The 142885-nt window shown below is 35.8% G+C and overlaps 2 protein-coding genes across 2 annotated transcripts in view; both read right to left on the minus strand.

Moving 5' to 3' along the window:
• Positions 1–33584: 33584 nt before the first annotated feature.
• On the minus strand, positions 33585–88848 carry LOC149804537 (uncharacterized). The gene is made up of 3 exons (XM_089941306.1): positions 87068–88848; positions 40639–40821; positions 33585–36871 (listed from the first exon to the last, which is right to left on the minus strand). The coding sequence occupies exons 1-3, from the start codon at positions 87327–87329 to the stop codon at positions 36414–36416; spliced, it is 903 nt and encodes a 300-aa protein (XP_089797432.1). The 5' UTR covers positions 87330–88848; the 3' UTR covers positions 33585–36413.
• A 28163-nt stretch (positions 88849–117011) lies between these two features.
• LOC149804538 (uncharacterized) overlaps positions 117012–142885 on the minus strand; it is a 62527-nt gene continuing 36653 nt past the window's right edge. The window contains exons 2-3 of the mRNA XM_089941314.1: positions 134571–134614; positions 117012–125985 (exon numbers count right to left, since the gene is read on the minus strand). Of these exons, the coding sequence (XP_089797440.1) occupies positions 125761–125985; positions 134571–134614 (269 nt within the window). The 3' untranslated portion in view covers positions 117012–125760. The remainder of the gene's footprint in view (positions 125986–134570; positions 134615–142885) is intronic.

Below are 142885 nucleotides of genomic sequence, written 5' to 3' on the forward strand. Positions count from 1 at the left end.
GTTTCTTGCCATTAACAACTACAACATAACCATGTCATGAATCTATATATCTATATGTATGTATGTATGTATGTATGTATGTATGTATGTATGTATGTATGTATGTATGTGTGTGTGTGTGTGTGTGTGTGTGTGTGTGTGTGTGTGCGTGCGTGCGTGCATGTATGTATGTATGTATGTATGTGTGTGTATGTGTGTGTGTGTATGTATGTATATATGTATGTATGTATGTGTGTGTGTATGTGTGTGCGCATGTATGTATGTATGTATGTAAGGATGTATGTATGTGTGTGTGTGTGTGTGTGTGTGTGTGTGTGTGTGTGTGTGTGTGTGTGTGTGTCTGTGTGTGTGCGTGCGTGCGTGCATTCATGCATGTATGTATGTATGCATACATGCATGCTGCAAGTTGGTGGGGGTGCGTGCGTGCGTCGTGGAGTTTTTTATTGCTGATTTTCAGATATAAATATTCAACATGTAACAGAGAAAGAAGGTACAGCCAGCAACAAGGACCTAATCATGTAAATAGGAAGCAAAACATTATCAAAGCAAAAAGAAAACAAACCTAATGCATATCAGAAGAGAGGATTTGAATTTTAGTAATATGGGACCAGACGTTTTCCCAACATCGAAAAAGTCCATTACACCAGTTCATATTTAAAGCAGTCGCTGTCAAATCAATTTTATTTAGTGTGGATGTTTTCTGTAACAAGCAGTAACAATTTTAATTTCTCCAGATTAAACACAACAATCATCCGAGATGAAACAAATTAAATGATCGAAGTGCATCACCCTTTCTGTTCTCTCTGTGTAGGAACGTCCACGGGCATAAATTGTTTCCGCACCTAGTAATTTAAAAGACGTATTCATCACAACATAACATAGCAATCATTATAACTTGACAGAAACTCTAATGGACGCTTTCTCACAAATGTTTTATACATTAGCTCCATTATATTTTCCAGATGCTGTTCTCATATTTGTGGTGATTGTATCCTCAAGCATGCACACGCTTAATGCAGGGAGTAATTAGTTGGCTTGGCCGGTGTAGATTTGCTGAAAGTGTTCATCTGCTTTTCATAGTGCTCGATGAGGTCTGTGTTTTGATAGTGTTCGATGAGGTCTGTGTTTTGATAATGCTCGATGAGGTCTGTGCTTTAATAATGCTCGATGATGTCTGCTTTTCATAGTGCTCGATGAGGTCTGTGTTTTGATAGTGTTCGATGAGGTCTGTGTTTTGATAATGTTCGATGAGGAGGTCTCACTGGATAGTTTCGAATTTTGACACCCTCCTAATTTTAAAGGTAGAAGGCATGAACCTAATTATCACAAGCCTAGCATTTATAAATTCACACATAAGCTAAATCTATAATGTGGTTTAGATTTACTTTGAGTTAGGCTTGGAAATAGGTTGGCTTGTTGATGACTGCCTGTCACAGTTAAATGAGCATTGGAGATCAAATGCGTAACTTGGGCTGTAAATGAGCTGCCGACTTGGCTTACGTATTTATGTGTGTCTGCTACAGAGATAAATACCTAAAAATCTAGATGGTTGAGGGGTGATGAAAAGTATGCTAATTAGTTATAGTACTAGTGAACTCTATTCATGCATAAGGCACATACTGATTCTTTTAGCTGCCTTGTCACAGAAAAATATTCAAAATAGCTATTTCTTGTCACAAATGAATGTAAAATTTAGGGGCTGGTGGCCGTGTTGGTTCAGTATAAAAACCACCAGTTGCATCAGGAATTAGCCTTATTACTGCAGTCAAAATCTCACATGTATGCTTTCTACAAAAATCGTTAGTTTGTTTTTATTTGTATCTTCAGTGTAAAATTATTCTCATTTTTCTGTAATTGGTCATTGTCTGATGACAATTCACCAGATAAACTGTCCAGTGAGACCTGATGTCTGTATTTTCATAGTTCTCGATGAGGTCTGTGTGTTGATAATGCTTTGAGTAAATGCATGCTAAAAGTGTTAATCCACTTAGATAGCAATACATGTTTCTGGCGTATTGAGTCTCGGTAATCCATCCATACTGAGTCTCAGTAATCCGTCCATATTGAGTCTCAGTAATCCATCCATTTCTTCTGCAGTATCCTTTGGTTCGAATCATGTTAGAACATTCACTGCATAGCAACAATGAATCATATTTTGAAGTAGAAGAGACTTTATTTTTATGAAAGCGCGTGGAATTTATGGGGGGTGGGGGTGGCTGGGCGCTTCGAGATTCTACAAGTTTCAATACATTCTTTGATGTTTAAGCGGAATGATAGAACCACTCAGGTAGATGATCAGGTAGATAGGCATGCTTGCTTGTCCGCCTGTCAGTCAGTTGGCCTCTGTATGTATGTATGTGTGTGTGTGTGTGTGTGTGTGAACCAGCCTGGAAATAGAGTATATATATGACTTCGGCTGACAGAACTGGTTAATAATGTAAGTTATATTTTAGGACAAAGAATCTTTTGAGAGCTTATCCTAGTTGCAACTGAACAAAAATAGACATTGTTTAATTGATGGAATTTCAGTCCTTTAACGGTCTTTAGTTGGAATATACATTACTAAAATTAGCACCTGGCTCTTTGGTGCGGAATGTAAGGCACATGTTTCAGCACATGCAGGTCCAGAAAATGCCGATGCCAATATCCTTTCCTCTACACAGAAGCTGACATCCAGGTTTCCTCTATGTTGATAGGTTTGATCATGAGCACTCAGAAATTTTAAGTTATTCAATTTTTAATATCATAGTGTTTGCATAGGTTTAATATGGGAACTGAATTAGTACCGTGAGTCCTGAAGAGCATCAGTGTGTGCCTATCGATCCGATTCACTTTCAAATGTCTGATAACTGCATTTCCATTGGCTAACTCAAGGGTCACCAGAACATGACCCCTAAGCAGTCGCTGTCAGATCTTCAGCTAGGACAGTAGAGATCTGATTTTAATCAGGTTGACCTTAACTTGCATACTACGCCGTAAATAGTTTCTAGAAATCGACATACCTGTTTAGACACACAATTGATGCATACTGGATATGATACTAGCCGATAAAGCTTAAGCAGAAATCGAACATATTAAATGTCTTGATAAAAATGGACTTTTTCTAGTATTTCGTTAAAATGACTTCAGAATCTCGAGACTGAACACATTAACTAGTTCACCACAGACTATGGACGATTCAGTGATATAACAAGAGTCTTTTAAATAAGAAAGTGGTCGTGGAATTCAAAAAAAGAAACTGTCCCTCCAACGAAATTGGGATTCGTTAAACATTGTTGACAGGAGGGACATTTCTAAATACTCTGTAGTAACATTCGCCAAGTTAAAATAACAATTAAATACTCTTCCACCTAGTTACAATAACAACTAAATACAGTAAGTAACATGATCTAGAGGGCCCAGAAATCAATATACTATTTTCATTTTAATTTATTTGGTTTTTAATAAACCGGAAGAAGAAGAAATATTAGGGACAGAATTGACCTAATCATGTATATTAGATGACGTAAATCCGGGATACGGATGGAATAGGACTGAATTAACCGAAGTATTTGTATTAGATGATTTCCTTTCCACACTTAAATTTTGAAACGATCAAAACCTAATGATTCTATTTGTCAAAATTATCACCCGTAAGTAAGTTTACTTTTGAGCCGCTTTTCACATCATAAGTAGATTCATTGATTCCTTTTTCCTGAGATATTTCTTGTCTCTATTGGTTTCTTCTACTTATTAACAGTAACATTTTAGTTAAGGGCACATAACTGAATCCAGTTTTTATTTACGAGAGAACGGCAACAAACCGAAAGAGACCAAAAACCCCTATGAAAGTAATTAAATCCCTTGGTCCGCTCGGTAGCACTATTAAACTTCGAAGATTTTTAAGGAACGCTGGGATTTACTATAGGTTATTGACTTCAATTAATATACGAGGGAAATGGAAACTATATTGTTACAACTCTGATCTTAAACGAAGCAAAAGAAGTTTTGTAAAATTCAACAAATATTTTGTTTCCTTAAAATACTAAATAAAACTTTATGAGCTTACAGTATTGTGAAGTAAATAAAATCCCAAACAGTCCTAAAAGTTCTATCACACGTCCAAATGTGTTTAGTTCCAACTGAATTCCATCGGTATTCCAAATAAATTTAAATATTGAATTTACTGATGTGCCTATAGCATCGAATATGCTAACATGCCGGTAACCTGGATTATGATGATGTGCTAACAGGTTTTTGATATCTCACGTTATATTATACAAAATGTCTTTGTCTGAATTTACTATAATTCCAGTGTAATGCTTCTGTCCATAAATATTAATGATCACTTTGTAATTCAAGTGAATGATGATTCAATTAATGAAACCACCCAAAGAAAAAATTGAAGTCAACAATAAGACTGCTTCTGCTTCGGATGTTAAGACAAAAATTGATAATATTTCAAGTAAACAACATTATATATAAAGCTAAGACACAGTAATAGAGCCGCGATGTAGGTGAGTCTCGTTTATACAACATTAAAAGTTGTCAACACGATTAGGAATTTCCATGGGGATATCCGATGTCCTAGACCGAGACCCAAATAAACATATTTACCGTCACTGATAATTATCTGATTATTTAAACAACGTTCATTGAGAAATATTAACTATTTATTATACTGTTTTCACAATCCCTGGTCACGTAGGACAATAACTTGATCTAGGGCAAGGTCAAGTACAATATATAGATATAAGTAACACATAATCATTAAGAAAAGCCAACACACAATACAAATTAAATATACATAACAATATATTCTATATAGTACATTATATTCTATATAGTACAATATATTCTATACGGTCGAAATATGCAATATTTTCCTTGTTTATGAATTTGAAGCAGTGTTATTTCAAGTTGATCTTGGCGGAGCAAATATTGTCTTTTTATGCAGCATCCTTCAAACATGAAGACGCCAGAATGCGAGCTGAAATAGCCTGTTTTGAAGCGGAAACGAGAGGATACTAGTTGAAATAGCCTATTTTGAAGTGGAGACGAGAGGATACTAGCTGAAATAGCCTATTTGAAGTGAAAACAAGAGGATAATAGTTGAAATAGCCTATTTTGAAGTGGAGACGAGAGGATACTAGCTGAAATATCCTATTTGAAGTGAAAACAAGAGGATAATAGTTGAAATAGCTTATTTTTGAAGTGGAAACGAGAGGATACTAGTTGAAATAGCCTTTTTGGAAATACACGTATGTGAAGTTTACAAAATGCCGTGCCGCATTGACGGTGGTAATACATTAAACTATCGCATTAACGGCAGAAGTACATTAAACTCTCGCATCATTACACTCTTCTCCTCCAACTCTCTTAAATCCGCTTGTTTCTGTTTTACAGTAAACCTTAATTAGGAGTGCAGAGTTTGGACCACAACCCGAATCTTTCTTAATTTTCAAGGTTGATCTTGCAAATAACCTTTACTGCAGTTTATCTACTGCTTTGCGCTAATCAGCCATCCAGCTGAAATAATAAGGATAAACAATCGTTGTGAAGGATGGATAATGACTGATATATTGATCTCATGCTGGAGAAATCTTGTGAAACTCATCAACGTAGCGGAAAAATACTATTTGTATCAGATAACTGCGTGTAAGATGAGCTTGTTACTATACAGGATTTGAGCTCACCGCGGCATGACACCCTTAAAAGAAACCATTCAGATTACTAGAATGATTAGATCTCACTGCTATATATTAATTTTTGTCCAAGAACCTTGAAACTTGTTATATTAGATTGATTAAATTTCTCTGAAGTCGGAAACGATGGAAAAAGCTATCATCTTGTTACTGAAGTTGCGTTTTTTTATCAGTCTAGATCATCGTGCTGATACAATATCTTACAGTGTATAACAATAGTACACAGTCTAATTACAATATCTTACAGTGTATGACAATATTACACTGAGTCTTTACACTATCTTTCAGTGTATAACAACAATACACTGAGTCTTTACAATATCTTACAGTGCATAACAATAGTACAGTCTAAATTACAATATCTTAGAGTGTATAACAATATTACATTGAGTCTTTACAACATCTTACAGAGTATAACAATAGTAAACTGAGTCTTTACAGTATCTTACAGTGTATAACAATAGTACATTGAGTCTAAATTACAACATCCTACAGTGTATAACAATAGTACACTGAATCTTTACAATATCTTACAGTGTATAACAATAGTACACTGAGTCTAAGTTACAAAGGATATATTGGAAAATGATGCATTTTGAAATGTATCGGATTAATCGGTCTCCTCAGTTGACTCGATAGCAAGACATTGCGCCTTTGTACTGATGCATCAATATGGAACTCTGCAAGAACCACCAACGCCTCCTCCTCTACTTCACCCTACTACCCTTTGGTTCACAGAGGCATTCAGCACAAGTATTTTTTCCCACCACAGTCTAAACCATAGCTCACAATGGTGATGCTAGATTACTGTTTCATTTAACTTAGAATGATGACTTTAGATTGCTCTTCCATTTAGCTCAGAATGGCGATTTGAGATTATTGTTCCATTTAGCTTGGAATAGTGCTATTAGATTACTGGTCCATTCGCTTTTAATGGCGACCCCGACTGTGCAGATAGTAGTATCATCCAAAAACTGTTATAGAAAGTCCATTGCTTTTAGCATACTGCCGCTTTTAATTTAAAAATGCAGGCCAGTGAAAACAAAGTATTATGGAACATCAAGCTTTGATTTAACCGTGTCCAAACAATGTATTAGCATTTGTATTTGCAACCATGTTCTAACAATGTATTAGCATTTGTATTAAAAACAATGTCCTAACAATGTATTGACATTTGCATCAGCAACCGTGTCCTAACAACGCATCAACATTTGGAATGATAAGTCATTCGAAGCATTACGAATCTCAAAAGATTGCAATTAAATGTGCATCTGCTGCAAATGCAACGGGTTATTTTATTACACTGTGTTTAATAATAACACTATAATTATCACGACTTTAAAAACCATATAATTCTTCTATCCTCGTGGCTATCGCGGTACCAATTAGTTAAGAATGCGACTACTCACACCTACTATTTACGTGAGCATGAATTTTTCATTGACATTTTCTTCTTTATGAAGCAAATACCTATCAATTAGGTAAGTTCTTTTAGATATACCTTAAGATATTTTTTACACAACTAATATAATGGATACAATTCGTTCCTTTTATCTATAAATCCGCGAAAAATACTTTTCTCAAACTATTTGAGGGTCCCCATCCCATTTCTCATTACCCCTTCCCAAAATGCTTAGTTCCTTAAACACGGGAAGTATTATTGACGTGTTCAAACCTCATATTCGAGGAAATAATATTAGGGTCTCGCCAACTAATTTGCTAGGTCTAAAGAAAATCACATGCCGCCCTCCACCCCATAGTAAATGGTCGGTTTAGAATAATTTCGAATGACTTTTAATCATCTAGATGTATAACTGCAATCAAAATTGTAATTATTCGACTTTGAGCGAAGCAGTAAATCTTGCTTCTATCGAGTTGAATGAAGTGGAAAACTTGTGGATGCTTGTGGAAAACAGGTAGGAAGCTGTTCTGAAATACAGAAGACATAATATATCCATTCTTTATTAAAACTTCCCCACACCACAACTGTTACAAATCTATGGTCTTAAAATAAGAATCAATAAAGCAAAAACCAACAATCCGAATGAGTTATAAGGTATTCCGAATGATGCTCAGCAATGTACTGATGTATCGACAGTACTGAAGAATCACAAGGATATAATACCAAACTGCCTTAAATGAATTCACTGTAATTCCGAAACAGCAATTAAATATCCGAATAGTTTAAATAATTTGAGCACAGTAATTAAATTAATGAATCCTCTCAATGAATAACTTCCGAGACTGGTGTTTGCTAATATGAATGCCCAGCACTACATAATAATTATATTATATAGATTGCTAAAACAAAGTGGATAGCGTCATACATTCATAATCTCAACCGTAATTAGATCAGCTGTTTTAACACCAACTAATCAGAAATTAGGCCACCCTGTCATCTCAGAACTCCTGTCCTTGTTGCATCAACCTTGGAACGTAGTGAATGAGTCTACACTTCATACACGACTCATCTTTAAAATGCAAACTTACGATTGATAAGAATTTTAGTATTTAAAATATTGTTAACTAAATAACTCTTAACAAGCATGACCATACACAAAAACATACATAACACACACACACACACACACACACACACACACACACACTTTAAACAAGTGATTGATGTAGCAGATGCAAATAATGTTGGAAAATGGCAGCCACTACGGAGAGTGACAAAACGAATCAAGTAACTTTCTATGCGGTTGGTAGTGGGTGTTGTTGATGAACAACCTAAGGAGCGAGATCAGCTTCAAGTCACAAGAATACAGACCGAAATTGCATAGCGTAAAGGATAAGAGGTGTACGTATCTTTCTTGTACGCGCAAAGCAAGTGTTACTGCATTCCACGAACTAGCGTTTTTTTATGTCTTGAAGATACAGTTAAAGTGTGACGCAAACATTAGTCAGCTCAATGTTTTTGAAGTTTAGTGTTATGAAATTCACACTTGTTGTGAACATCGTCTTTGCAGCAAATTTTCAAAAACTTAAACAGAGCACCGATATCGATGTTTCAGTTTGACTTTACCATACGAACTGTTTTGCTAGCGGCATTGATAAGAACCCAATGGAGATGTTTATAAAGGCATAGATCCATTACTGCCACGCAGAAAAAGACGCGTACGCCGTAATTAATACCATTACTATGCATATGTTTATCGAATGATAAATAGTGAAGGTAGCTTCGTGTTTTTTATATATCTTCCCCAGGCGTTATCACAAAAGAAAATCCTGCATTACTCGTGCCCAAAACTAAAACCTAGCTAATTGGAAAAGACGGAAGATATGTAGAAAGACTAATTGATCAATACAGTGATACCTGTATGAAGTCAAGATCTGACTCGTTCTTTAAGGTGAGCTCCTATTACAGATTTATTAATTCAGTCACTGTCTTCAACATCAGACATCAGTTAAGACTGGTTTTGCTGCAGATGTGTACATAGATCGAAATGATTGTGGAACATTATATATCATCTTACACGTAATAGAATGATAAGCATTGTAGACCAGATAGAAATGCCAAAAATGTTTTTAAATGAAGGGCCTGCGTTTGAATAAAAAGAGACTTAGGTTACCCATTAATTGTACAAACGTAAAATACATTCTATAAATGAAATTAAGATAGTGGACATATATGTTACCCGTTACGACTGATTTTACTGTAAATAGGTACAAAGATAGAGAAATAGATAGACGGATATAGATATGAAACTTGACGAATTGGAATGTAACGATACAGCTTTCCTTGAACATTATTAATGGTATCATTTGATCTGTCTAGGTTATTATTCTCATGGATATTTTAGATGAAAGGATCCGTCTTTTACCTCTGAAACTGCTAGAACGCGTTTACTTCACATAGATTCAAGTAAAATGAAAAGGGCCATTTCACTTCTTTCTCTGGGACATAGCTATGAATGGCAGAATAAAAGGTTCGTGAACGCTATAAATAGACCAAGCCTGAAGATGGCTGAAACAAGAGAGAGAGAGAGAGAGAGAGAGAGAGAGCGAGAGAGATGGGATGGAAATAAAAGCCTAGGTCCAAACGATTATGTCGATATTCTCTTCAGTTAAAAGAAACAAAGAAGTGAGGATGACAGAACGGAAAAGGAGCAAAGTGAAAAAGAAACTATGACTTCTGTGGAATGTTCATTCCAACTCGTAAAGCTGGCCGGACGCGTCAATCGCAGCAATCCAAAATACCTTAAGAGCCTAAGAGACAATACGGAACATTGATTAGCTTGTTGAACAGTAGTAACATTATTGCAAGTTTGGTCAGCATTTACTAAAACCCTGCTCACGCATTTGTCTACAGAGGAATTAAAACATCGCCTCGTTTAGTCAAAACCAAAACCAAACTCAGATGAGTAAGTCTAGGTTAGAAAACAATTATAGTACACTTTCCACAGAACTATTCTACTGACTGATTACCATACCAAACCATCGTCTAAAATTGGATTTTTCCGACAGCAAAAGGCGATACATCACCTTTGCTCCGGGTTTGTTTTCTGGAAACGCCAAAATAGCAACGCAGTCAAAAAAGATGAACAACAGCAACAACAGATTCTTCCAGCATTTTCGCTGAGAGTCAGTCCTTTCAAATAGATTCTGCCATAGCTATGTACGATGAAGGTGGAAAAACATTTCACGTTCGCCGAGAAATTGTGTATCCGCATTATATTTTGTTGTCAGTAAATCGTATTCTGACATAAAAAAGTCGTTGGGCATAAAAGATGTCCTTGGAAAAAATAGTATATTCTCCAAAGGAAAGTCACCGTGAAAATACATGTTCCAAAACGATTTACGACTGATATGTAACTGATATCCGTGGAGTAGCGCGACAGCCATGACATGGTTTAGGACGTATATTAAGATGAGCCTTTCGTATGGTGGCACCTGTTATTAAAACCTATGGTCACTCGAGGATTGGTTGATTTAAAAGATGCATCTTTGTCGCAAGGAATTAAAAGAAAGTGGCTGCAAAACGTGCTCATTGTCCAGCAAAGTCCAGAACAAGCAATAATGAAGGCAAGAAAAATGTGTTGATCCCAACAGAAAAGGAACTCAAAGGTCGCATATACAGGACTATAAATACACTTCATACTCTTGGGGCCCCGAGTGGCCGAGTGGTCTAAATCGCTCTCCGTTACGGATCACTGCCATCTCACCTCTGTCTGCCTGAGTTCGAGTCTCGGATTCAGCCAACGTGGGTATGTGAGAAAGCTTGCCAGTAGCTTTTCGTGGGTAGGTGGTTTTTTCCGGGGGGTTTCCCGGGTTCTTCCTCCGCCATGTATAGCCTATCGATTGCTGTAAATGGCTGTTAAACCTTACGACAATAACAACAACAACAACAACAACTTCAGACTCTTGTCGAAGGCATTAATTTCTCCTCGGGGCCACTCTAAGGAAAGTCACAGAAGCCGCTATAGACTGGATAAGCCAGGTTTCTGGCCAAGGCATACGGTATTATACTTGATAATTCTCAACATTTCAATACTTCATACACTGACGATATTGTTCATATGCTTATCTAGTGTTCAAAGCACAGGGAATAAGGAATCTATTGTGGCCGTATAATATCAATAATTTTGATATTCTACTTGGTGCATATTTTTATAATATATCTGATGAAGAATTTGTTCAGCTCCTCCTAGGGAGGAAATTCCCATAGACCGTTGGACCGAATGACCCCGAAGTCTACAGAAATGTTAAGATGTCGGCTGCAATGTTTCATGCGGGAATCTTAACGAATGTTTCGGAACTAATGGAAATGTTTGCCTGCTTGTTTGCTTGTTACCTTTTTTTATGACTAATTAACGAAGCGACGATAAATGAATGAATTAACTCAATATTATCCCGCTGGGTTATCTCACCGATAACTTGACTGCAAAGGTTTGATTGCGCAGTTATATAGCTGTTCATACATTTGATGTATTATGTATTTTAGTTCTCAACTTTGATTACTGTAGTGTGTACCTGATATATTATGTTGAGTCATAGAATATGTGAATGACCCATTTATCAGTTAAACACGTTGTCAAGATTTCACATTCAGATTATCTTTATTATCTTTCTATATAACTTCTATATGTAATTCTATGAGTAACTGTATGAGCTTGTAATTTCTATCTGTAATTGTATGAGTATCTGAATGAGCTTTCAATTTATGTGTGTAATTGTATGAGTATCTGTATGAGCTTGCAATTTCTGTGTACTTGTATGAGTATCTCTGTACGAGCTTGTAATTTCTATATGTAATTGTATGAGCATCTATATGAGCTTTTAATTTCTATGTGTAATTGTAAAAGTATCTGTATGAGCTTGTAATTTCTATATGTAATTGTATGAGTATCTGTATGAGCTTGTAATTTCTATATGTAATTGTATGAGTATCTGTATGAGCTTGTAATTTCTATGTGTAATTGTAAGAGTATCTGTATGAGCTTGTAATTTCTATATGTAATTGTATGAGTATCTGTATGAGCTTGTAATTTCTATCTGTAATTGTATGAGCATCTGTATGAGCTTGTAATTTCTATCTGTAATTGTATGAGCATCTGTATGAGCTTGTAGTTTCTATATGTAATTGTATGAGTATCTGTATGAGCTTGTAATTTCTATATGTAATTGTATGAGTATATGTATGAGCTTGTAATTTCTATCTGTAATTGTATGAGTATATGTACGAGCTTGTAATTTCTATGTACAATGGTATGAGTATCTGTATGAGCTTGTAATTTCTATGTGCAATGGTATGAGTATCTGTATGAGCTTTCAATCTATATGTGTAATGGTATGAGTATCTGTATGAGCTTGTAATTTCTATCTGTAATTGTATGAGTATCTGTACGAGCTTATAATTTCTATATGTAATTGTATGAGTATCTGTATGAGCTTGTAATTTCGTTATGTAATTGTACGAGTATCTGTATGAGCTTGTAATCTATATGTGTAATTGTATGAGTATCTGTATGAGTTTGTAATTTCTATGTGTAATTGTAAGAGTATCTGTATGAGCTTGTAATTTCTATGTGTAATTGTAAGAGTATCTGTATGAGCTTGTAATTTCTATATGTAATTGTATGAGTATCTATGAGCTTGTAATTTCTATCTGTAATTGTATGAGCATTTGTATGAGCTTGTAGTTTCTATATGTAATTGTATGAGTATCCGTATGAGCTTGTAATTTCTATATGTAATTGTATGAGCATCTGTATGAGCTTGTAATTTCTATGTGTAATTGTATGAGTATTTGTATGAGCTTGTAATCTATATGTGTAATTGTATGAGTATCTGTATGAGCTTGTAATTTCTATATGTAATTGTATGAGTATATGTATGAGCTTGTAATTTCTATCTGTAATTGTATAAGTATATGTACGAGCTTGTAATTTCTATGTACAATGGTATGAGTATCTGTATGAGCTTGTAATTTCTATGTGCAATGGTATGAGTATCTGTATGAGCTTGTAATTTCTGTGTGAAATGGTATGAGTATCTGTATGAGCTTTTAATCTATATGTGTAATGGTATGAGTATCTGTATGTGCTTACAATTTCTTTATGTAATTGTATCAGTATCTGTATGAGCTTGTAATTTATATATGAAATTTTATGAGTATCTGTATGAGCTTGTAATTTCTTTATGTAACTGTATCAGTATCTGTATGAGCTTGTAATTTCTATATGTAATTGTATGAGTATCTGTATGAACTTGTAATTTCTATGTGAAATGGTATGAGTATCTGTATGAGCTTTCAATCTATATGTGTAATGGTATGAGTATCTGTACAAACTTATAATTTCTATCTGTAATTGTAGGAGTATCTGTATGAGCTTGTAATTTCGTTATGTAATTGTACGAGTATCTGTATGAACTTGTAATTTCGTTATGTAATTGTATGAGTATCTGTATGAGCTTGTAATTTCTATATGTAATTGTATGAGTATCTGTATGAGCTTGTAATTTCTATATGTAATTGTATGAGTATCTGTATGAGCTTGTAGTTGTTGTTGTTGTTGTTGTGGGGTTTAACGCCATTTTTCAGCACACGATAGGCTATACATGGCGGCCAGTATTAATGGTGGAGGAAGATATGAGCTTGTAATTTCTATGTGTAATTGTATGAGTATCTATATAAGCTTGTAATTTCTATGTGTAACTGTATGAGTATCTGTATGAGCTTTCAATCTATATGTGTAATGGTATGAGTATCTGTACGAGCTTATAATTTCTATATGTAATTGTATGAGTATCTGTATGAGCTTGTAATTTCGTTATGTAATTGTACGAGTATCTGTATGAGCTTGTAATTTCTATCTGTAACTGTATGAGTATCTGTATGAGCTTGTAATTTCTGTGTAATTGTATGAGTATCTGTATGAGCTTGTAATTTCGTTATGTAATTGTACGAGTATCTGCATGAGCTTGTAATTTCTATGTGTAATTGTATGAATATCTGTATGAGCTTGTAATTTCTATATGTAATTGTAAGAGTATCTGTATGAGCTTGTAATTTCCAGCTGTGATTTTATGAGCTTATGATTTTTTTTTTAAATTTAAATATTAATTTTTTTAATGTCCTTATCATTCTCGTGTCTGAACCAAGCCTCTATGCTGTTATTAATATCCTAAAGGAAAAAATAAAATGGGTTGGATTACTGCTATAGTGGTAGCTTTTTGCTTCAGTGACATCATTAGACTATTAATTCGCTTCACTATCTACACTACATGGTCTAGTAAACGCCAGCGCCTTTCACATTCGCTTTGCACAGTCTCCTAAGTTGCTATTTCACGTTTTTCTTATAACATTATACAATTAGACATCATTGCAGTTTCAAGATAAAATCTGAAATAATTAATTTATCAATATGCTCCTGATAGGTGTTTGACACATATAATACAAGACCTCGTGAGCCTCTTTGACAAACCTTTATGAAGCGTTTAAGCAAAACATTGTTGTCATCTTTTCTGTCACGTTACGCACACTCCACTGATCTGATGTATTAATCCCAAAATCTGATACTCGCGTAAATTCTTTCGAAATACTAGCGCGGTAATTGTTTAATATCAAACAATTCTCTCCCTAACTCTACCAGTATAATTATTATCATACTAACTCTACCAATATAATTATTATCATACAAACGCTACTAGTATAAATATTATCACACTAATTCTACCAGGATAAATATCATTACACAAACTCTACTGGTATAAATATTATCACACTAACTATGCTACAGAGAAAATAATATTAATATAATAGTTTACACAGTGTAGTTGCGATCAATAATCTTATCCCTGCAAAAGTATTGTTACTTTCAGTGATATAGGCCTAACTGCGGCATATATTAGAATAACAAAAGAAATAACGCACTTGTGACCGAAATGTAAAAGCCCTATTTACAATTTACCGAAGGCTAGGACAAAAACTCGCAAATGCGGAACCCAATAAATCCCAAAGCTGGCGCTGATTCATTTACTAATAAAAATGACTTAAAACTGTTGATAAATGTGAACAAATCCATCTATTAATTTCACATCAGGGTCATTGAGCAGGTAAACTGTTTACTTACGTGCCCGATCCACTCTCCAGTATGAGAGAGCAGAAACCGAATTACACCGGAAACCATCTGACTTAATCAGACTCTGCTGGCGACCAGTTGCCTCCCCTTAATATACCACAAAAACACATTCGATGTGGCCTAAGCGTTCGATTGAAACGCATCTTTTCCGACACTAAGACGTTCGAATGAAGACACCAGACACAGTGAACTCAAGGGATATGTTAATAGGAGTGTTCAGACTCTATGGTATTAAACTAATAGTAACAGATATAAGCTAACCGAATAAGCTTTGTAAAATTCAACAAGTAGTTTATTTTCCTAGAATGGATATAAAAATTTATAAGGAATTTACTTTTTTGTTAATGAAGTCCCAAACAAATCCTGACTGTTCTATCACAAGCCCAAAAGTATGTCCAGTACATACATTCAATTCGTGAAACATTGCCCCAAAGCTACAATATATCATCTAGAGATAGTAGTACTTAATGGAATCTTCAAACTATCTTCACAGCATATTCAAGGAAAATAGAATTGTAACAAGAAATCTCAAAGATTACCTGATACGAGTTCAAACTGATCCAAGTCGTAAATCCAAAACAGGCACACATAAAGATTCGTATGCCTAAATGTCATCTACCTCCTCACAAGCAGGAACTGTGTCCAACATGTCGGTCAAGCTGCAGAGTTTAGGAAGAACAACATCTGGGGAAAAACACGTGTTTCAATAAAATACTCGCCAGGTACTATGACTTAACATGATATGCTGTGCGATCCATTGAGACGCTGCTAATTATGTCAAATCCAGGTCTGTGGCATAGAGATGTCGGTTAGTACATAAAATCCAGGTCGACGGACTTGAGATGGTGCTTATTATGTCAAATCTAGGTTTTTGCAACGAGGTTCAACGCACACGGAAGTAGAAATATTGGATTCTACATTTGAAAACACACGCGGAATTCGGTCCCAATGAAAAATCTTTGTCCACAGCAGCTTTCAGATATCCATTAAAAGTTGAAGAATCGCCACTCTTTATTGCTTCTTTTTTCGTCACTTTCATTTCATATTAGTGACGTATGCATTTCATCCTACCCATATTTCATTATCATTATTATTATTGTCACTTCATTATCATTATAATTATTATAATTTTGTTATCAGTTTTATTATTATCATTTTATTATCATTATTATTACTATTATTGAATATTTCATACTTTTTCAAAACTTTTCTTACCTTATTTTCGAACCTTGTGCTTTACGTTTTGTGTGTGTGTGTGTGTGTGTGTGTGTGTGCAGATAACTGTGTACGTGATATACTCCTTTGAGAACACATTGTACGTAATTAGATTTCACTGAGAAGTGTCTTTGTTTTCCCTTCCGAACTGTGTTCCCCTTTGCTTTCCCTGATTTCATCCTTTACATTCGATCGTCAATACATATATTTTTCTATTTTCATAACTTTAAGCGTTGTCATTAATTTGAGTGTAACACATGCCATTTAATCGTGTGTGACATATGCCAATTATTTGTTTGTTACATGTGTCATTTATTTGTTGCTTACATATGACATTTAGTTGTTTGTGACATATGCCATTTATTTGCTTCTTACATATGCCATTTATTTGTTTGTTACATATGCCATTTATTTGTTTCTTACATATGACATTTATTTGTTTCTAACATGTGCCATTTATTTGTTGCTTACATATGACGTTTAGTTGTTTGTGACATATGCCATTTATTTGCTTCTTACATATGCCATTTATTTGTTTGTTACATATGCCATTTATTTGTTTGTTACATATGCCCTGACAAGTTAAGCGAGCTCAAAATGATTGACTTCTTAAGAAGATGAATAATGCTTTGTAAAATTGCGCATGAGCTGTTTAGGGCATAACGTGAAAATATTTTACAGAGCAAATTTGGGTCCGGAAGTCAAGTAAGAAACTCTAATGTTGACTTGAATATATGTATAAAATAAACTTACTCAGATATCGCCGGTAACAGTTGCAAGTGATGATTGCCTCGACGAATTAGTGTAGATACACTGTAGATGCATGTCGACACAAATAATATTGTTTATAATCGGCACAGTAAAAAAGATACTAATGACATCTTCTGATAAGCATTTGTATAAGCAGCTCTTTTTTCTTGCCTGAAATCGACTTTTGTGGCATTCCAGCTAATTGGAAGAATTTTGCTGGTTAAATTTGATTAGCTCAACAAACCTGCGACCTCTTCATAGGTAAGGAATCTTGTTAATTAGAAAAAAAAACATTTGCTTAATATACGCAGTTACATGTTACTTGAATACATTTTTATTCTAGTATTTCGATTATTGTTCTCAAACTAAACCTTTTCACTTTTGTTTTTGTGTCATGTGCTATGGAAAGCGCAAATATATTAAATTACTAGGACATACTCTTAAAATAAATAACAGAAAAGAATGAAAAGCAACAACCTTTGCAAAATTCAACAAATAATTTATTTCCCTCGAATACATAGAGAAAATAAGAAAGAAAAAAACAAACGAAAATACGGTATTGCGAATTAAATCCCATAATAATCTAAGAATTACAGACACAAGTCCTAATAATTTAAAGTCCTGAAAAAAATCAGTATAAGTCCTGAATAAATCCAAAAACTGAATGCGATGATGTGTCTGTAGTACCTTATAACATGTTGATGTGTCAACAGTCGTTTGTTGAATCACAGAAATATTATTCCAAGTTTGGATTCAGTATAAATTCCAGTGAATATCTCTATCCAAGGATTTTATCAGAGCACTTTTGTACTTCCAGAGAAAATAATCACTTGAATTCAGTAATTTGAAGAAACAAATTTTCCACTCCAAAAATAAAATAATAGACACAACATATAATTCAATTTAAAAGTGCTAGATCTTAAAGCACAAATAAATTTTAAAAATCCTCTCAGTTACACGATTATAAAGTTCTCTACTGGACCTCAGATCACAAATAGCATTTTCCAAAAAACAAAAACATTACCTAATGGAAAATAAACTTCTAGAATGATCCTGATGTTTACAAAATAAACTACACTAAGGAAATTGAAAAACCTCGACCTAGACTTAAATAAACATATTTACTTCTATTAATAATAATAATACTGATTTAAATCCCATACACATCGAGAATCATTTAACTATGTCTTTGTTTACACAGAATAACAAAACAAAAGTCATTTCCGGTCAACCAGAAAAGAACTCAATTTTGGGCAAAGTCAAGACCAACATACAGTGTTGCGTTACAATAGCTTGTAATGAGACATAAAAAATAAATAAAACAAACAAAGCAAATAAAATATACATAACAATATACATAACCCGTTGCACGATCCCGAGCCAGTTACAGCAATAACACACACACACACACACACACACCTCTCTCTCTCTCTCTATCTATCTATATATAATTTCTTTTTTTCTTCTTTTTTTTACTTTAAAATAAGTCAACAACAGACATTGCTTACGAAATTTATAGAATTTTGCATTTGAAAGACTCTTACAGGTCATTCCGTTTCGTCATATGTAAGATGACAGTCTGTATAAAAAAAATGTGTGGTAAACAAATTATTTATTCCTGTTTTTTTTATCAGTCTCTGGGATCGATGGTCAAAGGTTTTAACTGTGTTAAGGTACAATTTGAGAGGAGTTATTTATTTAAATTATTCATTGGAACTGTAAAGTGCTTATTGACATTTTGGACTAAAACACTACTTTGGAATTATTAAAGACTCGTTCAAAGACAATATGTATTATATTATTATGATATTTCATGACTATTGATGCATCAGCACATGCAAGGCATGTGTGTGTGTGTGTGTGTTTGTGTGTGTGTGATTTGTTTATTGTGATGTCTGGCACTGGGACATCATGCCGCAGACATGTAGCATGATGTCCCACCCAATCACATTATCCTGACACCAGGCCGACCAGTCCTAACGTTAACCTCTTAATGCTGAGCGCCTACTTAGTACCATTTTTATGACTTGGCCGGAGTTCTAACCCACGACCTCCCGCATTCCAGGTGGACGCTCTAACCACTAGGCCACTGGAGCGGTGCAAGGCTTTTGTCACATCTCAAGTCCAAAAATATAGAATATTCCGAATGTGTTGCAAGGCTTTTGGAACACATTCGGAACGTTCTATATTTTTGGACTTGAGATAGGACATTTAGGATTATTTGGAGTTTAATTCACATTATGTAACTGAATCTTAAATTTCACTTCGTATTCTTGGGAAATAAATTGTGAGTAGAATGTTACTCAACTTCGTTTCGCTTTATTTCTGTTACATCTTTTAAGACCACAGTCGTAACAATACACATAAATCTGTTACTAAAATTATAATTAAGAATAAGAAAAACAGCAGGTACAACAGCTGACATGTTTACCTCCATTGATAATGATTCTAATATTTAACCCACTCTCATAGAAAAATGATAACTATGTATTATTGTATTATTAATTTACCAAAATAAAATTTACTGGTCAGGTATACAACGAAATTGATTTTGGTTAAGTCCAAAAAATAGCGATTAGTCGCCACTATGACGTCACATCGTGACACATGGATTTGGACGGTGGAAATAGTTCCACATCTTCGTCACGATACAGGATGTACGGGAGAGGCAAGTGAGGAGAGGTACCCGGCAGAAGGCGCCAACGTACAGGGCCCTGATACGCCAGACCGTACTTAACCAAATCTAGTCCAGTTATTTTAATGAACAATTAAAGCACCAATTATGTGTAAGCAAATTAACTAAGTCAAATGTTTTGAAAATGACTCATTTATAAAGTTGGAATTTAGTGTAAAAAGTGTACATACGATAAACTAATGCAAAACCAATCAGTAAAGCCAAAATGACATCCATAGTTTGTATCACGCATACTAAAAACTGGAGAATGATAATTTTGATGGTGGTATCGAAATGATCAAGTTAGGTTAAAATGTATAAAAATTTTGTTAAAAACAGTTTTCAGCCAATGGAAACTGCACGATTCATTACGGCAATTTTGGTAAGTTACTCGACCTTTTTAATAGCGAGTATGCCCGAGATCTTCAGAAATGTGGCAACACTTGGTTCGCAGTGTGCTATCGTCTAGTCGAACATTTGTCGGCTGGTCTCGCTTTTAAAAGGCCTTTCCTGAGGGACCATTTCGACGACTGGTCTGCTTACTTCCCAGCTGGTAGGTATTTACTTGAGTACTGCAGAGTAAGGTTCCTTTAACTAACAGCAGCATACTCCACTATTATTCAATAGTGGAGACCCGTTGTCATGTAGGTATTTGCAGACAACTATCTTTGTTCTTTCCACAATTCTGCGGGTCCCCGTGTCCGCTCATGCAGCATGTTTTTTTGCTCCCGTCATGCAACATCGTCAAAGTAGCAGCTGGGCTCTGAAATAACCCTTCAGTGGCGCCGTAGTAAACCATTATTCTTCTTTCACCAAGGACAGCTTTCCAGAGAAGTAATTCTGCGGAGTCCTCGCTATCCACTGCGTACAAATTATCCCTGTATCCACTGCGTACAAATCATCCCTGTCGAGCTGGTGCCAATTTAATCGTTGGTAAGTCGCTGGCCGCACGTGGTAGCTTGTCCCCGCTCTTCGATGTTCACTGGTCGACGTCCTCTTGCTGAATGTAGTGGCGGCCTGATTGATGATGACCAAACAAACACAAACAACTACATTATTTTCATAATAATCATAATAAGCATATATCATAAATAAAGTTAAAACGAAGTCCAAACATTTAGAAGTTAACGCTTTCTGTTGTAATTGTTAAAGTATAGATCCTATTCTGTTGCTCGGATCATGAGTGTGTGTGTGTGTGTGTGTTGAATTGATACATTAGGAACATTAACAACTCGGACTGTGTGCGTGTGTGTGTGTCTGCGTTCGTGCGTGTGTGTGTGTGTTTGAGTTACACTACTTTCTCGCTCTCTAACCCAAGTAATAGAACTCAGTTATAACAGACACATTCTTTACCTTCAAAGGATGTACATAACCCAAACAAAACAAAAAAAAAACTTGATTATAACAGATCCACTCTTTATGGACAGAAGATGTACATAACCCAAACTAACAGACTTAATTATAACAGATCCATTCTTTACGGACACAGGATTTACATAACCAAAACAGTTCGACTTAATTATAACAGATCCATCCTTTACGGACACAGGATTTACGTAACTAAAATAGTTCGACTCAGTAACTTATGAAGGACCAAGTCTTTATGGACAGAAGATGTTCCCAAATAATTAGTGTTCCAGTATTTAATCGATTAAGCTATTGATTTCAAATAATCAATGTTTTTCCTTCCAATATAAGTAAGTATGAGAAAAAGAACAATATCAAGACTTTTGTTCAAGTAGAATGATTTTGTCTGGACTAATGAGACGTTTATCAACAGAGTTCGTATTCAAAATAAGACGTTTATCAAACAGAGTTCGTATTCAAAATAAGACGTTTATCAACAGAGTTCGTATTCAAAATAAGACGTTTATCAACAGAGTTCGTATTTAAAATAAGACGTTTATCAACAGAGTTCATATTCAAAATAAGACGTTTATCAACAGAGTTCGTATTCAAAATAAGACGTTTATCAACAGAGTTCATATTCAAAATAAGACGTTTATCAACAGAGTTCATATTCAAAATAAGACGTTTATCAACAGAGTTCATATTCAAATGCAATTGTCAGAAATTTCCTGTTTAAGAGTTTTCTGATTGATCAGCTCTGTACTACTGTAAAGAATGGAGTCTGTCTTCAGAATAGAGATAAGAAAAATACAAACAAGAACAATAAATTCATAATTATTTTATTTATAAATAAGTCTTCTTTCCTAGACCTAAATGGTGATGATTTTTGCTGATGAAGTTCGTATTGATACAATGAAACGTTCTGTAAAAAAAAAACAAAGACATTTACATATTATTGGAGCAACAAAAAAAGGTCAGTCAGCTTTTAGCTTGACTTATTGTCATGATGGAACCACACACTTATTTTATTGCATAGAAAATCGTAAATATTTATACATGGCAAAATATTGGAAATAAGTTTTTGTTAAACTTATAATTTTATCTCCACTATAAACTTAATTAATATTTAATTAATGAACAACCATGCAAGAGTAAAGTCAAGATAGTGACATACTACGTACATATAAAATATAAAGAAAAGCGAGGGATTAAGGAAAGAGAAGGGCGGAAGGAAGGTTTTTCTTTTTTTTGTCCTGTAGCAACAATTTTAACTGGAGACAAAAAGGAATAAAAAGTAATCATATGTTTATATGTTAACAAAAAAAATGTTGCATTTCCTTTAGAAGGAAAATGTTTTTGTTTTTTTTGTAGTGTGTAAAGTTTGTTGCAAAATGAATGTATATCAATATTCAACGATGATCTTCAAACACTACTGGACTGGGTAATCTTTGGCTCATGAATTTCACTTACTGCAGAACAGAGTGCGTCAGTTTCACCAACAGCGAATATGAATACAAACCCGGCCTTGAATTTTTCCAGTGAAATGATTGTTTTTTTGGGGGGTTTTTTGCGTCACATCGACATCAGGGAATTATTTTATCACCCTACAGCTCCTGTTACAACAATGTTGATTCTATAATTCATTCTGCATCCATGTATACTGGACAATCGGCATCCATGTGTATTGGACAGTTGACGAAGTTTTAAAAGGTGTTATCAAACAATAACCAGAAGAAAAAAAACGTCTTTAGCCCACGTGTGCAGAATTATGAAATGCACATCTAAAATTTGGTCTTACAACTCAACTTCCGAAAAACTTGAAATTGTATAACTTGAGCATCCATGTTGGTCTCTGGACTACCGATGTTAGTCCCTTGACTTCCAATGTTAGTCCCCGGACTTCCAATGTTAGTCCCCGGACTTCCAATGTTAATCCCTTGATTTCCAATGTAAGTCCCTGGACTTCCAATGTTAGTCCCTGGACTTTCGATATTAGCAAGCAGAGAAGCACTTTATTTTTAAAACTGGATGGTTTACTCTCGCTGAAAATTAGAACATAACCAAATCGATGTAGTGTGTAGAAATTTGTCAACAATCAGTCTCCGGATTACATAACCGAATTACTCCCAACTTGTTACAAACTGATATGAGACAAAATACATTGATAACCCTGATAGATGGCAGTTTGAACTAAATTTCAATTTTTAAAGAAGAAAAATAAACAAAAGTAAAAAATGAATGAAAAAGGAAGAAAAACCCCCTAACAAAACAAAACTAAAGAGGAAAAACAAATTGAAACAAACAACAAAGAAGCTATATATTACTCTACGAAATATTTGATATATGCAACATTGATATCACAATATACGAATGTCTCATTGTCATAAATTCATACATTTAAACATTATTGTGATATTTGCAGTGCTATTACCCAAAAATTAATATTATGTTCTCTTTCCATACCCCCGCTAAGAATGAACCGAAAACATTAAAATTGACTAAATAAATAAGCTGAAACAATAGTTAATGTTCGTTTCAGGTGATGATTTGTGTATTATCAGTTACATGTATGTGTAAAGATTGGTCTTTAGCACAGTCCCTTGTTGATTAACGCTTTTTTGGTGTGTGTTCTCCTACTTACTACTACTACTACTACTACTACTATTACTACTGCTATCATTTATTTATCCAGGTTGAAGTAATTAGCTCACAGCTTGTGGACATCACGACGTTACAATTTATATGTACAACCAAAATATATGTGCAATTAGTAAAATAAGCCAGGCAGATATACAACCACTATACGTGTAATTAGTATTAAAAAAGGTCATTTAAACTTCTTAGAATACACTGTCTGAACTTATGGTATATACAAAACGTTACTTTCACTCGATCGTGTACTCCTTGTGCTAATGTTCCCTACAAATGTAAAACAACATAGGGTTTAATCAGGTACTTAAGTAATCAAGAGCCTAAAATAAGGAACATCTTTTCTAAAAATAGTACAACATTTAATTGACACTTATCTAAGAGTGTTGACAAAAGTCGATGAAGATGTTAAAAAATATATGACATGTAAATTCCTCATGGCTGCTGTTTTCTGTAAACTGTATAGTCGGTGTATTTAATATGAAATATAGGGTTCCACACAGTCCTGCAGTCAATAATTACAGTTTCTCCCCACACAGTCCAGCAGTCAATAATTACAGGGTTCTCCCCACAGAGTTCAGCAATCGATAGCTAGGATATTGCAATTTTCTTAGATGCTTTTATAATAAGCGTTTCAAAGTGGTTTAAGGCAATGTATATTGTAATATGACTTTCTCTTCAATTGTACTATGTAGCAAATATTATAATTATGAACATGCATTCTCCAAGTTTTACACAACTGACACACCATCTTCTCTTTCTTGTTGCTTCTTTTGTTGGTGGGGACGTATTCATATGTGCATTGTGACTGTGTATTTTAGTGTTTATTGACCTTATGTAATATTTATGCTTGACCTTGCTATTATACAAGTTTTCTTACGATTGTTGTTGTTGCCTTGCTATTGAAACTGTTGTCTTCCTATTGGAAGCATTGTCTTTTTATTGGAAGTGTCATCTTGCTGTTATAAATGTTATTACTTTCTTTCATCCAAAAAGATGATCGTATCATCCTACATGGATTTCCGCCACCAACATAACTTAAGCCCAGACATTAATTCAAGTTTACAATCCAGTAATTTGATTGGCGGATATTAAAATCTTACTTAAAATTTAAGAATCATATTCCATATTTCTAGATTTAAAATATCAACCATGTTGGTGAAATTGAATTCTCAGTTTCTTTGTATATGAGTGACGGCTATTATGATATACGTGACAGCTTTTGTGATATGTATGACAACGTTTGTGGTATGCGTACACCAGTAGAGGTTTGTAGAATACTATTTCATTCCGCTCTCAGGATAATGGCTTCGATTTTGTGATATAATTACAAACCACATCACCAATAAAATTTATAATAAGCTCATGAGGAAAACAATAATTATGTGAATATCTTATGTAGGTAATATCAGCTCGCTTTCTTTTATCTACAATTTTATTACAACATACGGAAATTTTGTTTCAGGTTATCGTTTCCCGGGTCACGACTGTTATGTAATCAAAGAAAGGTTACATATTATGACTGTTTTTCTGAGCTCATTGCTGAAGACACGTTAATTAGCTCAGAGACATTCAGCAGGTGAATGTACAGTTAATATGATAATCAGTGACTTGCCGTTGAATAATTTACCTGCTTCCCTGAAGCGAGTGATTAAGATAATTCTTGTCTGGTTTTTGAAATGGCTTCTTTATTACGAAATAGTGATGGGAATCATACATTTTTACGTCACTGTGCAGAATTAATTTAACTATCAGACATTAAACCAAGCAGCAAGTAAAAAATCAACTGTACGAGTCAAACAAGTTTTTAATTGGAGCAAAGTGACCGGTATTTACATGATCGGAAACAACTATTTACAAAGAAAGATGATAAAAGAAAAAAAAAAACATAATCAATAAGTAATTTAAGTGTTAACATGGCGAAACTCATTAGTATATTTCAAATGCATTGTCCAAATGAAAAAGTTACTCAGTTAAACTTTTAGTTGCAAGTCAGGTTGGGGCCAGGAAACTGGAACTTCCAAATGATTTTGCTTATAAATTCTCCTGCCCAGATTAACCTACATTTTGTGTACGGCACATACACTTGATGTTAACAGAGGTCAAGACAATGACTCAAGTAAAACTGGAAGATAGTACGTGCAATAATTTACTGATTATATCTGTATCTATCTCTTGGCTTTTCTTCAGCGATCTTAGTATTTTGTGTATATATTTTTGATTGTGCGAAATTCACGCTGAGAATAAATATCTGCATTTTAGGATAATCCAAAGGTTCGGTGGTACGGCAAGGGAAGTATATAGCTGAGATGCAGGTAGACACAGATCTGATAGTACATCCGGGTTCAACACAAAATAATATTAATATTTAAAACAGCACACCGTAATTTGTAGTTGTATGTATCACATGGGGGCAAAAGTGAATCAGCATGGGCCCATAGGATACATGGAAATTACACTTGAGTGTCATACGAGTCAGCGATGGGTGGCCATACTGACTGACTGATTTGATTTACGTTGTTTACGAGGAGGATTCCATTAGGTGCAGAGAAGAAGGTCATACTGTCTTGTATTTGTCTTTGATTGACCTCGATTTATTGATATTGATTTATTGACACTGATCTGGAAAGAAAAAAATTTAGAAATCGTGTTGATACCTGGTAGTGTTCTGAGTAAAGTCCATAACAACGTTATGAATCTATCAACTTTGTATAGCAAAGTAAATGTACTGAAATTCACTGACAGTCTAAGACCTCGCACTGTAAAAATGTATGTGCCTGAAATTCATTGATTATCTAAGACTTCGTACTGTATAAACGTATGTGTCTGAAATTCATTGACAGTCTAAGACCTCGCACTGTAAAAATTTATGTCTGAAATTCATTGAGAATCTAATACTGCACATTGAATAAATGTACGTGTCTGAAATTCATTGACAGTCTCAGACCTCGCACTGTATAATTACATGTGTCTGAAATTCATTGATTATCTAAGACTTCGTACTGTATAAACTTGTGTCTGAAATTCATTGAGAATCTAAGACTGCACACTGAATAAATGTACGTGTCTGAAATTCATTGACAGTCTTAGACCTCGCACTGTATAATTACATGTGTCTGAAATTCATTCACAATCTAAGACTTCGCACTGTAAAAATGTATGTGTCTGAAATTCATTGACAGCCTAAGACCTCATACTGTATAAATACGTGTCTGAAATTCACTGATTATTTAAGACTTCGTGCTGTATAAACGTATGTGTCTGAAATTCGTTGACAGTGTAAGACCTCGCACCGTACAAATGTATGGGTCTGAAATTCGTTGACAGCCCAAGACCTCGTACTGTATAAATGTATGTCTGAAGTTCATTGATAGTCTAAGATCTCGCATTGCATAAATGTTTGTGTCTGAAATTCATTGACAGTCTAAGACCTCGAACTGTATAAATGTATGTGTCTGAAATTCACTGACAATCAAAGAATATGCCTATTTTTGACGCTGTTTCAAGATTATAGCAGAGATCTGGCTTCCGCATGATTGCTCGCAATGCCTTTAACTTTCTTTTCTTGCTAGTCACGAACTTGAGAAAGCACAGAATTGTTATGTCGTTCATGAATCGCAGTAAATGTACTGACTTCACTGGTAAGAATATTCGTCTCAGTGTCAAAACTACCAGGATGATTTTAGGGTCGGACATTATATCCAAAGCTCACAACGCAAAATGAAGAATACACTTTGGATATAAAATAGAGTTCAAATACCATTCGTTTGATGGGAAGCTTTTGATGAGAAGTTATATTTTATAAAGATCTTTAGATCGATGAACAATGAAAGATTGAGACAGAAACTCATTTGGTTTGTATACCTAATGCCGAATAATACAGTAAGTGAGATCGATATGCGAATTCTTCTTCAAACGTGTATCGATGATTTCCATTTTTGAATAAAAACTACAGGTTCTACAAAAAGTCTTAAATGATGCTTATATAAGCTAAATTGTCTAACCATTATTATCACGAAGTACATGAGAGCCTCCCCACGTCCTCGCATTTAAAAGAAACAGTGTATTAACATCATGGACATGCATGGATAAGAAACAGTGTATTAGCATCGTGGACTTGCATTTATAAGAAACAGTGTATTAGCATCATGGACATGCATTTATAAGAAACAGTGTATTAACATCATGGACATGCATTTATAAGAAACAGTGTATTAGCATCATGGACATGCATTTATAAGAAACAGTGTATTAGCATCATGGACATGCATTTATAAGAAATAGTGTATTAACATCATGGACATACGTTGATAAGAAACAGTGTATTAACATCACGGGCATGCACTCTGTTGTATAGTGGAGAGTTTTATAGTAGAGAGGGAATTCAAACAGAATTTCGAGCACGTAACTTTCAAAAGAAACAACCCTTCCTTGTTATCGAGCTTCTTTGACAAAAACGAGGAAATGTAGCTACAGTACTCTCTCTCTCTCTCTCTCACACACACACACACACACACACACACACACACACACACGCAACACATACACACACATTAGTATATACAGAAATGATATGCACCTTATGCAGTGAATATATGGTTTTACTTTGTTCTCCACACATCACTCCCAAGTAAAATTCGTTTATCTGAAAAAGATGTACGTTAGTTTGGGTGGACAGTGGACATTTTGTCATCAGCTGTCTTGTCCTAGCACTTGTTATACATCCCCATCAAAATGTAAGGCTACGTACCTGGAAGATTTCTAACAAAACAAAATATCAGCCTTGGTCATATTACAATAGATACATATAGGTATTGCACTAGTTTTACACTGAACCGCCGATATTGTCTGAAACCTAATGACTACTCCTGTAGCCTAAGTGGTTTGAGCATCCGCTTCGGATGCGGGAGGTAACGGGTTCGAACCCCGTCCGAGTATAAACTGCCACACTTTATATACCGTAGCTACGTTAAAAGTCCCGACGCGCGCGCGCGCGCGCGCACACACACACACACACACACACACTGAAATATAATAAAGTCCTTTAGAGTACACACACACACACACACACTGAAATCGAATCAAGTCCTTTAGAGTACCTGACTTGTCTTCATAGATAATAACTTTTACGTACATACAACAATTATTGTTTTGATACATCTTGTGTCTGACAAATTTATTGTTGAAGAGTCAAGAAATTCCATTTTTGAAGAGAACGTTACACCAGGATTAGGAATACTGGATGGGTCGTAGGTTTGGTAAATAGTCTAGCTTGTGCTCAGCACTTTCTATCGACCACAGTAATCCACTTCATGTGATTTAGCCGATAAATGGATTCCAGATGTGTAGTTATTTAACGCCAGTCATTATCATTATTTTGAGATGTATAGGTTCCCTGGTACAGACACACGTTGATATAACCAGTAATAGGAGCTTTGTAGGATGTATACGTTAGCCTGTTCTTTGGATCTCCGACTTCGCAGTATTCACAGAATGGCAGGATTACAAAACCATGTCTTCATAACCAGTCTGCTATTATCATGGCCGGACTATCCTTCATTTTACAAATTCCGCGATCCTAAGCAGTTACAAATGACGCTAGCCCGATATCACTTTTCAGAATTATTATTTGATGAATGACGTTGTATGATGAAAAAAATGTCATACCAGATTCTATTATATTTAAGGACATCATTGTTCATGTGTACAATGAAGTAAATAAAATAAACGTGCAAGACAGTAATGTTAAAATACACTAATAACATGCAGGAAACTTTGACTTTCAAAACGTGAGTTAAGTATTTCACACAAAAGGCTTGTAACGATGTAGAAGAAAATATTTCAGCATGCAGACACCTTTTATTTCACAAAAAATAGCACATTCTTATCTACTTGCCTGTTTAAAAAAATTCATAAAATATAAATAAACCCGTATTGAAGTGAGCGCTCAGCTGTGAACATTGAAAGACGAGGAGTTTCGATCAAATTAACAATGGATAGAATTTTAAATATAAATGCTAATAAAATACTCATATAACTTCAGGATATAGTCGATTAAATTATAAACGAGATATTTCTTCCTCCTCTAAACAGCCCAACATTTGCAATAGAGCAATAATGTCTTTTCTTCAACAAAATTGCATACCATCATACCACTCGCCTCAATTAATTTTGGAAAAAGCGGAATTTAATTCATTTATTTAACACAAAATGTTTAAAGTTGGCTATTTTGGGTCACATCATTTACTTAGTTCTTTTCAAAGTCATTTATTCTGTGTGCATTACATTTTTTTAAAATTTATTTATTCTGCATTTTACGACAACAGCACTATTAAATGTTATTGTTAAGAAACCCGTTACCATAGTAACTCCAAACTATTTGCATGACAAAGACACATTCAGTGTAATACAAAGAATTAGGAAGAACGAACAGGATATTCAAATGGATTCTATTAAAGTGTAAATTGCTTGGATTCTAGCATGTTAGTATAGAGCGATATTTGTAACGAATCAAGGCAGACAAGACCCTTCTATACTGATATAAATGGTGGCTGCTTAAAATTCAGTATCCTTTGACTGATATGATACGAGACGTAAAGCTGCAATCATCTCTTATCATCATGTCTGGTGTAATCTATTTTGGCTTGTGTTTGTTTTCTCTGAATGGTGGGGAGGTCGGTCGAACTTTTTAAGACACATCAACACTTTAAAGTAGTTATCGCACCGAGGCAACTTTAGTAAAGTGCCTTAAGCAAGGACACAACAGTTGTCGATCCAGACTGATCAAGAATTAGGAATCGAAACCGCACCTTTTAGACAATGAGTCCAACGCCGTAACCATTGAGCCACACAGCTCATCCCGTATAACTAATGTTGAAATAAATTAGAATATATTTAATTAACGAAGTGTAGATAATAGTAATAAACTGATGTGGTAAGTATGTATTAGTGGATAGCCTTCCACAAATCAATGGTGTGGTAAGAATTCGTTTGTGAATCGCATAGGCACAACAGCTTGGGCTAATGTGAAACAAAACTTCCCTGTCATCGAAACCATTTAAAGCAACCCACTGGCTTTTGGCATGTTGATTCATAAACAGATATATTTACCCTTCAAAACCATGCCTTGAAATAACGTTGTAAAACTATATCTTCGAGCGCACCGAATACATGGACGCAACGTGCGAGTGTTTGTAATAAGGTGGCAGGGTCCAGTTTCGTAAATTTGCCCCTGACAAATTTCTTAACTTAAGGCTATGGTGTTACGTTTTCAGCTATTATTGTTTACTTTTTAAAGATATGGATATATTTGTGAACTAGATGTTTCGGGCTTTAGTTGTTCTCGAAATTGATGTCAGGCATGTAACCTTACATAGTTACTCTACAGTATGTTGATAGTGAAATACCAATAGTTGGCTAGGAAGAAGAGCTAGCCTCCCATAGCAGTAAACACATGGGTTTAGGGCAAGTAGAATATCTCAAAAACGGCTTGGATGACAACTATTTTCAGTTGCATAAGCCTGTTTAGTACACACTGTTTTGCAGAATTGTCTTCTAGGAATATGGCTTGTGTTTGCACTGTGAGCATCACATGGTGTCAAAAATGACCTTTGGACATGAAAATTGCAGGTAGAAATTTGGGTTTAGGGTGCAAAAACTGCTGCTATGAACTGCCATTGACTTATTTGCTCAAGTGGATACTATTCTTTTGCTTTGTTTTAATATAGGTATCTTGTGATAAATTCTGGTGTTATAAAATTTAAGCAGTGTGTGGCTCATTTAAACATAATCTGCACACTTCTCAACATTACATATTCAATTTCAGTAATTCACATATATATCAGTGGTCAACAAAATGGGATATATTTTAATACATACATGAAGACATAAAGGACTTGTAGGGTTGCTAGGCACAATAAATAACTGTACAAATGTTTTAATATCACGTTTAGTGATTTTTGGATTATTAATATATTGATAATTTGGGTGATTGTGATTGGCACTTACTTGTACGGGTTTGTATCCTGTTGTCAATGTTGGTCCAAATCGGTCTTTTTGGTCGTTGTGTTTTGGCCTCTTTTAAATCTCCTAACACTATTTAGCATAATATATTCCTTTTCTGGGATAAAGAGTTACTATAGAGATCACATTATAACAATATAAACCATTACAGACGATATAATATTCCAAATGGTATGAAATAAATCTACAATATATTCTTCAATGTTGAAGATTGATACCCCCGTAGACTTAACAGTGCTATACTACAGTAGCGCTGGTTTAACCGATGGCCTTCATCTATATTGACTCGAGTGATACAACAATAATCTATTATACTATTATACAATTGCTGCATATGGAAATTCAAATAGATACATATATTAAAATATCGGTACCATTGCTACGGTAAATAACTAAACATATATATGAGGGAGCATTCGTTGTAATATTCATACAGGGAGTATTCATTATTTCCATATTACATTAACGTGACATTTAGTTGGCTATAAAGAAGAAAAACAATTCTAAATTTATATTTCAAAGTATTAGTGCATTCTGGACCATAACAATACTAAACTCACATTCGAGTGGTATCGTTTTTCATGTGTTCTACAATTCAATTCGTTTTGGGTTGTTCTCTTCCCTGAGAAATACATTATTCGCTTTCAGTGATTGTTTTATTATGTACGTTCTTAACTTTGCTCTGAGCCACACATTTATGTAATGAAATAATTTTGGGTATTATGGACTCGTTTGGATGTATTTCAGAGTTCTGACTGAAACATGATTTCATTCTTGATCCATTCATGCAGATGGCACAGTTAATAATTACCATTATTAGCGTTTAATAAATTGTTGAAACTTTAATATAGCAATCTAGCATTATCTACACGTACTTTAATATCACACCCTAGCATTATCTACATGTACTTTAATACAGCAATCTAGCATTATCTACACGTACTTTAATATCACACTCTAGCATTATCTACATGTACTTTAATATACCAATCTAGCATTATCTACACGTACTTTAATATCACACTCTAGCATTATCTACATGTACTTTAATATAGCAATCTAGCATTATCTACATGTACTTTAATTATCACACTCTAGCATTATCTACACGTACTTTAATATCGCAATCTAGGATTATCTTAAGACTTTAATAATTCAATTTATCTGCACTGCATATCTAACCACCAGGGTCTTGCATTTTCATATACCTTGTCCAAACGCGCACAGAGCTCTGCTTAAATTGTAAACCAGTTACACATATTTCAGCATGTCAAGAACATGTAAGAAAATTTAGTATAGTCGGTTAGAAATATGCAATTTCTGGAAGAAAGAAAAAACAATCTCAGAACGTGGTTGACCGCATCCAGCATTGCCCACGTACTTTATCATTTATTTTTGTCGTATTTCACGAGGCTTGTATATACTGACCTCGCAAACATATTTGTCTGTACGAGGATTGTAATAAAGCGAATAATCACCAATGAAAGGTATGTGTAAACAAATTTTAAAACAAATACACCCATTACTGAAATAGTCAGTACTGAACTCCTTCATGAACCATATGACTTGTACTTTACAGCCCCTGCAAAGTGTACGTCGACGTGGTCATATAGGCGCCAATTTTGATCTTAAAAATAAACAAGACGTACTTCATGAATTTAATACCAATTTATTATATACTTAAGTTTGAAATACAGAAACTTATTGGCTAAATAATTTTCATATTCTTAAATCCTATATTTCACATATGAAAAATATCTCCTTATATTTTCACATATGAAAATATAAGATTTCCCATCATGCCTTGCAATGTTTAATTTTGTGTGTCTACAGAATCTGCAACTTTTGTGAGCAAGAACAAATGAATGGAAATTACATTACATTTCAGACTGAAAAACAATTGACTCAATTCCGATCGCGTCTCTACGTATGACTTGTACGACTACTTCCTTAACAAGAATGATAAAACCGCTGCAATGCATTACTGAATCGGATTTGCTGTGTGGTTAAGCATGAGCAATTAATTTGCAAATGTCATAAATGTAATTTTCTGCATCCAATTACTGGGTCATTATATTCCTACCACCGTCTCAAGTCACTGATATCTTGATCATCAACCTGTGAAAGTGAAGCGAATTAACGAAAGGTGGGTTGGGGTGTTGTGCTGAAGAGCGAACTTAATCTTAGTTTCGATTCTGGAGCAAGCTTGGTATATAATAAACAGAGGGTTTTCTTTTCCTGCGTAAATTTCGGATATATCTCCACTGTGGTATCAAAAACGATATATATTTAACTTGTGGCTTCGCATCTCGTTAAAATATCATGTTTTTTTGTTTTTTTTTTACCAGACAAGGAATTTATCCGGTATAAACGAAATAAAAGAAAATATCTTCTTTTTATTATATAATATAATGTATTATAATGTATTATTATATTTTTGCATTCCTGTAGTTTCATTAGTGAAAAATAGATCCTTCTATGTAAATATACAAGATTTCCCATCATGCCATGCGACGCTTCATTGCGTGCCTGAAGCTTTATTTGCAGCGGAGAAACGAGCTTGAGCAATACTAAAAACTGCAATTACCTTTAAGGCATAAAAAAATATTTGTTGTCGATGATACCGTTCTTTCACATCGCTGATACATCTTGTAATGTTCAGCGGTTTTGTCACACTATCCGTTTTGGATTTCGATACCTGAGCTAAGCCAACGCCTTCTTTACACCATGACTTTACCCGTAAATCCTACACCAGTGCATAATTTAAGAAAGTACACTCGAACCGATAGTAAGACTTCCTCAGTGTGCGCACAAGCGAAGTTACTCCGGAGTACTGCTGTAGCTGCCTACCATGCCTACCATGGGGAATTTTTTCTTTGTGTGAAAATATATTACTATTAATCATGACTATACTGTATGATATATTTCACGGGGAATTTTTCCTGTATCCTAACCACTCATACCACAGCTTATGCTCATCGTCTGATGATAATATTATTATTTCCTTCGCAAATATTTGCGATGACTTTACCGATACGTGATATGTAAATTAATTTCACGCGCATATTCACATGCTTTGACAGTTTTCAGTTTGAAATCCACACATGTTCACATGCTTAGACAGTTTTCAGTTTGAAATCCGATAATTATTTCAGTCCTCTCAATACCATAGGATATGCTATTTTCAGTTTATTTATCAGATTATTTTTCTTCCTGTCGCAAATATCTGCTGCGTCTTCAAAGATACATTATATGCAAATTAATTTCACAATCATATACACGCGCCCTATCGTTTTAAGCTAACTTGAGAACAATAAGTAAAAAGACAAAAAGGGTGAATAAAAGATAGTTATTTCACCCAACATAGGAACAAAAAGATTTATGTTAATGTTGATGAGGGACACTGTAATTAAAAGGAATGAATTTCGAATATATTTCTGTAAAAACAATAGCTTCCAGCAAATGGAAAATAAGATTGGAAAGTTTATTTTATTTTTTATTGTGTTCTGATGATTCTCCATTTATAACCTATAAAACCTCTAATATAGTTCCGTAGGAAAAGGGGGATATAACACTCCCTGCTGAGTGTGTTCTGTTCCAGTTCATATCTAATAAATGAGATGGTTTGTCATTAACTTTCAACTCCATAAGTACCGACGAAATTTCTGTCCGCAAATATGGAAAGTGAACATAAAATAAAATACATGGACAACAACACAAATTAACTTGGTCAAAGCAATATATATATATATATATATATATATATATATATATATATATATATATATATATATATATATATATATATATATATATATATCACTTGATTTTGTTTTGTATATCACAATCCTTTCCTGAACACACCCAATGTTCCAGGCAAGCTGTATCGCAATCAGTTTCTGTAATGACTCTTGAACAATAATAAATACATGTAAAATGATCATTAATAATGGTTGGAAGGTATATGCAGGAAATGTATAATATTGAAAGTCAGAACCATGCTTTGTAGTATGGCTTTGATTCGTAAACGAAATGCCCCTACTCCCATGAAAAACATTAAGTCAGCTGGATGCTCCATCGATCCAAGAGACACACAATTTATGCGCTTACAGGTGTTTTCTCCAAATATTCGTAACATTAGAAAGTCTTTCCTAAATACCCTTTAAACAAGAACAGAAAGGCATTTAATCAGTATATAGAACAAATAACTGCATACTTTGCACAAAATATTCATGTGATTGAAACCATTACCGCGAATCTTTGTGCCGACAGTATAGGAATTCCCGTTGCACAAAACCTTTACAATGATATGCAATGTAAGAAGTCGATCCTGTTTCATCACAAGTCGTTCACAACATGAAATAACATCTCTAAAGCCTTCACAACGTGGGATACCATCTCGAAAACCTTCAAAATATGGGATACCATATATAAAACCCTCATAACTTGACATCATTTACGATAGATGCTTCCAATAAGGTTTTACAGATTTACTCCATCAACTTCTGCGGATGCTGTACTGGAGTTGCTAGTGACCGTGTCCTCACGTCGTAGTACCCCTCGCCGTACAGTTGGCGGCGGTGGCACGTCATGAATCACAATTTGCTGCAATTTTTCCTGCGCCATACAAAAAGGAGACGACTCATTATCAGATATCTGTCTTTGGGGAATCTTTTGATATCGAGTCCTGGCATCAAGTATTGGCTTATTTGGGGTGAGGGCGGACTCAGAGCGGCTGACTACAGGAGTCTCTTGAAGCACAATCATCCGCTGTGTTGGCTGGTCCGCTGAGGAAGATCTCAAGATAGTAGGTTTGTCGAGATGCTCCTGACGAATGAGCCCTAGTGAATTACTGGTTTTAGGGCCCTGGTTGGCCCCATTATGCCTGCCCTTGTCAAGAGAATTGTCTTTTGGATGACTGTGAGACTTGTAAAATTCCTCTGAAATAAGGAATTAGATTGTTAGGTTACGGTCTGTGCAAAGAGAGAGAGAGAGAGAGAGAGAGAGAGAGAGAGAGAGAGAGAGAGAGAGAGTCGACAACTTGAATTTATATGTAACAAAAAATGGAACATAAGATATTTGTGAAGATAACCAATAAAAGACTCGCATCACATAATGGGATGCAATTGATAGTTAATTCAGTTGAATGAGAAATAAGTTTTTTCTCACTTGTTTGACATTAAATCAATATATTTCACAAACACACGGTCATCGTCCACCTTGCTAGATACATGAAGTTTCAAATAGTATTTGTTTATATATCTAATAGTGTTTTTCAAGATTGAAAGAAGATTTCAAGGAATGGACGAAAAACTTGAGTTTTCACCCACGAGATGAAATATATCCATTACTCACTCATAGCAAGAACAGTTTCTTTTCATTTTATGCTCAAACGTATTGACTAGAAAGATGTACTGTATGTCATAGTAATTGTAGGTTACTGCATTTATATGGGAAAATGTGAACGAGTTTTTCGGATGGAATACTGCACGACCTTGGGAGTGAAGTATATCTATCCGACAAAACGAGTTCATATTTTCCCATACAAATGTAGTAACCTTTATATTATATGCGCATTTTTCTTATTCTACCTAATACTCAATTATATTAACAAAATACACTACAAGAAACAAAGTAAATGAATGAATGCCGTATTCCAAACTAAATACACAAACGCAGATTCATCATTACGCAACAACAGCATTATTACTGCGCACATAACTCCGCCCAGATAAATTTGAACTTAGTCGCGCGCTAGACAAAAGTTTCGAACGAAAATGGCGTGTCTAGTTAAAATTGAAATTTGGAGTCATATTGTGAATGAATGCGCATTGCAACAAGTTTTCCATTTGATCTGGAATGAATAGATTTTGGTATTTTTTTCGATTCTACGAAATTTCGTGATTATGGACTGAATTTATAATGTGACAATTCCACATGAAATACATCGGATTTAAGAAGCGAGAGAAAAGCGTGTTGACATCTGCAGATGTGTTTCTGTTTCTGTTTCTGTCACTGAATGATTGAAATCATAATGTGGGAAAAATATGAAGTCTTTCAACTGCAATTATCAAAAAGACGCTATGGAATTTAATGCTTATTTCATTTTGAGTGCAGTAAGGAGGATGTAATTGCAGTTATATTCAAAATTACAGTACAATTTCGAAATGTGTAATCAAGATTGAGAACCTATGACGTGGCTCATGTTATTCGGATTTGCAGAAATAAGAAAGTACATTGTGAGAAAATTCGGGATGCAAAACTTTAGGTGCATTTTTAGCCATTCTTATTACCAGCTAAAGAAGACAAGTTTATGCCTTGTCACTTGCATATTATGTGTAAGGACCCTGTCTGGCGTCTACTGTACAGCTAGCCTAAATCCGAAACATTGTATCAAAAATGTTAACGCGGAATGTGCCAAAGCAGCTGGTATGTGGCTGTCCACGAAGCATCTGCTTTACTTCAGTCAGAAACAAATTTAATCAACCAAAGCGTAAAGCGCCTACTACGCGAGTGTACATGATTTGTTTACAAATCAAAAGTGCTGGCGTCTGCGTCCGTTGTTTGTTTGCAATAGAAGGTAGTTCCTTTATGCACGTGAATGCAATATGAAGGTATGCAATATCGTAAAATACTGAACAATTCTGACAATGTAAAGTTAACGGAGAAAAAAATGAGCATATGATAAAATAGTATATTCTTAGTGGATACCGCGCGATGTCCGTTTATGTTATGCTATGTTTTGTGATTATTCACACGGAAAATATAAATAGCTACATAATTTTCATTTCGAATTCAAAGTGAAATAGCACATTAAGAAAAAGGGACATAAATCGAACCCAGTTGGATTTTAACTCAGTTCGGCTGTTACGAGAGACGGCCGTCATAACCTCTTGGTTAAAATAAATTCGAATTCACTCCAGTAAATTATTTTACTTGGAAAATCCAGTAATTCACGGTCTGGCTATATATATATATATATATATATATATATATATATATATATATATATATATATATATATATATATATATATATATATATATATATATATATATATATATATATATATATATATATATATATATATGTATGTATGTCTATATTATGTGTGTTAATTTATATGATTATAGATTGTAGGGGTCACTTACTAAAGTATTGTTAAATAGCTCATTTTATCCGTTGTGTGTTTATGCTATCAGAAAAGGTCATTTTGTCAGTTAAACATGTTATTATGACCTTTTGAGCTTGGAAGGTGTAGAAGAAATGTTATGGACGAATTTGATGGGATCTGAGTTCAGGTCATTGGTTTTCCCTTAAAATAACGAGATCATCTGATTTCTGATTGGATGGCTTTAGTTCTGACCTTGTTTTATTTGAGAGGATTTATTTATTTCAATTATTAATACATTTCTCATAAATATTAGGACTAAGTAACTATTTTGCAGTTACTATGAATTCATTTAAAGATAGTTTTGGATTATACAATTTAGATACATCAAGACTGTTAGCATATAAAAACTAATCACGTCAACATGACTTTACCAATTAGGTAAGTCATTTGATCATAACGCAACTGGTTGCAAAGTGAATTTCAGACACACTATAAACGTATTTCTTTTCTTAACAAAACGATTTATCAACCAGGATGCATAAAATGCAGATAAATCGATATAAACCACTCGATAGTAAGAATAGCAATGTATAAAATCTTCAACGTTTGCAACCTGTAACCTTTTCATCTTGATAAAACAATGTTCGAGCATACAATTACATGTCTCAGAGCAGCACCTGATTTAAGGGCCATGGGGTCAAACTAAGACCACGGCTAGGGAATCCTGGTACTCAGTTTCATCATACGTACTTTATTATATATACTCTCCGAAGAATCCTAAAGTGGCCAAAAGATGCTGGTCAAGAGTAAAATATTTCTCAAACAGACTATGCGATGCCGATATGGACTAGCATAAACTATTTCTCATACAAGCTATGTGTTGACTGCTATGGACTAGCATCCAGTATTTCTCATAAAAGCTATGTGATGACTACTATGGACTAGCATCCAGTATTTCTCATACAAACTGTGATGACTACAATGGACTAGCATGCAGTATTTCTCATACAAGCTATGTGATGACTACTGTGGACTAGCATAAAGTGTTTCTCATACAAGCTATGTGATTACTATGGACTAGCATCAATTATTCCTCATGCAAGCCATGTGATGACTACAAAATAATAGCATGTAGATGATCTCAAATGGGTAATGATTTAATATCGAAATTATGAAACGAGTTGAATATGGTCAGCTTTTGCGAGCTGAGATACTTTTTCCTAAATTTCCTTTCGCGACTTGAGTTGAAAAACGGCCGCCAAAATGTTTATTGAAAACAAAACGTTCCAGAATCAGGGTTAAAAAAATTTTCCCACGATCGCATCAAACCAGTAAAGAGAATACCGCACAATAATTTCATAGGCTTATTTCGACCAATCAGAATCTCAAAAAGTGATATGTTCACATGTTATAATATCAAAAATATTAAACTGCATACAATAGAGGCCAAGTGTACCGACTATGTAATAAAAAGTATTTCTCATACAAGATATCTGATGCTAATAGGGACTAGTATGAATTATTTGTCATGCAAGCTATGTGATGCCAATATGACCAGCATTAAAGTATGATATTTGAACTTCAGAGACTTGCTTGATATTGTGTAGAAAGCAACGCCCCAAACGACGCTCCATATCCAACCCAGAAGGAAGAGGAATGTGGTACTGAACTGAAGGATCGCCACCCACGTATTGACCCAGATAACCTTCTGTTTTGTGGTGTTCTTTGTCCGTATGTGGGAACCACACAGCACTGTCAGCCCGGCTGTGAACGTACCTGAAATAGATAGTGGTAACCGATCAATGGAATTCCATTCTGTTTAATTTCCTTTTTTTCCCTTCAGTTCTTAATTGCCTCAGGTAAACTTGCTGAGGAGCGTGATATATTTTATTTGTATGCGCAGAGTAGACCTTACCAAGATACCCATCAACCTTACCGAAATATTTTCAATTTTTAAATCTCATCACCTCCTGCCAATATGACTTTGGCAGCTCTGGCCTGGTGTGTAGTTAACCATGTCCTGTAATGCTTCTCAGTTAGTGGGAACAATTTCTATTTTTTCCAGCCAGACTATAGCATAGAATATATCTTTTGCTTTTATTTTGCTCCGAATTGAAAGTTTTGTTTTACGTAGTCAAGCAATGAAGTCTTAAGTTTGTTAGAAAAATTCGGGACTTACAGGAGATTTCGGACATGGTCACTGCAAGAACATGACTGAATTTTCATGAAAGCAGCTGTTATCTTGCACAAAATCGGATTGACAAAGAGACTGACATGGCTTTATATGTTATTGACATAGCAACATTACGTAGTCATTAGAAACAAAGATATAATTAAAACATTTACGCACATTTTTTTTAACTAATAATTTTTAAACTGACTTCATTGTTTTGTCTGCATTTTCTGTCTCCACCCCTGTTTCACTTAAATAAACAGTGGCGTATGATGATAGATGAAACAGAATAACAAAATTTGTCAAGAAGAAAAACTGTTTACATCATAGATTATTGAAAACATTCTTCTAAAGAACACAGCTATAATAATTTGGCTAAGGTACGTTGAGTACAAAAAGAAAAAACACAACTATCATAATTATGCTAAGATACTTTGAAAACACAAAAAACAACAACAAAATTAATTAAAAAAACAAAAACAATGGAGTTGTAAGACTTGGGCTAAAATACACCATGCTTGGTCCTAATGAAAGAAACGAACTGACGAACAGAAACCTATTTGCAGTTCGCTTCAATCCGCATTTACGTAACAAAATTTCATAAACTGAGAAAAGGCACGTCATGAATTTACGCTTTTCAAAAGACGTTTACTGAATGTTTAGTGGGGAGATTGTATCGGACAAAAATGGGAAGGGGTGATCCGACTGAGAGCTGTAAGATGGGGGGGGGGGGACGTGATTATATTTAATACGTTAGGGCTACTTCAAGTTTGTTATTTGCTACCGACTCGGATCGCGATGCAAACAAAACTGGCCGAAAGTTCAGTGCTGAAAATTTAATTGTAGATCCTACTCAATTTTAACTCTAATATGGGCAAAGGTAAATGTAGATAATATTCTCTACCTCTCCCAGTGTCACTAGCGGTCGAGTTTTGACGTAAAACAGGATTTTCCAGTTTTCTTCTTTCTCCGACAATCTGACGAAACAGAACTGTTTTCAAACTGCCACGTCACTGAGTGTATAATTAATACTATTTTTAGTCCCCGACACCAGGGTTAATCCCATAATTAAAAAAAAAAACATAGCTTAACTGATAACTGGACGATATGGGTGGAGTCTGGTGGTAGGACATATATATATATATATATATATATATATATATATATATATATATATATATATATATATATATATATATATATATATATATATATATATATATATATATATATATATATATATTGAATTTGCATTGTGTGCTTGACCTTTGTCGATGACTGAGGAAAGAGCTTTGGTGTGTACATGCTTTTTGTCATTATTGTAAGTTATAAATAGGTTGTTTACTGACGTATGAATTCAAGGCCTGGGTATTTTTAGAAATTCACAATGTTCTGGATGCGAACGTCTGACACACATCCTGGTAATTGTATGGTGTATTAGGTTCTTATATAAGGTTGTTCCACCAAACTTATTCATTCCTTCTTTAAGTTCAGTATGCAAAATTATCTACTATTGCGTTCAGATATAATTTGAAAGGAATCATTTACTTGCACTATTCATTTGAACTACAAAGTGTTCATTAATATTTTGGATTATAGTGAATTCATTCAAATACACTCTGGATTATATCACTGTGATCATTGTGATATATCAGAACTACTGGTACACCAATCTATTCAAGACTATTAGTACATCAGCACATTTAACACGACAATTCATTCGGAACACTCTATACTTTTGGACTTTTGTTACAACTTTTAGGATTATATATGAGATTGTATTCACAATGCTCTAAGTTCCTGTCATACGTTTTACTTTGAAACTTGAAGAAATAAATGTATATATTTATTTAAATAAACTTGTTGGTTTCGTTTCTTTCTATTATTTAGTTTAAAACCAAAGAGTCCTAATATTTGGACCATACACGTTCAATTTTTTTGCTCTGCATTGTGTCAGATAATGTGTTCGTCTCTACCATATAGTGACATATTTTGCACTGTGTATCACCGCATGGCACAATTGTATCAGCATGGTCTTGGTTTGTAGATGGCGTTAAGTCTGCTCTGACTAGGATGTCTTTGATGTTTATCGGTCGGAGAGAGGCTGCTACTGGTCAGTTCGGGAGGATTAACTTTGGTGTGTCACAGAACTCCACGATTGGCAAGTGTTTCTAGGATGATTTCACCTGCTTTTGGGTCGTCTGGATGGCATGTGAGGATAAATGATATTCGATCAACCTTTAACTTTTCTATATATTTTAAGAGGCCGTTGAGGTTTTTGATTGACCTCCCTATTTGCCTCCGCTGTCAGGGCTTTGTCTTAGCCTCAGTTTATCGTACGAGATGTTACGAATGTAATTCTTTGGAGGATGTCTGCTGTATGGGAGAGAATACTGGTGTTTACCAGTTGGTTTTGAGTAGATGTGTAGATTTAAAATGGTATGTGGATATAATGCAGCTTTTTAATAATGTTCTTTGTTCCACCACACAATCAGTGAAGAGACATTATGCCGGTTCAACTAAATCTAATTATAAGATTTGATGTACCATGATCTTGTTGTAAGCAAACGGCGTCTGTTAGAGTCCGCAAAGCATTTTAGTGAAAAGTTCATACACGCAATAAGTCAATGCAGCATCATTGCCTTCTCATTAAAATTAGTGACTGTTTCCATTCATAATCTGATACAAATGCTTTTATCATTTTTGTTTGTGTCGTCATCCATTATTTACTGACCAACACTGATGGCAGAATATGCTAATTCCCTTATAATTTGGTACAATATTAAAAGCAGGAAGTACTTATAACTCCCAATAATGAAATTATGACTAAAATAAAAGACATTTACCTTCAAGACGTCCTGTAATCTAACACCTAATGTAAAAAAGACCGTCTTTCCCTGAAAGATGCAGTGTTCCCAAGTTTCTAAAGGCACCTGAAACTCTGACTACAACCGTGGATGAAATCGGGAATTAAATCCGGAAAAGTGTCGTTTACGGTCTTTGACTATCGCGGTGTCAGGAGGAAAAGCGTAGTTTAATGCCAGGTCGTTGACTATCACGAAGGCCAGGGCTTTGACTATCACTGAGACCAGTGATTTGACTATCACTAAGACCAGGCCTTTGACTATCACGAAAGACAGGGCCTTGACTATCAGTAAGGTCAGGCCTTGAATATCACTAAGACCAGGGCTTTGATTATCACTAAGGCCATGCCTTTGACTATCACTAAGGACAGAGTTTTGACTATGGCGGCATCAGGAAGATATCTCGTAATTCAGTGATGCCGCTCACAAAACGAATTGGATCATACGGCAAGATTCAGGAATAAAGGACAAAAGCATCGTAATGGTATTGGAATAATTTCATTTATTGCTTTCCAAATATTTGAAAATAAAGGCCTGACGATGATTTAAGGTCTCTGGGCACAGTAAATACGAAGGACCTACTAAATCATAACGGTATTAATTCGTTTTAAAAAGAACGATATTTAACATAAATTGTTTCTAGCAGATAATAAAAATGATTTTTAAAGCTGAAAGGAAATAACGATTGTCCCTTCCGTTTCCGGAAAACGATAATGGTTTGCTTTACAAACAGTTGATGGACGAATCCAACACAAACCGATAAATATGTATTTAGTTCACTCTGTATTTTGCTGACACAATTGAAATTTCTTGCCAGTAATGAATTTCAGTCAATCAATTAGAATGATTCATAGATATTTGTGTTTTGGAAGGGAGTTGTGTGTTATCAATTTGACAAACGTTGGCACCAGCCAACACTATTATATTGCTCGAATAATTACAACCAACATAAAATCAGTGCATTGATTCGTTGCTAAAACAAATAATCGTGACACGGGGGGTTTCGATGGGCTTTGTTGTTAAAACATAATAATAAAATGATCTCGGTTATTGATCTGACTTTAAATTAAACTGGTTCTGAATTATTGCAAAACGCCACCAGCCATTTTCGATGGAAGATGTTGGTGTGACAGAGAAGTACAAATGAAACACATAGATACAAGAGGATTTCTCGTAACATTTTTAAAAAAGTCGAAGTTTCGAAGGAAACCAGATATTATTTGGAAAACTCATAAAGCGGAAATAAATATGATAATTTTGACATTCTGAGACGATAATGCTGTTTTATTTAATTATAGAGACTAAAATGATAACAAAATCAATGCACTGATTTAATATTATGTAGCGATTGGGGTATATATGGGACATACATTAGCCCACTTGTTATAATGCGGCAGACCGTCTGGAAATGTACTGGAAATTACATGTTAAATGTGTCCATACGTTTGATATTAGGGGTAAAAGTCAACACTGTAAGAAGTAGTTGACCTCCATTTATGGGCACGTACGGGAAATCCCTGTAACAATTATGCAAAAGTTCAACATCGCAGAATATATGGTAACATTAACATAAACGGCTTTCATCAGTTCATGGTGACAAACAGGAAATCCAAAGTTAGATTTATCTAGAAGTTTAACATGATAATAGTATTACAGAGACAAAAACATTTATGCAGCGAAACTGGAATAGTAATTGTTAAAAGTGTGACAGACGGGAATGGTCATGTTATATTTTTATCTACAATTCCACACACACCACCTATACTATCAAACACCCCCTCCACTATCCAACGAAAAGGGCATGATTATTTATACAGACTCCATATATTAACTTAAATACAACCACACACTGAGAGTTAGGGTTATGTTTTAAAAGAAGGGCGATGAAGAAGACAGACATACTTACACACAAATAAACTATGCTATCACACAAGGATAGGAAGTGTTTATTGACACACTACTATACCTTCACACAAACATGCCATACACTCACAAACAGGTTAGTACGGATAGAGGTGTTTAAGACACGATTGTATCGGGCCACCACGAGGAGTTAGAGGTTTTAAGTTTTAGTTGTAAACATAGAAACAGATATACACAAACATACAAACATAAAAAATTGGCAATGATTAAATGTTGACGATGTTGCAACGTAATAATAGAGCTCCAAACGTTTAGTACGGGGTCATTTTGCAATCGATACATAATACGCTTCTGAGCCAAAACAGAAGAAATTCCAAACCTCTCCTCCATATACCTTTAGGGGCCATCCATTTAGTACATACGCAAAAATCTGGCAAAGCTTGACCCCTCCCTGTATACATCCGTACTTTTTTACACACACCCTCACCTGCGTTCGTACGCTTGACGCCCCTCCCCCCCCCCATTCTATTGAACGACCTGTATTTAATCCACGCAGAAACGATCAAGGATTAAAAATATTAAAGTGTTTAATAAAACAGGTAGTCCACCGACGTTGAATGTCTGGCTGCATCAAAGAAATAAGCTGCGTAACTTTAAAAAGTTTGTCTAGTGTCCGCTAAAATTCAAACGTCAACTGAAACCAGTCGAACAGGTTACATATTAAACAAATTATTATCAAGGTTTCACCCCACCCCCTCCGTTTCCTATGCGTACGTACATTATCAGTAGACACCCCATACGCCAGCGTATGTAGTTGGGTTCAGCTCCCCTCCCCCCTCCATGCGTACGTACTAAATGGGCTGCCCCTTAGAGTACCATACTGATTTTGAGGGCCTTGCTGAAGTAAAATTTATCCTTTGCTTTGTTTCTTGTACATTATGACAAGACGTTCTAATACTACACTTCCAGTTGGAGTGGATGCGACTATTGCTTTGCTTTGTTTCTTGTACATTATGCCCAGACGTTCTAATGCTACACTTCCAGTTGGAATGGATGGGACTATTGGGCATTACGTATGCATCCAATGAATGATCGCAAATAACAACAATGGAAATAAAAATTCAAATCAAGTTTATTTTCTTTAAGGCAGGATCATTTGTAAAATAAAATTTCGTACACTTATTGAACTTATCTGTTTATTTCCTATATTGTACGCTATTTGCCGGGTTAGTCCGAAATGTAGCGATTTGTACCGATATTGAGAAAGCCTCGCTGAATAAAATAAGCAATCCTTGAAACAATCATAATGTAGTCCATCTAGATCATATTCTTGGAATAAATTCGATAAACTATTTAGCACTTTTAAGTTTTGTCTTAGGAGATACCACTTTTAAACTGCAGTAGCAGTTGTAAATTATCGCTGCCGTCGGAGACGGAGAAGTTCCTTTAGAAATGGGTTTACATTTTTCATCAAATGATGAAACACCGGTCTTAAATCAGGTATGGTAGGCATTATCATGAACGCGGAACTAGAAGTGGAAGGAGAACCAGTCACTGAGTGGTGAAGTTTTCTACAGTACATTAGCATCAGTACATCCTCTCTTTCTGCCGGAGATTTTTGTGTTTAGGCTTTTTTACTTGGGGCTTTTCTTTTGTTTGTGTGAATCTAATTCATCACGACCACCCATCTCCTTTTGAGGTCTTGGGGGTTGGGGTGGCTTTTTTGTTGTTGTTTTAGCTTCGACAGTATTATCCTATTTTGTAAGGTAGCAAATAATGATACGTCCTAACAAGGACACTACCATCAACTCTCAAAATGATTCGTTGCTTGGTTTAAGTATAGAGTCTTGGATCTTCCAATTGTTAGTTGCTACTTTATGTCTACCCCCCCCCCCCGCAAAACTCAGACAAACCCCGTTTAGTTTGATGAGGCATGTGAACTATCTTTGAAGTAACTGACATGCACTCAAAGCAAACCATCGTCGAACTTCTTAAGACTGGCTTCTAACAAATGAGCATAGTTTATCCATTTTGATCGCGAATGATGCCATACAGTGCACGAACCAGTTTGGCAGGAGGAAGAGATTAGAAGAATCTGATGCTGAATACTGTTTAAAAGAAAAATTGATGTAGGATGTTTCAACAGTTTTGTGTTCTTCAGAGAGATGCCAGTGTGACGTGTAAATGATCTGACATCATTTGGGGTACCAATGGCGAAATAACTTTTTACAAAACCTCAAATAATCGGGAGTTGTTGGTTGTAATCGATGAGTACTTAGGCATGAGGATGTTTGAGTGGCATCATCGTGCCCATGATTCCGCCAAGGGGTTCCTAACCGTGTGGATAAAATTTGCACTTGAGATTTATCTCCTGGACGTTTAAACAAAATCACATAATGGGCATTTCTATTGATGGTGAGATATGTTTTACTTTGATGAAGTATATTTTGTGTAATGTAACTAATACTGGCATTACGATTATGTCCTTTTCATGTAAACCAGAGTTTAATTTCTTCTTCGTCTTAAAGAAGTCAAGATGTGTTTGATTAGAGTAAGACACGATCCCAACGTCATCGCGAGGAATCTCCTCACTAACGAAATGGATTCTACTTGGCTTTCTTCGAGTAATGTGTAGGCCGATTTCCGCAATTTGTAATACCTTCCAATACATTGGCTTTGACCATCAAACAAATGTGATTTGTGTTAAATCTAACGTTTGACAAATTCAGCTTCGCCTGAACCACTCCGTCCAGCAATCAACATGTGAAAGGGATGGCCTGAACCAATCCATCCAGGAATCAAAATGCTAAATGGATAATGGTCTGAACCACTCCGTCCAGCAATCAACATATGAAAGGGATGATCCAAACCACTCTATTCCGCAATCATTATATTAATGGGATGGCCTAAACCACTCCGTCCAGCAAAGAACAGGTTAAAGGGATGGCCTGAACCACTCCATCCAGCAAACTATATGTTAAATTGATTGCCTGAGACGTTCCGACCAGCCGTCAAAATGTTAAATGGATGGCCTAAACCAATCCGTCTAGCAATCAACAGCAAGACGCTGGTAATTGGACTGGTTTATTATTATCTTTGAGGAAGACACTGGCAATTAGACTGATCTATTATTATCTTTGAGCAAGATATTGGTGATTGGACATTTGCTATAAAACTATATATTGGTCATTATTTGTTCATGACAATAGATACGCATTCTAGTTGGTTATAGAGAATGTATTTCAATGCACATTTTAACATCCTTGGAGAGAGAGTTTGAAACCAACATGACTGTAACGATGTGAAAGACATGGACAAAATTTCATACTGCTTGATTCAACTCAGCTCATTTAGGTCATTCATGAAAATCAGTTAACAGTTGGATCCTGGAAATTAAATTTTGTCGTGAGGAATGTGAGAGTGTCTCTTTAAACTATAACTGAATCCAAGCAGAGGGCTTTTGCTGGTCATCTTAGGTATACTAAAGTACTAGACTAGGGTTAGTACTAATCTTAAAACTCAACATGGTGTCAGAAGGGAAAGCGGCCTAAAGTGGAGTTGACCAATAAAAAGTAAAACCATAGTAAAATAAATTGGACACTGGTCATGTAAATATATGAACACCAAACATTAACTTAACATGAATCAATTAGAGCAACTTTCTGAAATGGATCTGAGTAATGAGAGTTTATGGGAGTGGTCTAAAAGGCGGAGACAATCAGCAAATATTTTATGACTCGCTATGCCAAAACCGATGAAAAAGAAAGGTGCCAAGATCTGGTATTTATCATAGGTCCAATTGAAAACAAATACAGAATACCCTTACCATCGCTCCGAATGGGATGTTGGAAATATATTATATCCAAACTTCAGTCAGAACGGGGGGTGGGGGTGGGGGTGGGGAAGGAGCACAGAACAGAGTATATGTGTGTTGTGATTTTGATTTTTAACGTAGCTTTTAAAAACAAATTCAGTCATATCGCTACGATGTCTGCAATGTGGAAGTTTATAGTGATCTCTAGCACTGGGGCATCATGCCGCAGACATGTAGCATGATGTCCCACCCAGTCACATTATCCTGACACGAGGCCGATAAGTCCTAACACTAACGTCTTAATGCTGAACGCCCATCGATACAGCTGTTAGTACCATTTTTGTAAGTCTTTGGTATGATTCGGCCGGGGATCGAGCCCACGACCTCCGCTTCCGAGGTGGACACTCTAACCTCTAGGCCACCGGAGTGGTCTATATATATATATATATATATATATATATATATATATATATATATATATATATATATATATATATATATATATATACCTTTACTTCAATGAGGATGACAGAGATATTGAGAACCTCGACTCAGAAAATTGTGTGATTATTAACGTAGACAAAACATATTTGAAGCACATAATTTCTGTACTAGGGCACAATGAATCTTTGCTGGCTGTTTTAGTGGCAATTTAACATTATTGGCTACATCATGCTGAGGAATTGATGGCTAAGTGCCTTTCCATAGGGCACACAGTGGCAACCCTTTGTCTAACTGTCTGGCAGACAAAACAATGAAGACATTCAAGATGATACTTGAGAAGTCCATAACAGACAGAACTGACCCTCGTCTGGCTGTGCTGGCTTATAGAATCACTCCAAATGGCAACACTGGGTCACCACCTTCAACACTAATAAACAGGAAGTTTATATCCAATCTGTCCAGTGGCTGCAAGTAACTACAGCCCAAAGTAACTATCATGAAAAAATTATAACGGCATTTCAAAGAGAATTAATGAAAACAAAAATATTTGTATGAGGAAAGAGCAAACCTGATACGGTTAAAAATGGGGAAATGGAAAATAGTGATTGTAACCAACAAATGTAAGACTCCAGAATCATACATGGAACCAAGGACGAGGCTGAATACCTGAGAAACCGAACACACCTTTACAAGGACAATCGTGACGAGAACATTGGAGACCTACAAAATGACTGTGTGAGTGGTGAAAATCCACCAAGTCATCAAGAATGCCTAATTCCACATGCACTGTGAAAAGGGAAAAAAGATCACATTATGTAACTGGTGTACCATGCTTGTTTCTGTCACCCGATTCGACTGTTCCTTTTTCGAAAAGTATTTATCCAAAATGTGTTAAAAATTCAGTTCAAAATTGTAGATATATTTTATAAAGCTAAGAATCGGTACAAGTATATGCCTCATTATGGGTATAAATATTATTTTACAATTTAGTTACTACATCCAAACGTGGGTGATAAAATACAATTCATAAGTCATTATTATTCCGGCGTTCATTCATGCAATTTACGAATTAGGCCATTGTTTATTCCATTATTCAATAATTCATTTCAGGAATTAAATCATTGTATATTCAAGTATTCATAAATCCATTCATGAATCGTATCATTGTGTATTGACGTATTCATTAATCCAGGTCATGAGTTGTATCACTGTGTATTGACGTATTCATAAATCCATTCATGAATTGTATCATTGTGTATTGACGTATTCATTAATCCATTCATGAATTGTATCATTGTGTATTGACGTATTAATAAATCCAGGTCACAAGTTGTATCGTGTATTGACGTATCCATTAATCCAGATCATGAGTTGTATCATTGTGTAATTTCAGTATTCACTGAATACAGATGATTTTAAAAATTATATGCAATCGAACGTTACTTTCAATGTGTTGTGATACAATTAGTTCAGTAGTATATATACGGCAATATATTGTGAGAACGGAAGTACAATAGAATATGTAGGTCAGTGTGTTGTGAGAATGGTAGTTCAGTTGAAAATATACGGAATAAAGCTCCTCAATAACAGCTCAGTAAATTCTGAAATAGTACGAGTTGATTATTCAGGCATCTGCCAGACATTAAGTTTAGAAATTTGAAAGAAGTTAATCGAAGTTTAATCACTTTCTTTGATTACTTTTTATTTCTTTAGAGGGAAGGTGTAACGATGCGAAACAGCTGGACACACATCCATGCTGATAGGGTTAACTCAGGCCAGTGAGATCATTATTAATAAAGACCATTTCATAATTATAGCAGATGAAATTAGTCCAATCGTATCTTTATTATCTCTAACTGAAATCAGGAAAAGGGTTCTTATTAGAAGGAATTCGCAGACTGGTCCCAATGTTCTAGAACTAATCTAAAAACATAACAACCAACACGACCGCCATAAAAAGTAACAACACAATTAAGAACAATAAAAACAACAACAACCGCAACTTCTTCAAGAAGACTGTCATAAAACCTAGTACTATTGTTATTAATCCCTAAAATCGCATGAATACTATCGCTGGTCATTACGTTGGTTTATTAATATACAACACGTTAGTGCTAAATAATTTCATTTTTTCCTGAATCTTGCCTCATATGTAGTAAAATAAGAACAATATCGCATGCTAATTCATCGCAAAATAATGTTCAGACGTGATAATGTAGGATATGGTAAACTATGCTGTATTTTTGTCTTTTGGAAAGAAAGAGTCGATAAAACAAGAACCATGAAAGCAATGAAAAATTGTATTATATTATGCGATTGGAAAGTTTGTATAATAAGAATCTCGTGTATATTGGACGTTTCCTTTGATTGCACGCTTCTGATGATACCAAATTCTTTAGACACCATAACCTGAGTAGAGAATGTCTTAATTTCTATTTCAGGCTTACTGCAAATAAGCAGATGGCTAAGATTTATGATGTTGCATTTGATGGCGTCCGAGCTGACGGTAACTGGTTAATACCTCTATAGTGATAAAGTAACACGCTTAGGATTATATTGCAAACGAAACACGATGTTCTTGTGCGTCTGAGGCCACACGTAGGAATACAGACGTTACCGTATATATCGGAACAAGTCTGTTTGCCTTAATCAGTTACTGATGCGATATCATTGAATATTTTTTTTGGAGGAAATGTGGAAATTAGGCGTAATTCCATGTATGAACATTTGTATTGGTTCATTTTAATATGAATAAGTCAAGGATGGTGTTAAAAACCATCTGTCAATTAAAAGACATACCCTAGAATAAGGTGTGGTTGATTACACATCTAGATTGTGCTGGATAAGTTCAAGATTCCCTTTCCAGTCCCTCCACAAAATAATCGCGTATTAAGTAACTTATTACACGTACTTCTGAGTGCACATTTTTGTTTTCATTTTGTCCTTCAAAGTTGTTGAAGAATACTTCAAGCAAACGTATTGCGTTTACTATTATTCTGCATCTGCTTAATGTATCGGCAGTTTCCCAATTTTATATGTGTCCGGTTTATGGATAGCATGTTATTCAAATCAAGTCCGATAACGCAAAGAACGTGCAGCATGTGGTTCACCGAAATATCCTTCAGGCAAGCCTATAAATCGAACCAGCGACCTTAACTTGATTCGCTGTTTATCGAGATACCAATAGCCTCGATCGATAGATCTTTGTCTCATTCGTGGTGTTCGTGACTGGTGACCATCCCCAGTCTTACTATGAAGTGCTGTTTTGACCACGGAACAGTATATTTAAGAGATAGTTTTCTTCCTGCTGCATGCAGACGGACGCAGTCTTTACTACATGCTCTTGATCAGCACGTCTAAATAACAATTACATGCAACTATTTTTTGGTATTTATAATTAACCACATTACTGTCACGGGAATTCACCCACTGTTTCTGATTTTGAACGATCAATATCAAAGACTCATGTATGAAGACTTGAAGGTAAACGACAGGAGAGACCAAAGTAAAACAAATTAAATGCTTGACAGAGTCGATAAGCTAATAAATCTCTTCTTCTTAATGGAATTCAGAAGCTTTTAGTTTGGTTTCATTGGATATACTGGATTTATGTGACGTTTGTCCATTACATATTCAATAAAGTCGGACGAAGAGTTTCCTTTTCATTGTTTTCGATCCTGAAGTTTTGTTTGTAGTTGATGCGATGACAGAGCTGGACCACGCATATTTGTGTGACACGGGATAAAAAGAATAATGAAAATCAAAGCTAAAGAATTATTAGAACAGCGTAATGGTGTAGTTTTTTTTTTTTTTTTTCTTCTCAAAACTATTAAAAACTGCACAACTATGCGGAAAGCGAACGAGTATAAGGATAGCGATATGTGAATGCATTATTAGTACGGTTAGCCGATAGGAGCAGCTGTGCTTTGTCTCCATAGTAACGTTAAACCTATGGGGCAAATGAGATTGCCAAACGGACCATTGGATTGTGTTTGGTTTGAAATCTTTGTCACATTTTCAGCTGTTGAACTAGACAGATAATTCATTCATGCCACGTACTAGCGAACGACTGCTTGCTTAGGCCTGCAGCAATGGCACTATTTCATTAAAATCATCGTTAGTTATAGGTTTTGCACCATTATTGTCCGATGGAGAATGGTTCTGTGATTCTCAATCTAATTAAAATAAATGCTAATGTTGTGGTTCTAAAAAAAATCAGCAAAAATATTGTGTTATTTAAATAGTATTGTCCCTTCCACTCAAGATTTGGCATCTGCTAATATGCAATAATGCAGGAGAAGTTACGGTGTTAGTAACGTAGAGCATGTTGGTCTCGGCGTAGATAGGCGTTGCATTATTGAAGGAAATATATGTGGTTCAGCCCTTGCCAGAAATGAAAACTATTTCTGTGTAATCGAGAACTACACATTGTTGTTTGCATAACACACTGAAGTGAATCAAATTACCCTCTGAAGCCGTCTGTTTGCTAATGCACTTTACCTGTTCATCCACTATGAAGACGTTCTTTGTTTTACTTATGCTTCAGTCTAACTGAACTGTTAGTTTTTAACTTTGAATTTTAATGGCGATGCACACATAATAAGGGTGATGATGTTCATAACAGCCCCAAGCTAATGCATTCACGTAGCACTACACGTATAATAACTCATTTACACCAAGAATACCTAACTGCTAATGATTTAAAAAATTCTATTAGTGCTCTAGCACTGTCAGTTATTTCATTGTAATGTCAATCTTCGTACAGGGACACTTTTCATTGTAGTGTCAATCTTAGTACAGGGACACTTTTCATTGTAATGTCAATCTTCGTACAGGGACACTTTTCATTGTAATGTCAATCTTCGCACAGGGACACTTTTCATTGTAATGTCAATCTTCGTACAGGGACACCTTTCATTGTAATGCCAATCTTCGTACAGGGACACCTTTCATTGTAATGTCAATCTTCGTACAGGGACACTTTTCATTGTAATGTCAATCTTCGTACAGGGACACTTTTCATTGTAGTGTCAATCTTCGTACAGGGACACTTTTCATTGTAATGTCAATCTTCGTACAGGGACACTTTTCATTGTAATGTCAATCTTCGTACAGGGACACCTTTCATTGTAATGCCAATCTTCGTACAATTACACTTTTCAGACTGCAAACACTTGCATACGTTGAAGTTTTGCACATTCTGAAGCAGATGTTATAACGGATTGGTGAATTAAATAAACTTTGGTCTTCTTAATAAATACTGCATATTTTACTTCTTGGCTCCGAGTGCACTAAAGCGCTCTCCGTTACGGATCACTGCCATCTCACTTCTGTCTGCGTGGGTTCGAGTCTCAGATTCGGCCAATGTGGGTATGTGAGAAAGCTTGCCAGTAGCTTCTCGTGGGTCGGTGATTCTTTCCGGTGGTTTTACCGGGTTCTTCCTCCACCATTAATATTGGCCACCATGTATAGCCTATCGTGTGCTGAAAAATGGCGTTAAACCCTACAACAACTACAACTACTGCTTTGCTACAGAGACAATTTGATTTGCAAATTTGTAAGCCAATTCCACTAATATGTCAAAAGAAGCATGCCCCCCCCCCCCCCGTAAGAGAAGAAAACAAAACTAAAACAATGCAGTGAGATAGAGTATTTTCATCACTTGAAAAAATATTCATTGATTTTTAGATTGTAAAGGAGTTCCACTAACATCAATATCGGTGCAAAATGGTAGCATTCCTACCACTAAGCTGCAAATGTATTATCGTCTGCTACAGGTTTTATTTCAACAATGGATTTTACTGTGCAAAAAATTATGATTTTTTTTTGTGAGTGTAATATTATACAATGTAAAGCGCTCACCGTTACGGATCACTGACATCTATCCTCTGTATGAGGGGCCCCGAGTGGCCATCTCACCTCTGTCTGCGTGGGTTCGAGTCTCAGGCTCGGCCAATGTTGGTACGTGAGAAAGCTTGCCAGTAGCTTTTCGTGGGTCGATGGTTCATTCCGGGGTTTTCCCGGGATCTTCCTCCATAATTTATACTGGCCGACACGTATAGCATATCTTATGCTGAAAAAGGTTGTTAAACCCCACTACAACAACAACAACAACAACAACAACAACATTATTTTGTCCTGAGAAGGTAGCTGGATATTGCTACACAATACCCAGGATGTGTGCATTAAACCAGAGTAATCCCGCATTAAAGCTGGAATACAATTATTACTGGGCTATTTCTTCCAATAAGTCGCTTGCATTGTTTATATTGTCATTAACCAAAACATAAATCTTGTTAGAGAACGGTAAAAATGAAAAGTGAAAACAAGGCTACGGTAGTACGTAATATGGTTAAATTTAGAGAATTCTTACGGTAGTTATTTGCAAAGTTTCATTTTAGCTTTTGACCGCTCCGGTGGCATAAGTAGTTAGAGCGTCCGCCTCGGATGCGGGAGGTCGCGGGCTATAACTCCGGCCGAATCGTACGAAAGACTTACAAAATTGGTACTCGCAGCTGCCTCGCTTGGCGCTCAGCATTAAGAGGTTAGTGTTAGGACCAGTCGGCCTGGTGTCTGGATAATGTGAATCGGTAGGACATGGTGCTACATATGCTAGATGTCAGAATAAACTTCCTCAATGCAGACATCTTAGCGATATGACTGAAATTTTTTTAAAGCTACGTTAAAAATCTAAATCACACATACACACGCGCGCACGCGCACGCACGCACACACACATATGTAGTAGTAGTAGTAGTAGCAATATTAATACCAATCTCGCAACCTACATGTTAATAACATCAGAGGTCATATAGTCACGTGATATCAACAATAAACCATTGATAGGGTTGCTGTAGGAAAACAAATCAAACAGATAAAAGAAAATCACCCAGTCTTATAGAAAAATGAAAGAACACAAACTTCTCAAAATATTTATTCTGAAAACAACGAAAGGAAATCTGTAAATGTTGCAGCAACTTGAAGAAAACCAGATTCACGAAGCAGAGAGCACATGTCAATGCAATAGTCACGCAATTCCAACAAAAACATCGCTGATACGTGCTCAGTACTTGTTCAAAATGGTTTTTTTCCACCCTGCTGCGATACCGACAGCTTTCTGGTCGTTGTTCTCAAAATAAATATGCTGAGAATTAAGTGTGCATTATATTAATTTCCAAACATTACGTGATTTCTATATAATATTTTCAAATTCAGTGTACAACAACCTTGGAAATTTGTTTTATTGTCGATGACACGTGACTATTTGACCTCTGATGTCATTGACATGAAGGTTTCGCGATTTGTATAGTCATGTGACTCGGAATGCAAATGGCGAGATCCAGGACAAATTTCCGACACGATGTAATTTCCTCTCGTCTGTCAACGGATTAAAGACATGACGAATACTATGCTCGCGATTTTTGAGAAAGTAAATCATATTCATAACGATTTCATCCAGGTATATATAGATGAAAAGTTCAAATTTGCAAGACCGGCTAGTAAGCGGCTACCCTATGCCGACACCAAATGGTGTCGGCGAAATCCAACTTTTCGTTAGTCTTATTTTGCGTGTTTAGCTTCTAATAAACAGTAACAAAAAAAAAAAGAGTGAAAACAACAAGCTTTGAAACATTTAACAAGTAATTTATTTCCCTGGAAAAACAATGTAAAAAATGAAAAATACAAGCTTACGGTTTTAAGAATCAAATAAAAAAAATAATCTAAAAATAATCCACGAATTAAATTTTAGAAGTCCTAGTAATGAAATGTTCTAATGAATTTAAGTTCGAGTCCAGACGAAAAATCCAAAATGGAAGGCTATACGTATTTAATATCCTTTATAGTATTGATGTGTCTACAGTTCTTTGCTGATTCACAAACATTATTTCGGTGTTTGAATTTCCGAATAAAATTTAAAGAAATGTCTTTGTCCAAGAATTATGTATGAACACTCAAATATTTCCAGGAAAAAGAATTAATCTTTTAGAATCCAAATGATTTAAATAAAAAGTAAAATATAACTCCAATTGGTCACAAACACACACTTTCTAGTGTAAAAGCCCAGTTTAAGAAATATCTCTCTAAACATCACTATTAAATCTAATTACTGCGCAATTTCGGAAAACCCAGAATTGCGAAATAGATGGTCACGTGATCATGTTTACATCTTAAAGTCACGTAATTCCAATATGACCTTGACAAAAAACAATCATTTTACTCCAAGAATAAAATAAAAATAGAAAGTTGTTTACTTGTCTCAGTGACTTCTGAATCAAGGTGGGATACTAAGTAAAAAACAGAAACAGTGTTTCTATTATTAGGTGTTTTTTAAATGAGTCAGGTCAAACTGAATTTTCTGGTAAATATCAAATTCCTAGTAAACAAAATTACATTGAATTGACATGTAATGAAATAAAAAAAATTAAAACTTACAAACATACAATTAAATTAAATCAAATATAAATTAAATCAAATATACATAACATAAGTGGACTTTGACCCTATACCCCAACATAAATGTCCAAATATCGAAAATCGGTTGGCAATGATCAGAGGAAACTCGGATTACACTACCCTTTGCAAATATGGCACAATTTAGTCAGTCGGTAAAACCTGGAAGGTAGGTAGGGCCCAGAAAAGGTTATGGAGCCTGTATTGATCATAAACACATTTTATGAGAAATACAACTGTACATGTCGGTTGGTATTACTACTACTACTACTGCTACTACTACTACAAATAATAACATATTTATCCTAATATTGATAATAATGAGAAACACAAATGTGTGTTTCTGTTGATAATAATAATAATAATAATAATAATCAGAAGAATAATTGTATATGAAAGTTGTTAATGATAATAATAATAATAATGAATATAGTTGTATCCGTCTACTGGTAATAATGAGAATAATGTCAGTGACAAATATTATGATGATCGCCAAACTGAATAACTTGGAATATTTTAATGATCATTATGTATTTTGTACATCTGTATACCTATTTATATATCAATCAATCTAGCAATGTGCCTGCGTGGTTTTACTGAGTTGAAATTTTGTACCGCAGCCATGGCAAATCCACCATAATATGCTCGCTAGTCTAATTTTATGACTTTTAGGATGTAAGACTATTGTACTGACATCATTCTCTACTGTCTTCTTGGTATTCTAAAATGAAGCAGAGTTGAGATGTCAGTTACATGCTCTTTCAGACACTTTCAGACACGCAGATTCTCATTTCGCTGAACTAAAATACGGCCCACAACAATGCTGGTAAACTGTCTCTTCAGTAGATAGCCTTTTCATCTTCATCAATTGATGTGGTGGATAAATTATCTTTGCACTACGATACTGCTCAATATTTCGATCCTTTGATGCATATAAGTCCCTCTTGGCTTGATACAGAGAAGTCCATCATGGCTTGATATATAGAAGTCCCTCATGACTTGATACATAATAGTCCCTCTTGTCTTAATACACAGAAGTCCCTCGTGGCTTGATACATAGAAGACCCTCGTGCCTTGATACATAGAAGACCCTCATGCCTTGATACATAGAAGTCCCTCATGGCTTGATACATAATAGTCCCTCATGGCTTGATACAAAGAAGTCCATCATGTCTTGGTACAAAGAAGTCCCTCATGGCTTGCATATTTCTACCATTATGTCGACCACCAGTGGCATTGAATCGCATCCTTAACTTCGTACTTCTAAAGTACCCTATGTCTTTAAAAATAACTATATTGTAACTGACTCAAAGTCTTTAATATCAAACACAAAATAAAACCAATTAATATTTAACACAAATACAAAAACATGTCATTAAAACGCCAAGATTATGTATATACGTACATCGAAAAATGAGCGTGAACTCTTTCCATACACATGTCCAAATTGTTACACCTTAGATGCCACTGCTGAACACGAGGATGTCTACATGTATAATCACTGTCCCTGGACTTGTAATGCCATGCTTAGTTTAGAATTCACGATTATTGAGAATCGTAACAGAGAACAGATCTGGAGGAACTATCTTCTTCTAAACTCTATTAGATATACAATTTCGCATCTTACCGAATCAGTTCTCAATTTTTATATAATTAACAAATTTCTCATTTTGAACCGCACTGTTAGTCTTGCGGGCAATTCTTTGTCACCCACTAGCGGAAACGAGTCCAGCAACAAACAATACAATGAATGTTTACGACATATTTCTAATTTAATTTAGTTCTCCTTATTTTTAGACAGATATTAGAAGGAATGAACTATATATAATACCTTGAGATATCAAGTTAGACGGATTAATATTTGCATATAATGTCATGCTGTGAAACGAAAGAGGACAGGCACGTAAAATATAAACAAAGGAATAACTCACATACAAGTAATATCAGTCTCAGTCATGTGAGAGTACTGACTGGAAAACACACCAAGATGGCAGCCTCGGTTATATTTCATTGAGATGTTTACAACATCTGGTGCACTATGTCCAATATGTATGTAACGATCGTTGCATATTGTTTAGTCTTTATGCCACACTATAATTAGAATGCAATCGCTCAGTTCGTTCTCTAGACCGTTTACCTAATATACACTATCCAATTGCCTATTTTCGCTCTTGCAAATACCTTATCCGCGAAACAAGATATACTTGTACATTCTGTTCACAGTTTGTCTTGTAAAAATGCAAATAATGTAGCATTTTTCCACTTATTACGTCATGTAAATAATATTTAGCACTATCACACCCATCCACCCTATATAGAACCTGTGCGCACTATCAGTAGCCTTTAAACATGAAAACTTGCTCATAGTTCAGGACGAATGCGAGACCAAGATCAAAACTATTAAATATACAAGTACATTTAGATAAACTTATTATCTATCGCAGGTCTACTGTTTTTCAAAAAATATATGTATAAAATTTACATGTACCTAATGTTGACTACTAATTCCATTGAAGGATATTGTTTCAATTGTTTGTTTTGTTGTTCTAAACTCCGAAGTAAAACGTCACACAGGCATAACTTAATAAATTAATTACACTCCACATACACGCGCCCTTTGCTTTTTGAAAGAAAGTCTGATGTTAAGATTTTCATTAATTTCTGTCGTTAGATGACACATTAGGGAAAAGGTTCTTTGGAAATCTAAATTGTTTGCCAACAATGTTGATATCTTGGCCATTTAAACATATCCATGATGGTACCAATACCCCTCAACGACTGTATAAGTTCATTGATGTATGTAAACAATCAAGTGTTCAGGGAATTGGTAAAAAAAAAAATAATTAAGGCCGGTGCTTGCCGAGAAAGTCAAATGTGTTTTACATCCAGATGATTAATGATGATGACGAAATATGCCAGATTATTTTTTACAGGATAGTAATGGCTCGACAGATGAAAGAATAACTAAAGCATCAAATCTTTTCTGAAGTGTATGTTAGCTGCTTGTATTAAAATACATCAACAAATATTACAAAGTCTAGTTCAATTTTGAAGACTGCCAAATGTTAATGAAAACTGAACTTGAGGGGAAGATGATTGCGCATCGGATGAGAACATTATGATGAACCTAAGCAACAGAATGAGCATTTACTATGTTCTTGACAGTGTTGGTGTGTTTTTGGTGCTAAGTTGGATGCTGATGAGAGTGGAGAGCATTGTTGGCTACAATAAAAACTTGAAAAGTAAAGCATGAAACAAAATATCATTTATAACAATGATGATGCATGCAGCGAGGTGACATAATGAACTTTTTGAACATACGTTATTAATGTTTTATCTTTTGTTGACCGCTCAGGTGTCCTAAGTGGTTAGAACATCTGCCTCCAATGCGACAGGTCACGGGTTCAAACCCCCAGCAGATTCATACCAAAGACATACAAATGGTACTAGCAGCTGCCTCGCTATGCGCTTATCATTAAGAGGTTAGTGTTAGGACTGGTCGGCCTGGTGTCAGGATAATGTGAGTGGGTGGGACATCATGCTACATGTCTGCGGCATGATGCCCCAATGCTAGGCATCACTAGCCATACTGCAGACATTGTAGCAATATGGATGGAAAATTGTTTAGCTACGATAAAAGTCCAAATCTCCCTCTCTCTCTCTCTCTCTCTCTCTCTCTCTCTCTCTCACACGCACACACACACACACACAGAGTAGCTTTAGTTCCACACAAAATATTCAAGTCATAATTAGATGCTGCATTCTAACAGTAATGTCCCTGATGAGTAAACTTCTAGCCACTGATTATTTTCAATGAATTACGGAAATGAACAGAGAATATACGACATCCTATGGTGTTGGATATGTTATGTATATCGATATTATGTGTGTTTATTTCCCTGATTATAGTATGAAGGGTCATTTACTATTAAATAGCTAATTATTTATAGTTGTGAATTTGTACTCCAGGATGGCCTCATTTCGTTCTAGCAAACGGAGGTTTATTTTTTTCCAACGTAGTGAGCTGCACTTTTAATAAAAGTCAACATCATGTGATTTGACTGCAGGATACGAAATCTTGAAAACCCAGTTGGCCTTATTCCTGATTGGCCAGCTGTTGAAGAACTTGATCTTGGTGACAATTATTTCAAAATGATTCTTTCGAGCCTCTTTCTGTTTTCTGTATTGCGTCTAAGTTTTCGATATAAAGGATTATTTACTGGAAATTAGTTATCCCATCATAAACATTAATCTTAAAATAATACGAATAGTAGTGTTAAATTCAGCTGAAAGAAATTTATTTATTTATTTCAACTTCTCATTGGAATCACAAAGAGTTCAGACTTTCGGATTTATCAGCTGTGCTAAAATTACTTTGAATTTACTGAAATATATTTTGGATTTTAAGACTAGTATGATTTGATTCCCCATACTGTAAATTATTGTTAAATTTTCACTTTCTATTTTAAGGAAATAAATTATGTCTTGAATTTTACAAAACTTGATGGCTTATACTTTTTTCTGTTACATGGTTTGGGACCAAAAAGAGTCTTAAATATACTTTACTGTTTTATTTTAAAGGAATCAGGATATACAAGTCTTTAAACTGTCTTTCTCCAGATTATATCTCTAACATAATTTAACTAAGATCATGGAATACTGAGCATAATCTCCGATCTACGACTAACAACGATATCCAGATTCCGTGGTCGAGCACCAATCATTACAAAAGTTCATTTACCGTATCAGCACCTACTGTATGGAATTCCTTATCAATGAGGACATGTAATTCAACTTCCCTTGCTTCTTTTAAAATATCATTAAAGAAATTCTTTCTTGACCAGCTAGAATGACATATTAAAAGCTCTGAAAACGTTATCATCATATCCATAAATGATATGTCTAGATCTTATTCGATATATATATATATATATATATATATATATATATATATATATATATATATATATATATATATATATATATATATATATATATATATATATATATATATATAATACGCACGACTTATGCTGAAATGCATGTACCTGTGTATTGAATATTGTTCTTATTTGTATGTTTCCCAGTATAGTCACACAGTCATTCTTGTTAAATATTTATGAATGAGTGTGTGACAATACCTGGTTATGTGCATGGTCTTGCATTTTTATTTTGTGTATTTTTTGTTTTTTTAAATTATTTTTTTAACATAGCCGATTACAAAAACTGAGGACCACATGGCAGATGGGTCAGCCATGACCAAATGTCTTATTCTCGTTAAAGATAGTTGTTTCATATTATTATTATTATTATTATTATTATTATTATTATTATTATTATTATTATTATTATTGTTGTTGTTGTTGTTGTTGTTATTATTATTATTATTATTATTATTATTATTATTATCCACATCGAGAAAATAAAACATCAAATCATATTTGAAGTCCAACTGAAGTTGTTTAAAATGGTATACAGGGGACTGGCCCCTCTTAAATGTAACTCTTTGTCCTCTAACAAAATATATCGCATTGCTCAACTTGCTTATTGTCTCCATCATAAATCTAAAAAGCATAGGTTTTTAATGAAGATAAGACCTTTTTGGTTTTTAATGAAGATAAGATCTTTTTGGAGGGAAGAGTTTGCTATAAAGTGGCACCAATATCTGAAAGTAGGCGGATGCAATTATCAAGCAATCTGGCTACAAAAAAGTAAGGATTTTATTTGCATCTATGCTTGTCTGGCTTCTTGAACATCATCGATATTTGTGACACTTACAGTCTTCAATCGCTATGGCTAAATCAATTATTCGATTAAACTTTAATTTAGGAATACAGTCGAGGGCCAATATTTTTCGATCAATTGAAACGCATGGTGAGTGACTGGCAGTGATCGCACTGTGTATATAAACCAATTATTTACCAAAGTAGAGAAGTGAAGAAAGAAATTTCATAAGCGTTTCGATTTTAGTGTCATATAAATTGTAGATATCATTTGAGTTACAATATAACCGAATAAAATCAATTATAATTAACTACCAAATACAGATTACGTTAATTAAAAAAAGATAACCAAGGTCTTCAGCCATGCAAATGTTTATCCACAGCACGGACTATTTTTGGCTTATTACTGCAAGTGTATCGTGAAGATTGTAGAGTGACGCCAGAATAAATATTTTCAGACCAGCTATAGTTTATCCTTGGCCAGACAGCTGCATGTGTCAATTTGACATATGTCAATTTTTTTCATCCCAAATAAATGATGTACGTAGGTACATATAGTTATACAAACATTTCATTATGTCTATTATTTTCTGTGAACATGTGTGAACATTATCGTACCTGAATGGAATAAATATTTAATAATGAAATTCAAATATGTAGACATTTCAAATATCCTAATGACAACATTAAAGGGAATCGTTACTTTTCTCATTGAGAGAAATATCACCGATCTAGCATACCTGACAGTAACTTAAATAAAGAAGGATTTACCGTCCGTCCCTTGCGAGGAAAAATTTCTGAAATATTAGACGAATTTCCAAAGACATGATTATTACTATAAAAGTTTAATATAAAAAGTAAGACAGACACATGATGATTGAACAATTTTTTTTACAAACGTACTTCTATTTATTGTTTTATGCCAAGTTTTAAATATTTATACCAGTTTTTGAACCTGTGCAAAGGACTGGATTAGAACCTTTAAGAATATAATTTATGAATGCAATGATTAAGAATCCGCTTCTTATATTTAGAAGCAATAGGACTGTAAATTTATTAGAGCAATGACAACAGAATTCGCTCATCATAGTTAGAAGCAAAAGGGGTATATTTTAATAATACAATAATACAAGAATCCGGTCTTACATGCGTCAGAAATATGTGGATTTATTCAACATAAAAAAAAAACAAATTCTGAGGAAAATTTCCTTATTTCTTCTGACGAATCTGTCGAATGGGCAAAAAGGCCGAATCTCGTAAACATATTTACTAATAATTTTATTTTTAGTAAGTGTCCACGCATACGTAAGGATCTATTTATATGCAATTTTATGTTCTTTAATATCTTAGAGTGGACCATATGCACGTACGAAATCCAGCTATAACAAATCACTATAATTTACAGACTGAATAAAAATTACAAAATTTCGACAAAATCAGCAGTTACAGAAAAATAGATAAACCTTAATATATATCTATCTTTTACAAACTAAAGTGCTACAACGTTAAAGGAGGTTCCTTAAAATTGTCAGATACATGTATAAGGAGATACATTGGTTTTTATTATACAAAAGTACACTATGGAATAACCTTTCCTATTTTTAGTAATTTTGGAGTGAATTAGTGCCACAATCTTATTCTGAAATGTTTCAATTTGCATATTAATGACCTTCGGATGTTTTGTTATTCCTTGTGTGATCCTGTTGCATTACATGCTATTAATATGTTGTTTAATGTATGCAGATGATATTGTATTATTATCAAGATGATAATGTCTTATTATCAAGATGATATTGTATTATTATAAAGATGATATTGTATTATTATGAAGATGATATTGTATTATTATCAAGATGATATTGTATTATTATCAAGATGACATCGTATTATTATCAAGATGATACTGTATTATTATCAAGATGATATTGTATTATTATCCAGATGATACTGTATTATTATCAAGATGATACTGTATTATTATCAAGATGATGTTCTATTATTATCAAGATGATATTGTATTATTATCAAGATGATATTGTATTATTATCAAGATGATATTGTATTATTATCATCTAGTAGTAATAATTTGTAAAAGGCCCTACACCAATTATATTCATACCGATTAAGATGGGGCTTTAGTAATGACCTGTAAATGCCCTACATACACTTGATTCATATCTAGGTAGATTGGGTTTTAACTCCTAACATAAAAATACATTACAATAACCATATTTAATACAGCTGTTATATATATCAACGAAAGACAATTTACAACAGAAAAATTGTTATGTTATTAGCCGACTTTGTATAATCTTTGAAAGTCCTGGTAAACTTGATCATGTTCTTTAATTGGATAAAGACAGAAAAGCAATATTTATGATGAAGAAGAAACAAGCATACGAAGACATCAAATCTAGTGGACTAAGTTATGGAATCTATTATTCGACCTATTAAAACGTATGGGTGTGAAATTTCGGGTCTTGCATTTTTTGCAAAGTTCACAAGTTACACTTCAATAACTGCCTGGATGATTTCATTTTTACAAATAATTGTACATGACAAACTATTTATTAAACGTTTAGCAGCAACTTGGAGCAATATCATATTGACACATACATCACTGAACAATCAAATAAATGAAATCAGAACTAGTACAGGAATCCCTTTTATGCAAATATCTACAAAAAAAAAGAAAAACAAACAAACAAACAAACAAACAATACTGCTTCTTTATGGTTCAAGGCTCTCGAAAATATATTGAGATATTTAGGATTTGAACATGTTTTAAAAATATACTACATTCTCAAAAATATAAATAAACGAAAGCATGGGATAAAGAAAAAACTTTCAAAAAAATATATTTGGTGTAAAATTGTATGAGTCCTAAATTAATTGTCCACAGCAAGATCAGTTTCTAATTTGAGAGATACCAGTTTTTATAGTTGGAAAAGAAAGCTCTTGAAAAATTTACACAGTTTAGAAACAGTCATCATTCTCTGCAAATTGAAAATCGTCATTACCAAATATGCGAAATGATCTGAAGTATAGCCCCCATTTTGTGTGGAGGGTGACAAACGTTTGTTTGTGATATTTCTAAGTATGAAATCGGGACAAGAATCTTTTATTACAAGTTAGTTGTTTTTGTAGTAGGATTTAACGCCATTTTTCAGCACACGAAAGGCTGTACATGGCGGCCAGTATTAATAGTGGGGGAAGAACCCGGGAAAACCCCGGAAAGAACCAGCGACCCACGAGAAGCTACTGGCAATCTTTCTCACATACCCACATTAGCCGAATCCGAGACTCGAACCCACGCAGAGGTGAGATGGCAGTGATCCGTAACGGAGAGCGCTTTAGACCACTCGGCCACTCGGGGCCCCATATTACAAGTTAGACCTTGTTGTATACGACAAAAATATGGAAATAAATACATTATTGTACCATTAGTGATCATGCTTGATTATGGTATGGCATACCTAAGTTATTTTGCCATTTATTGATCATGCTTGATTATGGTATGGCATACATAAGTTATTTTGCCATTTAGTGATCATGCTTGATTATGGTATGGCATACATAAGTTATTTTGCCATTTAGTGATCATGCTTGATTATGATATGGCATACATAAGTTATTTTGCCATTTAGTGATCATGCTTGATTATGGTATGGCATACATAAGTTATTTTGCCATTTAGTGATCATGCTTGATTATAGTATGGCATACCTAAGTTATTTTGCCATTTAGTGATCATGCTTGATTATGGTGTGACACCTTTAACTATTAATTATGAAATCAACAAAGTTTAATAGGAGTGAAGCAAAATGTATTGTCACTCACTTCAGCACTAGATTTTTTGATATTGTAATACATTATTTTAGCTACTTTAAAACAATGTAATACCTTAAATTGAACTTAAGTATTTATATATGTGTATTGTGAAGGATTGTTGGATGACAGGTCAAAGTGAAAGAAAACATACAAGTTTTGAATATTCACATATTTTGTTATTATATTTAATAACGCATTGACCTGTTGGTCATATTCGTTTGTTAGATGGATGAGAAAAATTATCTTTTCTATAATTTATTTGCTCAAATGGTGTTTTAAATTAAAGCATAATGTGTGAACTATAAATTGTTCAAAAACAATGGAAAGTTTCTAATCAGAATTTATCACACTTTTTAAAAAAAAATTGTGGCGCTATCCTTGCTGGATTAAATGGCAACTCGGAACTACTGCAATGTTGTTGACTTAGACCCTGCTGTTTATCTTATGTAGATAACCATATCAGCTTTCATAAATAAGATTTACGATGTTAGGCTGTTGTTGGTTGTAAAAAATGGTAGTCAACAGGATTAATTATCACTCTTTTGGTTTGTACTTAAATATGGTCGAGTTTGCTGTTGAACAGTCCACTTAATGCTTTATTTTACAAGTTACTCTTTAACTCCCGAAAATTTCCTAAAGGATCTATATTTTTGTAATGTTTTCATTCTTTCGAAAATTTGAATAAATTATGTAATAGAAAAGCTGGCGCGCTTTACACGGAATTGAATGACTAATTTATTTCCCCAAATGCATTATTCATGTATACCCCTCCTCCGCCACAAAATTGTATTTCTTCTATAAAATTATCTTCCTATATTCCTCACAAAATCATTTATTTGTCATAAAATTGAATTTCATCTACAAAATAATCTTATTGTGTTCTTCAGAAAATCGATTAGTTTTCATAAAAGGAGCATTTCTCCCATAAAGCCATCTTACTCTATTCTAGAAAATCATTTTGTGCCATAAAATGTGTTTATTTTGACGATCATAATTGTTGTTTTCTTAAATTTTTGTACTCTTTTTTTGTGTGTGCTTGTGGCCATTTATATATTTTTAATCTTTAGCTCTTTTCAAAAACACTGCCCTTGACGCAGTCGTTTTAGAGAAATTTATTAAAAAAGTTATGGCTCACAATTATCAATTTTTGAATGTAAGCTCACAATTATCGTTTATGTTAGGGGCAGCCAATCTTACTGAGAAGTTCAAATAGGCCCTTCCTACTGACGAGGTCGAAGGCCTTAGTGAGGTAGATGACCATCATGTAGAGTGGCTGACCTTGCTCTCTGCTCTTTTCTTGGAGTTGTCGGAGGGAGAAGATCATGTATGTCTGCACTGAAGCTGCACTGAAATTCCGGGTACACGCGGTCCGCCAGCAGCTTCATCATGTTGAGGATGATGCGGGCGTACACTTTGCCAACGATGCTCTTGAGCGAGATCCTTCTGTGATTGCTACAGTCACTGCGGTCGCCCTTGTTTTTGTAAAGGGTCACAATGGTGGGTGGCGTCGCGCATGTCTGGGGGACTGCTCCTTCCTCCTAGCAGAGACAGAGTAGCTCATGCAGCGGATGAAACAATGTCGGATTCCCACGTTTGATAGCTTCAGGCGTGATGCTGTCGTTACCTGGTGATATTTCGTTTGGGAGGGAGTCGATGGCTTGGCTGTGCTCTTCTAAGGTGGGCACTTTGTCCAGCTCTGCCATTGTGGGCAGTTTCTGTATGCTGCTAAGTGCCGTAACGGTGACTGACTTTCTCGGGAGTATAGCTCTGAGTGAGTGCTCAACCCATCTGGCCAACTGTTGCTCACGATCTATGATCTTCTCTGCCGTCAGAGATTTCAGGGAGGCGACCCCTTTCACTGTAGGGCCTAGAGCCTTCTTGATGCCACTGTATATACCATGGATGTTTCCAGACTCGGCACTGCGCTGGGTTCCTTCACACAGTTGCTGACAGTACTCGTTCGCACACTGTTTAGCGATGCGTTGGGTGATGCTTCGGGCACTTCTGAGGGCAGCAAGCATCGGTTCATTGGGGGCATTTTTTGTAAGCTATGAAGGCTTTTCGTTTGTCCCTGATTGATGGTTCCATCCTTGAAAGGTACGCGTTAAACTAGTCCTGATTGGGCTGTTCCCTCTTGCTAAACGTGGACATGGCTGTGCTGTAGATGGCACCCTTCATGACGTCCCACTTGGCTGTGGCATCGTGCACTGGCAGGTCCTGGAGAGCCTGGTCCAGGGCGGACACATACCCTTCCATCTTGGAGGGGACCGACATCTGCGCAGTGTTGATGTGAGGGCGACCCTTTGGTTTTGAGCGGTGTAGTGTCTCTGGCTGTAGGCGCACCCTGCTGATCACAAGGGCGTGGTCGGAGTCGCAGTCTGCACTGTGGTAGCTTCTGGTGGAGAGGACGATTTTCAGGGCAGAGCGCCTGGTGATGACCAAGTCAAGCTGGTGCCAGCGATGAGACCTGTGGTGTTTCCATGACACTTTGTATTGTGGCTTACACTGTATTTTTAACGAACAGGTCATGGTAGGTGCACAGCTTCAGCAGTCTGACCGTTTTCGTTGGTTCTTCCAGTGCCATGATGTCCGAGGCAGGTAGGCCATGACTCGTGGTCCACACCTACTCTGGCATTAAAGTCGCCGAGGAGGAATAATGGTTCATCTTTAGGGCATCCTTTGATCTGTTCGTCCACAGCCCATAGACTCACAATTATCGTGTTTATTTGGAGTAAACTCACAATTATCATGCATATTGGACGTAAACACACAGTCATCATGTCTATTTGAAGTAAACTCAAAATTATCATGTTTATTGGTTGTAAACTCACACTGATAATGTTTGTTGGAAGTAAATTTACAATTATCATGTCTATTGGATGTAAAGTCACAATTATCAGGTCCTTTGGCTGTAAACTCACGCTTATCTTGATTATATGATGTAAAATTACAATTATCTTGTCTGTTGGATGCAACTCACAATTATCATGTCTATTCGATGTAAACTCACAACTATCAAGTATATTGGATTTAAACTCAGTTATCACATCTGTTGGATATAATGTCACAATTACCTTGACTATATGATGAAAACGCACAATTTTCATGTCTATTGGATGTAAAATCACAAGTATTATGTCTATTGGATGTAAACTCACAATTAACACGTCTATATGATGTAATCTCACAATTGTCATGTCTTTTTGAAGTAAACTCACAATTATCATGTATATTGGATTTAAGCTCACAATTATCATGACTACTGGATGTAAACTCACAATTATCATGTATATTGGATGTAAACTCACAATTATCATATCTATCGTATGTAAACTCACAATTATCATGTCTATTGGATGTAAACTCACAAGTATTATGTCTACTGGATGTAAACTCACAATTAACACGTCTATATAATGTAATGTCATAATGATCATGTCTACTGGATGTAAACTCACAAGTATTATGTCTATTGGATTTAAGCTCACAATTATCATGACTACCGGATGTAAACTCACAATTATCATGTCTACTGGATGTAAACTCACAAGTATTATGTCTATTGAATGTAAACTCACAAGTATTATGTCTATTGGATGTAAACTCACAATTTTCATATCTATCGTATGTAAACTCACAATTATCATGACTACTGGATGTAAACTCACAATTATCATGTCTATTGGATGTAAACTAACAAGTATTATGTCTACTGGATGTAAACTCACAATTAACACGTCTATATAATGTAATGTCATAATGATCATGTCTACTGGATGTAAACTCACAAGTATTATGTCTATTGGATGTAAACTCACAATTATCATATCTGTCGTATGTAAACTCACAATTATTATGTCTATTGGATTTAAGCTCACAATTATCATGACTACTGGATGTAAACTCACAATTATCATGACTACTGGATGTAAACTCACAATTATCATATCTGTCGTATGTAAACTCACAATTATTATGTCTATTGGATTTAAGCTCACAATTATTATGTCTATTGGATTTAAGCTCACAATTATCATGACTACTGGATGTAAACTCACAATTATCATGTCTATTGGATGTAAACTCACAATTATCATGTCTATTGGATGTAAACTCAAAAGTATCGTGTATATCTGGATGTATTGCGCTTTGTTTCCGTACAGGGTCATTGCATTTGAAAAACTCTTCTTTTAGTAGGCACACGTTGACATGGTACATGGTTTATGTACAAACAATCGATAATGTACGAAACAGATCAAAGGCCATTTCCTGCGAAAACAAGTTTCCAGACACACACTAGGAAAAAGCGCGCAACCCTCAGGCTCAGTGAGTAGTGAAGGGGGTTACTTCTGCGTCAATGGAAATCCAGTCAAACAGATCGTGGGGCACTCTGGAGTCAAGGGGAATTTAACATGGGGAAATTTAACATGGGTGGGATAGCGGCTCAAGGGATTGGGGCTGTCTAGGCTCAATATAAGCGATTTAGCCTCAATGGGACTTTCATGTTAAAATGGTCGTGGACAACTTTGGCGATAAAGGGAATTTAGCATGGGGAAATATTGGGCCTGTCTAGCGAAAACAAATATTGGGTCCGTTTAGCGTCAAGGGGAATTGAACATAGGGATGTATAGCGACAATGGACTGGGATTGTATATGGACAATATTAATGGAATAAGTGGGATGACGTCACGGTACTGAACATTGGCAACAACGTCTGCCAGGCGATATATCAAGTGACATGTCCCGCTCCGCCAGGAGTTATATAAAGTGATATGTTCTGCTCCACCAGGCGTTCTCTAATGGTATATGTCCCGCTCCGCCAAGCATTCTATCCAGTTCTATGTCCCGCCCCGCCAGGAGTTATAGCTCTTATATATAGTATAGTGGGTATGTTAAATGACAAGGGAGATGGAACAGGTGAGGTTACTTTACTGCACTGAAGATTGGTAACAATGTTGCAAGAAGCTGAACTCTACAGCGTATTGGGAAGAAAAAAAAACTATAACATTATGTCCCGCCCCGTGAAGCGGTTAAGTTCAGCTAGTTCAGCGGTGATGTGATGTGATTTTGATTTTTAACGTAGCTTTAACAATTTTTCAGTCATATCGCTACGATGTCTGCAGTGTGGCAGTTTATAGTGATGTCTTGCACTGGGGCATCATGCCGCGGACATGTAGCATGATGTCCCACCCAGTCACATTATCCTGACACCAGGCCGACCAGTCCTAACACTAACCTCTTAATGCTGAGCGCCTAGCGAGGCAGCTGTTAGTACCATTTTGTTGTAAGTCTTTGGTATGACTCGACCATGGATCGAACCCACGACCTGCCGCATCCGAGGCGAACGCTCTAACCACTAGACCACCGGAGCGGTCAGTTCAGCGGTGAAACTATACGAATAATAAAGCTTGGCGGAGCGAGGCATATAACTTTATTGACACAGAATCACCTAACAAACAATCCATAGGGATGAGAGTGCTAATCTAAAATAGTTTTTTTTTATACAAAACATTACAAGTACTAACAAAATCCACGTTATTTACTATCAATACATTGTGGAGAAGGAGATTTCTTTTATATCTGCGAAACAAACCATTACATAAAATAACCTCAGCAAAATAATTAGTTGTTATTGTAACACAAATTTACATTCACACAAAACAAACACATTAAGCAGGGACTAGTTGTTCTTTTTTGTTAAAGAAAAAACAAGTACACAACACAAACACATACAAACGTACGCGAGCGCGCGCGCGCACACACACACACACACGCGCGTGCATACAAAACCACACACATAAACACAACCTTTTTGGTAAAAGATAAACTTTTGGTTAAGGAAAAAACAGACAAACACATAAGTACGCGCACACATACACACAAACAAACGCATGCATACAAAAACATACATACCCACATATGAACGCGTGCATACAAAACCACATACATACACACACACACAGAATTTTTGTTAAGGATAAGCCTTGTTTGTTAAGGGAAGAAAACAAACCCACATACATACACACAAACACACACATACAAACGTACGCGAATGCACACAAACATACAAACACTCACAGACACACGTACTATCACTTTTTTGTTAAGGGATAAGTATTTTTTGCGAAGGGAAGAAAACAAACACACATAAACATACATACAAACGTACGCGAATGCACACAAGCATATACAAACACACATACAAACACTTTTTTGTTAAGAGATAATCTTTTTGTTACGCAAAAAACATACAAACATACAACCGCACACATACACACACACGAACGCGTGCATACAAAAATACATACATACAAACTTTTTTAAAGGGATAAATTGGTTTTTTTATTGCTACGAGAAGAAAACAAACACACATACAAACATACGCGAACACACACAAAAACAAACAAATGCACACACATACAAACACTTTTTTGTTAAGGGATAAGTTTTATTGCTTAGGGATGAAAACACATACACAATCACACACATTCAAACGTAAGCGCGCACACATACATACACACAAACGATTGCGTGCATACAAAAATACATACAAACACACACATATACAAACACTATTTTGTTAAGGGATAAGTTTCTTTGCTTAGGGAAGAAAACAAACACACTGTTACGAGTCTATGCTCTTAAAATAAATAACAGAAAAGAGTGAAGACAAGAAGCTTTGTAAAATTTAACAAATAATGTATTTCCATAGAACACAATATGATAAAATGAGAAATAAGAACTTTACGATTTTACGAATTAAATTAAAAAATAATCCAAGAATTAAAAAATCACATGTCCTATCAATGAAAAGTTCTACGTGAATCTCAGTTCAAATACCGATGAAATTCAAGATTGAAGGCTATGACGTTTGTAATAGTCAACGTTGTACTTATGTGTCAAAAGTCTCTTGTTGAATCACAGAAAATATTATTCCAGTTTTAAAATTCTGTATAAAATACAGTAAATATCTTTGTCCAATAATTAATTTTGAGCACCTTTGTATTTCCAGGGAAAATAATCACTTGAATTCAAATAATTTGAAGAAAAAAAAATTCAGCCCAAACTGGACGCAACAGAATACAACTTAAAGTGCTAGGTGTTAAAGCGCGACTGACAAAATTCAGACAGTTTCAAGATAATATAGTTCTCTGTTTGACCTCAGGTCACACATCAGCATTTCCTAAAAACAACCATTACTTAATGGAATATAACTTTCTAACGTGATTTAATGAGCCTTGTTTATTTAAAACATAATAGCATATAAAATTCTTTTTTGAAATCTCCAAAACCCTGACCCAAATCAACATGTTTACATAAATGGATTTTAAAAAAAAAAAGTCAATCACATCAAACAGAAGTGAACTACATTTTGGACAAGGTCAAGTCCAGTTAACAATGTTATATTACAATAGCATGTAATGGAATACATTTTTTATATAAAGAAAACTAAAGAAAAACAATTAATTTAAAAACATAACACACGCACATACAAACACTTTTTTGATAAGGGATACGTTTTTTGCAAAGTGAAGAAGACAAACACACATACACACATAAAAACATACAAACGTACGCGCGCACACAAACAAAATACAACACAAACAAAATACACACACACACACACACACACAAATGAACGCGTGTATAAAAACATCTACATACACATACACACATACAACTACTTTTTTGTTAAGGTAAAACATTTTGTTAGAAAAGAAAATAAAGACACACAAACAAACGTACGCGCACGCATACAAACACAAATACACACACATAAACAAACGTATGCACGCTCGTACAAACACACACAAATAAACGTACGCGCACGCATACAAACACACAAACTTACGAGCAAGCATACAAACATACAAATACACACACAAACAAACGTACGTGCACACATACAACACACAATTATATTTTTTGTCATTTTGACTAGTATCTCATTTCTAGGTTGGGGTAGCCCTGAAAAGTGCTGTTTTGTTCGGGGAGTTATGGCAATCTTTTATCTTCTAAGATTGCTTCCCCGTTTGGCAGCACGCTTTTCCATAGGAAGGGTCGGCTTCTGCGAAAATAATCACTTAACCATTCGACAGTCAACAAAGCCTCTCTCTGGTTCCTGTTGCTGTTGTTGTTGTTGTTGCTCTCTCTGCTTCTGAAGTCTATATTTCTCCGTCCACTCTTCTTGCTCTTTCTTGAGTTCATCTCTGAAGAGCTCTTATATCAGGTCTTCGACGACTTTCAACATCCTGACAGTCTCTATCTCTTTGGATTTGGGTATCAGCTTTTGCCTGACACGATGTAAATTCACATAGGATTCGTTCAGCTTAGCTAGTCTTGAAGTCATATTCAAAGGTGAATGAGTCAACCAAGAACGGTCAGACTGGAGACTGCCACGGATTATATCCTCGAGCGCGGACGCGATAGAACATATCCCTGTTTTTTTTTTTAGGGTAGGAACGCTATGATAGTTGATTTCACGGTGAGAGGTAGAGAGAAGCTAAGAGCATGTATAGTCACAGTGATTTTCTGAAAACAAGCGACAGAGAATTTTTCAAAACACAACATTTTTTTATTTAACTCACAAATAACTAACAATTAATATAACATCAACAACTTTTTTTACTTAACAAACAAAATTTTACTTAACTAACAAACAACCAACAACCAACAATAAAACAATTTTTCAAAGAAACTATTTTTGACAAGGTTGACAACGTTGTGAAGTTAAGTTAGATTTCCACGGATGTAAGTCATTGGGCCATTGATGTACATTACGTTTCCTAGCTAAAGACAAACTATATCCATAACAGTCATAAAACCATCGATCTATCTTTGCATCGCTTCTAGAACAGTTACGATCAAACTAAGTCATTAAATGTTCCAAGGGATATCCAAGACTGCGTTGATCAAGAAAATACCAACAATATTGTACACACACCATGGATTCTGTGCCTTGTAATTTCACATCATTGAATCGTGTCGTCTGGGCATTTCTTCTCATAATGTCGATGATGTCGTATTCAAGAGGCGGCAATCCACACAAATCTAAATAATTACTGGTGTCTTTGCCATCTAGTTTCCCATCGATATTTTAATATCCGAATGAGTCAGTGAAAGAAGAAATGGATACACTGGTCTTTACATCACTTTGTCCCAGTAAGAATAACAATTCCTTGCCAAAATTCTGTCAAGATCTTCGCCCAGTAAATGCCTAGCTAACAATTCACATCTAATGTTTTCTTTGAAAATGTCTGAAAAGTTATTTACTCTACACACATACTTCTTACTCCTTTCTAAAAGAGCCTCGCTGCATTTGATGTCCGAAGAAGTCAACGGAGGGAAGGAACGGTCATGCAGGTCTTTATACCACCTCTTTAACAATATCTCTTCTCTTAGAAGAACCCAAGCGTGCTCCTGATAATTTCAAACCTTTTTTCTTGACTCATATTATACCCTATCATATATTCATTTGATAAACATCCTACACTTGAATATTCGTCAATCATGCGATCTATAATGTCTCTGCCAGGTATTTAGCTTAAAACCTGACTAAAAGATCTCCTTGTTCTGGCCATCTGGACAACATGTTTTCTTCATCTTTGTCTTTTCGGGTGGTTGGTTCTGTTTCCACCATATCCTTGCATTCCATTGCCAAAGATTCTTCACCATTCAAAGAGGGATTAAAGTCTTCCATACCTTCTAATAGTCTAGACAAAACACTGGATGACTAAAGTGGTCCTCATCGACATGATGGACGAACTACAATAGTATAGAATGACTTCTCTCAAACTGATGATTTATGTGGTATTATCGAATTCAGCATATAGGATGACGTTCACCGTCTCTGCGATACCTTTTGAAAACTAAAGTTCCACACGCATTTGAAAAGGATTTTATACGGTAGAAATGTCCCTCGTCGCTGCCTTGGTCTGGAGTGTAATCACAGGCCCACAAAGTGGAACCTTCTGCATAATCGTCGTACGAAATGCCGTGGCTAGTGTTGGTTCCTAGATGTTTGGTAGCTTCGTACAGGGACAAGGAAGATCTGAAGTAATCCTTCTGGGTAAAGTTAGGCTGGAAGGGTCTGGTACACAAGGTCTTACCATCGCGCCCTGACTTCGATCTTGGACATTCTCTAGTGCCTAAACTCAAAAGGATTAGCAGTGACTGCTCCGTTGAGGGCTGCATTGCTAATGTCCAAATGCAAATGATCCATCAGTTCTAAACTACGTCCTTGCAGGATTTTCTTTCAACGGTTGTTAAAACCCACATTGTGAGATCGTCATCTGCTGTTAGGGCTGTGTCGTTAAACATGACATTGCCTACTGCGTCAGGTTTCTATACCGCGCAAACATCCAGATGAGTGCTCTTGACCTCTTTTCTGTACGTCAAGAAATTTTCCAGGTACGCTCGGTAAGAGTAAGTATCCATGCTACTGCTGACGTGTTTGTATTCAAGTACTAATTCACTTTGTTGAACAAGGAATGCATGAAATTGTTGACAGGAGCTACTCTAGCATCGGCTTCCGGAGCGCTGTCGTCCGTTTTGATCACTTTGACTTTCAGGTACAAGAAACTGCTATTCAGATCGATGAAATCTTCGGGCTGTCTTTTGATTTCAAACTCGATGGGATCTGAATATGTCAAAGAGGAGACGGGATGAAATTATACCCATTGGGATTCTTGTATCGTTATCAAGGTGGGTGGCATGGCAAACAGACCCAGTATCGACTTAGAACATTGGCAAGACTCTCGGTGCATAATTTTTTCTTTCTCTCTGTATATGATTTAATAATAAAAACGTCTAAGTCTTGGACGGTTAATCTTGTCTTAGTCTTTCTAGCTCTTGGGGTATGAAGTCCTCTCGACGGGTGTCTTCGTCGTCGTCTCTTTCTGTCTTGTCCTTGCTGTGGTGTCAGCGAATCAGGACGGTCGGACTCGACAGCGTCTGGGGTATTTATAGGAGTTTCTCGTCGGCCAAAAACGTGTTTGCCCTTTTGAAGCAAGCCATTTTTGCCTGCTCTCATTAAAGCTTCTTTGTGGTTTTGTTTGTCGAAACAATCTTTGCCTTGCGTCAAAGCGGCATCTTTCAAGGCGTGCAATCCTCGTGTCACCATAGGTTTCAAAACAGGGGCCACCGAACGAAAGGCAGATTTCAACATATCTCATAAACCATGTCCTCGCTGTCGAGCGACTCCTCGGTACACAGGATACATGACTTACAGGTCGTTAGAGAATGGTTTTCGAAAATGGAGTTTCAGTGTAACTTTCCCTTTGGTGAATGGAATATTTTGTCCCAGATCTCTTTTTATAATAATGTTGACGTTGTCGAAATACGACTTACTGACGGCAATTAGTGAGGATGTACAAATTCGCGGTGAACGTGATAGGTGTTTCCACCTTCCTTGTCAGCGTTCGTGGCAGAATACACTTTGAAAGGAATGACTCGCAGTAACGGTAAGGAGATTTGTCCCACTACTTGTACTCCACCACATCGGAGTACACAAAGATCAAATTGAGTCCTTGGTTCAATTATACAGGGAATCTAATCTGAGGTAATATGGCCGTAAAAACAGCATAATTTTGAATGTGTTTGTGTGCGTTCGCGTACGTTTGTATGTGCGTGTGTGTTTGTTTTCTTCCCTTAGCAAAGAAAACCAACTGATCCCTTAACAAAAAAGTGTGTGTGTATGTATGTGTTTTTGTATGCATCCGTTCGCTTGCGTATGTATGTGTGCGCGCATACGTTTGAATGTGTTTGTGTGTTTTTGTATTTTCCTTAACAAAAAGCTTATCCCTTAACAAAAAGTGTTGTATGTGTGTTTGCATTCGTGTACGTTTGTATGTGTGTGTATGTGTTTGTTTTCTTCCCATAGCAAAACAACAACTTATCCCTGAACCAAAACGTTAGTGTGTGTATGTGTTTTTGCATGCACGCGTTCGTTTGTGTGTATGTGTGTATGTACGTGTTTTTGTATGCACTCGTTCGTTTGTGTGTGTATGTACGTGGTGTGTGTTTGTTTTTTCCTGAACAAAAAGCTTATCCCTTAACAAAAATGTATTGGATATGTGTTTGTATGTGCTTGTGTGCATTCGTGTACGTTTGTATGTGTTTATTTTCTTCCCTTAGCTAAACAAGTTCATCCCTTAACAAAAGTGTCTGTGTGTTTATATGTTTGTGTGCATTCGCGTACGTTTGTATGTGTGTGTTTGTGTGCATGTATGTGTGTTTATTGTCTTCCCTTAACAAAAAAGCTTATCTCTTAACAAAAAAGTGCGTGTGTGTATGCATGTGTTTTTGCATACACGCGTACGTTTGGGTGTATATGTGCGCGCGCGTACGTTTGTATGTGTTTGCGTGTTTGCTTTTTCCTTAACAAAAAGCTTATCCTTTAACTAAAAAGTTGTGTGTATGTATGTGTTTTTGTATGCACGCGCTCGTTTATGTGTGTGTTTGTATGTGTGCGGCGTAAGTTTGTATGTGTTTGTGTGTTTGTTTCTTCCCTTGACAAAATAAAACCCTTGTCCCTGCTTAATATGTTCGTTTTGTGTGGATGTGAAGTAGTGTGAATATAACCACTAACTCTTTTGCTGAGGTTATTTTATGTAATGGTGTGATTTGTAGATAAAAAGTCCCCTTCCCCATAACGTAATGGTATTAAATAACGTGGGTTTTGTTAGTCTGAGTGTGTTGTTTTGTATAAAAAATTATTTTAGATTAGCACTCTCATCACTATGGATTATTTGGTAGGTGATTCTATGTCAATAAAGTTAATTGTCTCGCCCCGTCAAGCTTTATTATTCGTATAGTTTCACCGCTGAACTAGCTGAACCTATCCACTTGGCGGGGCGGGACATAACATTATATCTTTTTTACCACTGTCGCTGTTGAGGTCAGCCCCTTGCAACATTGTTGCCAACATCCAGTAATGTGACGCCACCCCACCTGTTCCATTTCCCTTGTCACTAAACAGACCCATTATGCGATATATATAAGCCATAACGCTTGGCGGGGCGGGACATAGAACTGTTGACTGCTTGGCGGAGCGGGACATATCACTTTATAGAACGTCTGGCTGAGCGGAACATATCACTTTATAAAACGCATTGCAGACATTGTTGTCAATGTCCAGTACCGTGACGTCACCTCATTTGTTCCATTCCTATTGTCCCTATACAGTCCTTATCCACTGTCGCTATACATCCCTGTGTTCAATTCCCCTTGACGCTAAATAGACCCAATATTTTTGTCTCTAGAGAGGTCCAATATTTTTGTCGCTAGACAGGCCCAGTATTTCCCCACGTTAATTCCTCTTGTCGCCAGAGTTGCCCACGACCTTTTTAACATGGAAGTCCCATTGAGGCTAAATCGCTTATATTGAAGCTAATTCGCCTTGGCACCAAAGTGTCCCACGACCTTTTTGACTGAGATTTCCATTGACTCTAAAGTATCCCCCTTTACTACTTCATTGCCTTCCTGATGCTCCGGCAAATGTTTGCACACAGCAAACCGTTCGTTGTTTCCTCTATATTTAAAGCTGGTTCAGGTTTGTATGCGGAATACATTCCACGGATAGAATATAGACGGTAATTCTTTGCATGTCATGAATGCATTCATGGACAGCACGTGTAACACATGTTATGAATGTACACTAATGCTTCTCTATCAGCTAGCTATTTGCAAGGTAAGCTGAGGCATCTGGATCACCTTTATGCGAATAATAAATGTACTTTATCATACTCTTCCGACTTTTCGTATTGCAAGGATGTTATTAATAAATATTGCCGACATATTTCTTTGGCAAGAGGTGATGTGCTTGATTATTGAAATGTAATCGCTAATGCCTCATTTTGATTCTGTAGAGACACAAGAGAAAGAAAGTACCTGGATAATGCTCTTATCTTGCAATCTCATCGACGCGGTTTTTCTGCATTCTCTGTTCTTACAGTCAAAATAACAAGAGGTCATTTAAAGGGTATTTTCTTCAACTGTCAATTAATACAGGGGAAAGACCACAGCAGCAGAAAAATGAAAACGAGAAGAAAGAGCAAAACAACACAGAGCGCGGATAAATAATAGCATATTTTCATTTTGATGACTGCTCTAGCTACAAGACCATAAAGGAGAAGTACGGGATAAAGTGAATCTTGATATACTAGAATGCTACTAAAAATATCTAGAGGTACTTATACATATGCTTATATACAACTGTATATTATGTAGTACTTATATTCCTGCTTGAATACATAACCGCTCCGGTGGCTTTGTGGTTAGAGTGTCCGCCTCGGATGCGGGAGGTCGTGGGTTCGATCACCGGCCGAGTCATACCAAAGACTTACAAAAATGGTACTAACAGCTGCCTCGCTTGGCGCTCAGCATGAAGAGGTTAGTGTTAGGACTGGTCGGCCTGGTGTCAGGATAATGTGACTGGGTGGGACATCATGCTACATGTCAGCGGCATGATGCCCCAGTGATATAGATCACTATAAAACTGACACGCTGCAGACATCGTAGTAATATGACTGAATTTTTTTTAAAGCTACGTTAAAAATCCGAATCTCTCTCTCTCTCTCTCTCTCTCTCTCTCACACACACACACACACACTTACACACACACACACCCTGCTTGAATACAACTGAATATGATGAAGTAAGTGCTAGAATAATATGAATATCATGAGGTACTTTTATACATGTTATAATGACTGAATATCATAAGTACCATTTATACATGTAAGAATATGACTGAATATCATGAGGTATATGTATACATGGTAGAATACAACAGAAAATAACGAGGTACCTGTATACATGGTAGAATACGACCGAAAATCACGAGGTACTTGTATACATGCTAAAATACGATCGAATATCACCAGGTACTTGTAAATATGTTAGAATACGACAGAAAATCTTGAGGTACTTGTAAACATGCAAGAATACAACCGAATAACACGAGATACTTTGTATACATGCTAGAATACGACGAATATCACGAGGTATCTATATACATGCTAGAATATGACTGAATATCCTGAGGTACTTTTATACGTGCTAGAATATATCTGAATATCATAAGATATCATGTATACATGGTAGAATACGACAGAAAATCGAGGTACTTGTATAGATGGAATAATACGACAGAAAATTATGAGGTACGTGTATACATGATATAATATGACTCAATTTCATGAGGTAATTTTATACATGAAAGAATATGACTGAACATCATGAGGTACATCTCTGTACATGCTAGAATACAAGCGAATATCACGAAGTATTTGTATACATGCTAGAATACGACAGAAACTCATAAGGTACTTGTATACGTGCATGAATACTACTGAATGAGATACCATGTATATGATAGAATACGACAGAAAATCATGAGGTACATTTATACATGCTAGGATATGACCGAAAATCGCGAGGAACTTTTATATATGCTATAATATGACCGAAAATCATTAGATACTTTTATACATGCTAGAACACAACTGAATATCACGAGGTACTTGTATATAATGTTAGAAAACGACAGAAAATCATGAGGTACATGTTTACATGCTGAAATATGACTGAATAACATAAGGTACTTCTATACATGCTAGAATATGACTGAATAACATGAGGTACTTCTATACATTCTGAATATGACTGAATATTACAAGATACATATAGACATTCAAACATATCTGCGGACAGTCTAGAATGAGACTGGATTTCACGGTGCAACGGTAGACATGCTTAAGTTCCTTTAGACATTCTAGCATGTGACTGAATATATCGTAGTAGATATACACGTAATCAAGTACATGCCGACATGCTAGAATACGACTGAATATCACGGGTACGTGTAGACAATTTTAAGTACCTGCAAACGTGCCAGAATGCAACACAATATCGCGAGGTAAACGGAGGCATGCCCGCAAGCATGCTACGATTCCTTTAATATCTCGAGCTACCTGCAGACATGCTAGAATGCCGCAGAATGTCAAGAGTTACCTGAACACATGCAAGGATGCAAATGAATATTACGAGGTACTTGTAGACATTCTAGAATGCGAATGAATATCACGAGGTACCTTGTAAATAAGCTCAAGTAGCTGTAAACATGATAGAATGCGACTAAACTATTTAAATGCTAATTACCTATACACGTGGCTAAAATGCGACTGAATATCGCGAGATACCTGTTCACGTGATAGGAAGCGACTTCATACACGCTAGAATGCGACTGAATATCACGAGGTACCTGTAGAATGCTTTAGTACTTGAACACATTCCTAGGATAAGACTGAATATCACGAGGCATAAAAAAGAAAACAAACTTTTTGCGATGAGGCTTATAGAGAATCTCCAAATGGGAATATAATTTTAGGACCTATAGAGAATCCCCAAAAGGGAATATAATAATTTTAGGGACTACAGAGAATCCCCAAAAGGGATTTAATTTTTTAACATTAACTATGGAGAATCCACACAAGGGAATATAATACTTTTAGGGACCACAGAGAATCTCCAAAAGGAGGTATAATTTTTAGGGACTATAGAGAATACCCAAATGGGGGTATAGTAATTTGTACGGACTATATGGACTATACTTTTGTTTTACCCATTTATGTCCTGCATTCTGAGATTTCTTTGAGGAGTTCTCTGTGATCCTTGACACTCTTCTGGTTTTGAAACTTTTATGAAAAGCCTCTTTGAAATACAAGAATTTGCAGTAAATTTCAAGTAATCTTCCCTCTCTTTCATTTCTGGACTGGTTTGAGGCAGTCTCACATTTGAATTTGACACAGACTGAAAGCCTCAGGTTAGAATTAGCGAAAACTGTTAACATAACTTCAGGCTAATATAAAATAATCTGAAATGTGCTTGAGTATATGTCTTCATCGACACAATTGTAATATAAAGCCCTGAAGGTTTATTCAACTTTACCCAGTTCTACAATTCCAAGAAAATCTTGTACCTTTCATGGATTCATTTCATTATCTACCACTATGACCCATCTACTGATTAATAATTCCCCGTGCTTCTGTGCATTTTACTCTGTATGATGCTGACATCGCATTTCATCCAAGATCGGAGATTGAGGCGGAGCAATCTTACGCGACAAAGTCAGCACAATGCAATATCACAAACTTAGACGAGTGGTAAATATACAAACACAATGCAATATCACAAACTTAGACGAGTGGTAAATATACATAAGGTGTATAAATTAACATGCCAAAATCCTTTGCTTTTTGTTTAGGAAAGACGGCCATGGGCAGACAGAAAAAATATCTAGGGCTGTAATGTTCAAAATATACTTTCGCAAACTAGTATGGTGTTTTTCAGGATTATGATGTCCATAACCATGCAAAATTTAAAAACGCATTAACTAAGTGAAATGAGTTGGCCCAAAGTAGCTTAGATTCAGCTCCGATCTGAATATTGTATAGTTTGCAATACTAACATAGATTTAATAATCTGTAAACACTTTACTTCAAAAGTGCACAGAGGGCTATAACCTTGTCATACATTCGTCTTGCATTGTTGTTGTTGTAGGGTTGAACGCCATTTTTCAGCACACAATAGGCTATACATGGCGGCCAGTATTAATGGCGGAGGAAGAACCCGGGAAAACCCCAGAAAGAACCACCGACTCACGAGAAGCTACTGGCAAGCTTTCTCACATATCCACATATGCTGAACCCGAGACTCGAACCCGCGCAGACAGAGGTGAGCGTTTTGCATTTGGCCAAGAAATAACTGCATGTCATTGTGTCTTATCAACATCGTAGTTAGGTTAATTTGAAACGTTGAATGACCAAATGCCAGACGCATTACAGTTTTTAATAATGATATTTAGACTGGCGTTTGTTTACAATAAGCGATCGGATGTATACATAACTCTATTAAACCTCCATGTTGGTTTGCTGCTTAAAATCACCCAGCCTTTTTTTTTTCGGTTGCAAAATATGGAATAATCTGCTGGCGTCAATTTCTGTTCATCTTAGATGAACCTTATTGCCTTACTTATTGAAGTTTTGATTGAGTATCTCGCCCTTGCCTTCACATCTATTACAGGCATTCATTCATTTATCGCCCAGGTAGAAGAATCGACAATAATACGTATGCTCGTAACAAGACGTCAAGCCAGCCGATCAGCTGATAAATTGGTAAATAACTAAGTGTTGGAGTCAGTCAGCCAGTAATGAAGGCTTTAGGTCAGTAAATTACGTTTACTTTAGAATGTAAACAACATGAATGAATGGAACCAATAAGCTCGCTTTATCTTGTCTACCTTTAAATTACAAATTGCAACATTGGATACATTTTTAAAAGCAATAAATTAAAAAGCAAAAAAAAATTTTTAACAAGAATTATATATATATATATATATATATATATATATATATATATATATATATATATATATATATATATATATATATGACTATCCAATGGTTATATTGCTGTGTGTTGACACAACTCTCTTTTTCTCCCTCATTTATTTAACTGCTGGTGCCATGAATACAACGATGAGAATGTGATACTTAGTCATGGCTGGCAGACGACGCGTACATATTTTCAATTCGTGTTTAATCTGAGTACGAGCCATTTACCTTTAGATCATGCCGCAGTGTATATGTACTTTAGGTGGCCTGAATTGGGCGTAACTGCAAATTTGAACTCAACGTAAATATCTTACTTTTACTTCTTCTACCAATAGTGGTAATGATCGGGGTATACTTGTTCTCTGCCATGGTTGAAACCTTAATGTATAGATGTACAGATATAGATAGATAGATAGGTGTTTGACGTAGAATTTTATATAAAAAAAAATACAAGCAATACTTACCGAGGCCTGGAAGGATGATATTGAAGACAAGACATGTAATGGCCACTGACCGTGTCATGGCCGGTATAGAATCCCTCAGGGAGGAGTCCGTATTCTCCCTTCTCTCCTCCTTAGGGGAGCTGCTTCTGTGGGAAATAGGAGGGGTTGACGTCCTTTGAAAATATCCAGGCAGTAAGGGCCTTCCGTAGCCTCCATAGTTATGTTTCCGTTGCATTCTAGGAGAGGGATTGGGGGTTGAGCCCCCACTGTAAACAATCTGCATTTTCACGATATGCAGAAATAAAACAATAGAGCAGTAATTCTGTGATAGTGTGACAGTTTTAAGTCTCCATTTCAAAAAGCCGGTTTTTCAAACAATGATTATATTTCTGTGACTTTTTGGTGAAGGAGTATGGTGTAATCAGTGAAGCTTTGGACATTAGCAGATGTATACAAGCCAAACTGCTGACAATACACGGATGACAGCCCGGCCTCCGTGGCAATAGAGATTTCAATGCAATGTATTCCCATTAGAATACGTGCTGATGTTGAAACTTCAATACAATAAAGCTTTCACAATCGCGATACTGTGATCACAAAGTAAGTTGGAAAACTCAGTCAATATGTATCACTATATATACTGCAGTCCAATGAGGGTGTCACTTCATCTGTTGCAGTATGTAAAGTACGTGTCAGGCTTTTGTCCACTTGGACATCACTAATGCTCCATAACTGACCTGTTCAAATATACATATTGATCTGCCTTCTGTTGTAACGATGACGTAGCCTATGTCACTGCTATCGAATTCCTTGTCCCTGAATAATCTGCGCCAACCCAACCGAGATTAACTCTAAGTGATCAACGAACGACGTCTGATCAATCGTAATGATGTCAATGGTGGCGATGATGTATATTGCTTTTATTGATCTTATCGCAGAGCTCCTTCATTTATCCACTAAGCGGATCCCATGTCGTCGTGTGACAAAACACGTTCCTGTTTTTCATCCGCTAGGTTGCCGGTTCTGGTTGGTTTTCTTTTCCCCTTTATGAAAGTAGTAACTCATATCCACTTTGCCGAACGACTCAGAATAATATTACAGAGGAACATAAACATCGGCTTATCTCAGACGCAGCGCATCATACTGCTTTCACTGATTGATTTATGTCACAACACAATGCACTGGGAAAGTTTTGACGTATTTGTCGGCTTCAAAGCTCTCACTATAGCTCGGGTCTTGTAGAGTCTGATATTGATCACCAACTGACCGGTTGAATTCTATGGTGCTATTCTCTCCAATTAACCAAACTGAGTTGATGTTATCAAAGTTGGTACGAGTATAGCCAAAATAGTCCATCTGTACATTTTCACTTCAGTAGAGGAAACATGCTTGAATTTGTGAAAAGGTTTATAATTCTATAATTCATAAAAGACTTTCATGAATACATTTTCTGACACTCACCCACTGATAATACCACTGGTATTGTGTGGCAGGTAAATACTTTACTTAGCGTTACTACTAAGTATCCCTTGAAACAGGTGTAGCATCTATGTTGTACAATTGATCGAAGTCTTGTACGGGCAGTAGCATCATGCAGTGTTTTAGTGTCGCATAACCTGTAATAAAAATAGCACCCTTTTTGATGCAGTCATATACTACGAAATTTTGTCAGAAATTATATCATAGAGGTCGATATAAGTAATGATTGGCCAGTTGACCATTTGCAGTGGTCGAGTAAGAAAAACTTACCAGTCACAGGCGGTCCATTTGACCATGCAAATTTCATTCCAGCCTGTACAATGGAAATCGGTTGGGCGTGTTGGTGATGAGTTATCGATCCTTAAAACTGGGTCATAGTGGCAGGTGTCGCTTATAGACTGAATGTTAGTGGTACATGTTTGGTTTTCATAGGAGTTGTTTTGATGAAAAACAAATATAGCAACAGATTATATTTCCCAACACTAAATGAATGCATGCCAGACCTTGGAAACATAACTGAAGCAAAATTGACGTCCTCCTGATTGATTGTTACTGTACATTAAAAGTAAAATGATTGATACCTCATTCCAAACATGAAGACTAACTTGAGATACGACACAATGGCTGCAATAATCTACTCGTTTTAGCTTTATACATTTTTCAGAAAGGTCGGTCAAAGGGTGACGCAATTTTGCGTGTGCATAAAGAAAAACCAATCCTAGATAAATATAAATGATCTATATTGTGTGGTAATAGGTCCTAGCCAATGGTAGACTAGGCAATTATACCGGTAATTGTCTGGGGTACGATTTTGTGTTGGGAAATGAGTTCACATTTGCTGAGTCTCCCGAGTTACCCCAAAATAAGTTAGAGTGTAGGTATTACTTACGTCAGTTAAACTTCTAAACAAAATATCATAAAATAAATAAAACTCAGCTATATGAATGGGAAATGTTTTAAGAAACAAATATTGAAATGAAAACCTGGTATGGATTTCAGGTACAGAATTCAAACCTGGATTTAGACCGAAGTCTAGAATGAATAAGTCTGATAATTGAAATTTGAAGTCCTACTGAAATTTAGCCAATCAAATGTCTTAAGTCTGGACATAGACTGTAAGGCATTCTATTGATGATACTATTTATAGTACTATTTATGATACTATTTATGCTACTATTTATGATACTATTATGATACTATTTATGATCTTTAAAACTGAAGCCACGGTTTAGCAGTAGAACAACGAAAATTGCTCTATAGATGTAAAATTGCACACCTGGGAGTCATTTTATTAAGTTACTCTATAGATTTAAAATTGCACACCTGGGAGTTATTTTATTTGATTACTCTTTAGATATACAATTACACACCTTAGATTCATTTTATTAAGTTACTCTATATATATAAAATTGCACACCTTTGAGTCGTTTTATTAAGTTACTCTACAGATTTAATATTGCACACATGGGAGTCATTTTATTAGGTTAATCTATATATTTAACAGTGCTCACCTGGGAGTCATTTTATTTAGTTACTCGTTACATTTAAAATTGTACACCCGAGACTCTTATTCTTAAAGGAAAATGTTCATGCATTCGCCAACACTGAGGAAAACTCAGATTTTCAACAGGAAAAAACAATCATTTTTTCAGGAGAATTCAAGACATCGTGAATATTTTAATTCATGGCGTCTGTTGCATTTTCTTCAAAACAAAGTCATAGTTACCCAAAAAAAAAACCAATAAAAAAACATATCATTTTAAAAACCTCAATTTAAGGAAGGCAAGTTCAGATGTTTTGTGGCACAGGAACCCTGAACTAAAGTTCTTAATGTGCAAATAATTTTAAACGGTTACTAAAATCAGTACAAAACAGAGCAAAGTCATCAATGACTATCACAACGACAACAACAACAACAACACAAATCTTCCAATATTTCAGTAAACTGTGTTAGAACTCATCAGTAATTGCTATTTAAGTATTGAAGAAAACGCTATAATAATATAACAAGAAACACTTTATAAATATTAGAATAAATACTATAAAACTATAACAGAAAGCACTATATAAACATTGCAGAAAACACTCTGCAAATATAACAGAAATCTATTACTAAGCAAAGCATTTCGAGAAACGACGTGAACAGATTTGTGAATTTAAATGAATCATCGAGAAGGCCAGCATGAAAGTTAAATCTTGATGACCGATAACGGATGTAGGACAGCTAATTTTTGATGACCAATGGAGGACTAATTATTGTTGACCGATAATGGGTGTAGGATAGCCAGTTCTTGATCACCGATAATTGGGTGTAAGACTGCGAATTCTTGATCACCGATAAATGGGTGTAAGACTGCAAGTTCTTGATCACCAAAAATGAGTGTAAGACAGCTGAATTTTGGCTCTTATTTTAGCATAACTGAAAAAGAAAGTCCTTACAGTTGGTTTTATTTTAGTAGAACAGGAAAAAAAAGTCTTTACAGTTGGTTTTTAGTCATGCCTTTCTATTGCAGCAGCGCATGTTATGTCGTAAATAATATGAGTTATTATATGCTCATTTTTTCCTCCGTTAACATTACATTGTCAGAATCGTGCAGTATTACCCGATATTGAACCCGCGCGCCAATACACATATAACATTCACGTGCATAAAGGAACTACTTTCTATTGTAAACAAACACTGGACGCAGACGCCAGCACTTTTGATTTGTAAACAATCATGTACACTCGCGTAAGAGGCACTTTACGTTGTGGTTGTTTAAATTTGTTTCTGAATGAACTAAAACAGATGTTTCATGGCCTGCCACATACCGGCTGCTTTGGCACATTCCGCGCTGATACAATGTTTCGGATTTAGGCTAGCTACAGTATACAACAGACGCAAGAAAATGTCCTTACAACATACAAGTGACAAGTCATATACTGTCTTCTTTAGCTGGTGATAAGAATGGCAAAAAATATACTTACAGTTTTACATCCTGAATTTCCTCAAAATGTACTTTTTTAGTTCTGCAAATCCGAATTACATGAGCCATGTCATAAGTTCTTAATCTTCATTACACATTTCGAAATTGTACTGTAATTTCGATGATAAGTGCAATTACATCCTCCTTACTGCACTCAAAATGAAATAAGTATTAAATTCCATAGCGTCTTTTTGATAATTGCAATTGAAAGACTTCATATTTTTCCCACATTATGATTTCAAACATTCAATGACAGACACAGAAACACTTCTGCAGATGTCAACACGCCTCTCCCTAGCTTATTCAATCCCATGCATTTTATGTGGATTTGTCACAATTAAATCCAGTCCATAATCACGAAATTTCGTAGAATCGAAAAAAAACAAAATACCAAAATCTTTTCATTCCAGTCAAATGGAAAAGTTGTTGCAATGCACATTCATTCACAATATGACTCCAAATTTCAATTTTAACTAGACACGCCATTTTCTTTCGAAAGTTATGTCGAGCGCGCCACTAAGTTCAAATTTATCTGGGCGGAGTTATGTGCGCAGTAATAATGTTGGAGTTGTGTAATGATGAATATGCGCTTGTGTATTTAGTTTGGAATACGGCATACATTCATTTACGTTGTTTCTTGTAGTGTATTTTGTTTATAAAATTAAGCCTTAGTTAGAAAATAAAATGAGCATATAATAAAAAAGGTTACTGCATTTGTATGGGAAAATATGAACTCGTTTTGTCGGATGGATATACTGCACTCCCAAGGTCGTACAGTATTCCATCCAAAAAACTCGTTCATATTTTCCCATACAAATGCAGTAACCTATAATTACTGAGTAACCTGAATATACCAAATCCACGAACGATCCTTGGTAAATGAAGAAGTAGTATTCAAAAAGCCAAGATATTTGTGACCATTTATCAACAGTACCTTTGTAACCCGCACACATTGACTTCCGGTTATGATAAACAAGTATGATCCGGACTCGCACACCTTCAAAATGTGAGATATAGGTATATCAAAGATACATTCATCAGGATAGAAAATAGTCGGTCATTTGTGAAAATAATAAGTCCGTGTTTTCCTCTCCTTTTTTGGTTAATATTACTTGAGCTTGGAACTATGACGTTATAACTCGTGGAGGTGGGGGTACGCCTGCAATCCACGTATTGTTTTGTTGTTGCATTACTAGCACACATACTCTTTGATATAATCCATCTACACACCAGCTTATTTGATTCCACCGTTTTCAGTGACTTGAACCAAATTCTTTGCTACAGCGTCTCTCAACTTGACAATACGACATTGAATCTCAACAATAGACGCTTTACATTTACCAGCTTGATCTTCAATAATCACAATCTCACCTGAGTGTACTCCAACAACTACACGGCCAGCAAACTCAGACAGATCCGCTTTGGTGGCAAACAGGCTCAGATCCACATCAGCACCGTGTCATCGGCAGAGTAAGGGCCATAAATGTTTACAGGCATTTTGTACAGTATTAATATTATTTGAATGTGAAATCAATAAATGTTTGTGGTTTTGAGCTTCTCGCAAGTGCACGCAACGCTTCAACAAGAGGACCGCATATTGGCCAGTCAAGTCAACCGAATTTGTTCTGGTATAGCTGAATACAATAGTGTTAGAGGACTGTTGTCTGTTAAATAATTAACAACCTCAAAACCTGGTGCACGGTCATGTTAGTTAAAATACAAACAATGTTGAGGTGTTTACACGAATGAAACCCAATGAATGTCAGGTCTTGTTTTCAAATCCAGGTTGACAATACCGGTTTCACGAATGCGTGGCACCATCGATGCAAGTTAAATTCGAATAAAGACACTATGAAAATGTTTGACTGATTATGCCATGGCTAGTAAATCATGATTGGTCAACGACGTGATCTTTTGCGACCGGGTAATCGGAGACCTCTGCTCGATTATACTGGGTGACCTGTTCCTGGTAATCAAGGGATTTTTCCTTTTTTATACGACTGCCAACAGCCTTTTCCAGCGCCATTCCTGATGTTGTTCCGACAACCCTAAACATCACAGCTTTTGCAACCGCTGAAACTGCTGCTGCTAACATAGATGGGATCGCTACAAGGAATGGAAGTATTCCAACGGTCTTTTGCATTTGTATCACCTCTGACTTGGAAAACTTTCATGTCACTGAGGTATTGTTTTATTTGATCTCCTTAAAGTGAATGAGCTGAGTTTGAGACAAGCACACACGGACATTTCCGACTAATTTTGCCAGTGAAAGTTTTAATGTGTCCCCACAATAATTTTTCATGCTGTTGGGGATCACGCTTATCAATCAGTTTGACTCCGTGGCAACCGCTTGCATTGTTAAGTGGCCAACATACCCAAGAAAGTTATGAAGCGCTACAGGTATTTTTATTTTGTTTGGGTAAATTCTCAACTGTGGATTGCATACGTTGTGTGCTGCTCCTCTTTACTCGCCAGTGATGTAATAGTGATCACGGACTTTGGAACAGCAACTTCTATGGAAGAGCCTTGCCCTTTGGCAAAGGGACTATCATAGATCCAGTGAACAGTGGCTTCGGAAAACTCACAAATGTTATCACGAGTCATATTCAAGTTAGCGGGTGAATATATCTGTTGTCGAATCGATATCGCTGTAACCTCGAGTGATTTAAGAAACACCTCAACATTGTCCTTGCTATGATACAACATTGGTGGTTCAGTATGCCCGTCACACCGAACTGCTATATAACAAAATCCGCTTTGTTGCTGGTCAGCGAGTTGTGTTATTTTATAGTTTTCGATGGAAGCAAAGCTTTCCACTGCAACGCTGAGACATTCAAATTCCATGTAGATGATATAAGGAACTTTCATCTTTCGTTGCACCACAGTGAATTTTAGAACATCTTTTCCCGGTTATTAAAATTTTGTCAGCTGCGATTTTTCACTGATCCCATCACAGTAAAAGTCATGGTCGGTGAGCAGTTGTTGGGTATTAATTTACTTGCATGCAACGCCAACATGGATATTCTTACCCTTGTGCTTGCTATGTCGATTAAGCAACCGAGCAAGATATTTGATCCATACGTAGCGCAATACTGATTATGTTTCTTTCATTTCTCTCAGCAGCAAGAAGTCAATCAGGATTCTTCCATGTTGTCCATGTGGGGATAGTGCGAACAGATCAAAGCCTTTATCATAAGTGAACGAACACATTAACTGTGATTCCAGGTTAAGTGTTTCAGATTTGTTCAGTGTGAATTTTTGGACCTGCATGGGGAATTCGATATTACCAAAGCTGAGTATTGGTTATCATTAGCCAGATATTACGCTGACAAAATAGTCCACTCTAAACATCGATTTTCAAAATTCCTTAAGTTTATATCTGACCTTGGCGGGACCTACTATCGTGCTGGATTATAACTAGATCCACGAAAGGGGTGATAAGTGAGATATGCACGTCGACATGATCACATCTACTGATAGTCCATCCCGATTCTGTATTGGTGTATTTTACAACGTTTCTAGAATCGTTTCAATGCCATTGTCAATTTCAACACTGATCGCGCGGGTGTCCTTACAGTTCAGGATTGTACGGCATCGCTGTGAATCCTCGGTGTAATAGATTTAAATCTTTCCTACATTGCAACTAAACAGCATAACTAGATGAACATTAAGGCCAATGTCTGTTTTAACTCCAGAGAGGTAAAGGTTTGTAACACTGATGTGATTCCAGGAACCATATTTGTTAACATATGCCGAGCGTCTTTGCATGGTTTATATTTGGGTGTGATAATTGACACATGATTTTATAACTCACCAATACACTTGTGAAATTTGAATTCACGTACATGTGATCGCTGTAATAGGTCATGACATAAGCAGCAACTTTGGTAGCAATAGCAAATGCAAGAAGTTGCCGTTGGTCCTTAATTCGACGACTGTGTTCTTTTTCCTCAATATGACGACCGTTTTGTGCAAACGCGTCTAATATCTCAAGTATGTCAGCTTTTCGCATACGGCTTGGTATTTTTATTATATGATGTACGATTTGCTTCAGCTCAAGAATGGTAGGCTAGCTTATGTAAGGGAAACCACTCTAATTTAGAAATCCGTCAATAACGTCAATTAGTTATGGTGCTCTATCAGAATCAGAAACTGCATTTGCTTTGATCCTAGCTAATATGGCATTTGTTTCTGTATCATGCTGTGCAATTATAAGCATCTGTGCAGTCACTAGTGCCTGTGTTTTATGCACCTGATAATGTTCACTAACAGATCAACATAGTCGGCAGAGTTGATTACGTGATTTGACTCCGATGTCTCCTTTAAGACATGGTCGAGCACGTAGACAAGTGCGTAACTCTTGCATATGTGTTTTATAGTATTCATAGTGGCATGTTCTGCCGCATAGTTCATATTTTCCAAAATATGCGTCTTTGTATTTGTTCCTTCCCAATACCATTGAGCTTTATTATAGGATTAAATGATCATGGTTGAGTATTTATCACTGTGTAAATTTTACCTAGTCACTCACAAAGTAAATAAAGTCCGAAGGACTTTATGTAAACTTTGTGAGTGATTAGGTAAAATTTACAAATCGATAAATACTCAACCATGATCATTTAATCCTTATAATTCCAATTTGTTTCCTTCCTAACATCAGATCAGGAGATTTAACCAACAAAACATTCACTTTAATGTACATCGAAGTTTTCTTTCATTAGCCTCTCAACTGCGATAGAATACATAGCCCTATCTTAGCTAGCCAGGATTCATCGATTCTTTATACAGTGATACTGGGTAGAATGTCATAGCGGGTCATGCCAGTGATATACTGTTATGATCATTATTTTAATATATAAAACATGGTTGTTGCTGTTAAACTAGGAATATTCCTTTTTTTTGAAAATTACGCTTGATTATGGCACGTGTTGTTATAGCAACGTCGTTGTTACTTTCTACGCATTTCGATCTTTCAAAAGCAAAATCGTGTCCATTTTTAGTGACCAGTGGCGTCACTCGGGTTTGATGTCACCCAGTGCGGTAGCTCATGGTGTCACCCCCATGGTCCTCCTTCCGTAACAGACCATACAGAATCCTTAGTAATGTCATTTTGGTGTCACCCCCTCTGATGGTGTCACCCAGTGCAGTCCGCACCCCCCGCATCCCCCTAGCGACGCCACTGCTGTGCCTGCTAGTCATGTATTTAACTATGATCGGTTATCCGCTTATGAAATCCGACTAGACGGAGCAGTGTGTGCTCTGTAAAATTTGCAATTTTTCATTTTGGTGTCACCCCTCTGAGATGGTGTCACCCGGTGCGGTCCGCACCCCCCTAGCGACGCCACTGTGACATCCCTTGGTTGACATATGACCCTGACCTTTAATAACCTCTGCTGTAACATGCTGTGTAGATAAAATGCAATAATTTACGAATATTGGCTTATAAAGCCTACAATATGCCTTCTTCGGCAAAAGGGATGAGTGTTGGAGTGCAGGAAGGTCTGTGTAATTACATTGTTTTAACTTCTTATGACCGATTTTAAGCTGTGGCTTGTCATTTTTGATCGGAAATCACATGAGTGGGTGGGTGGGAGCTTGTTGTTATTGTTATTAAGGTGTAAGGCGTTGATATAAAAAATAAAACTTCACATCAAATGATCTGGTAGCATGGAACCAAAAGTAGTTCGCAGAATTTATCGATGTGTAAAAAATTCCAGATCAGTATCACGTGACCATTTGCATCCAATCAAAGCGTAGAAAACGCAGTAAATTCATACAGATTGGAATTATATATATATATATATATATATATATATATATATATATATATATATATGCAGTATTTTACGATATTGAACTCGCGCGCACAATTCATATTGTACTCATAAAGGCACTACTTTCTAATGTAAACGAACAATGGACGCCGACGCCAGCACTTTTGATTTGTAAACAAATCATATAGATTCACGTGTTAGGCCCTTTACGTTTTGTTAATTAAATCTGGTTATGAATGAACTAAAGCAGATGCTTCGTGGACTGCCACATACCAGCTGTTGTGCTACATTCCACGTTAACTTTTGTGATACAATGTTTCAAGTTTAGTTTAACAATAGACGCCAAATTTCATAAAATTGCTGGGTGCCTACAAATAACATGCAAGTGACAAGGCATAAACCGTCTCCTTTAGCTGGTAATAAGAATGGCAAAAAATATACTTAGTTTTACATCGTGAACTTCCTCAAAATGAACTTTGTTAGTTCTGCAAATCCGAATTACATGAGCCATGTCATGGGTTCTCAAGCTTGATTACACATTTCGAAATTGTACTGTAATTTCGACTATATTCCAAGTGCAATTACATCCTCCTTACTGCATTCAAAATGAAATAAATATTAAATTCCATAGTGTCTTTTTGATAATTGCAATTGAAAGACTTCATATTTTTCCCACATTATGATTTCAAATATTCAATGACAGAACAGAAACACACTTGCAGATGTCAACATGATTCTCCCTCACTGCTTCAATCCGATGTATTTCATGTAGAATTTGTACAGATGAATCCAGTCCATAATCAAGAAATTTCGTAGAATCGACAAAAATACAAAAATCTATTCATTCCAGATGAAATGGAAAAGTTGTTGCAATGCGCATTCATTCACAATATGACTCCAAATTTCAATTTTAAGTAGACCAAAACGTCTTTTCTTTCTAAAATTATGTCAAGCGCGCGACTAAGTTCAAATTTATCCGGGGGGAGTTATGAGCCCATTGGTAATGTTGTTATTTTGTAATGATGAATCTGCGCTTGTGTATTTAGTTTGGAATACGGTATACATTCAGTTTTGCCGGATAGATAGACTTCACTCCCAAGATCGTGCAGTATTTCATCCAAAAACCTCGTTCATTTTTTCCCATACAAATGCAGTAACACACACACACACACACACAGACACACACACAGATACATATATATATATATATATATATATATATATATATATATATATATATATATATATATATATATATATATATATATATATATATATATATATATATATATATATATATATATATATATATGTATGTATGTATATGTGTGTGTGTGTGTGTGTGTGTGTGTGTGCGCGCGCGCTTATTTAATTGATAGTGAGCACAACCTTGTAAATAAACCCGCGCGTGATCTGAATGCTCTTTACCAAATAAGTCCATAAACTCACTAGAATGTGTTCGAAGTTCATCTCGGCCCAAATAAACTCAACTGTTCCTTATAATTAAGTATGCTTGTTTCAGGGTTCTCATAGCGAAATTCCTTTTTCAGCGTTAGATCAAATATCTTTCAGAAAGGAGCCCGCCTTAATAACCACAAATAATTCATTATTGAATTACAGTGACAACACGAATTGTGTCAGACTGTCGTACGTACCCAATATCAAACGTCTTGTTAATTTCATATTATTTTTTTTTTGGGTGGGGGGGATTTTTCAAATTTAGCAATAGACATTACTAATTTCCTTTTGTGCTGGGGCCGCTTCTCTTCTGTTTAATTGATGTGCCCTTGGATATCTGTATCATTACAGCTAGAAAATTCTATAACATCATCCAAAACTTGAGGCACAGTGGGCGATTTATTCCTCTTTTCCGACTCTGCTTTTTCCTGTACATTTATTTTGTTTTTACTTTCTACATAGACCTGACCTAGTTTATGTTGTTCCATTTATAAGGTCACTAACAAATTAATAATTTATCAATGTGTTTCAATATGTCTTTGAATACACATATAACATCTCTGAGTTTCATTAATAAATGAATATGATACACTCAAACGATACAGTTATCGAAGTTTCCCTGCTACATACTTTATATTCCAGTCGCTTGGTAGTTTGATGTCATTTCTAGAGATCTCAAAAAACTCCTTCAAAATATGTTCAGCGTCAATCTGAATTTTTGTCATTATGTACCGCAGTAAATCTTTAATATAAAAAGCAGATTTCTCCGTCCAAGCTGTGCTTTTTGAATTAGATTTTTGACCTTTTGGCACGCCACTAATTGTAAGCATGATCCATGTGCGGTTTTACAGTCAACTAACGTGCGCGGTCAATATCAGTGTTAGATACGATTTAAAGAGTATGCGTGTGCCACGTGTCCATTACTGATGTCGACCTTACTCATGAAACTGACTTTCACTTTTCACATTTTGTTCAGATAGACTCGTTAGGTTTACTACTTAATAAGATCAGTTTGGTCCGAAACGTGAATTCAAATCAGTGTCGTAGAGTACGGCGCGTTAGTTGTCATGTCTGTGGCCTGTGTTGAGAAAGTAAGTGAAAACTGTGTAAACAGTTTTAAAAAATCTTTTGGAAAAACACGAAATGGTCCCCTTCCCTTGTAAGCTAATATAAAATAATACGCCATTACTCTTTATACCTCGTAAAATGGTAAGCATATAGAGTAATCGTAGGCCAACCGGATAATTCCAGCTCTTTCACTTGAAATATGTCAGTTATTTTTCGATATTTGCAAAGTTGTTCGAACCGGTTGTAGATTTAATCGTAATAGTTAATCTCTATTTGAATTTAAGTCACGTAAGATCGATTATTTTTGGTAAAGTCTGCGTCAGATGTGGATGATTTAATCATGTAGCAAGCTCTATATAGACTGGGAAGTATTGATCGATCCAGTAGATGCTGCATGCCATTGATTCACAATGATACCGTACACAACCTCAAGAACCTTGCTTTTGACCACTTTCGTGGTTTAAGCATCCACTGGTTGCACATTGTATGTGGCTTGCTTGACCAGTCATGAGGGATAGCGGCCTTGGTGACAAGTCAGGGTCTGAAGTGGGTGGTAAAAACTCTATTTGAACACTACTGAGGAATATTTGATGACCCAAAAATGTGCTTGTCTACGCTTAGCTCAAGATTCGGCCTTTGGTTTACAATATTAAGATGGTGTACAAATTCCTATATGGTCGGGAAGTTACGTTGGTATGCAAATATTTCATCAAAGTACGATAATCATATAATAAATCACTTTCTCTTTCTCTCACTGCATTGAATGCATTGAAAGACAATAAACTTATGCATAAAGTCACTTTACCTCATCACTGCATCGAAATACAATAAATTTAGATATGGGCCTCCGGATTGCATCGAAATACAATAAACTTAGATATGGGCCTCCGGATTGCATCGAAATACAATAGATTTAGATATGGGCCTCCGGACTGCATCGAAATACAATAAATTTAGATATGGGCCTCCGGACTGCATCGAAATACAATAAATTTAGATATGGGCCTCCGGATTCCATCGAAATACAATAAATTTAGATATGGGCCTCCGGACTGCATCGAAATACAATAAATTTAGATATGGGCCTCCGGATTCCATCGAAATGCAATAAATTTAGATATGGGCCTCCGGACTGCATCGAAATACAATAAAGTTAGATATGGGCCTCCGGATTGCATTGAAATACAATAAACTTATGTATAAGATATATAAGATACTTTATTTCCTCACTGCATCGGTATGCAATAAATTTAGGTATAAGTCACTTTACCTACTCACTGCACTGGGATGCAATAAATTTAGGTATAAGTCACTTTACCTACTCACTGCATTGTGATAGAATAAAATTTAGGTATAAGTCACTTTACCTACTCACTGCACTGGGATGCAATAAATTTAGGTATAAGTCACTTTACCTACTCACTGCATTGGGATGCAATAAATTTAGGTATAAGTCACTTTACCTACTCACTGCACTGGGATGCAATAAACTTAGGTATAAGTCACTTTACCTACTCACTGCATTGTGATAGAATAAAATTTAGGTATAAGTCACTTTACCTACTCACTGCACTGGGATGCAATAAATTTAGGTATAAGTCACTTTACCTACTCACTGCACTGGGATGCAATAAATTTAGGTATAAGTCACTTTACCTACTCACTGCACTGGGATGCAATAAACTTAGGTATAAGTCACTTTACCTACTCACTGCACTGGATCATTATAATCAGTACGCAAGAAAATCTTTAATGAAAACTCAGCTAAAGTTCATTTATCGCATCCTGTTACGATAATTAGTTCACTTTCTTCCTGTACTCTTGGTATACATTTTTTAGAACACTGCATACATAGCCCTATATGTCTCTTGCCTGGACCTTACACTTCTCAGGTTGCAGCCAGATTTTCTCAGTCTTTGCGACAATATTCTTAATGGCTCAAGATGATATCACTGCAAACCATCACACAGAGAAAATCGATACATTGCTTTCAGCCGTTTTCTTAAACAGGATTTTATTGTTGAATCCTTTGAGGAATTCAGACCTTGGACTCGAGGAGAATCAACAATTGTTTATTACAGATTCCAAATGCTTTTATCCCTCTCTCTCTCTTTACATTGGTCTACAAAATTCTAGTGTTACAGAAGATTAAGATTCAAAGGCCAATAGTGTGGTAAACCTTTTAGCTCCATAGCTGAGAACCATGCCACGTCAAAACTACAATGAGCTTGTTAGGAACACAAAGCTTATGAGCTTGAGTGCTTCCAGCTGTTAGGTACTGATTTCTGGATGTAACGCGGCCAGATTCTGCAATCGTACCACGTGTAATGCAGCATATAGGAATATCCCATAATTACTTCTGACGAAAACCCCGCTTAGAAACAGAACAGAACACAATACAACGCAACAAAAATGTATAATTTCTTACAATAGGCATATGAGATAAACGACACCACACAATACATATTAAAATGCGTGTTGGTGTAGTGGGGAAAGTCCATATCTTATATTAAAATGTGTGGTGGTGTAGTCGGGAAAGTCCATATCTTATATTAAAATGAGTGGTAAAGTAGAGGGGAAAGTCCATACCTTATATTAAAATGCGTGCTGGTGTGGAGGGGAAAGACCACATGTTATATTAAAATGCGTGGTGGTGTAGCGGGGAAAGTACATATTTTATATAAAAATGCGTGGTGGTGTAGCGGGAAATTCCATATCTTATATTAAAATGCGTGGTGGTGTAGAGGGGACAGTACATATCGTGGTGTAGCGGGGAAAGTGCACACCTTATATTAAAACGCGTGGTGTTGTAGCGGGGAAAATACATTTCTTCTACTAAACTGCATGGTGGTGTAGGGGAAAAGTCCTTATCTTATATTAAAATGCGTGGTGGTGTAGCGGGGAAGTCCATATCGTCTATCTAAACACATACCTTTGTCTTTCTGTGTGTCTTTGCCGCCAAACAAGATGTCGCGAGTTAGAACTGCCGGCGGCACCCATGTTTTAATATTTTTTTTAAAAAGAAAGACTTTTTTGTGGTATTTTTATGTTCAAACGTTCTTTTAGACTCGCTCATCCCCAACTGTTAGTATTTTTCTAAACACCCTTTTTTAAAATTCCCGTTCAAGGAGTAGCAATTAAGCTAGGGATATATTAAAATGCGTGGTGATGTAGCTGGGGCAGTAAATATGATACATTATATTATACTATATTATATTATATTATATTATATTATATTATATTATATTATATTATATTATATTATATTATATTATAGTTGGTTATGTTATGTTACATTATATTATATAATATTATACTATTTATCATACAGTCATATATATATATATATATATATATATATATATATATATATATATATATATATATATATATATATATATATATATATATATATATATATATATATATATATATATAATTCCCCTGTGTATGAATACAGTTTTGCATTGCTAACCCACAACACTCTCCATGGTTGCGCCAGCTGTGTTGATCAGACTCAGCCCTGAGCCGAATTTTTTTCCATGGCTCTTCTCTCTTCCTCCAAATCCAATTTGAGGCTTCCTCGACCTGTTTGCCGGCCTTGGTGATATGTCTATTTAATTTGTATTATTTGTAGCTTTTTCTTGCCTGCCTGTATATCTGTATTTTGCACTTGACCTTGCCCAAAGTCAAATTCATGGTGTTCCTGACCAGTGACATTTATTTTGTAAACAACATGATACATGCTAATATTTCTCTAAGAGTACAGGTTAAATATTCAGATAATCATATTTAGAGGCAAAATTTGTTTATCTGAATCTGAGTCTGTGATTATATAGTTTTTCACTTGGAAATTCCTAAACTTGTTGACATCTTTCAATGTTTTAGACAGGAGGCTGACCTTCATGTCAGCTCTGTTATTGTGTCTTAGGTTATTTTTTAATATAATGTTGTTTTCTTGAGAAATTACTAATTCTTGCCTTATTATTTTGAAGCAGAATCAATCAAAGTTTTGAGTTCAGTTTCGGATTTGTCTGGAATTATTTATTCAAAATATTATTGAATGGAATTACAAGGTGCTACATAATATTTTTGAACCAAAGAATTAATTTGGAATTACAGTAAATTATGATAAGTACATTTTTGGATTATATAATTGTGATAATTCACACGACTTAGCACGTCATCACAATCCAGGTCACTGGCACATTACATATTCGGGACTACAGGCACATCAACACATTCGATATTAGAACTTATGTGAAATACCACTAAAATTTAATTGGACTTGTGATAGAACTTCTAGGACTCTTTTTTTGATTTAATGCAAAATACTGAAAGTTCTTTTTAAATTATCACTTTATATTCTAAAGAAGAAAATTATTTGTGGAATTTTACAAAACGTTGTTTTCACTGTTTTTTATTACTTAGTTTAAGACCATAGAGTCGTAACATTTGGTGACTAACGTCCTGCGGTCAGCTCCTGTAATCCCGATGACTCCCATTGCAAACCAAAATGTCTGTGATACAAACCCACAGCATCCTGTTTCCACCGGTAGATTCAAGGCCTTCCGTCCATTCTGCTGGCACTCATGGTTAAGTGGCTGATATTTGGTAAATTTCTTCTCATGGGCCTCCTCCATTTTAGCTTCCCATGGCCATGTCAGTTCTAAAATATCACCTGTTTTGGTTACCTCCTGACCACAGTACAATATCAGGTATGAAGCTAGTGTTGAGATGTCCCTTGTGAATTTCATCTGTACTTTTAGATATGCCTGCATTTACCAGTCCTGCGCTGTTGTCAAGACGCCTCTTGCTTCAGTCTTTTGTTTTAGTGTCTCACATCCTCTCGTAAATCTGCGGAAAATTGAACCACTATTCACTTGTTGTTTCTTTCTTCAGGTTTTATCTTTACTAACAGCAATATTAGTAAGTACTTGGTAATAGCGCTAACGATAACGACCTTCTTGCAGGAGCATAGCACGTGCTCTAAATGTGCGAATCTCCCACAAAGTTTATAGTTTGGGTTATCATTTAGTTCCTGTGTCTTTAGGTTTTAGGTGTAGGGAGAAGCCATCACTGTACGTAAGAGGAAAATGATTTTCTGGGCAGTAACTCTCCAGATGTCACTCCAAGATAGTTTGCTGGACCTCACACCTTCCCAGCGTCGCCAATCCCCATTTTACCTCATCGTGACAGCTTTGACTTGACTGTCTCCCTCATCTGCAAAACGAACATTTTTTCTGGACAATGGCACGCTACTCTTTGATGCTTACTAAATGCCATGTACTTCTGTTCAGACTTCACAGCCCCAACCTTTCTGTTGCTACTGTGCCTACTATGTATATGTGTCTTTATCTGGATTCTGCCTCTTCAACTGATGCCACACACATCTTACCTTTCAGTGCTTCCACTATTGCTTCTCTCACTTTCTCATCTGCACTATTTTTCAACATCATCACCTGCCTGGCCTTATTCACCTTGAACTCACCTGTCAGAGATGATAGTGGCAACGGAAGCTTGCTGCCGGTACTGTACAAGCTGATAGTGCTGAAGCTCGATGGTACTCTCATCCATTGTCGCAGATATGTATTGAACATTAGCTCAACTGCTTCTACGGCCGTCAGTAGGACTTCCCAGAAAGCTCATTTTTTCTATGGCTTCAACCCGGTTTTTGGCTTATCGCTTCATGTCTTCTGTACTCTCACTGTCATTCACGGAGTCCTTAAACCACTTGCCGAAGCTCTTAATTGATTGCTTACTCAGAGTTGGTATCACTTCCTTTCCTATTCTGAATCTGTATTTATCTTGCACCTTCCCTTTATGTGGAATGCTAGCTTATACGTTGGCGAGGTTTAACCACAGCTGTCAGCTTTGTTTTTCTTGGATTTTCTGAATGATCTTAGATAAGGTTTTTGTATGCTCACGGCAACCAGGTAATTATTCTGATAGCGGAGCAAACGGATGATTTAAATCATTCTGAATCCCCAATAAACTCATGATTATTATTTGTCTGATTCCCATGTAAACTGATGTTTTCCATTGTTCCAGTTCCCATATAAACTGACGAGTTCATTCTGATTCCAATGTAAACTGACGAGTTTATTCTGATTCCCATGTAAACTGATGAGTTCATTCTGATTCCCATGTAAACTGATGAGTCCAACATTCTGATTCCAATGTAAACCGATGATTTCCATTGTTCCAATTCCCATATAAACTGACGAGTTCATTCTGATTCCCATGTAAACTGATGAGTTCCAACATTCTGATTCCAATGTAAACTGATGAGTTCCATAATTTTGATTCCAATGTAAACTGATGTGTTCCATCATTCTGACTCCAATGTAGATTGATGACTTACGTCATTCTTATTCCCATGTAAACTAATGAATTCATTTATTCTTAGTTGTCAGTTTGCACGGGAATCGGAATGACCAAAACCGTCAGCTTAGATTGGAATCGGCATTATTGAAATCATCAGTTTGCACGGGAATCGGAATGACCGAAACCGTCAGCTTAAAAGAGATGCAGAAGGACTGAAATCCTCACATTGCACAGGAACCAGAACGACTGAATGTATCATATCACAAAAGAATCAGAACGATTTAAATCCTCATATCATATCACACGGGAATCAAAACGATTGAAATCATCAATTTATATAGGAATCAGAATGACTGCAAGTCATCAATTGACAAGGGAATCAAAATTATTAAAATAATCATTTTCACGGGTTTCAGAAATGGAGATCATTCATCGTTTTACACTCTAATCAAAACGATTTAAGTAATCAATTTACACGGGAATCAGAATGGTGAAATCATCTTTTTACACGGGTTTCTGAAAGAGATCAATCATTAATTTACACGGGAGTCAAAATGACTGAAATCCTCGTTTCACGCGTTTCAGAAAGAGAGCAATAATGAATTCATATTGTAATCAGAAAGATTTAAATCGTCATTTTACATAGAAATCAGAATGATTGAAATGATCCATTTACACGGGAGTCCGAATGACTTAAATCATCAGTTTACACGGGAGTCAGAATGACTTAAATCATCAATTTATACAGGAATAAGATTGATTGAAATCGTCAGTTTGCATTGGAAACAGAATGACTGAAACATGAATTTAGACGGTAGTCAGAATGACTTCAATTATCAACTTACAGGGGAATTTGTTATGCATATTTGATTTAATTTATATTTTAATCAAGTAAACAACTTTTTAATTCATTTTTACTGTTTGAATGATAATAGTGAAATTGAGGCTGAACTGGAAACGTGACCTTAGACGTGTAGATACCTTCTAAACCATTCTGGAATGTGATCACGTGACCCTCATACGGGTATCTGTTTTGCGCATTATTTATATAACCTTTGTCTATAGAGAAATAATCTCAGTTGGACTTTTACTTTGGACACTGGAAAAGTGATTGTTTGTGACCAGTTTTGAGTTACATTTTAATTTTTCTTCAAATTATTTGGATTCTAAAAGATTAATTCTTTTTCCTGGAAATATTTGAGTGATCATGCAGAATTCTTGGACAAAGACGCTTTAAAATTTTAGTCGGAAATTCAAACACCGGAATATTATTTTCTGTGGAATAACAAAGAACTGTGGACACTACAGCACCATACTGACTACAGTTTACGTCATCGCCTTCCATTTTGGATTTTTCGTCTGGACTCGAACTTAAATTCATTAGAACATTTCATTACTAGGACTTTAATTCTTGCATTATTCTTGGATATTTTTATATTTAATTCTTAAAATCGTAAGTTCTTAAATTTTTTTCATTTTTACATTGTTTTTTTTTCCGGGAAATAAACTATTTAAAAAAAATTCAAAGCTTGTTTTCTTTCACTCTTTCTTTTGTTACGGTTTATTGGAGCCTAAACACGTAACATAAGAAATTATAGTGATTGAAATCATCTGATTACGATGTTGTGTATATCTATATTGTCATTTACTTTTGGTGATGAATGTAGACTTCAGTGAGCTACAAATTCACTATTGTTTGCTTTCTTGTTCTATATCTTGAACCAAAGGAATTTTGCTGAACTTCGCAGACAACTGCATCGCATGTGTATATCGCACGCTATTGTACTTGCAACGGCATCAAAACTTATCACAAACCATGGTCGTATATGTCACGGCATCAATATATAGACAAAGTTCTGCCGATTTCGCTGTGCTACTTATGTGCATTGCACCCGATTTATTACTTTTCTTTAGAACTCCTAGAGTTGGGTAAACGGCCTGTGGTCGACATATTGTTATGTATATTTAATTTGTATTTCGTGTTGACATTTTTCTCCATGATTATATGCTATGTTTAATTGTATTGTGTAAATGACCTTGGTCCAAAATCAAGTTCATGGTGTACCTGACTAGGGACATTGATTTAGTAAACAACAGAATACATAGCTAATATTTCTCTTTGAGGTTAGATTAAATATTAGGATTATAATTATAGAGGTAAAAATGTTTATCTGAATCTGAGTCTGGGGCATTGTTATTTATTATCTTACCCCATGAAAAAATCTGCTGTACCTGATGTTTGCAATGTTCTTTGTTATAATTTTAGTAATAAACCTTATCTTGTTGACAACTTAGAATGTTATAGGAATGAACTTTGACCCTCAAACTGGTTATATAGTTTTGTCTTTTAATATTTTTTTAATATAATGTTGTTTATTTAAAGAACAATTATTTATTCTTGCATTAACATCTTAAAACAGAATAAGTCTTTCCGTTGTGTTCAGATTTTCATTTGGGTGGAATTATTTATTCAGAATATTATTCAGCGGAAATACAAGGTGCTCATCAATAACGTTATTGGACAGAAACATTAATTTGGAATTATGGTGAATTCAGACAAGGAATGTTTGGATTATATTGTTGTGATACATCAAATGACTTTAGCACATCACCACAATCCAGGCCATTGGTACATTACCACGTTTGCGTCTTCAAGCACATCACCACATCTAATGGAGCTTATTTAGAATACAACTGGAATTCAATTGGATCTTCATGCATTTGGACTTGTGATAGAACTGGTATAACTATTTGGGATTTAATTCACAATACTGTCAGTTCCTTTCAAGTTTTTAATTTTGTATTCTAGAGTATAAAATTATTTGGTGAATTTTTCAAATCTTGTCGGTTTTCGCCCTTTTCGGTTACTTAATTTAAGACCATAAAGTCGTAACAATATACTTTCATGCACGTGTTACTGATCTAGATAGCCCGCCCCCGCCACCATTTTACACATGCATTGTTGTGATCCTCTCCGATACGTTTCTGCAGTTGTAGGGTACCTGTGACATAATTATGGTCATTGACCCGCCTATAGAAAATGTATGGAGTTGTAACTTAGTAGTTAAATTTGTCACGTTTTCAAATAATAATGTTCTGTCATGAATTTAAGACTAGCCTTAGCCCAAAGCAAGTAACATTTATAAAGTGTGCAATTAGAAATTATGGCAGGGTCACATTGAACTTTCTACAAAATAAACTGGAAGTAGTCCTGTATGGTTGAGCCAAACACAAATTGACCAGTTATACGTAGCAAATCATAATGTCTCTGACAAACTTTGATTTCTAAGGAATCCGCTACAAAAGTTGCTATACTTTTCAGGACATCTTGTTATAAAACCCTGGTCGAATAGATTAGTCAATTCACGATATTTTATAAAACCCTGGTCGAATAGACTAGTCAATTCACGATATTTTATAAAACCCTGGTCGAATAGATTAGTCAATTCACGATATTTTATAAAACCCTGGTCGAATAGATTAGTCAATTCACGATATTTTATAAAACCCTGGTCGAATAGATTAGTCAATTCACGATATTTTATAAAACCCTGGTCGAATAGATTAGTCAGTTCACGATATTTTTTGCAATACATCAATCGGTTCCAAGCATGTTTCCTTTTCTGCTTAATTTACACACACACACACACACACACACACACACACACACACACACTCCTCTCTGTCTCTCTCTGGTTTTGGGTAGCATGTGGCTGTGTGAATCCGTCATCTCAACCGCAGTACGAAGGCGATTTGATTACAATATATTGACGTTAATAATCACAGACGTACATATACATATAAGTAGGAAGTAAATAACAAAAGTTCTGGCATGCAAGGTCAACCTTACCTTGTCTGCCGCGGTCAACGCCATAAAATAACCAGTTAAATTGTCTTATTCAGATGTCAACATCCCAACTCATAAATGGGAGTGATAACGCGTAGAGTTCGTGTGCTTTGGGGCAAAGAGGGTTGGGTTTGAGGCGGGGAATATTATTATAAAAATAGTATTACTTTCCTGCAGAAACATAGTTACAGCATATTAACAGTCAAGAAAATATTCTAGAGCTGGTTTACATTTGTATAGCCCATTAATAGTACCATATGGTATGCATCAAAACAATGCTATTATAAACGTATTTCATTAACCACACATTTTCCTAGACAAGCATTCTATCATCTCTGTCTGCCCTCGGTTACCTACGTCAAACTTTGCATATAGATGGCTAGTCCATGAAAGTTTACACGGTGGTACATTGCATCCGTTTCTTTCATTTCGCCGGACCCGCGTCCCGTTTCACAAAACAACGTACGTCCAAGATTTTCTTAACTTTTTAAGTACGAGATTCGTACGTGATTATGGGTGTTTCGCTAACGAGAATTACGTACGTTTCTTCCTAAGTTTCCCTTTCAATTTTACGTAACTTTTCGGCAAGTATGAGGCAGCCGTAATAGGCAAGTTGTTTCGTAAGTATATTTGACTAGAGTGCGAGTCACGGTGAGAGGGTTGTTTTGAGATGCGCCCCGGCATTCCAATATATACCGTATAGCGGGCGTGTCTCTATTTTTTTTTTTTTTAAATCATATTTATAAATGTTCTTTGTGAAACAAATAAATATGCAAACAATAATAATATGTAGGATACATTTTATTTCTTGATAAAATACAAACACGCTAGATATCAAGTCATCAATTTTAATTAAATTCCTTCAAAACAACGGCAGGAAAATTATTTTTATATACGGTATGTCAGGGTCAGTAAGTGCAGACATGCAGAAAGGTATTCCATCCGACGTGATAGAACATATAATGCTATCAAAAAGATAAATCAAGATGCCGAAAATCTAAACCAGATTAGACAAAGGTCTTTTAAATACCTTCTATATGGTAAGAATACTTTTTTCTTTTTCGTGTTAACATGCGACGATGTCAAAATTTCCACTCTTTTTTGGTAATAGCGGCTCTCTTTTAATGTCGTTGTTTTGGATTATCGTCATTATTCTGCGCATGCGAGGAAATATATGGCGGTCATAATGATCTTTTTATGTTTATTATTCCCCGTATATAGGTAGCAAGCAGTAGGTCGGGAAACCATTAGGCTGACTACCACATACGTCAGTATAAGCTCACACTACTTTACAGGGAATGATGATTAACACTGTACGTAGTATTGCATTCTCATTCTGAACCCAATACAGAGTTTAATATTTGCTATGAGAGAGAGAGAGAGAGAGAGAGAGAGAGAGAGAGAGAAAGGAAAGTATTCATTGTAACCTTTTGTTGAAAACGACAACAAAAGGACATTCAAGTACATTTTTTAATTCAAAGGAAATAAAAGTTGATAAATATATTAATGTAATTAGATAAACATTTTGATATAGATAGCTAAAGAAGTATGCTTTAGCCACTACCGTCAACAAGTAAGTTGAAATATGTTTATTCATCGAATTCTATTATAACTTGACACTCTCTCTCTCTCTCTCTCTCTCTCTCTCTCACACACACACACACACACACACACACACACACACACACACACACACACACTGTTTTCACATTAGACAGACATAGCCGCTACCTGTCTAGAGCGGAAATAAACTAAAGCAGATACACATTTTAAAATATGAAAATCTGGATTTGTTAAAAGTGTATTTATGTTGCACATAAAAAACACTAGTTACAATTGTTATATTATTTAAGAGATTAGCAGCCTTTAAAGGGTTTGGTCTTAAGGTTTTTTTTTTTGTTGGACGGGGTGGGGTAGTGCTGCCAAAACAAACAGCACCTTGAGGCTGCAAATATTAAATCCGTCGACACTCTCTCTCTCTCTCACACACATATACACGCACGCACGCACGCACACACACACACACACACACACACACACACACACACACACACACATGCACCCTATCTTCTTTAATCGGAAATAGTAAATATTTTTCATTCAATATGACCACGCATTTTTGGCCCGATATTTTTTGGCCATAGTATTTCTATTGTTGTTCTTGTCGACATCTTCGTTGCCGTCCTTAGTAATTATCCTGCATGTGCCCTATTATATTTTACCGATTTATTATTTACCTCCCATACAAAAGAGTAGCTTACGCAAAAAATTCTTTGAAGTACGAAATGTTCCTACGGATATCTTTGCGAAACACACTTACAAAATAGCGTAAGATTTTCTTATGCTTAAAACTTAAGAAAATTCTGTGCGTAAACTTACATTGCGTCGTGAAACAGGGCCCTGGTCATTCCTCAAATTCGTGCGTACGTCTTTGTGAGTATTATATCCATTGTATAGTTTTTCTCCTTCTTTAACGTTTGAAATTACGGAATTTAACTGAAGGTGGCGGAGTGATGCACTGGAAATTTATTAGCGGCAAGCGTCTTTTTCAGATAACGTTAGACAATTCTATTCCAAATAGAATTATCCATAAAGAGTTGTTTCCCTTATATCATCTGTTCATATTCGACGCGAGCCTGCTCTAACAGATGATTGTGTTTCTAACTTTGTGTCGAACTGCGTGTCTTTGAAGTGTAAGATATAAAATCTGAGTTGAAAACAGCATTTTCCTTATCTTTTGACAAACTCGTTCAGGTACGGGAGAAATACTTTGAGCCACCTGAAAACAAATCTTCTCTAATATTTAGTATAAAAAGTGCAATACTTTAGGAGACGTATGAAAATATATAAGAAGGAATTAAAGAAAAATTAAAACAGAAAGAAAAATTCTAGTGTATTACAAATCCTAATAATGAAAGCTAAAGTGCGTGGCTATTATTATTTATAGATCAAGTAGTAGTAGCAGTATTTCTTTCATATTTGTTATCGAAAAACTATAGCGGCCTTTATAACATTACTTAGCGTCATGGCACGGAGTACATAACTTTTAGGAGGTACTTAGCCATTTTAACGTAAATATAACCAACATTCATAATAGAAAGCTAACCTAATAGGCAGGTGTGTTTTGTTTATTTAATTTGTATTGTGCGTTTAACTTTTGTCCATGATTATAAATTGTAAACATAAAGATTACATAGCTAACTTTTGTCCATGATTGTAAGTTGCAAATAAAGTGTTTGTGCAACAAGAGTTCAAGACCGTTATTTAGACTAGGCTCTTCCGTTGGAAATCTTCACATTGTATTAAGATATAGGTTAAGTGAAAACAGAGACGGCATCAGGAGTACGCGAAGCCTAGGGCCGACCATGACCGCGCGGGGCCAGAATATCGGTATCTCGATTGGTATGCTACTGCAAACACTGATTATGTCTACTCAGTTGACTAAGTTGACTTCGCAACTTTGCGTGCATTGCGTGCGGCATGTATCAGCGTTTCCGATTTTCCGGAGAATATAGCTTGACAAACTCATAAGGACGACCTTAGGCCTGAAGTGCGGGGCCCCCTCAAGAGCGGCGCCTGGGGCTGTCGCCCCACTTGCCACCTCCAAACGCCGTTCATGAGTGAAAATGTGTATAAATAGGGATTTGATTATAAGATTAAATGATCATTGTCGGGTATTTATCGATGTGTACATTTAACCTAATCACTCGCAATGTTTCGTTAACTCTGTGAGTGAATCGGTAAAATTTACACATCGATAACTACCCATCCTTGATCATTTAATCCTTGTAATTCCAATTTAATTCCTTTCTGTCATCATATCGGCAGATTTCAAAACATTTATTATTAGGTTGCTCGAAGTTTTCTTTCATTAGCCTCTTCATTGTAACTGAATACATAGCTCAATCTTAGCTAGCCATACATACATGTTATGCTATTTAAACCAGGATATTCCCATTTTTGACATTACGCTTGAGTATAACACGTATTGTTATATCATTCTTTAATTGGCGAAATATGATTGGTTCAAAAGGTTATACTTTAATGTATACTCTCATTAATTTAATGCATTTAAATGATTCCTAACATAATGCGATCATGTTATTACCTATTTTTTCCTGGGTACAAATAGTCTGCATCGTGTAATGGTTCTCTGATGCATGTGTGTTATTGAAGTATAAACTTTTTTTGAGCCAATCATATTTCGCCATTGACGTGTGTGCCGCATAGTGGACATTTTTATATAAAAAAATGATAGTCGCTTGTTTACGATTTGTGCAGTGAAAGGACAATGTCTAATTCTTCTTTGAAATATGATTCCTAAAGTTGAATCGAGTTAATGATAAGTAAAAACTTACTTTTGCATCTACCAATGTTCTGTAATTAAAGAAAGGATTATCGTAGAGTCGCAAACGTGATACATGTAGTTCTTTTCACCGGTTGTCACATGAGCTCGCAGTTGTCCCAAGAGACAAAATTCGCCAAAATTGCACGTTTCGGAGCCCGTAACTTCAGTTTGGTACAACGCAGTAAAGTCTTTTATGGCTTGATGAATAGAAAAATATCTCAGGAGTAAAACAAGCCACATGGTATGGTCATAAGCCTTTAAAGATGGAAATAGTAGAAGGAAATCGAGGATGATCAGTGGAACCAAGTATTTGGAAGTTAGGTACCTTCTCTCTTATATAGTAAGATAGAGAGGGTCCTATGTCAGAACGCATTGTGGGGGTAATCTAAGGTATTTTTGTCAGTCTGATTTTCTTCCTTCAGATTATTCTTTTTTATTCTCAACATCAAGCTCACGCCGAACACCTGTGTAGACTGGGTATATCTTATCCAGCAAATCGATCTGGTAAAAAGTAAACAAAAAGCAAGTTGACCTGACATCGATTCCAAGGTAAGCATCAACCAAGTATGTAGTAGCTGACCATGTCAACTGGGTTAGAAGCGGTGTCTATATCTAACGGCGGACGTGCATCAGTCCCCGTACCAACCGTAAAGTGCTTGATGACATGGTGCTCTATGCTCTATGTAAATTTGATCCATGTATTTTTTCAGGGTTATTAAAAAGCTTACTTTTATTTTTTATATTTGTTTAGTAATGGCGACAGTAATTTAATGGCGGTTGTGCTTTGTTTCAATAATCTACAGAGGTCTTGATACGAATGGTCTTTGTAATGCAAACGTTGGTTTAAACTGGTTCGGCTGTTGTTTGAGAAGTCAAAATGTGCAGAAATTCATGCACGGACGATGGACGAAGTACGACAGACGCAAAGCCATACCATACCGTACTTATAGCCAGGATAAGCTACAATTGACCAATCAGCGTCTTGAAATACCGTCATATTCAAATTTCTTGCCTCATTTTTACGTGTCCACATGTCCATTTCTCCTCACCTATCTCTATCGGACTCCATCATCGTTGTCAGAAACATAGGTGTCATGGGTCGAATTGTTTTCAGACATTCGCAGAGTTGTCTCATAACTCATGAAAGAGTTGCATTTGAGTCTAAGAGTCATTTTATTGATTGATATGGCGATATAGCAAAAAATAATCTATTGAGAACATCAAACAATGCCCGTCTAACAAATTCAAGAGAATTTTGTTCAAATGACTAATGTCAGAAAGAAAGAAAGCATGAAAGAAAGAAAGAAAGGAGCAGTAAAAAAACAAATAAACTTGTTCAGTGCAATGGTATATATTTGTATGGGGCCTTAGTTCAATGTAATTTCATATCTTGCCTGTGGCCGCTGTTCAGTGTAATTTCGTATCTTGTCTGGGGCTGTTGTTCAGTGTAATTTCATATCTTGTCTTGGGCTGTTGTTCAGTGTAATTTCGTATCTTGTCTGGGTCCGCTGTTCGGTGTAATTTCATATCTTGTCTGGGGCTGTTGTTCAGTGTAATTTCATATCTTGTCTGTGGATGCTGTTCGGTGTAATTTCATATCTTGTCTGGGGTTGTTGTTCAGTGTAATTTCATATCTTGTCTGGGTCCGCTGTTCGGTGTAATTTCATATCTTGTCTGGGGCTGTTGTTCAGTGTAATTTCATATCTTGTCTGGGGCCGCTGTTCGGTGTAATTTCATATCTTGTCTGGGGCTGTTGTTCAGTGTAATTTCAAATCTTGTCTGGGGCAGCTGTTCAGTGTAATTTCATAACTTGTCTGGGGCTTTTGTTCAGCGTGATGGTGCATCTCATAAAGGGATGTGTTCATCGTAATGTATCGTGTTTAGTGTAATGGTTTTCTTGTCGCGGGCGTTGCTTAGTGTAATTGTCTAGGGGCCTTGTTTAGTGTAATGGCATATCTTGCCCAGGGGCCTTGTTTAGTGTAATGGTATATTTTGTCCAGGAGCTTTGTTTAGTGTAATGGTATATCTTGCCCAGGGGCTTTGTTTAGTGAAATGGCATATCTTGCCCAGGGGCATTGTTTAGTGAAATGGCATACCTTGCCCAGGGGCCTTGTTTAGTGTAATGGCATATCTTGCCCAGGGGCCTTGTTTAGTGTAATGGCATATCTTGCCCAGGGGCCTTGTTTAGTGAAATGGCATATCTTGTCCAGGGGCCTTGTTTAGTGAAATGGCATATCTTGCTCAGGGGCCTTGTTTAGTGAAATGGTATATCTTGTCCTAGAGCCTTGTTTAGTGTAATGCTATATCTTTCTTTGAGCCTTGTTTAGTGTAATGGTATATCTTGACCTAGAGCCTTGTTTAGTGAAATGGCATATCTTGCCCAGGGGCCTTGTTTACTGAAATGCCATATCTTGCCCAGGGGCCTTGTTTAGTGTAATGGTATATCTTGTCCAGGGGCCTTGTTTACTGTAATGGTATATCTTGTCTGGACCGTTGTAATGAATCAGTTGTTACAAACGTGCACGCTAGCATTGTCTTCCATACATACTTACCTAACTACCTGGAAAACTGCCCACCAAGTTACAGTTATGCATGAATACCAACATTGTATTTTTTCTATTAATATTAGAACCTTTGCCATGTACACCACTTTTTGTTTTAATTCAACAGAACATAATAGTTCAAAATAATTCAAATATTCTCAAAGACTATTTTGTTTATTTACTCATATAAATCTAGATACATTTAAAGACCAATAAAGTCAGATAGGTAAACTCAATTCCACACATTGTTACAGTCGTTATTCCATAACAAACTTGTATTCACATCAACCATTTTTTTATCATAAAGAATATCGTCTATGACATACAATAACACCTGCATATACACCAAAACAAGAAAAATACCACATGTATATACAACAAAAACAACAAAAATAACACCTGTAAACTAACTGATACGATTGCAAAATAATTTACAGACAGTGTAAGCCGTTTTGACTGCACACAAACATACACTCATCATCGATAACTGTGCACCTTCATCAGAGTTCTTTAATCAGTATCCGAATTACTGTTCCATATCGCAGTCGTTCACTTAGTCTCATAATCACCGTTTCTTGTCACAGTCTTTACTCAGTCTGCTAACTACTGTTCCACATCACAATCGTTCACTCAGTCTCATAATTACTGTTCCAAGCCAGTCGTTCGCTCAATCTGTTAATTACTGTTCCACATTACAGTCAGTCACTCAGTCTCTCCAATAACTGTCACACATTACAGTCGTTCACTCAGCCTGCTAATTATTGTTCCATGTCAGATTCATTCACTCAGTCTCATAATTACTGTTCACGCCACATTCGTTCACTCAGTCTGCAAATTACTGTTCCACAATACAGTCGTTCACTCAGTCTCTCCAATTACTGTTCCACATTAGAGTCGTTCACTCAGTCTCTCCAATTACTGTTCCACATTACAGTCGTTCACTCAGCCTGCTAATTATTATTCCACGTCACAGTCGTTCACTCAGTCTCATAAATACCGTTTCACTTCACAGTCGTTCACTCAGTCTCATAAGTGCTGTTCTACTTCACAGTCGTTCACTCAGTATGATAATTACTGTTCCATGACACAGCTGTTCACTCGATCTCATAATTACTGTTCCACATCACTGTCGTTCACTCAGTCTCCCAATTACTTTCCATGTCGCAGTCATTTCCTCGGTCTCATACTTACTGTTCCACATCACTGTCGTTCCCTCAGTCTGCTAATTATTATTCCACGTCACAGTCGTTCACTCAGTCTCTGAATTATTATTCCACGTCACACTCAGTATCCTAATTAATTTTCCATGCCACACTCGTCCACTAAGTATAGTAATTACTGTTCCACATCACAGTCGTTCACTCCGTATCCTAATTACTGTTCCATGTTACAGTTGTTCACTCAGTCTCACAATTACGTTTCCACGTCACAGTCGTTCACTCAGTCTGCTAATTATTATTCCACGTCACAGTCGTTCACTAAGTCTCCGAATTATTATTCTACGTCAGTCTTTCACTCAGTCTCCAAGTTACTATTCCACCTTACAGTCTTTTACTCAGTCTCATAATTACTCTTCTATAGCATCCTAGATATATTTTTTAAACAATCACATCAGTTTCTTCTTACAAATCCTTAATGTGCATTTGCTATTTGTTCAACATCAATAGTATAAATATAATACATTTAAATAATTTTTCAACCACCCTAAATTAATGAAATAAAAACAGTTATATATATATATATATATATATATATATATATATATATATATATATATATATATATATATATATATATATATATTGCCAAGTGTATGTGCCATATTTTTGCATATATCGCGTGCTCATTTTATACTCAGAACCCTCTGTCATCAATCTTTACTCAGCTCCGAATTTTAATTGACAAAATCCTAACCAATCAGAATGCTTTATTTATCTTTTTCGAGAAAGATTTCAAACTTTGGAGGAACTTTTGTTATTCGAAATGCCGAGTAAAGTTATAACACCGAGGGGTCAGATCTTTAGGCGCCTTATGCAGATCAGCTAACAGCTTAGACCTCGATCTGCAGACACAGCTTGCGATGGTACATCGTGGTTTATGCTTTTACACATCTTGCGATGATAGATCGAGGTTGATGCTTTATACACTCGCGTTTACGCATTACATATGGGTAATTACGCATTATATATGGGTAATTGCGCATTATATATCGGTAATTGCGCATTATTTATTGGTAATTACAGTCCTGGTGCCTAAATGAAATTGTGCAGTATAACCAAAAGGGAGTGAATTTTAAAACTCGAAAACAAAATTAGATTTCATTGGAATGTGAATAAATCATTGTTGTTATAATATTTATATTTTTCATTAGCTTTATACAGATTAAAGCATATGTTTATATTCTTGTTTACTTTACAGCTTTCAAATTATTATACATATTACATCACAAACACAATATATTCAAATTTAAGTATTATCTCAAAATTATATATTTTTTCTCCTCTATTTGGAGATGGACTAAAAGTCAGACCGGCTGGTGTACCCAGCCTCTCCAAGCAACAGGATCGGCTCCTTTAAACTGAAATCCTAACTAATAAAAAAAATGGTTCGCAAGATTACTATTGATATCAAACCAACCGTTACAATCTAGCATATCTTACAATGTTTTCTCTCAAAAGATGGGTTATTTACTATCCAGATATGTATTCCTGCATTTCTTCTGCAGACGATAGCGGAGAACATCAACCGAGTCAACTGCATGAGCGGAAAGACAAACATCGCCAAATATTTTCAAAACAGTATAACACTTGAATTTAGCCAGTACAGTGGCTTAAATATCGGAGATAAATGAGTACTACAGTTGGTTTCTTTTATTTTTCTGTTTCATCGACTTTGCAAATGATATATTTTATCGAGAAACAAATATGGTCAGAGTATAACAGAATATGTGTCTTCCTCTTTTTTAAGAGGTCGAAGCGGCCGACAGATTACAAAACAAATGGAAAATAAATGTGTACACGCTAACTTTTTAATATCGCAGTCTTGCCAGCATGTAATTCATATTGAAACACTTGTGCATGTACGCATTTTGCTTAACTGTCAAGGTAAAAAATTGTACATGTATACGTTTTTCTAATGTACATATGTAAATTGTTTTTCTTTAAGCTATAGACCGTCTACTCCAAACTCAGAACCCTTAATTACATCAAGCAACCTAAGTCGCAATGGTGTGAAAACAATCCATGACAGACACGGTCAAAGTATCAAAGCACAATCAATGCCGGACTGAGTCAAGGTATCAATGCACAATAAATGCCGGACTGAGTCAAAGTATCAATGCATAATTATTGCCGGACTGAGTCAAAGTATCAATACACAATTAATGCTGGACTGAGTCAAAGTATCAAAGCACAATCAATGCCGGACTGAGTCAAAGTATCAATCAATGCCGGACTAAGTCAAAGTATCAAAGCGCAGTCAGTGTCTAACTCAATCAAACTATCAAAGTGCAGGCAGGCACGTAACTGCAACAATCCAATTAAAATCAGAGTTCCACTGTCCTGGGTGAACATCTGACAGCGACCACTTAGGGGTCATGTTCTGGTGACCTTTCAGTTAGCCAATGAAAATGCAGCTTTCAGAAATCTGAAAGTGAAGCAAATGGATAGACCCACACTGATGCTCTTCAGCTATACTGTTCAGTCTCAACAACGCGATGTAAGGCTTCATCTGATTGGCTAATAAAATTAGCGAGTATGATAATAACATGTATCACCAGAACATGACTCCTAAGCGGTCGCTGTCAGATCTTCACGTAGGATAGTGGAAATTTGAATTTAATCAGATTGTAACTGCCTTCAGTATCCCGTGCGCAGTCAGTATCTGACTCAATCAAACTATCGAAGCACAGTTAATGTCTGACTCAATCAGGTACATAACTGCCATCAATATCCCACGTTCTCGCACACTATTATGACAATGAGGCGTTTAGACAATTACCATACCGAGTTGAAATATCAATGGTTCAGTCAGGCATTATTGTTCGCAAGATTCTGATGTTTTGCTGTAAAGGATCATGGATACATGCAAATAAATAAATCTCTACTTGCACGACACTCCAAGACGCGGTAACCTTTAAATGCAAGATATATTCTTTAAAACGTGTGCGGCCGAGTGGTCTAAAGCGCTCGTCTTTACCATTTACTGCCATCTCACTCCTCTCCGTGTGAATTCGAGTCTCGGCCAATGTGGATATGTGCGAAAGTTTGTCAGTAGTTTCGCTTGTGTCGTTGGTTCTTCCCTGGGTTTCCCGGATTCTTCTTCCACCAGTTATAATGGCCGCCATTATATCGCGTACTGAAAATGGCGTTAAACCAACAGCGAAATCAGCTGCCTCCATGGAAATGATATCATACACCAGAATGGCAAATCTTGTCTATATGGAAATAGCATACAATAAATTGTCAAATTATGTACCTATAGAATTTACAACATATACTAAACTGTCAAGTCACGGAAATGACAACATACCCACACTGTCTAGTCTCGTCTCTATGTAAATGACAACATACACCAAACTGTCAAGTCTCGTTCTTTACCATATCTGACAAAATCTTGAAGCTGACTTAACGCAGAGGGCATATCGACAGTGAATACGAACCGTGGTGTAAGTTGAGGCCCCATATAATAGACATTTATAGAGCAAATATGTGTTGTGACAGAATGAAATTGATAACTGTGAATGGGTAGGCATTACTTGTAGGTAGCCACCATTACACGCTCCTATATGTTACAACTGAACAAGCTAAAACAACATAGCAAAGAGGGATGAAAAGAAATACAAATTAACTAGACGAATGAAAAGAAATACAATTTAACTAGACACCTCTTTTTGTAAATCACTCTATTTTATGAAGTTAGAAAGTCAAATAAATTTTACATTGAGCTTACGTTTAAAATCTTTCACATAAAATTGTATCCAGAGTGCGGGCGGACCGACACAAGCACCTACAAATGAACATGTACATAGGGGATAAAGTGATCGACAAGAACTATTGTCATCGTCTTATTCTATCATACACATCAGATCATGCTATATATTAATTGATACAAAGCAAATAAGACCATTTTGAGCAAGGGTGGTTGTTATGTAACCTTTTATTCGCGATCTTGTATTCCTTAATTTTGATATAAATTGCACTTATTGGCTTCTCATAGAAGGTATTGAAATGTAAAGTTAATAAACAAATGGTATTAAAGTAAGTAAGTGGGTAAATGGTTATCATCATTATCATCATCATCATCATCATCATCATCAATTTGTTGTATAATCAATCAATTCTTTCATAATAAAGCTATTATTATTATTATTATTATTATTATTATTTATATAACTGTTTCGATAGCTGACATCTGAATGATAACATTTCGTTATCGCCGCTTTCATTTATCGATCTACACTGATATGACTATTTATATTTGCTCGTGCTTTCTTCTTTGATATAAAGAGACACGCTTGTTTGGTTCAGTCGAACAAAAAAATAAAACGAGACCTTAATTCCGTATCCGAAAGCTGTATTTTTTTTAATATTCTAAATTGCTATTGCGAAGGAAATGTTCACTGATTTTAGTTGTTACTTGTCATGAGTACATAGTCCACAATGGTCGAACGTCTACAATAAAATGAACAAAAACCAAAGTAATAAAAAAATCTATACCTGTAGCTGTATTAGCAAAATGTGTACATGTTACTTTGAAATGCTGACATGTCACTCACAAAACTGTAGTAAAATATGTACAGGTACAATTTTCAGTTGTAGATCGGCATTTCCACGGTTTAAAAACATATTTATATTTACAATTTTCAATTGTAGACCGCATTACCACGGTCTAGATACATGTATACATGTACAAATTTATATGCCTTTAGTGTTGTAATTTGTCGGCCGCATTAATCAAAATATCTAAATGTTGCATAAACTTACTAAAGCTGGGAAAAGAGAGCGAAGTTGTTTTGGTGACATTTGTTTGCTGTAGACAAATGTATTTCTCAAAACATTTTTAGTATTTCCAATCTGCTGGCATACGATAGCATATACATACCCTTTAGGCTAGGTAAATATGGTATACAATAGGCTAGGTAAGTATGGGATACAATAGGCTAGGTAAGTATGGCTGCTAGGTAAGTATGGCATACAATAGGCTAGGTAAGCATGGCATACAATAGGCTAGGTAAGCATAGTATACAATAGGCTAGGTAAGTATGGTATACAATAGGCTTGGAAAGTATGGTTTAGGCTAGATAAGTATGCATACAATAGACTAGGTAAGTATGACGTACAATAGGCTAGGTAAGTAAGGCACACACACTGCTAGGCAAGTATGGTTTACAATAGGCTAGGTAAGTATGGTATGCAATAGGCTAGGTAAGTATGGTATACAATAGGCTAGGTAAGTATGGTTTAGGCTAGATAAGTATGGCATATAATAGACTGAGTAAGTATGACCTATAGTAAGCTAGGTAAGTATGGCATACAATAGGCTAGGTAAGATTGGTAGACAATAGGCTGTGTAAGTATGGTATACAATTATAACATAGTCAAGATTATTCTGAAAATTAAAGATCACAGGTAAACATCAATAAGGTGATTCGTAACGTGCTTACAACAGCCTTTTCCATGACAGACTGGTGTACCAACTACCTTTAGAAATGATTCGATTTGATAAAAAAATATCCTTGATATTTTTCTGACGGTATAAAGGCAAAACTTTATTTGTTTTCTGTGTTTAAATAGGACCCTCAATTAACATACGCAGCTATGCCTTTGACGGTGTTCGAAAGGAATGTAGCCGTTGAGAAATGTCAGCAACATGTGAAACTGATGTCTGAATTAGAGTTATAACAGAAAATATGAACCATGGCATGCACTGTCAAAAGCAAGGCCATATTGCCCCCAACCCTTACGAGAAGTTATGAACCATGGCATGCACTATCAAAACCAAGACTATATTGTCCCTTCTTACGTGAAGTTATGAACCATGGCATGCACTGTCAAAAGCAAGGTCATGTTGCCCCCCCCCTTTACGAGAAGTTATGAACCATGGCATGCACTATCAAAAGCAAGGCCATATTGTCCCTTCTTACGTGACGTTATGAACCTTGGCACGCACTGTCAAACGCAAGGTCATATTGCCCCCACCCCTTACTTGAAGTGATGAACCATGGTATGTCCCTTCAAAAGCAAGGGTAATATTGCCCCTCCCCCTTACTTGAAGTGATGAAACATGGCATGCACTGTCAAAAGCAAGGCCATATTGCCCCCTTTAAGTGAAGTCATACAATTTATAAAAGATATGTAAGACTGCATATTCGAAAATTCGATTGTTACAGTTAATACAACATTGCTACAGGTAAATATAACATTCTTGGCTGCACGCTTCGAAAATAGTATAACCGTGCTTAGCAAAAGAAAACTAAGGCGATACATATTTTTCCATTGAACCAAAGGAAGTAACTTAAGACCACGAACATGCTTCCATTGAACCAAAGGAAGGAAACTAAGACCACGAAATGTTTGCATTGAAGCAAACGAAGGAAACTAAGGCCACGAAATGTTTGCATTGAACCAAAGGAAGCCATGAACACGAGATTTTATTTTAACCATAGGTTTTAAAGGTAATAAATATATTAATTTTTTAGCCGAGGGAACCAAAATGCGCTTATTCTCTTATTAATTGCTCTTGCAGTCGTCCTTCGATGACGGCGTGCAGTAAATAGATCAAGGCGATAATGTCATCGGAGCGGCCGTATTGTTTGGGAGAAAATTATCTTAGTAAGAAATTTAGAAAATTAATAGACAATCAGCATTAGCATCAAATGTGACTAAACTTCCGCAGCTTGTCAGGAAAATCTATATATGTAGTTCGACTTTTGACAGTAATTCGCTTTGCTCAGTACTGTGACATCATTTTAGCTTAATCGTCAGCAATTACTACAAAATAAACCCCTTTTTGATGGGATTTAATTTGAAATGGTACACCAATCATCCTCTTGAAACAAGGAGCATAACGTAATTGTTTTTATGTTTTGGACCGTTAATAGAAGTGATCATAGCTATTGGCATTATAAAATATATATGTCGTTATTTAACATTATTGGTCAGCTATGACAAGCTCTTCTTACTTAAATGAGAGTTCATGCCGTTGTCATCTTGCTCTCACAAAGTTCTAATACATATACAATAATCGCTCGCTTTCAGTATGTCAGGACCAAAATAAATTTGTCTACAACAATAACTGTCAAAAGTAGTTGGGTGTTTTGCAAATTGCTTCATTATTCCACTCACCAAACTTGGAGTTGTACAGTGGTTGGATCATCTTTAAAATGCTTAATCTAAGCCTGGATGTGCATATAAGGTCCTATACTAACATTTTCTTCCATCAGTTGTAGCTTGTTTGCTCGAAATTCTCTTTAACCGCTACCAGTGCAACATGTGCTGCATTACGATAATACATATAATGTGCTTATCTAAGAGAACACGTGCCGCCCCAATAGATAGACACCTAGGTAGTAGCCACTATATAACATATAAATTCAAATAATGTATTTTTTGGTTGTTAATTTGCATCGAATATTTCCATTATTAATCGAAATATTCTTAAAATAGCAATATTTTCTGAAGAAAATCAAAGGTTTCACAGAAAATCCTAATAAGTAAAAGCTTTTATCTCGGTAATGGCGATTGGTCAATTACATATAGAGCTTTTATCTCGGTAATGGCGATTGGTCAATTACATATAGAGCTTTTATGTCGGTAATGGCGATTCGTCAATTACATATAGAGGTTCTCTTCTTGATCTTAAAGCACATTGTCCACTGGTTGCATAGACGACGGAAGGTTTCGGTTATCTTCGGGACTCGGCCGTTGTTGATCTCGTAGCTGGCTCAGACCGAGGTGGAGATGGCCCCACACGCTTCTTCATCATTACTTTCTTCTTCGTAGCACTCTTCTTTCCGTCACAACCGTCACCGCAGCAACATTGCCAGGTGACACAAACAAGAATTAGCATTCCTATGAAAAAGCCAACCCCCGCTAAAACTCCTGTCAGCATCTGACTACTGAAATAAGCCTGAAGTAAAGAAAAGTAGGCTATTATTAGTAGTAGTAGTAGTATAATTATTATTATTATTATTATTATTATTTTATTAATAATACTATTATTATTATTATTATTATTATTATTGCAGCCGTATTTGTCTTCAGATTGATAAATATGTACGGCATGTAAATTTAATTGGATTACTATCTGCCATACACGATTTTGAAGATTTCCCGCAAGGTAATGAAAGACCTTGAAATAGGATACACTTCTATGTCGGTTGTGTTCCGTGTCGATGCGGTGGAACTAATATGTTGATAGAATAACGGTCGTACTTTCCCACGGTGGTGGAATTAATATGATGCTAGAATAACGGTCGTACTTTCCCACGGTGGTGGAATTAATATGTTGCTAGAATAACGGCCGTACTTTCCCACGGTGGCGGAACTAATAGTATTTGTTTTTAGAATAAAGCTTGTACATTCCCATGGTGGTGGAACTATGTTGTTAGAATAATGGTCGTACATTCCCACGAAGCATAAAACTTCACGGCTCGTTCCTCCAATATGAAACTAAACGCAAGCATCCTTAAAGGCCGTTGTTTGGAATTTACCAGAGAAAGATAAATCATTATCTGTTATATTCACTGCATTGAGTGTGGTTTTGAGACTAAATGTATACTTTTTCCTCTACTTATAATTTTATAAAGTCTGTAAGCTGTTTGGTTCACCTGTTCTTTATTTTAAATCTCACTCCAATAAACAGCGAATTTGAATTTGTTGAAAATTGTATGAGTTTTAAGAATGCTATATCTTATCGGCGACTCAACGTTTTCGTCTATACTTGAGGAGAAGTTCTCAGTTTCAAATCTTATCAGTTTGACGAGTTTTTGAACTTCTCCATATGGGACGGTTTTAATTTATACATGTAAAGTCTCGTTTTTAGGTTAAAAAGATATATCCGACTAGACTACATCCCCCACTACCACTCATATTTTTTACCTTCATTTTGTGTTTGAGAAAAAATAAAATCTCATATTTCGCTAATGCAGGCAACCCGTGGCCCGCAGACCGGATCCGGCCCGCGAACACAGACATCTGGCTCGTGAACAGTAATTATATTAAAGAAATTAGTGTTTGCGGCCCTCGAGTGGTTTGGCCGAAAAAAGTTGTGCAAACCGGCGCTAACGGGCTGAGTCAATTACATTCACTTATAGCATGCTATTGAATGATTCTAATATTCGTCGATGTTAATAAAGCTATCAAATCTATATTTTTTACTCTGTCTACCGAAGAATTTAATGACATCAACACTCACTGCCAAACCCTCTCTCAACGGTGGTATTTAATGACACCTCCGTTCCAACCAAGCACTCTGTCTACTGTGGTATTTAATGACACTCTGCTCCCAGCCAAGCCCTTCCACTAGTGTGGTATTTAAAAAACACCAACACTCACAGCCAAGCTCTTTCTCTACCGTGGCATTTAAAAAAACACGTATACTCCCAGCGTAGCCATTTCTCTACAGTGGCATGTAACGACACCCCCACACCCAGCCATGCTGTCTATCTACCAAGGTATTTAACAACACTCCCGCTCCTAGCCAAGCCAGCTCTCTCTCTCTCTCTCTCTCTCTCTCTCTCACGCGGTATTTAAAAAACACACCCCCTACTTCCAGCCACGCTCTCTGTGTAGCGTGGTATGTAATGACTGCTACACTCCCAGTCAAGCACTCTGTCTGCCGTGGTATTTTCACTCTGCGCTAAATAAATGATTCTGCTATCGGGAGATTTACTATCCAATTTTAAACTACGCACAATTCTTTAAAAAAATGTGTTAATATGTGTTTTTGCAAGAGTAAAATTGCCGATACCTTTTGGAGCACTTCCGTTGTAAATCTTCATTTTCGGAGGTCAGTAGTTTTGCACCGTTTGAAAGCTCTTAAATTTCGGAGGTAAGTAAATCTTGCTTGTAGTTCGCAATGCCATAAAGCCTAAATAGAAGTTCTCGGTTTTGAAAAACACCCGAACTTGTGAAGTTTGTCGTATTTTATGACACCGTCATTCCCAGCCAAGCAGCATTGGAAACATCGTTAACTATGTCATCTAAATCTAATTAAATACAATTTCTCTGGTCGTGGGGGAAATTTTTGGAACATTCAAACGATAAATTAAGCAAAGAAGATGACATGTTTGATCTTTATTTTCAAGCCCAGTACCAACATAAAGATTCCTGTATTGCTGTAGATGTACGGAGAGACCACACTAGATTACATTTTCAATAAATGAGAGAATGATGCCCGAAACTGTTATGGGAAGTGACTTGTCTACAATCAAAATATCACATGGACTGTTTAATTTAACTAAAGTAAGATACGTTGACTGCAGTTCTCTGGAAAACGTCGTACTATAATATGAATGACATATCAGACAGGCCTGAATTTTTGGCTGACTATAAAATGCCCGACATTAAATTTTTTTTGCTAAGCCTTTAGAAACTCGAATCCAGATTTGGTAAATAATTGCTTTAACTGTTTAACTGAAAACCATCCACTGGTTTTAACCTCATTTTGCACGTGAGATGTACACAGGGCCGGCGCTACCATATAGGCAAACTAGGCAGCCGCCTAGGGCGCTGATTTCAGGGGGCGCATTTATCCAAATCAACAACAGTTTTGGAAAATAGATAAATAAATTTCAGTTTTATTGAGGGTCGTTTTTTATCCTGGTTTATTTCATACAGGGACAAATAATCGGATAGATTCAGTCTGACCGAAACACCAAAATATTTTGGGGGGGGGGGCGCCAGAATCTAACCTTGCCTAGGGCGCCAGATAGTCCTGCGCCGGCTCTGGATGTACATTGCGACAGGTGTGAACTGGTCTTGTGGCTTCTGTAAACAGTTCCATGTAACCTGTCATGGCCAGGTACATCGTACCTAATTTCCTGCCTCAAGCAAGTTAGGGAGTCGACCATTCGATTTTATGGGTTAAGAGAGATTCCCAACAAACTGTAAAGTCATTTTCAAAAGATATTCAAAGAAAAGGTGAAATAATCCCTGCAACATAACAATAAATACTGACAAATGTGGCTTTGCGCTAATATACAACCAAAACTAACGGTAGCAAGTTTTATAGTAAAAGCAAACAGCTACAACTTAAATGATCATGTTCCAAACACATGTCAACAGGCCCATGAACATCTTGGTGATATGAGGACGGCGTCTGCATTAATGACTTTTATAAAGATACAGTTAAAGTCTTGTATCATATTTTAAAAAACATTGGAAATTCCAAAGCCATGTAATGACTTCAAAAACGTGAATAAAATACCAAATGCTGAAATGTATTGGAGTTAAATTCATTGAGGTAAGATGAGCGGGGTGTGGGTAGGTGGTTATTAAATGCGAGATTGACTTCAAATATTCCCGACGGAACGAATGTACGACAATAATTCACGGAGTTTTCAGAGTTTAGGTTGATTGATATGTACGGCCTTGATGCCTTTGATATGACCCCTATTAGATACCTTGATCTTCATCAACTTGCCACAGTTTTCAGAGTTTAGGTTGAATGATACGGACGGCCTTGATGACTTTGATATGACCCCTATTAGATACCTTGATTTTCATCAACTTGCCACAGTTTTTAGAGTTTAGGTTGAATGATACGTACGGCTTTGTTGACTTTGATATGATCTCTATTATGCATCATGATCTTCATCAACTTGCCACGTTACACGTGATCTTTCCAACAACGTAATAAATGAAAGCCATGTTACACGTGATCTTTTCAAGATCGTAATAAATATAAGCCATTGTACACGTGATCTTTTCAAGATCTTAATAAATATAAGCCATTTTACATGTGATTCAAGATCGCAATAAATAGAAGCCAGCTTGCACGTGATCTTTTCAAGATCGTAGTGAATACAAATGAAGATGTGAGCAATGTGACTATTCAGAATGTTTTCATTTTTTCGTTACCTTGGTCAGTCGCAGATTGATTTTAGGTGACGTAGCAGATTTTACGTAATTTCCTTGAAAAATAATCATTTCAGCGTCGCATAGTCTGCATTTGTCCTTGTTTATTTTTTGTTGAATAGAAGCTGCCCGACTGGCTAGTCAATTAAACGAATATTCAGATACCAATTTTCTATTTTAATATTAGCGAAAACTTATTCTAACTGAAATGTTTGGATATTCATTTGAGCTCTATTAATGCAGTAGGTACATATCTGATTTAGCAGGGACTTATTATAATGCCTCAGGACTTGGTACAGGACTTTTGCATAATGTTCCGGGATTTAGCTAAGCAGCAGAAATGGGGTGAACCGACCTTTTTGGGGCGTTTTGTATGGTTCGTTTCTAGCTCGAGGCCTTAAAAAATGTTGAGATCTTGTATTACAACGCCAATCCAAGCCTTCAGCAACGATATCATAAGGACCGCTACCCTTATATTGAGTGTACACGGGAGGTAGCAGAGTGTGTTACAAAATAACGGACTTTTCATTGACGTGCTGACGGGTAGCTCAACCAAAGATTTTATCGAGTCCAATGCGATATCGTGTTTTTGAATCGTATACATTAATTGTAATGAATTCACATGGTGTTTTATGAGAATGTGTAAAAACGTTTTTAAACTTATTTATGTCTATGTCGCCTGGGCACCAAGTCTGATGAATGTTTCGCAGCGTATGTGCATCAACACCGTTAAATACGAGCCTATCGCTGTGTAACGAAAATGACATCCGTGTTTTTATGTTTTTCGACCGACGTTGCATCATTGATGTCAGGGATAAATGCAACATCTTCATCGGGCGACATGGAATCGCTTGCAACTTAAAAGAATTCCAACTGAAGTCGTATCCGCGTTTGAGCGAATTTTTCAACGTGAACATTTACGATGGCCACAGTTGCAACAGGTTGATTATGCAAGAGAATTTATTGGTGCAGTAAAATCGTCTATGCAGAAATATAATGTTGAAATCAGGCGCGGACATGCCGCAATATATGGTGATGAAGCAATCGTTGAGCTATTTAATCGAACACTTGCTGATAGCTGCGTTAAACAACGAAGTCACGCGTACAATTGCTATGAAACCCATTGATGCAATCGCAAAGAAACACATATCTGCTAAGCGACGCGACTTTCTGGCGACAATTATGTATTTATATGAGCCTGGTGAGCGTGAAGGTGGTAATAAAGGCGACTTACCCTATTCGGAGTATTGCCACACATACAATTTCCAAGGTGGTAAGATCTACGGGTAGGCCTGCAATTTACCGTCTCGATTTGGAGGCTCCTCAACGTGGATTTGTCCGTGAACAATTACATGTAATTTGGGAAAATACACAATTTCCATCGGCATGGATTCACTAGCGAATCAGGGCAATTACACACAGACGTCGGTTACATTCGAGACATGTCAGCGCGGCATTTTCGCGTTTATTGCCCAAACTATTATCGAGTCTGCCGCTGCAAATTGTCATGGGTCATTTGGAAAATATTGCCACACAATTATTGCGTTACAGCGCACGCAGTGATTTATTTTGTCGCTGTTTCAACTCCATGATGAATTCTGGGTCAATATCAAACTCGAGTTTACTTTTTGTCATCTCGCTGATATCTAGTTAAGTTTTTCCTTACCATGTCAGGGACTTGAAATGCGGGTACATCCGGAGGTTGATTATAAGACATCCTGTGTAGCTGAGACATTCTTGTAACTCTCGATACTGTCCAATACACTAAATTTGACCATTCGACATTATCATCAGCAATCCAGATATTGGTATCTGAAATTGTTAGTCCATGCGATGAATGAATTGTTATTGCATAGCCAAGAGTTCAGCATTATGGCTGTACCTAGGCGCCCTCGACAACCTCGATGGGAACATGAACAATATCATTAAGAACAATTTTTGTTTGGTCGCCGAACCTGGAATCTCCACGATAATATTTTGAAGACGAGTATCAGCTGGACGATAATACAGTGGAACTAATGAAATTTATACTTATGGTGCTTATATAATTCAGATTGAAGTGAATCGCGAACTATTTTCTTGGATGCAACTATCAGATCATTAGGGTGCAATAAGTTCCAGAAATCACCAATGGGGGTTTCTGGAATTACACTGCGCATTATCTCACACTGAATCCTGATTGGTTTACGTATCGTCATTGCTTCAGCGTTTATAATGATTCGTCCAAGGCCCTGTGGTCTTCTAACACATCATCGTCATATCGTGGTGATTCTTCTGTGAATGGCAGAGTTTGGCCATGATCGCCGCACATGCTAATCACCGTTGATTTTGTCGATAGCCAATCCAAAATCTTCGTTTACGTTACCTTGGAAACCATGCATATTTTGTCCTAAATGATGATTTTTGGAATATATTTTTCTTCCATTCGCTCGGGAGGTCATTGATCATCCCGCCATTGAAAGAAGCTTTTATAAATATTGGCTTTAATCCCAATCTCTTTCATCTCCCTAGCAAGTCTGTGTGTAAGCGTTAAAACAATTATGTCGGTGGGAGATCCAGGGATCTCCATAAATAATTTTAAGGTACGTGTTGTTTTATAAGAATCACCAGGGCCATTTAGATAAAATGTTTTACGTCGCGAATGGGATCATGAACTGATGGTGCCGATGAATGCTGTGATAACTGCAGATTGTCCTGCAACCCGCCACCGCAGTAATACTAACGAGGAGGTTTATAATCTGAAAATTTAGGAATAATTACGTAATTGCTAAATTTTTATTCTCCTATTTCTCCTTGGAGGAGCGTCATCAGTACGCAACAATGGAATATTATCTAAAAGGTTTATATATATATATATATATATATATATATATATATATATATATATATATATATATATATATATATATATATATATATATAATGAGTCCGTGGCGACTCTGACAGTGTCATTTGGAAATCGATCGATCATCGACAAGAAGTTTATGAACGCAAATGCAAGCAGTGAGGATCTCAGATGAATAAACTGCGGAGAATTACCATCGCAGTAACTGATATATCATCACTAAAGTCAGAAAAACAAACAGTGTAGAAATCAACTACATAAGTATAATCATGCTGTGAAAGAAGTTTGGCTTATTTTCAATTTATTAAGCCCTTATACGATAAAATAAATTGGCATGGTTACTCTAACCTTATACTGTACGCCATGACAGATAACGCGAGACTCTCGCCGTGACCCCTTTTCTACGTAAGGCTTGCCAGACCATATTTTGGATATTCTACGCTATATTATTATCAATCAAGTGCGAATAATCGCATCTTGGTGAATTTCAAAGTTGCCGATAAACCGTATTTACTTTTAATGCACAGAATTTCTGACCCAAACGGCGCCAAATTTCTACTACGATTTATTTACATTTCCAAATAAGGCGTCAATGTCCTTATATGGCACACAAACAAACGAGGCTGAGAACGGAAGTAATCATTATTTGAAATAATATGGAGGACGATCTAAACGAAAATATCGGCTAAAAAAGGTAAACGAGATTTTTCAACTATTTCTACAATGATTTTCGATATTTCCGGTATTAAATAAGAGGACTACTCAATGTATTGGATTATATGCAAGGAATATGTTTAAAGTGTTATTATTAGGCTAAGAGAGCGCCGGGTGTGAATCACACCCGGCTTGCTCCATTAACACGTATATGCTCATGTTAGTACCCTGTCCACGAGGTACGAATAAGGGTACTAATATTAGTACTAGTTTATCCCCAGAGAAATTTCACTGACCTCGAGCGTATCAGACACCTTGGGTTTCGCGTCTGTGAATCTACTCGGGTGTTATCATGAAGCGCTATGAATATATGTCGTGGTGCTGAAACTCCCTGCAGTGATGCAATCAACCATGTGAATAAACCAGTAATATTATTGTAATACTGTGTGTGGTCTTCGTCAACCATAACAACGTTGATTTTCAGCCACTATCCGTAAAAGAAAGCAGCCGTTGTTCTTCCGTCAGCGATGGTGTCATTGTTGGCATCCACAAAGAAAATTTTGTCAGTCTCACTTTACCAGCATCAACCGTATCAGGGCGTCAGGGTTTTTTGTGCTGCCTCGGTTGCTGTAACAATTTTTTGGGTTGGTTCGACAAATTATTTAAATAACTGCTCCGTACCTTCTGTAAATTCCACTTGAACCTCGTGACGCTGTTGTAGCTGCTGTTTGACAGAATCACGGACGGGGAGATATTTCTTAATTATCGCTAGTCGTTGTCGAGCTAGTTTAGCTGTACGAGATTCCAAAGTTAGCACAGAATCGCTTCTTCTTATTGATATAACAACGGTTTAATTACTCATCAATGATAAGTCAGTTATTTTATAACACACCCTGCTATCCTCGTGGACACCCCGGACAAGGGGGGGGGTCATAATTTTTTAAGGCCTCGATTTTAGAAACGGACATTTAAAAATGCCCCAAAACGATTTGTTCATCCACCTTGCTGGTAGCTACAATAATTGAGAAATGAACGTAGCAGTGGCTGTCTTTCTTAGAAGTGAAGTTTGCAAATCCATTTGACTCAAGCCGTGTATCTAATGAGAGAGAGAGAGAGAGAGAGAGAGAGAGACTTACACTGTTATCCTTTTGGTTGGTTGAGTTGGTTGTCCCATTGACACCTGCAAATAACAACAATATATTTTTAAAATTATGTTATAGATACGTGTCCATGTATAGCCATATCTAAGTGAATGAAGTGATCATACTCTAACATAATATCAAAGGTGTGAAATCGGCTTTAACCATAAACTTTTAAAATTGCTACTGCGGAACCATATCATAATCATACATAATATTATATTCATAAATATTACCATATTCATCCATTGTATCATATTCATACACACTATCATACTCTAACATAATATCATATTCACATATATTACCATATTCGTGCACAGTATCATATTCATACAAATTACCATATTCATCCATTGTATCATTTTCATATATATTACCATATTCATCCATTGTATCATATTGATACATATTACCATATTCATATATATTATCATATTCATACATATTACCATATGTATTCATTGTATCATATTCATACACACTATCATGCTCTAACATAATATCAAATTTATATTTATTATCATAATCATACATATTGCCATATTAGCACATATTACCATATTCATACATTGCACAATATTCATACATTGTACCATAGTCATACATTGTATCATATTCATACATAGCATCATATTCATATTTATTTTATCATATTCATTTTTAGCACCATATCCACACATATATTCATACATACCATCATATTCATACATAAGTTCTTACTCATACATATCATATTCATACTTAGTATCCTATTCATACATATTGTATTTATATACAGCATCATTCTCATAGTTAGTATCATATATATATATATATATATATATATATATATATATATATATATATATATATATATATATATATATATATATATATATAGACAGATAGATAGATAGATACACATACATATTTCCATATTCATACATATAATATTAGCATGGTAAAATCTACATACTTTCATTGTAACACAAAAATATGGTTACAGATCTTCTGAGACACAGATTTGTTTTGAAGACTTTAGTCTGATATTACATTCAACTGCATGATTCTGTTACGATTAAATGAATAACGTGAAAACACGTGGCAATTAAAAAATGAAGAAACCTATTAATGTTGAAATAAAATCAATGATAGTCGAATGCATTGATAGATTAATAATAATAATGATGATCACTTTATTTATTGAGGATAATACATTTTGTTCAGAATCAACAAATCTTAGACGTAGTCCTCAATAATAGAGTAGTTAAAACTGGAAATGCTACACATATGTACAAAAAGAACTCTTATTTAACTGCATTCAAAACACATGTGATTAAAAATATACATATATGCACATACGCGTACACACTTTAGAAAGAAGTAGATGAGATACATGTAGGTTTGGAAGACTGACAGCTATCGGTAGTAGTTATCTGCAGCACGTGGGAGCCTGACATGATTTAACAATAGACCATAGGTTCACCTTAGGCTTACCCTTCTTTGCCCAGTCCTCTATATCTCTTGTTGAATTATATGTACTTTCCACGATTACTGTAAATCATTACCGTTTTAACTAAATCATTTATTCCCCAGGATACTCTGTATCCTTTTTTTATATTTAATGTTTTTGAAGTAGATCGCCTCGTTTTGTGCTCAGTCTTTCATTTCCAAATGGAAACTGTCACTGGGCACTGATAAATAAATAGAGAGTTATCGAACTTCAGTATATACGTAATGTGTGAGCTCGCTATGTTCTACAAAGATTCGTTTCTTTTTCCGTATCTGTTTCATTAAATCACCCACAAGCCGCCTCGTCACTTGCATACCACAGTCAACAATATTGCACGTGTGTTTATTGACCGTTGTTTATTGACATCCCATCGGTATGACAGTGTTTGCACTTTATTGGAGATACGATCAATTATTGTTGAAGAGGCCGGCAATTAGAGAAGTTGATAGAGTTCGCGAGATTCAGTCACCTGGCCCCTTCGTCATAAAACTTTACTCAAGGAAAAAAAAAAATACGCTACGCCAAATCTTTAAATCATAAACGATTTGACAACTGCAGAATTTAGATTTCTCAGAATATTTACAAGTAAGATTTGGAGTGGAGTAAAGTCCTTTGACAGAAAGGCCTGGTTAACTAGAATATACATAATCTTATAACGGAATGGCCTGGTTAACTCGAATATACACAATCTTATACACAATCTTATAACGGAATGGCCTGGTTAACTCGAATGATGTAAAAGCTGTTTGTGTCGAAAACCCTTATTATTTCTTTTTAATTTATGAAAGCTGTCAATATTTACTTTAAAGTCATTCAAATTTCTGAGAGAGTTTTGTTGTAAAACGTACCGGTTAGGGTCCGGTTTCCGATAGGTGAAAATATTTGGTTAACTCGAACCTGTTCTTCAGCTACGTATTGAAATGTCGTCATTAGGACTTCCCTGCATGTAGTTCATCAATGCTTGACATTAACTGCCGTAATGATTTTGAAAGCACACATTGCACCAGATATAAAAAATGAAAACTTCTGTTGTGCTTTTGAAAGCAGACATTACACAGTATATGAAAAGTAATAAATTCTGTAGATATAGAAAAAAATTATGTTGTGCTTTGAAAGCACACGTTGCACCAGGTAGAAAAAAATAATAAATTCTGTAGTGCTTTTGAAAGCACACATTACACAAAATATAAAAAAAAATAACTTCTGTAGTGCTTTTGAAAGCACACATTACATCTGATAAAAAAGCACTGTTATAAGATTTAATTGATTACAGACGTTAAGGGAGCCTTAAGAATGAATACTGAGTAAATCACTGACTCTTTTTAAACGAAAAACGCCAAGAATGAAGTCAGATACACAATTGCGAATAGTAATATAGGCATGTGATACCGTAACGCATAACAAGGGCCGTTACACACAGTTATATAGATATGTGATACCGTAACACATAAAAAAGCGCCATTACACACAATAATATAGGTATGTGACACCGTAACACATAACAAGCGCAAGATTCAAACAGTAATTTAGGTATGTGATACCGTAACACATAACAAATGCCATTACACACAGTTATATAGATATGTGATACCGTAACACATAGCAAGCGCCAGATACACACACAAAACGTGGACTGATTTACACATACACACAAAAACTGAAACATGCACAATATTAACTAATATGGCTTATATCACGGTAATAAACAAATTGACTTATAAAATATTAAACAATATGACTTACCACAATATTAAACAATGTGACTTATTTAAATATTAAACATTATGACTTATCATAATGTTAAACAACATGACTTATTACAATATTAAACAATATGACTTATTTTAAATATTAGACAATATCACTTATCGGAAATTTTCACTGTCCCCGTTTTATACGATTATGGTTTTAACATTCAAGAAAGAGTGCTTTTGGTGTTAAAGAGTTGCTCCCCTTTTCCACACGGATTATTATCTTAAGTACGTTTATTACTGGTATTAAAGCTGTTGCATATTATGATGATATTATATTATTACGATATATAAACAAGTGATGCGGGATCATGTAAAACTTAAATCAGCAAACCTTACATGTTTCTAAAGGTAAGGATAAAATAACATATATGCTAAAGTCATATCATGCAAGTACTTGACGAAAACAATGTATAATATGCAAGTACCTTACTAAAACAATGTATAATATGCAAGCATTGTACTAAAACAATGTATAATATGCAAGCATTGCACTAAAACAATGCATAATATGCAAGCATGTACTAAAACAATGTATCATATGCAAACATTCTACTAAAACAACGCAAACTATGCAAGAATTGTACTAAAACAATGTATAATATGCAAATACTGTACTAAAACAACATAAAATATGCAAGTACTGTACCAAAACAATTTATAATATGCAAGCACAATAAACTGCTAGTTAGTCTTAGCAAAGCAAAAAGAACTGAACTTGATACGACACATACAAACGAGTTACGATATGGTGTGAGATGTATCCCGTTATAAAACCAAAATGTTCAATTAGTCTAATCAGCTCTCAAAGTGTTTAATTAGTCTAATTTTCTCCCAGTGTTTAACTAGTCTAATCTTCTCACAAAGTGTTAAATTAGTTTAATCTTCTCACAAAGTGTTTAATTAGTCTAATTTACTCCCAGAATGTTTAAGTATTCCAGTCTTCGCACAAAGTGTTTAATTAGCCTAATCTTCTGATAAAGTGTTTAGCTAGTATAATCTTCTCACAAAATGTTTAATTAGTCTAATCTTCTCCCAATTTTTTTAAGTATTCTAATCTTCACACAAAGTGTTTAATTAGTCTGATATTCTCCTAAAGTGTTTAATTAGTCTAATTTCCCCCCCAAAGTGTTAAAATAGTCTAATCTAATAACAAAGTGTTTAATTAGTCTAATCTTCTCCCAAAGTGTTTATTTGGTCTAATCTTCTCCCAGGGTGTTTAATTTGTCCAATCTTATCGCAAAGTGTTTAATTAGTCTAATTTACTCCCAGAATGTTTAAGTATTCCAGTCTTCACACAAAGTGTTTAATTAGTCTAATCTTCTCATAAAGTGTTTAGCTAGTCTAATCTTTTCACAAAGTATTTAATTAGTCTAATCTTATCACAAAGTGTTTAATTAGTCTAATCTTCTCACAAAGTGCTTAATTAGTCTAATTTACTCCCAGAATGTTTAAGTATTCTAGTCTTCTCAAAAAGTGTTAATTAGTCTAATCTTCTCATAAAGTGTTTAGCTAGTTTAATCTTCTCACAAAATGTTTAATTAGTCTAATCTTCTCCCAAATTGTTTAAGTATTCTAATCTTCACACAAAGTGTTTAATTAGTCTGATATTCTCCTAAAGTGTTTAATTAGTCTAATCTCCCCCCAAAGTGTTAAAATAGTCTAATCTAATAACAAAGTGTTTAATTAGTCTAATCTTCTCCCAAAGTGTTTATTTGGTCTAATCTTCTCCCAGGGTGTTTAATTTGTCCAATCTTATCGCAAAGTGTTTAATTAGTCTAATCTTATCGCAAAGTGTTTAATTAGTCTAATCTTGTCGCAAAGTGTTTAATTAGTCTAATCTTGTCGCAAAATGTTTAATTAGTCTTTATCTTCTCCCAAAGTGTTTATAATCTTATATATTGTCATAAGAAATTTAAACGGCGACTGTTCTCCAGATAGATTTCCTTTAGAGGAAGAACCGATTCTGGTATTCCACGATGATATTCGAGTGTAACAGGATAATCGGGTTGGGATCGGATTCTAACGAAGAACACTAATGATGAAAAAAATCCAATGTTTATTTAAGAATGATTCATTGTAAAAGACTGTTTGATTCGTGCGCCAACAAAATTCAAATATCGGATATTTAATGAAATATGTGCGAACCTGAGAATGTATTGCGATTTAATGAAATGTCAAGTGATATGCAAGAACAAACCTTAAATAGTAAAAAGATACAATGATTAATGATTCAAAGTGATTCGACTCAAACAATAGAAAAAATAATTCACGTAAACATTGATAATTTCCACACAGATATTAATAAATGATATAGTTCACTCACTTAGTGATGTACCATATGTTTCACTCAACTAATGATATATGATGTTTCACTCACTTAATGAAATATGACGGGTTTCCACTCAGATAGTGAAATATGGCGAGTTTTCACTCAAATAGTGAAATATGATGAATTTTTATCCAAATAGTGAAATATGATATGAAAGATTGGGACATATATCTTGCGGAGTTGAACACAAATCCGAAAGGTCTTCTCAGGCCAAACGCTCTGTCGAATGGTTGAGGAGCCACCATGAACGGTCTGCCCCTCCTGGTCTGCCTAAAGATCTGTAAAATTTCTTGTTTTCTGCAGACCCTTTGGTCCAGAAGGCTTGGTTCTTCACCACGTGATGACTTTTATCTTCTTCCGGACCAACGTCAGCCCCGACAGCAGCACACTGGGTATAACACAACCCACATTTAGCACCACAGCTAAACAACACCTACAATACGGTGCATATACGAAAACACAGCATAACTATCACTCCGTCTCTCCTTCACTCCTTCAGCACTACACTCAGCATTCACCAGCCACCATTCGCCAGTCACCGGCCATCAATCAGTCAATCACCGATAAATCAGCTCTGCAGATGGAAATCGCGCTTCATAAAGTGGACTGTTCACTGACAAGACTCTTCGTAATGTGCTGTTTAGCTCTACGATAAGGTAATGCATACACAGGCCATGTAGCCATACACTGCTTGTGTGTTCAAGGTAAATCGGTTTTCCCATTATAAGTACTTTGCTCATGCCGCATGGGATGAACCGAACTCACCATTTCGAAATAATATACGATATACATAAACCGCCGTCGGGTAACGCTGTTCACCGAAACGAAATCCGAGTACATGTATTTAATTCAAATAACAAATAAACGATATATATATATATATATATATATATATATATATATATATATATATATATATATATATATATATATACAAGTCCCTTACATCAAGTAATAGCAATTTTACATACAACAAATATCTGTGACATAAAGGCAAAGATGCGCACGAACGTGAAGAAATACGTGGTATTCTATTTCGACGTGCATTCGCATTTTTATATTTCTATTTAAAATATGTATCTTAACTAAAATAGAAGCGAAGAAAAATATTTGTAATAAATACAACCTGCATGTCGCTTAAGATATATTTGTTCTGTTCAAACACAATATACAACTTTGATTTTTGTAGCTATGCGCCTCGATCGTTCATTTCTTTGAGACACCAATATCGTCTTATGGGGCAGATACCAAGGAGAAATATATTAGAAATTAGTTCTTTGTCGCTTTGAAACACAAGTATATGTTAAAAACAACGCTCAAGGGCGTTGATACCTGGGGAGATACTCATATGTCAATAATGACGCTGTAGAGTGTTGTCGTCTGGCGACATACTCATAATAAAAGAAGAAAACAATAACTCTAGGGCGTTCCTGAATGACTTACGAAGCGACTAACGTAGTAATGGAGAATCTCAGAATCTATTGTCTCGCATTGGATAGTTTTAAGGATAGGCGCAGTTGTGGAGATAAATATGCATTAGGAAACAGAACGGGTCAAGCCCTTTCTAACATATACGTGTGGAAAATGCTGATTATAAACGATCCAATAATAGGAATATTCGGCTTCAGGTAGGTGATGTTTCGCGAGTTTTGCAGCTACAGTTATTGAAAATGTCAGACTTACTTGTTACCTAAAATGAAATAACACAATATACTATTCCTATAACTGAACCAATTATACCATCTTATACTGACAATAATGCAAAGCTTGAGATAGTTTAAAATCCAGCTGAAAAGTTGTGTAGAATCTGATCTTTTTTGTGTGTGTGGATCAACTTGTGAATTATGATATGCCTTGCAGTTAATGGCTCGAAGTTTGGACTGATTTCGGAAAATCTATTAGCTTAGGGTTTTTTTCCGCCTCAATCTATTACAAGTTTACGGTAACCAGTACTTAAATCACCTGTAGGAAAAAAAACAACATTGATTAACTTATTCTACCCGACCAACACACTTAAGGCCGGAAACAGCTATTTTGAATGCAGTTGGCGAGGAAACAGAAAATATGGCAGTAACCAGAGCACTCGCTGACATGTGACACTTCGTTCTACTGAATGTAACGGGTAGGGTTACCAAACATTATTATTATGGTTATGTAAAGTTAATTTAACTCTGGATTGTCACGATATTATGCCATCGATTTCTTCCAGATAAAATATCTTTTATGGCAGCATTTCACGATTGAATCTCTTGTTGAGAACGTGAGCGAGGTCTGACGGAACTACACATATCTGAGCAAATATTGACAATTTTATCGATGTTACGTGTATATTATGTCCCATGTGTGTTTTCCTAAAGAAATACAAATTCAACGTGTTTCTTTAGTTTGGCTGTAAATCGATTGGTACTAATGAAGCAACAACTAAGCATATTAATGGTTTTAATTGCATTCTAGGAAGATGACACGAGAATTGTTTTTTTTAAAAGTGTGCAAATAGCAGACAGCCGGCATAAAATGGCGCCATATATCGAACTATACACCAAGCCTTGTGCTTCTTCCACCCATCTATTTTGTCTGTGAGAGTCGGGGGAGCCACGCTATATGCATACATGTACTTCTTTGACAATAATAGTAGTTGAAGAGAAAGTACACACGCACACACATCCCCCATCCCATCACAGATATTGGGGAAGAGGTATGTTTGAGATTTGAAAACACTCGTAGTATCCGTTCG

This window comes from Sinohyriopsis cumingii, chromosome 2, assembly GCF_028554795.1.
Source record: "Sinohyriopsis cumingii isolate HCF-2022 chromosome 2, ASM2855479v2, whole genome shotgun sequence".
Lineage (NCBI taxonomy): Eukaryota > Metazoa > Mollusca > Bivalvia > Unionida > Unionidae > Sinohyriopsis > Sinohyriopsis cumingii.

Coding starts and splice junctions, on each gene's coding strand:
- LOC149804537 (XM_089941306.1), bottom strand. CDS start 87,329: ATGCAGATTGTTTACAGTGGGGGCTCAACCCCCAATCCCTCTCCTAGA. Junction 40,822..87,067: donor TATCATCCTTCCAGGCCTCG/GTAAGTATTGCT, acceptor TATCTATTTCAG/GTACGTTCACAGCCGGGCTG. Junction 36,872..40,638: donor TGCTTTCTACACAATATCAA/GCAAGTCTCTGA, acceptor TCCTTATTTCAG/AGGAATTTTACAAGTCTCAC.